Genomic DNA, 144,179 nt, shown 5'->3' with positions numbered 1-144,179 from the left:
CATGCCTGGTGTTGTGTTTTTTCCCTGATTAATGTGTCCACTTTAATGAGCCACATCAGTCACAACTGTTGGTGGGGTTTGGCTTTAGAGTAACACGATCCTGGGTGCAGAAGTGACAAAACAGCAGGGCCAGCTGCGAGAAAATTGTACCTATAAGTATATATTTGTTGTTATGGGCTTTATTCAACAATGGAAAGTATTTTTAAAAGTAGCATTTTAAAACCAGTTTCATATTTAAAGTATTAAAAGCTGTGTTGAGGACCTAACTTCCTACATCCTTTAGAACCATTACAATTAAAATGCCATCGTTTAAAAATTGTTGGGATGTGGGAGATTCATGTACATTACCAGAAGTAACTGATTTCAGATACCAAGACAGACATTTTTATGCATTTCTCAAGCACAATGTTCCTTTAGCTGAATATTACATAATAACACTTATGTGTGAAATGTATGGGTGATATCAAGTATTATCTGGTAATCAGTTCATATCTTTGTATCTTTTTGCATATCTGTGCATCTTTGTAGTTCTGTGAAACCTGGACATGTTCAAAGATAGCTCCCTTTTCCAAGCTAATGATACAAGATGGTGTTTGTCACCAGGTCAGTCCACAAATGAGTGTGAGGAATCTCAGGCCGCGTAATGGGAATCACCAATTATATCTCCAACGTGACTAATGTGGCCATTCTGTTGATTTAGATTTCTCATATGCACTCATGCATCCATGCTGCACGAGTGCACGCAAACACACACACACACACACACACACACACACACACACACACACACACAAACACTTTCAGGTAGTGACGGTGAGAAGAAACACTGTAAAACTCAAACATCATGCCAAGATGCTGGGTGTCTTGGCTGTAGAACCAGGTCCTCCTCCCTAAGAGTCCTTTCTTTCCAGAGTGAAGCCAAGTCCTTTTCCACCTAAAAGAGATTTAAATATTAGTTCGTAATTTGTCTAGTATTCAGTTAAATCTTCAAAGATGAACTCTTACTGCATATCTGCTGGCCTAAAAAAGTGCCTCTAATCATTGCAAAAAAGTGTAATTGCCCCAACACTGCAAGCCGTACTTCCAATGTAGACGTATATAAAAATCTACAGCAATTAAATATAACTTTGGCTGCTTTTAAAGAAGCTGCAGTTCGGACTGAACAGCCCTCTGCTCACATTTCCAGTTTGAAATTGATTTCTTGTCATAGATCAGAGACCTCTTGTCATTCCATTTCCAATCCTCAAATGGTTTCTCTGAGCCTGCTAACAGTCGTCCCTGTGAGTGGGCAAACAGGGGGAACCTCCACGGGTCTTTACCCTGGGCACTCAGAGCAGTCGAGGGGGTAGAGGCAGAAATCAAAGGGACTTGGATCATTCCCCATTGGCAGCCTCCATTGTCTAGCTGATTTGGGATTGGTGGAGAAGGTGAAAACTGCGGGGTAGAGTGTGGGGGTGGATGGAGATCAGGCAAAGCAACCCCCTTTTTTTCTAATCTTTATCCACCATTAACCCCAGTGCCCCAGTGTGTGGCTGAGATCAGGGCCATTGGTCAATCCCCCATTCACCGCCACCCAGAATATTTTAAAGTTAAGCCCCCTCGCTTAACAAAAAAAGTCTTACTCATCAAAGGTTTACTTTCCCTCTCTTCCTTCCTTTTGCTCTCAGTCCCAAGGATCTGCTGCCTCCTCTCTATGGTCCACTGTTTTGTCTTCACACTTAGGCAAGGGGGAGGGAGAGAAGTTGGAAGTTTTTGAAGTTCCTCAAGTTTCCATATTTTGATTTAATGAGGTTTGGTTTGGGGTCTGATAGTGTCGTGCTGTGAGCAAATTGGAGCAAAAATGGATCGACCAGTGACGTCCTGCCCTTTGCTGATCCCTGGGATTAGGTGCTGCCCTGTTTTTAAATAGACTCCGGAATTGTACTCACATTATTTCCACAGAGGAAATATTTTTCACACCTGATAAGTTTGTTCCCAGCTTTTTTCTTTGCTCCTTTTCCTAGTGAGAAGGCCCCATATGAAACCAATCACACGCTGAAAATATAACCATAACAAAGCTGAATTCAGTCCAGATCTCCTCCTCCATATGAACATTTCAGATCCTCTCTCTTTCTCTATACTATATCTATTTCTTGGCAGGTGTCAGGTATTCATCTTTCTGCAGGTCTGATGTGAAAGAGAAATGACTGAGGGACAGAATGGAAACACAAGAGAGGATGTGGAGATGGCAGGGTTAGACGGTGTGGAGTGAAGAAAAGAGATTGCATGGAGTGTTTGTCCAGAGTGCACAGTTGCCATGAGAATGCAGCGAGGAGGTGAGGAGGCTCAGAATGAGTGTTGCCATCATTCCTTGAGAAGATAAAGAGGCTCAATGAGTCTATTGATCCCTGTGGCTGCCTGTGCTTCCCCTCTCTTTCTTTCTCTTTCAACCACTCTTATCTTTTATCCAGTTGTTTTTAAACACTGACAAATATTCATGCTATTTTGCTGAAGAATGTCATTTTGGAAAAAGGGCAAATTCGCCCTCAGCAGATGGGGCCTCAGCATAGTTCTGTATATGTACACCTCATACAAGAGGTGACTGATGCTTTAGAAATGACTGATTGCAAGTACTGCACGCATCACCTTAATTTCTATAAACGAGCGGGGGTCTAGTGTTTCACGTGTTATTCTTTCCCTGCAATTTAATTGGAGAAATCTTGGGTGCGGAAGCTGGACTCGATGGCATCTCTCCAAGAGCCCGAGATTATTGTGAAACCCAACTCCGGGGCAGGCATGACATCAGAGCAGCCTGACATTAGTTTGAACTCCTTATTTCAGGTGGGAAGAATTATGAGTGGCTTCACTCGCAGGTGATCGTGTCCAATGAATCGGTCGCACACAGTCGCGCATTCTTCTCCCAAGGTCTAAATGCTGATTGTCTTGACAGATTGAACTTGTGTGTTATCACCAAACTGTCACGCAGCCTCATTTTTCAGCCTGCACACACAGCCCTCAGTTTATGTTAGCCCTTCACAGTCCAGTGTTTTATAGGGATATTGCCATGATGGCATCAACTAAATCTACACTATTTTAACCTACTGATGATCTCTATTTGTCTCAGGGAGTGCATACTATGTTACATCGTATACTACTATAGTTGCCGACAAATCAAAGCTGAATTATTAGTATTTGAGACATTTCCAAAACGCAAACATTATGTTAAAATGTTCACATACTGTGTGTTATCCACAGAAATTGGTTTCTAGGAAACACATCTCCATTTTTGTACTATATCAACCTCAGAAGAAAGTGTGAGTCCTGTGGTGAAATAAGACTTACATTGTTAATCAGATACAAAGGTTTGTATAAATGTAAATGGGATTATTTGTTCTGTTCCATGTTTTGTATATCATGAGATTCAGTTTCATGCGTATTTAAATGGAATGACAGCGTTCAAGTTATAGTAGTATAGTGTACAGATGGATGCGCAAATTAAAGGAAAAGCCAAACATGAAGTGTCTTTAGTTTGGAGTCAGACCAGCTTCAGTGCTGTTTGCCAAGTCTGTGGAAGTCTTTTAGAGGGATGATCGAACACCATTCCTCCACAAGATATTCGCTCATTTATATATACCATGTTTATTTAATCAGGTAATCTCATTGAGACCTGATTACAGCAGTTAGGAATAAAAACAATTTGATATGTTTCTCCTCTCTTTTATTCAGGTTTCTCCTATAATTTGTCCCCCGTCTGTATTTCTTTGCATATTACGTTTTGATTACATAAGTAACACATGAAGCACTTTTTCATTAAATATTCTTATATATTTTTATTGTCTTAACATTCAAAGATTCCTTCATGAGATAGAGCCCTCCTCCACTGTAGCTCACTCTTTCACCCTCCCTCTTTTTTTCTTTTCTTTTTTTTTTTTAAAGTAAAAGTTTCAAATCAAACCACACAGTCACAGCCACTGAAAAAGCTTTTACTCCAGAGGCAACATGCCAAGTGCTTTGTTCACAATGATCACTTGATCGCGGGTTGAAAATGGATACAGGCGGCAGCGAAACCCCTACAAGAGCTTTGGAATCTGACTTCCTCACCACAAGCCACAAGCCTAGACAGTGCAACCGTTACTACCTGGTTGGAGGCGAAATGTGCAGAAAGCATCCGTGTGTGTGTGTGTGTGTGTGTGTGTGTGTAAAAAAAAAAAAAAAGACACACACACTCGCACAGCATGCTCGATTTGGGTCATAGAGCTGACAGACAGTGGAATGTGAATGTGTGTATGTTGACAAACTCCACTGCACTCTGAATGGGGTTTGTGATTACACCTCATCATGCGCGCTGCATCGGTCCTGTCCCAGGCCCCCCCGATCCTTCTCCCGCTCTCTCTCTCTCTCTCCCTGCCCCCCTCTTCCCTTTCACTCCCTCTCTCTCCCCATTTCTCCCTCTCTCACCACAGTGCCTCTTGGGCAATCATGTGGTCACACTACCTGACTCCTTGCTGCTCAAGAGTGCAGTTGACAAAAACAGCCCGAGGCCCGTCATGTGGAAAAGATTCAGTCGGCACACAGCATACATTCTACCCCCCCACCCTACGACTCCTCACTTTCTCCCACTAAGTAACTGAAGCACCAGGGTGTTTCCTTCTTCTGCTCACCTGTGAAGGGAAATGGCATGGCTCTCTCCTCCTGTCTGGGTGTGTGCGAGATTGGATATTTTTGTGTTTGCGGCTTTGTGTCCACAGTGCATGGATGCAGCTTTAAACAGCCATGTGTGCAGAAGTGCGTAAGGGTGTGTGTGTGTGTGTGTGTGTGTGTGTGTGTGTGCTTTCGCCGACCCCTCTACCTCCCTCCCTGCACTCTGAGAGGTGCAGGCAGTTTCTCTTTGTCAGTTGAGTTGCACTCCTCATGTCATGTAACATAAAGCTGGCGGTCAGTGAGAGCTCTCAGCTGTCAGTCAGCCTGGTGGTCCTGGCCTGTCGAGCTGCTCACCTGTGTTTATTGGACAAGACCTGCTCCACACTACCCAGGGAGAACACCATGTCTCCCTCCCTTTTCTTTTTCTTTCTCCCATGCTTTCTCTTTCACTTTGTTTTAGTCTATTTCTAGGATTCCCTTTGTCTGTCTTTCTCACTCTTTCTCCCTGTCTCTCAGCTCAATATCACTTTTTTACTTAGCTCCTCTCTTTTATTTTTTCAATCCACCACTGCCCTTCCTCCCAGTTCTTCTCCCCGCTGTCCTGTACAGTTTATTTTTTTTTCTGGCTTTCTTCCCTGCTTCTCCTTTTCTGCTATCCTTTTGTTTCCCCTCTCCCTCTTCTCCCGCTGTCCGTTTTTATTTTGTATTATTTTGGGACCTCTTTGTCAGCCCTTTCGCTCTAAAGCCGCGCTGTCTCTTTGGCGGCGGTGTTCATCTCTTCTCTGCACCTGGCTGAGCACAAGCGCGAGCATGCACACACCGCCACAAGACGACTGATCGAAACTTGTGTCTCAAAGTTGCAAATGTTCACTGAAGCATTATATTGTAGATAAAGTAAATAAACTAGGTTACCATGGGAGAAATCTCTGGAATAGACTGCAGTGGTTGGGCAGATGACACACACATAGCCTTGCACAAAAGCTTTCTCTCTCTCACATACACACACATAAACAGACACACATACATAGAGTGAATGGCTGAAAGGTGTCAGTGATGTCGAGGTGTGAGCGGAGCGCACGGTGGGGAGATATTTTCTATGGCTCAGGAATTTCACAAGTTTAATGTTTTTTGAGGAGCTCTCTAGAAAAGTAACGGTTGGATTCAAGGACCTGCAGTCAAGCGGCCGCTTATATGGTCAGTCCATCGTATACAGTCAGTATGTAGTATAACTTTATAATGCAAAGGACATTTATTTTCCCGGAAGCCATACTTAACCAGATAGCTTTCACAGATGTTCAAAAAGCCTTTTAAGAAAAGTTATTACCTTACCCACAGCCGAAGGTAGTCTTGATCATTTCAACTTCTTTTATTCACGCTCTCTTTACTCTGAACTCTGTAATTCTACTTTTTCTTTTCAGAAGTTCTTTCAAACCGTTGTCAGTCAGTCCAATTCAAAAGATTTTTGTTGGAAAGACTTATTAGCTAGGCTAGTTAGCGTATTGGTTAAATGCAAGGGGCTGACTCTTTGTGGCTACAGGGTTTTAAACCAGCGTCTGCTGAATGATCCCTCAGTTTTGAGTGCTAGCGAGGCAGTAAAGCCACACATCGAAAGAACGCAGCATTCATATTTCCACCTTGGTATTATATGAAACTCCCTTGTATTGGCTATGGTTCCATTCTGTGCTGTAAAGTGGTATAGGTGACATGGTAATACATTTGCATTGTGCCCAGTGATAAATACTCTACCAGGTCTTACTCACTCCGCTGCTTCTGAATGTGTCCGGACAGCGCCTGTATTGTCAAAGGCACGGGGGTCATTCAAAACTCAGTCTCCCTCCCTTCTGCCTTTTGTCAAATATTTCTGCGCGGGTGATAGTTTTCTCATTTATTTAGTGAATAGTCTGCGGGTGAAGAAGAAAGAGAGTTTTACATTATGGAAATGATGGAATGGGTTATAATCTCCCACATATTCATCACGGCAGACATTGGACCCTTGTGATACCGTCCTCCATTTGGCTATTGTTCCGGTCCTCTTTTCCGCGCACTGTTCCCCTCAATGGGCGAAGCAGGCTTTAATCCTGTCTCTCTTTGGAATGACAATGTTTACTAGCTATCATTCAACAAGGAGCCAGGAGCGTGACACACATCCCTCTGTCAGTAAATGCTGTGTGAATGTGCTGGGACCAGATACAGAAGAAAGCTATTGTTAGCGCTCTGAGGATAGGATGGAAGGGAGAGGCTAGTTCGTCACAGTGGTTGGACGTTTTTGTGTATGTTTCATAACCCCTGAAACCTTTCAAAACTTCTTCACCTGACTTCCCTGCCTCGCCCATGCTTACTGTATACATTACAGTTGAAGAATAAGCCCTGAACAGGCCTTTGGAGTTTGCCTGCCATAGAACAACACACTGACATGGCAACGTTGGGTAATTATTGCCTGTAAGTAGGGATTAGGGTTGTGGATGTTGACAGTAAATTGGCTCTCGGAGTGTGTGGATCAGACACATTCTTGCAAAGAGTGAAGGTGTCGGTACATAACATCACCTTTGTCATGTGTTTACAGTTCACCAATAAATATGGGCTTATTTTTCTCACTCCCTTATCTCTTAATGGGAAAGGATGCACAAGCGAGCTATTGAGATTTCTAAATAGTGGGGGAAAAAAAGAAATCCTGGAAGCTAAGATGTTTGTCTGGCTTTATTTCCCTCCGTTTTCCTTCACCCCCTCCAAATTGTTTTCCCTTCAAAGTCTTGACAGCATTAGGGATTAGTGCCATAGCTGCTAACAATCATTAGTGTGTTTTCACCATTGTGTCATGCACTGTTTTCCACCACCACCACCACCCCCAGCCGTACCTCCTACGTGTGTCTACTGCTTTTCGTGCCGAACAAGAAATGAAAAACAATCGTTACGACCTCCAGCGACCCCTCCTGACGCACAGTCAGTTAAATGGTTTGTAAGACGTTTAATTACCAAATGGTATAATCGTTATTCATCTCATCATTAGATGTATGATATTAAGTGAATTGCCTCCCCTGGGTCCCTGTGTTTCACAGATCAATAGATTTAGATGGAGCTTGAAGGGGGTGGGGAGGTGGGGGGGGGCAGTTAAAACACTTCTGAGGCCCCTGATAGGAACACATGCATTGTTTGTGTGATGCATAGTGGTGACATTCACTCATTTATTTATGCAATTAGCTTTTATATAGGTTTAATTATGCTAATTTCCAGGTCTGCACCCAGGAAAGGCAGTATGTCACTTTTTTTTAATGGTTTTACGGCTCCTGGGTTTATTTTGATGGTGAAAGGACATGAAACAATGGACAAGGTTATGGCACCACAGACTTCCCATCGGCAGAGTGCTTGCGTTTGCACTTTGGGACACTTTGTTGATATCAAGCATTGTTTGAAGGCATTGTGGAGATTGCTAATGCAGCGTGTACACCTCTGAGGCCCAGTAGCCTGCAGCTTGATATCGCCTGTACTCCCAATGTGAATATGGCTGAGTGGTGATCGGGGACTTGCTGCACCACAAGCTGCTATTCACTGCAGCCGGCACTACTAGCCTGAGTTAATTGTCCATTATCTGCTATTATCTAAGCTCTACCCCTCTGCCTCTCTTTTATTCCCTCTCACTCATGATTCTAGCCGTCACCACCAGTTTCCCTCACTCAGTATGCTGTATCCACTGCTTTTTTTTCTCTACCTACTCCAGCAACCTTATGCCAGTGTTGTAGCCAAGTCCTGGCAACTGAGTTCAAATAGTAATAATGATTCTCTTTGTTCCTGAGGTACCTCAAACAGGATTCTGAACATGAAGTCAGCAAAGCATCATGTTCATTTCTTGTCTTCTCATCTCACTGCTTGAGTGGGAGGTGCTCTTGTGTTTAATATTCCCATCCAGAGTGAAGATTTGATGATTTATTTGTAAAAATATCCAGATGTACATAATACATTTGAATTACACTCTTTAAAAACTATGTTTGATAAGTGTTGGATAACAGCGATGAGGTATCTATTTGACAATTAAAAAAAGCTCTTACTTTGGATAAATAAATACTGTTAGTTGAAGTTTACCAAAGAGGACTCTCTTCTTCTACTGCCTTTATTTTGATGAGGTGATAGATCTGCTGAGGTGTTTGAGGAATCCTCAGAAATTTCACTTGATGGCACTGTTTTCCTTTTTGCTCCAGCTGAAGCAACAGGGCATGTTTTATGTATGCCTGGCACAATTTGAAAAGCCTGGCTGTGCCACAGAAATGTGTGTCTTCCTTTCTCTTCCTGTCCCTGGGCACTGAGAAACCGGCAGGAACACTGACAAACAATAAAATCGTGCACTATACTATTTTTAAAAAATCATTATGTTTCAGATAAAATGGTTGAAAAGCAAGTACACATTGGCACAGTTACTGTACTGTAGTTCATTAATTTTTTGTGTGTTTTGGGATATTTTCATTCTTTTTGCTTGATGCTTCTTTTGCTTTGGAAAAAAAAAAAGTTTGAGGGTTTTATTCTGTATTTTTTAAGTCGTGCCTGCTTGGAAAATGTAATGTATATTTTAATGTAAATTTTAATTTAAAAAAATGTAATTCTGTCACTATTCAGCCGTATAAATTAATTAAATCGCATTCCTCCTGCGCTGCCAGGCATTACTTTAATAATTGCATCAACAAGATGATACATATTATAAGGCCTGGAGTGTTTCTGCAGTTCATTTCAATCTACACTTCCTCTCAACTACCACTTGATACAGTTGGATCTTCACCTGCAATTGGTCTCCAGATAATTGACCCCCCCCCCCCCCCCCCACACACACACACACACACACACACACAGTCATTCATGCATTTTAGTGCAGTGTAACAGTGTTATAGTTTAGAGTTTAGACATAAATAAAAAAGTAGAAAAGTCGGTTGAAAGGGACAAATGATTGCCCTTTGTCCATTACTCTCCCTGCTGTCTAACAGGGATTAAACTGAGTTTAAATAGGGGTTGGATGGATGGATTGGGGGTGTGGGGATCAAGATCATATTAAGTGCTCACAAAGCAAATGGTTCAGCATTAGGAAGTGTTGGTCTGGTGGCCCTGCCTCATGAGCAGCCTGTAAAGACGCAATATATCACAGTGAAAAATGACTCGAGCTTGTATTTCAGCATCGTGCGCATCATAAATAAAGGTGTGCCATGTATAATTGAGGCTCGTGCATGGGGAACCCGGCTGGAGATGAGAAATGGAAATCTGTGTACTGGTAAATAGATAATCACACAAAAGTAATTGAGGTTTTCAAACCCCAATCTAGTCTGCCAGCATGAGCTCGTTTGCATGTTAATCACGTCAGTGATTTCCCTTCATCACAGGGAAGTCCGTGCACACTTCCATAACCAGCTTTTAATTGCATTTAAAATGTCACAGAGGTGGAACACATGTAATTTAGCCAGAACTGTGTCCAAATTAATGGGTACTACTGAGACGCTCCATTGGACAGGGTTGGAAATGAGAGAGGCTGTCCATTGTTTGGGTCTTTATTAGAGATGCCTCAGTCTTCCAGTCTCTCCATGATAACATCTCTACAGCACCTTTTGAAGTCTATATCAAGACTTCAAAATGAAATCTGACAAGCATTTTGTGAACGACTTAACACTACAATAGATGCCAACTTCTTGCAAAATAAGCCAAATGGATGGACATTAAAAAGGTGGAAAAAGAAACATCAAAGCGTGGGACCACAAAGCCAAAGTGTTGGGTTTTAAATGGAGGAAGAAAGGGAGGAATAGTTTATTTTCTTTCATCACCAGGTGTTCTTTGGCGTATAAATTACCAAGATGATGTTTCCATAACACAGCTTAGGGCACTCGAGAGAGGGGAAACCTGCAAAACAGACCTATTTAATTTTTCATAGAGGTGGACCATCAGGAGCAATAAGCCAATATTCCTCTTCCCCTTTTCCAGATGCCTTCTACGCCGCTGTATCTCACCAAAACCCAAGCCCCTCTTACTTTTTTCCTTTTTTCAAAAGAGAAAAAGTTCTGCCGAGACCTACATGAAAGGAAGGAACTGTTGAAATGTTAATTTTACCATCTGCTGTCGAGGCCTGCTACCTTTTTTTGTGTGTGTGCATTTTCTTTTTTTCCCTGCCTTCTTTAATTCCCAGTAGTTCTGTTCTGTTTCGTGAATGTGCTGCTATTTTGGCTGTTTGAAGTCATGGGGTCTCTGTGAGCATGGCTTTGACTGGCTGGAAAATACAATGCCACATGGTAGATGGTGGAGACTGTCCATTAGTTTCCTGTTTAAAGCCCGGTCCCTCCTGGTAACCCTGTTTCTTATACTAGTCCCAAGGCTCCAGTTACGCTCCCATGCCCACCTCCAGTACAGTCTGTCCGTCTCTCTTGCTGACTCGGGCTTGCCCTTGCGCTCTCTGCTTCCTGAGTGTGCACGTCTTTGGGGACCTATTTAGTCTGTTTATCTTAATGCTGAGGATTTTAATCACTCGTTTACAAGACCCCTAGCACCTTTTGTCTAATCAAAGTTTTTTCCCCCCCCTCAGCACACATTATTGCTGGTTTTCCAGTAAGCTCAATAAACCCCTGAAAATCCAAGATAGAAAATGAAATTCGCGACAACTGTTGTTTCTCCATCTTTTTTTTTCGTCTTCTCATCACAAAAGTTGACACTTTTAAAAGCAAAAGTATATTGCCAAGTTTGCTGTGAAGAATTTGCCAAATGGATAGATTCCATTGTGAGATTTGATAGTTGGCAATTAGGGTGAGACATCCTGTGTGCAGAGTTGCTTAGCATTTTCCTTGGCCGAGACCAGATTGTTTAGTCTGCTCTCATTGTGAGCTGTTTCTGAGCTGCAGTTGACGGTTGTTTGCAGAGCGCTGGGGGAAAATGTGAGAGGGGCCAGTGCCTTTCTCTATTTATTTATTTTCCCCGTCCTTGGAGCTGGAATCTGATTTGTGTTCATGTTTCTCTATTCTCTCTGAGCGGTTTTTAAGTGTGGCTGCTGAAATCTAGACTCTGTATGACCTCACTGCGCGGCCTGTGTTTCATTAATGACCAGCCCTGTGGTTTGGGGAGAGGAATATTTTTCATATGACACCGCCTTGCATTAGCGCGGAGCGGCAGCTGCACAACCACAAAACCATCCAATTTTGTGGCTTTGAAAGGTGTGAAAAGTTCAGCTCCCTATAGCAAGCAGTGCATTTATAATTATACTCGGCGTATGCAAGAGTGCGCGTATATGTGTCAAGGAGCGGAACTACTGAAGACTTGTAAAAGAAACATAAAAAAAAAGTCACCTGCCAATGAAACATTTGTCTTTCATTCTCCTTGGCAACTTGTTAAGTAAATAGTGGAGATATGTTTCAGTGAGACATTTACACACTTATACATTTGACATGCTTCGCCTTAGAGAAGCCACCTAAAATAACAAGCAGGAATTCAAAGTGGAGTAGGTAGCATTTTGACAGCTTGATTAATTTGTAATAAATATTTCATTTCAACATGGCTTTTATACTGTTTGGACCCTTAGAGTCCCTAATACAAGCAAGTCTTATTAAGTCTTTTTTTTTTTTTTTTTTTTTTTTCAAGTGCCACATCTGGCATAAGAGCTATTTCTTTGCAGATTGATTGATTTCCCAGGCTTTGTTGGAAGCGACTCACGCGAGCCACACAGCAATTGACTAAGAAGCATGCAACAATTCACAGACACACGTAGCAAGCCACTGCACGCCCCCCCCCCCCCCCCCCCCTAAAAAAAAAAAAGCCCAGACACTAGACTACTGTAACTCTGTTTTGTACCTTGCAGGATATTGAATATCCAAAAGGAAACCTCAGATTTGTCCTGTCCCAAAAACAAAGAGCCCTTGTGCTGCTGCTCTCCTCTTTCTGTCTCACTCAAAAACCACACTGGTACTGTCACCATAACACAACAAACACAACTTCTTTGAGTACATAAGATGGCATGTGTATATTTCCAGATAAATAGCCATTCATCATGGTGCACTCCTATAGTCCTGGCAGCATTAAGTGTTGTGTTGTCAGCTTGAAGGCAAGAGCTGGAACAGGGAGAGATTGAGGTTAGTCACCAAGGCTCAGGGAGAGTGAACAAAGGAGAGGATTACCTAATAGTCCTGCTATGTATTTGAAGTGGAGCCTGCTGTTTGTTTGGGGAGGTTCGGGGCTGGATGTGCAGGGAGATGTCTCGCAGGCAGCTGATGGGTACTTTTAAGCTGTCAGAAACATCCCCTTTGCCATTCGTCTTCCTGAATAGATGGCAACAGGCTTCGACAGGGGCGAAAGGCGACACAGAGAGAAAGTTAATGATGTTTCCCAAGTTCGCAAAGTGTTGAAAATGTTGCCTCGAAGTTTGATTGGGTGCCTTTGTGTAAATTAAAAGTCACCCATGATGATAGCTTGACAAGTGCTGTAAGCCACCGATGCACGCTGCACACACTCTTTCTTCTTGGGGGGCCGAGTGTTATGAGATCTCTAATGAGTCTTCTCTACTTGTGTATGTTTGTAAACAGCAGTCTTGAAGGTTGTCATTGAGAATAAAGTTCTATATTATGCTCACGCCAGAAATGAATTCGTAGTCACAGCGCAAACATCATCAACCTGGAGTAAACCACTTAATTACATGCCAAGACTGCGTGAAACCAGCTGAAACAGGGATGCTTGTGTGCATCTGCGAGTCATTTGTTTAATTTGTTGTATAATTTTCTTAAATCAACCTCCTTAAGAGAGCACATTAAAAACATAGTGTTGGAACGGTGCACAGATTTCGTGATGAAAGGTTGTGATCCATGCAACATGCTTTTTCATCAATTTTGTGAACAATAGACTTTTCTTATTTAAGTTTTTGTCGTTTTTTTATGGACAGTATAACCCAAACCACTCTATCGATAACTTTTAAAAATGGTGCCGCTGAATTTCCTTTTTTTAATTTCATAAATTGCAGTCGTCCTTTCTCTTGTGGCTCTGAACAAACAGTTACAACTCTTGATTCTCTGAAATCCTCCGCCTGCCGTTTCTGTTTTGATAAATGGTACATCTAGTCCTATTTTCAAAGTCATCAGCGATTGCTTTTTTGCCACTCAGAGTACTGAACATGGACAGCTTTTAAAGGTAGTGAGTAGGTATGATAAGTGGCTCAATCCTTGTACTAAAGCATTTTCACTGAAGGTTTAATAGCTACTGTATAATGAATTATAATGTATTCTCTCCAATTGCAAATTTCCTCTAATATAGCTCTTCTGCCACAGCAAAAAAGTCCATCTGAATATTATTGTGACCAGCTTTTTAAGAATACAAATCTATTGCATGATTTTAAGTAGTTAGATTCATACTTTTGTTGTAAATTCCCCCCAATGCCAAATGGAATGGCGCTTGTATAACTGGAATAGCCAACCAATTTCAAGTAGTGACATCATGGTCACTTCCAAGTCAACTGTATGTTTTATTATAAAATACAACTGTTCCTCCGAACATTTCAGCCTAGTTTGAACTCATTGAAAAGCAATAGGCTTATGAATCATCTTGCTGTTCCAATTTAATGGAACATACCTTTCAATGACAGCGTGTGCCGGCATATCATCAAAGTGAAACTTCCAAAGTTCCGCTTAACTTGTTGCTGAAATAGTTTCTCGTTTTCAAGAAAATTGCAGTGCGCCAAGTCTCAAGAAGTGTATCTGGGAATCTTCCCTGAAGGAAAAATTGCCACTTGCATACTTGTCTTTGACCAAAGTGAAGCCCTCACCCACTCCAGGGGAACATGTGCTGTTTAGGAAGATATAAAGGAGTAATTTTATTACTCGGTACATCTCCCCTCAGAAACCATTTCATTTCTCCTTTCAGCCTCCACAGAAGCCTTTATTTGATCTCATATTCCGGAGTATGACTGCCTCAAACCAGCCGGACTCCGTTTATTTTCATTTGGAAAACACATTTAGTGTTGGAGGGGTGGCAGAGGATGGAAGTGGAGAGCAGGGGGTTGTGGTGTGGAAGGGACTGAGGCAAGTTTCTCTATCACATGTTAATGTCCTCCTGCAGGGATTTTTACTGTGCCTGATTGTTGGGAGTCAAACTTTTACATTTCGTTCTCTCTACTTGATCAGCGTGACTTCTTTCAGCGTAATCAAGAAAAATCTTTCAAATATTTCCATGTCTAGTCCTCCCCTCCTCACAAATACTCCCTTGCAAATAACGTTAATGTTAAGTTTGCATCCATACAGTGAAACTGATACAGCTGGATACCCTTTAGTCAGTGCTTTGAAACTGCAGATCATTGGAAAAGTGTGCCATTTATTAGGCAGCCCACTTAGGCAGCCCAGATGTAGCTGGTCACTTGAGCGGGAGACGTCCTCATAAACTCTGAGCCTTTTAGAGCGGGCACAGCACCCGACTGTAGAGTCAAAATTAACCCACACCTTTCTTTAAACTCTTTGGCTATTTACTAAATCCTGAACCAGTGCAGCTGTTCTGGAGGAGCCCGAACTGTGTAAGAAGTCCCACATTTCCTGAAAATCTTTCTCCCACTCTCTCTTATTTATCAGTGTGTCTGTCTTGCTGCAGCACCTATATGATCTCCAGCCTGTGTCTGGTGACAGCACAATGAAAACATTTTTGTGAAAAGTGTCGTTTCGGGGATCTGGAAGTCCCACTCACCTAAATAGTTCCCTCTCTATGTCTTGTCTGTCTCTGTCTTCTTTTTTTTCTTTTTTTGTGTGTATGTGTGTGTGTGTATCAGAGCCTCCACTGGGCTCAGTTCCACACAATGAATTACCTCCAGATGTAATTCCTATCCCCCCGCCCTTCGACCTCAAATTAGTGGCTAGTAAAAATTAGGTTTGAATTAGCCGCGGTGTGGAGAATAGGAGAGTCTGAAATTTCCACATAATGAGTTTATTATTCTTTGCTGGGATTCCGTTTTTCCTGAATTAATTTGATCGGCGGTTTTTAGGTGTTATTGGTGTCTAGTTGAATGGTGTTTTAGTCATGAATGGATAGCCACTGTCAGCAGTAAGTCAGAAGGCCGTGGTAATCGGAGGACTCTGAAGTCCACCTCAGCACAAGAACCAAACGCTCCACGTCTCAGCTGCTTCTGGAGATGTTTTCCAAAACTTTCTACATTATCTAATTCATGGTCATTGTTTAATTTCTCTGTCCTCCTGCATGGAAGTATTTTTCATTGCTACTTGTGACTGCATTGACAGGATTCCTTGGACCTTAGACAGCGGTTGTTGCATAGCATATACAGGTGTTGTGCTCCTTTGACTGTCAGTGGAGCTTGTCTTGCTGCCATTCAACTGTGTAGCCGTGGTTCTGGGAATGATAATCTCTTTGGCAGAGCTGGAGCTGTGGGATCCTCAGACACTAACAGATCACTGTCATAAATGGGTTTCAGATTCATCCCTAACAGGAAGTATCTTACTTCTTTTTTTTTTTTTTGCTGTTTTTTCATCTTGATGACATCTCAGTGGCCAGGAACATTAAAACACAACAACCCAGTAGCAAGTACTTTTCTCTGAAATGGAATCTAATTAAAACTGCTCCTGCTTTTTCTATATGATAATATCTACCACTGTGAAGAAAGGGAAGTTGTCTGCCATGCGCCACGCTTTCATCTAATTCCAATCTGCAGTATAACAGGTAAACTGCTGTGAGCCGCACTTGCTTGTTTAAATTTACCCAGCTCAGCCGAGCCTTTGATTTCAGCAACTCGTTTAATTCAAATACGCTTTTGAAGAAAAGCTTTTTTTTTTTTTTTTTTTAGAAAGGGGGGGTGGGCATTGGAGGCAGCTGTGGTGGTGGGAAAATAAGAGGAGGCACAGGAGGGCCAATTTAACCTGGAGTGTCTGTCGCTAGTCTACCAGCTCCTTCGTTTCAAGAGGCCCGGTCAGCTTGAACTGTCTGACTTCTGTCATTTCGATCTCTTTTTATTTTTCTGCTGTAATGTATACTTTAATTCCCGCCCGCCTGCTGTCTGTGTGCAGCGGCGACGTCGGCAGAAGCAGCTGGAGGGGAGGTGCAGGTATCATTAGGCACAAGCGGAACGCTGCTGAGTGTTATACGTGGCTCCTTGCAGCGTGTGTTGATATTTCTGGGCCTAGTGAATGTACAACCTGGTTTATTTTCAATAGGAACCCAAGGCTTGGCCAGAGAGTCCCCCCACACCCCCCCACACACACACACACGCACACACACACACACACACACACACACACCCCAGGCTGCTTACTCGGGCTGTTGATATTGAGTCAAGCAAACACTCTCTCAGGGATGTCCTGTTGGGCACTCAGCCAAAGTCGCAAATGGAAGTCACATGTGGAGACTCCCAGAGGAAAGCAGTGAGGCCTCAATTCACACTACTTTTTTTTTCCTTGAATAAGTTTTATTAAGAGCAATACTTCTATACATAATAGATATTTTGTAGAGCAAATGACTTACATTTGTCTTTTTCATTGATTAAGAAATTGTATATTTCCTAAAATAACTACAACAGACAAAACAAAATTACCATATTTATTATTGTGGTTAGTAATCAGTCCCCCCTCTACCTCCATTCTCTGCTCTCATTTTTTTTCCCAGTGAAATACATATGCAAATATATTTGGACACTGTCATTATCAGCCACTTAATAGGTATTTCATTAGGGATTTTCTGAATGCACGGTGCGAGGCAAGTTGCCATGGATACCCTGGCGCTTAAGTACAGTATATTAAAATGGTGCTGCCTTCCAACCACTTATATAATCACCGGTCCGTAATGGTCTCTGCTCTCTGGTCATAAGCAACATATCATGTGATCAACATTGCCCAGGACTAAAAAAGAGCCCTACCCCCTCATTATGCCTTATTTGGCTTTTTTTATTTATTTATTTGTAGGCAGGACTAAGTGGCTCATGGATTGTGCTTGTGGAACATTTGTGTGACAACTAATGAATGGCGCTGATGTGTGTGTGCTCTGTTTCATATGTGCGGTGTTTTGCTCTTTGGAAACATTGGTTATCACTGTGTGGGAGTTGTTAGGGTGCAGTTGAGCATATTTTAGCAGACGGTGAAATCACTTCATTTTGTCTGACTGGCTCTTAAATGTAAGAATGGATGAGGGAGGAGGGAAGTCAAATGGATAACCTCCCGATGCAAAGTGAACATTGTTGATGCTCTTGGCACTTGGGTTTCAATAAATACAACACTGGCAGTCAGAGAAAAGCCACAAAGTCTTTTTCTCCCTCCATATTCTCTTTGTCTTTTGTGCTCATTCCACTTTATATTAAAAGGTGATTTTATTTAAACACATCTTTTCTAAATGTCATTAGTTTCTATCATTAGCGTGCACGTTTGCTGGCTAATGGTTGTGAAAGGGTTAATAGAGTGATTCACATGACTGAAGGCTTGGCTGCTACTCACTGACAAACCTTATGTCAGTGCGTACTTTGTGGTGGGCTTGGTAGTGCTGAAGTGACGGTGGCAGAAATGATGAGGGAAACCGCCGTGATGGGCGCTTGACTTTGTCTAATGCCCCAGAGGCAATGCACTTCACGGTGGCTTTAATTGAAAATTAATAGTTAGTGGTGGAGTGTGTGTAAACTGTGAAAATGATAGCAGTGCCGGGAGACGGGAAGCAACATCCGTCGCCACCGTTGTCACGGCGTTGCACTGCATCAGAGATCCACTGCTCCCCCACTGCTGCTGCTGCTCCTGCCAGGGTTGGTAACCAGCTGCTGCCACCATCACCCCTCCCCACTGTACCCACTACACATGTCTATCCCACCCCCCCTTTCTCTTCTCGCTGTTCTGCTGCCACCACACTAAGACGCTAGTGGGCCTGTTTGTCTCCGTTGACCTTGGCAGCAGAAAGCACAGGGAGAAGAGACATAGGGAATAAATACCTGAAGGGAGGAGGCACACAATTGTCACAGATGTGTAGAAATAGGCATAGCATTCCCCCTGGTGAAGTGAATGTTTCTAAGGCCAGGGGCCTCTTGTTTGTCTTTTCCAGTGAGGCACTCTGAGTAGTTTATTAAAGGGGCTGAAGGAGCTTTCTAGCCTGAAGCCCTTAGTGCTGAAAGAGAAATGGGAGAAATTACTGGCATAATGTGGATGCTTAGAGCAATTAACAGCAGTTGTTTAATGTTAGCCCCCTTTGCCTCTCTCTGTCGCTGTCTTTTATTTTCTCTCTTGCTTGCTTTTGCACTCTTGTCACCCCCCTCTCTCCCTTTCTCGCACTCGCTTCAACTCCCACTGTCTCTCTCACTCTGCCATGATTGTTTAGTGTTTACCCTCCCTGCCTCAGAGCTCAGACAGTTGACACTAATGAAAATGCTACATCTTTTGGTCTGTATTGGTCTCTAAATAATGATATCACACGGCTGAAATATGCTCCAGCGGAGCCTGGGAGATAGTGTGCTATTCAGAGCCTGTTAAATCATGCCAGTGCGCCGCTCAGAGCTGCGAGTTCAAGTGGTCTTTACCCCGCGTTAGGGGCTACATCTTTTCCTAAATAAATCTGTCATAGTTGCCCTTGGTGCCTCTCTTTAAAACATAAAAGTTCTTGCCCTCTCTATAACCTCATGCCGTGGCTGCCTGTATGCCTGCACATGTGTGTTTGTTAGTTTACAACTACGAATTTAATTTTAGAGTTGCATCTCTGCCAGATTTAGATGTGTGTTTGTATTTGATTCTGTGTAGATGGCACAAACTATGTAGGCAGATGTAACCAAAAAAAAAAAAGAAATGTCGCCTCTTGTGTTAAATCTCTCAGGCCCATGTGGCAGAGCGAGCTGGTGGCAGATGGACTGGCTTTCTGCATCTGCTGTGTGCAGACTGGGGGCTTTGTACTCCTCTCTCCTGGGGAAGACCGAGCCTTTCTTCTTGCCAGTAGATTCCTGTCTGTTGGAGCGACTAAGAAAAACATCTGTGGCATGCGAGAGAGAGAGAGAGAGAGAGAGAGAGAGACAGACAGACAGAGAGAGAGAGAGAGAGAGAGAGAGAGAGAGAGAGAGAGACAGACAGACAGAGAGAGAGAGAGAGGGAGAGAGAGAGAGAGAGAGAGAGGAGGGAATAAAAAAATTGACAAAAGGATTGGCAAACACCATTAGCCCTAAATGTTCCAGCTCATTGCCTGTTGTGCATTGTTTACAGTAGGGGAAACATGTTGATACATCACATTCAGCACATCTGAGCCCAGCCCGGCTTGTAATTCAGCTTTCGTCTGCTTCTGTAGCAGGCAGTGGGGACCAGTGGTTTTTGTGGTCCCAGTAAGAGATACTGAACCAATTCATTAGGAGAGACTTGTTCAAATATCTGAATCCTCATGTAAGACATCTGTCCAGACACGTTTGCCTTTTATCAAGTGGTAAACCAAGCTTTTAAAAACCGTGGCTGCGGGGGAGAAGCTGTGAAATGTTTGTCAGCTTTTTTTTATTCATTTATTTAATAAGATGTTAAAACCCTTACCATAGACTCTCCACTGTGTTGAGAATGGGTTTTTAGTTTGGCCAGGCTTAAAAAGGTATTTATAGTGTGATATCACATTGGCAAAAGAGTCTTGAAAAGCTTCATGTTAGTATTTTGTGTAAGGAGAAGAAATAAGGGAGCATTCAGTATGTGGAGGTCTCCCCAGTTCTGAACCTTTGTGGTCTCCCTCCCCTCTCAGATTCCTCTACAAAACGCCTCTTCTGAACCCCCCTTATATACACACACACACACATACATACAGTTACCCCCCCCCTCCATTCCTTTGCCAACTCTCGCCACCCTCCGCCCCCTCCTCTCCGCTCCCCACGACCAGCCCCCCTACCCCACCGATCAAGCCACTGGTTTTTGTGTACTATTGGTCCTCAGGCGTCAAAACAATCCAGCGGGGCTGCCTGACTTGTTTTAATTAGGCAGCACTGAAACGGCAACTGTCTCTCAGACGTGACCAGGCAGAGGTGCTCTCCCCTCGCACTACTGTAAATACTTCTCTGGTGATGTCTTTGACAGTAAGCGTCAGCTAGTTTCTCTTTACTTTTTTTTCCCCCCCTTTTTCTTCCACTTTTGGTGCTCTGTTTTCTACCAGCGGCATTTTCCCCCCTCTCTTCATTTTTGATACACGCTAATGCTTCCAAGCTTCTGAGAATTACTTCTTCAAATGCTTCTTACCGGGGAGAGTGGATTTCTCACTCATTGTTTAAAAGGTAGGTCATTTTGTCTGTCACTCTCTAGCTCTCTGTTTTGCCGTCATGGACAATTTATGACCTTGTTTGGATGTGTACTTGTGGTATCGTAGCAGTGCTTTGTGATAGCGTGTTACTTGGTAATGCATGGATGTGATATGGCTAATTGTTTTTAAGAGCCCTATACACTCTCTGCCAGAGCACGGCGTGGAGGCTACCGACTGCCGCTCAGCCCTTCACTAATCCCATTCAGACTCTTTAAATCTACACACACACACGCACACACACACACACACACACACACACACACACAAACACACACACTTTGACACGCACACAATCGGAGCTGAAAAGAAAAGCACTGAACTGCACTAGAATAAAGCCAGACACACATACCTTTGTGGCGAATGCACCTCTCGTAGCGGCGTCCTCCAGCCCTTCTTCTGTCTCCGTTTCCCTCTCGTCTCAGCGAGGATAGGTACATGGAGCAAAGTAGAGAGCCAGTCCGGCAGGTTGTGTGTGAGTGTGTCTGTGTGTGTGTGTGCACTTGCACGAGAGAGAGAGAGAGAGAGAAACAGAGAGTGTTCAGAGAAGCAGATGTGCGATTAGAGCGAGAGCAGCGCGAGCTGCCTGGTAAGCATGCAGCCGAGGTGCAAGGGGGGAGCCGGCGAGCATCCTGCGAGGAGTCACAGCACTCCCCGTGTGAAGACCTCCTCACACACACACACACACACACACACTGTCATTCGCACACAAGGACCCACCCACACACACACACACACAGACTACCTACACACACAGTCGCTCTTACACATTTGCACCCAAATGCACAAAAAAACATAACTTACTTGCAAAAAGTAACTGAAATAAATATAAATGAAATTAAAAGACAGCAAAATAGAGATCTAACTAATAATTGCCATGTCTCTCATTTCCAATAAAATGGGGAATAAAATGATAAGTTTTCCATGTTTTCCAGTAATTGTGATATATTTCGTCAGCGGCAGGCATAAGAAATGATGGTCTAATTATTTCCAGTGTAGAGAGAGAAAGAAGTCACCGTGTCTCTGTCATAAATTCTGCCCCCCTCCCTTCCATTCACACGCACACACACACACACACACTCCCTCTGCTGTCCCCTCTCCCACTCTTTTTCTTCTCTCCCCCAACTCAAGCCTCTCCTATCGGGCCTGCATGTCCGACCCGCACAGGGGCCCCGGTTGGTAATTGCCCCGGTGACAACTGGAAATGATAGAATAATTGTCAGGAGAGGCGTCTGGGCTTTCTTTTTTTTAATGGGCCAAGGGTGATTTAAGTATGCATGAATGGCACGGTGGTGGTGAGGTGGCGAGAAAGGGAGCGTGGGGGGGGGGGGGGGGCTGGGGCGGGGGCTGGGTTGCGGGGGGGGGGGGCGTCTTGTTTATGATGCCATCCCCCATAAACACGGCTGAAGTGATGACACAGATAGTGTTGCCTCTCCACGGGGTGACACCAGTCGACTTGCGGCCGTTGCTGCTAGGCACCCTCGGCGGTGGCAGAGGCAAGCACTCTGTTCTCTGGTCAAGCTCTCTGGCACTCCTCACCTTCAGGTAAAAAAAAAAAAAAAAAAAAAAAGTCAGGCAGACTCTGTCCATCCATCCATCTATCCATCCATCATGTATCCATCCACCCATCAATCCTGTGTCATCCGTAGTCGACTCCAGGCTCTTGGCTGTGTTTAATGATTGTGTTTTATTGCCGGGCTGTGTCTCCTGCCTTCCCCGCTGGTCGTCCCACTGTGTAACCGTGCAGTCTTGGTCTGCGGGCTCTGTTAATCTGCTGCTTAATTAGTGCTGATGAATGGCTCAGTGTGCGTGCCTGTATGTGTGTGTGTGTGCATGCGTACAAGCTGAGTGTGTGCGTGGGTGCACCGACATGGCTTTGTGATTGTGTGTGTGTGTGTGTGTGTGTGTGTGTGTGTGTGTGTGTGTGCATGTGTGACTGTGAACTCACTTACTGTGAAACGCTCTGCTCTCATATTAGTCGGCCAGTGTGTTGTGGTGTTTTTCAGATGTTGCTTCTTGCTTGCTAAGCTAATCATTGATCATTAAAATCAAGAGGACAGGGATTCTCCACTATGGTTAACTAACAGAATAAAAGGGCACAGCCACTGCATAACCTTTCCTAAGCTAATAGCAATCAAATATTTATCAGTTGCAGATATGTGTTTTGAGAGGGCAAAGCTTTTACTTTAAGTTTGACTTATTTGTTTTCCCCCCCATCTCTTGATGAGTTTAAAAAAAGAAATCCCAAACTCTTTGGAGCAGATGTGTAGTTTGAAGAGGAGAGAGGTCACAAGACTGATAATCGGTGAAGCACTAATTATCTTTATCAAAGGCGAGTGGGATCATTTGTTTACTTAAATATTGATGAGGGTGAGCAAGGCATGGTATTGGGCTATTGTGGGCATATTATTAACATTTCATAGGGCTTTGTGCAGGAATGCGAAAGGGACTCCTCTTCATAATTTAATACCCTAATGCATAATGAGCTATGTGATTAGTTCACATGGAGAATTGGCCAAACTCCATTTTGAAGGCAGATAATTTACATTGTTCTCCAGAGTCTGGCATATAATAGGTTCTTTAGCGCAATAAAATTAAATGCTACACATTTTATATTTCAGCTTACAAATCCCCCTGGCAATATTCCGTTTTGAGTCTTCTTTTTCTGTTTTTTTTTTTCTTTCCCCTCTCTTTCCACGTCTGTCTTATTTTGTTAAAAGAAAGCGGGGGAAATGAATTTTAAAATTGTTTAACTAAAACACATGTTTACCCTACATGTTTTATTTAGAATGCACACTGGCCAATTAACACTGTTCATTAGCAGAGCCGTGTTATTTGTTTTGAAAGTTTAACCAATCACTTTGTTATGCTAATTGTGATGTAATTTAATTTGAGTTCCCGTAATGATGATGCCGCTATTATCCACATAAATGATGCAGTTAAGCAGCACGGCCTCATTTGCATGTGCTTGAAGGGAGAGAGGCTGAAAGGAGCCGGCTCCCGTATCACTCTGCTTTAATTTTCCACCTCTGTTCACTCCTGCCCTATGGGTCTTCCCGGCCTGTCGCTGGCTATTGATGATCAGCACTTTTATCTGAAATTTTTTTAATGACAAAGAGGCCTTTTATTTGTCTGCTAACAGATTCCTAGAACTGCAGTGTCGAGAAATTAAATAATGGAAATATGAGACTATTAAAAAATGCAAATGATTATTTCTTAGTCGATCCATCAAACATTAAGCGAACAGTTGATTCGTGTGCCCCCACCACACACACCTACACACAGATGCATGCCCCTTACTTCTCACTTTCATTGGTTCTGTGGCTTCCCGAATTTAATATTTCCATATCAAAGTGGTGCTTAATTTTTAATCTGTTGATTCCATCATCATCTTTGGTTTGGACATTGTACAGATGTGGACTGAATAAGTCGGGTGTGTTTTTAAAAATGGAGAGGTGCAGTCGGGCGGTCCACACTGTCAACCAGTCTCTGTATATTTTTGTAAAATCAATTTCTTAATCCTAAGAGGAGCAGGAGTGATCCTTTCTTCCGAGCAGTTATAAAGTCCCCAACCGGGCATGGAGAAAGTGTGACTAAGCCGATGTTAAAGACTGCCCATTATCTATTTTGTCGTGGGTTAGACTTTGGTAATTTTCCTGTGGAAAGATTATTTTTTCTCCTGACCAGTCCCCCCCTGTTATGCTCCTAATTGGTTACATAAATCTTGTCTGGTATGAATGAGGAATGTTGCGGTGTTGTCAACTGCAATCTTCACCCTTATTTACCAATTCATTAAGATCTATCGATGCAGGACTGCTGAGGGGGAATGACAACATAAATCAGAGCTGGAGACATAATGACCCTAATCAACCAGAAATAACTGGAAACGTCACAATGAGCTATGTCTCTGTAGCTGCGCCGGCCGCGGCTGGCTCCCTGCGCCTGTCCGCTGTATCAGCCGCGCTGTGGAGAGCACCAGAGAGTCAGGCCATCCGACTGTCATTGGCTCCTCTGATTTCTCTCTTCTCCCCTCGACAAGGCACCGGACCAGTGTGAAGAATTTGTCCATTTTCTCCTTTTTGTTTGTTTTCCAGCTCTTGCTCCATGTCAAAGCAACTCAGTCGTGATCGCCTTAGTTCAGGCAGAGAATAAAAGGTCTTTTCTGAGTGGAATACTTCCACGCATGAGGTCTATAAATACAGTTAGGTTGGAAGCACCCTGCGTTCACCAGCACACCTCCTCTACTCTTGGTAAAGATGATTGGGCGAGACAATGAGGCCTCCCCTCTTTATAGGTCAATTAGCCCTGATTAGGTGGGCCGAGTTAATTAATGGAATTGGCAAATATGCAAATGAGATCCGACTGATCAGCTTTCGTCACCGTCTTGCTCACCCACAGCGGCGGGGCTGTCTCCTGCTTCAGCAGAATGAGGTGCCTGATGGGTAACGTGTAAATGATATGGGACAAGCCTAAATGCAGGAGAAAACTAGTTTCTCTCCTCCTCTTTTTCTCTGTCTGTGAGGGGCGTGCTGCGCTACAGTAATATATTTAACAAGTGTGCATTTATTGCTGCAGTTTTTTGTTGAGCACAGGAAATTGGGTAAACTGTAAATTAAATTCAATCTTAGAATATGTTACTCCTTTTTTATGAACGATTCAATGTTAGCATTTTGATGTTGGCCTAGCATTCCCCTTTTTTTATTAGTAATTGGATCGCCCATGTACAATAACTGTTTTGCCATTGTCATATTTCAGTGCTGGTTGTATTCGTATAAAATGAATTTGTATTAACATAGTATCATGCACACTATTCATGAGTGCCTCTTGCATTTGATTCTAAGGAGACATTGTACAGACCGTACAATTGAACATGCACTTTACACCCTTTCCTCTGGTTTTCTTTGTCGCTTTTTTCCCCCTTTCTGTACCCCACAAACACCGACTCTGACTCACACTCCATTCAAGGACACTTACACACTGTGGCAAATAGTCTGTCTTTTATCTTATTCTGTCTCATCTCTTATTGTAAATAGAAGAGAATTAAGTTCTGAACATTCTTGACTGAATGTCTCCTATCACAGAACTACGATTTATTGTCAGCTCAAATGAAGAATTGAAATATGACTGAGGTTTTCTCAATGTAGGGCTCATTGGACAGGAGATAACCACATTTGATTCTGTTGCTTTGAATAATGTTAATCCCGAAAAAAGGCAAAGTCCATTATTCATATTCATCTCTTTTCATTTGGCTCCACTCCTGATTTTGTAAATATGATTTCTTCAGCCCCCTTTTTTTCCAAAGCAATCTTTATTCACCGGTGAGACACTTTTGAAATTCCTCTGTCTGAGAGCAGAAACCATTACCATACACAGGTTTATAAGAAGTAGTCATTAATGCTCTTTTATGGTGCCCCTTTAGTGCCAAAAAGGAAGCTTTTAATTCTAAGGCACGGCAGCCTGGCTTGCCTTACTTAATCCGGGACTGGGCTTTGTCGAATGTAGCTTTCCAAGTGGTCGTTTTTCCATCTCCGACTCCAAACTCACTGCTTGAAGCTGAAAGCTGTAATAAACTGCTCGTGGTGTCCCTGTGCTGCGACATCTCGAAACCAAACAAAAATTACAGTACACACCTGGGTACAAACAAACATATGATCATAATCAATGATTCTTTTGAAGGCATAAAATGTATGGTATGACTGATTAAGTTATTTAAAACTTTTTCCCAGGATTTGGTCTTGGATGAAATTCATCATTTTAAAATGCAGTGGTTTTAAGCACCATCTTTTAGTCAGCACATATGTGGCATTTTGATTTATTAAGCAATCTGAAGTATTGAATATGTGAGCCCTTGCCCAGTTACTTCTTTATTTTGTATGCATAGTAACTTATGGCAATGATGAATTAATTTCACTCAAGCACAGAATCTGTGATTATTTTAAATGGTAACCATATCTCGACTTGATCAGAGGGCTGTGAGGAGTCAGCAGACTGTGAAATGTAATTTCTATTATTATTTTTTTTTATTTTTGATCTCACAAACCAAACGAATTCCAGCCAGCCACCTGAAATGTGAACTGATAATGACGTTTGGGATCACAGATTTACCGGCCACTTTTTTTTTTTTCTTCCCCCTTTCTTTTTCGTCATCCTAATGAAAATATTTTTTGCAACTCATGCATATAAAATGAGGGAATGGATCAGTGTTCTAGATAGAGACACAGTGGAGAACATCCTCACGCTGAAAATGGATAGCCCAGAGACTTTGAACGAAAACCAGTGTCGAGCCTGTTGTGTGTTAACAACATAACGTGTGTGAGTGAGTGTGAGTGTGTGTGTGTGTGTGTGTGTGTGTTAAATTCCCCAGTGTTCCCCAGACAGTGTTGGAGCACAGCAGACAGCTGTGTATTCCCACTAGATGGATGGCCAGTGTCATAGTGTGTGTTTACTGCACATGATAGAGCGGGAGACAGGCCAGGTAATGAGGCTACATTAAGGGCTTTTAGAGCTCGCAAACAAAGATGGAGGACTGCTTCATTCCCCTTTAATGATAGGTGTGTATGTGTGGTGTGTATGTGCAAAAGAGAGAGAGAGAGTGTGTGTGTGTGTGTGTGTGTGTGAGAGTGTGTATGAGGCAATGAAAGGCTCAATTTTCCTTCCACCTTTGTTGTGTCACTACTCGGAAGAAAGAGGAGAAATTCTCCCAATCTCTGGGCCAAATGCGTCGTCAGGACCCTTTTCTCAGATTCCGTACCTGATGGAGGAGACAGATTTGCGTAGTGCGAGATTCGAGGGTAAATATTTGCTGAAGCTGAAGAGGAATAGCAAGCAAGGGTATGGTTGCACAAGGAATGAGACAAAAGCTGGAGTTGGTCTGAAGCTTTGCAAATAAAGCGTCTGTCTGTGTCTATCTTTGCTTCATCAGGAAATGCCTTTCTTTCTATTGAACCTCCACCTTAATAGAAATGTTGGAGCCATCAGCGATCAGTGACGACAGCAAATTTAGAGAGCGCAGAGTTATCTCCGTCTCTCACTATCTTTCCACCACCCCACAACCTAAACACGTAGTATCACTATCATCTTCCTTCCCAAAGCTATACATCTACAGAATTACCAGCGTATTACCAGGGCAATAACAGCCTTCCTCTCTGTTTCCGATCATGATAATAAGTAGTCTAGGTTCTCCCTCATTGGAAGATTATGGCTTGAGGAAATAGCACCAAATACCGGGTGTGTTGAAATGCAGGACACCGGCAATTTATGGGATGTCAAACACACGTGCGGGCAAGCCGGCAGCCCTCACTCATGCGGCATTAAAGCTGCCTGCACTGCTACAGATCTGAGCGAGGCCCCCAGTCGATATTGTAGCTGGGGGGGTGGCGTGGCTCTTTCCGACCCAGTTGGTTTAGGACTAGCTGAGCCAGGGTCAGGGCTGGTACCCCTCAGGGAGAGAGGGTACAGGGCACGGAGGACCTGTGGTAGGCACACACACACAGACATATATGCTGTATATATACACACAAATGTAGATGCACGCAGTGACACCCTCAGGTGCCAAGTATTGTCACTATCTGTCCCTCTTGAGTATTGTGTGTGTGTGTGTGTGTGTGAGTGTGACAGTTCCATCACCCCCACAGTCAGATCCACAGCTCGGTAGCCCGCTCATCATTGCAGCCTGGCTGTGTTTCTAATTGACATTCTAATTGGCAGATTTGAATGCCGCCTTTAGATGGCTAATTAATTTATCTCACCGCTGTCATTAAGGTTAAAGCACCATCTGATCTCTGCGAATATACTTTGCATATATCTGCATTATCATTATGTTGCAGTTAGACATATTGCACAGATTTTATTTTGTAGGAGGGAAGACTATGGCACTGGGATTAAGCAGGGTATTGGGCTTTTATTGTTTGTGTATTAAATTCAAATTATGCTTCCTGACTTTTTTTTTTTTTCTTCTCAAGCTATCATGTCTGATTTTTTTGATTTTATTTTATTTTTGGCAATTTTTCTTATCATGTTAATGTTTTATACATCAGTAATCACATGTAAGCACATTAAAAGCAAATTTCATTCATTTGTTAATATCAAAGTAGCAGTTTGCATTGCATTCAGATGTTATTAAAAATCCTTATTTCCTTGTCTCATATATCTTCAAGTTTTCTGAACATCGCTGGTCCAAGAAAGAAAGCTGGGGAAAAAAAGGGAGATCCAGGCTCCATTAGAATGTTCATAAAATTGTAGTAAAGGCAATCAGACAGTCTTTCTCTGAATATTTTAAACATTGGGCATGTAAAATTTATGCCTAATTTGAATACTTATTAGCCGGCTGATCTCGGCTGCAGCCTTGAGTTTCTTATGCTGAGATTCATCACCGGATTGGATGTCACATTGTGCCAGTCTTCCCCCCCCCCTCCACCACCTTACTCCCTCCCACCCACTCTCCTTTTCTCTCTCTTTCACTCTCATTCTTTTCATCTGTCTCTCTCCGTCACCCCCCACCCTCTCTGCTCTCTCTCTCTCTCTCTCTCTGTCTCTGTCTTTTTTCTGTGTGTCTCTCTCCATCAGTAGTGAGCGGTGCGGTGTTAAACAGGGGCCTGTTTGTTCACAAGCACGCCTTGTCCTGGCCTCTTCCCTATTTACTTGTGTCCCGGGCAGCTGTCGCCCTGCTCTGTGTAACAGCTCAGCCCTGTTTGTTCTCCCTGCCTGGATCCTGTTTATCCTGGCTGTGGACATCCTTTAAGGCCTGTCCTGTATCTGCCCCTCGTCAAACACACACACACACACACACACACACACACAAACACATTGACGGACGTGTACACACTTCTATTAAAACGGTATTTACTGGCCAAAGAATACACACAGTACCCATGTGGGCTGGGCACAAATGCTCATAAAAGCACATGCACACACACAATCACAATCATCATTCGTCCCTCTTCTGTTGCCCGTATGTGGATTATCTGGCATTAGGTTGCTATTGCAGTCTTAAAAAAAAAAAACAAGAATGGAAATAACATCTTTTGAAAGCAAACTTCCTCCATGATATATAGTGATATAGTGATATATATTAATTGTCTTAAATTATATTAAAATCTTTATCATTTTTCTAATAGAGACAGCACAAAATCCATAATTCTGGAATGCATTTTGAGTTGCCGTTTGTTGGGTCTGAGCGTCTTTCATTTATTGTGAGAATGTCGACTGATGTTGGTGGGGCTCCTCTTTGCCCCAGTGAAGGTACAGAGCATTAAATGCGGGGGAAAATGATAAAACATTTATTACTGGAGAGAGAGGAGGTAATATGCATAATTTATGCTGTTTTTAGCACAATCATTAGTGATATTCGTGATAGATTTTTTCCCCTTTTCTTCCCTCCTTTTTTCTGTCTCTTTCACCAGTTTTCCATATCTAATAGATGCCGAGAGAATTAATTCAATATCCTATATTTATTTACTGTCGTTAAATTTCTTGCATTGTAGATCTCCCACCACAAAGTTTGATTGCAGCTCAACATTGTTTTAATTGTGTCCTGTTGAGAGGAGCGATGATTTTTTTATTTTTTTTTTAAATGTCACAAAATAAATGAATATATATGGTTTGATTAAAGAAGAGGGGGGAAGAAAGGAATCAAGCTAAGGACTGACACGTGAGCACCCTGCCTCTATGGAAGCCTGTGAGGGCAGGTTTTATTTAGCCACAGCAAGGATGACAAACCCATTATAGTGTTCATCACCAGCCCTGCACCATGTGATTTGGTGCCTCCTCCTCCTCCTCCCGCCACCAAATTTTAATTTTGCATGATTAGCTTTGCGTCATTAGGCAACTTCATTCAGATGCGACACAGACTAAAAAATCTGACAGCTTCAAGACGGCAAATATTTTAGGAGGAGTGCCCGTGCTTGTGTTTTTCTGTCTGTGCAGCCTGGCTGTCCTAAAGTGTGAGGGAGATATTAAGAATTAAGCATATGCTTATTTGTGAATCACATATTTGTTGAACCATATTTTGGTCTTAATTTCCTACAAATGTATTTTTTATTAAACATAGTACCAAAAATAATACAACTTCTTTCTGAAAGGCAGATGCTTATATTTATGCCCAAATTTTAGTGGATAAAAACATTTGCCACATTTAGTCACCCCTCCCATTTTAAATAGCACCAGGACGTGCATCTCTTTGTATTGCTTCATTTACACAATGAATGCATAATTGCTCCTCCTGCATCCCCCCCTTCCCCCTTCTCCTTTCCCCCCTCCCTCTTCTTTAAATGCTTTAATTTGCAGAGGGGGACTGAGGGCTTGATAATGGAAGCGTAAAAAAAAAAAAAAAAAAAAAAAAAATAGGAGGGAAAAAGGGGGGAATTGTAACAAGAAGAGCCCTAACCGGTGCCTCTTAATCACTTCTAGGTTTTAAATCATGATGATGCAGGAGTCGGCCACAGAGACAATAAGCAACAGTTCAATGAGTCAAAATGGAATGAGCACCCTAAGCAGCAGCCAATTAGAGGCTGGCAGTAGAGATGGGAGATCAAGCGCTGGTGACACGAGCAGCGAAGTAAGCACAGTCGAGCTGCTGCATCTGCAACAACAGCAGGTAAGTTGTGTTTCTCCCCCGTCTCGTCTCTCTGCCGCTCTCTCTCTCTCTCTCACTCTGTTTTCCCCTCGCTCTCCCACTCTGCTCTGCTCTGCTCTCTTCTCAGGCAGCGCTGGGGTTTTCTGCATAGGCAGGAGGCACAATGAAATATTATGCTGTGTATACATATATATTTTTTTGTTTGTGTTTTTTAGTACATGGGGAAAAAAACGTTGTTTATATAATCGGCTGTTTGTGTTGCTGGTAAATTTTCTGGGTAGTTTGTTGTGCTGTCGGCATGTTTTGCCTGGAGCTTTTTGCCTGCAGAGTGATGAAAATGTTTTGCAGTGACTGTTTTAGTCGGTTTTAGATTTTGTTGTGTTTTTTTACTTTGGCATTTCAATTTGTATTTATAGAGAGTTTGTTGCAGCCATGTGAGGCCATGCAAGTGTGCGTGAACGTGCATGTAAGATACACACTCTTACAGTGTGTGTGAGTGTGCGCTAGAAAGAAAGAGAGACAGACAGAGAAAGGGAAAGAATGTGTGTGTTGGAGCATCGTACGGACCAGTTTGGATAGTGTGTGTGTATGTGTGTGTGTGTGTGTGTGTGTCATGGCAGCGCTGTATCCACCAGAGGGCCTCCTAACTCGGCACGAGTTGGAGGCTCACACACAGACACAGACACTCTAACCACAACCAGCGGCAGAGAAATCTTTGACCGGGACACTTTTAAAAGACTTATTTGCATTTAGTCTCTCGGTCCCACTTTCCCTCAACTAGGAAGTAATTAGTAGAGTATTTTAAGCCACACATTTTCTCTCTGATTGACTTGATGAGATTGTTCCTTCTGTTGCTTATTTATTGTATTGATTCTTTCGGTTGGAGGCGCCCCTAACTAGTCCCAAATATGTGATGCTCCATTTTCATTCTCTCTTCATATCCATGTTTCATTGTACCGGCTCTATTCTTCTCAGTTGGATCGAGTTGAGGGTGAATGAACTGCAGGGGGGTGAGGGAGGTGGTGGTTGGGGGGCAGGAGTTGTGAAAGTCAGTCGCCAGCGGAGTAAAGGAGTCAAGTGTCTCTCGTGTCTTTTCACGGTGAATGATGGCTTTGACAGTTTGCCAAAAGAGCAGTGGGAGACGAGGTCAGAGGGCCATGCTTTGGGGTGGATGGGGGACAACGCCGCGGGTTTGTAATGATGCGTGCTGTCCCTTTCGTTTGATGGGAATTTTCATGCAAGCGTGTATTTGTGTGTGTGTGTGTGTGTGCTTTTGGAGGCAGCTGAATGCCTGTGGTCAGTTTGGTGAGGGCAACACAATAGATGACGATGTGTTTCTGTGGGTGTGCATCTGTATTTGTGCAGAGGGGTAAGGGTGGGGGGGGGTTATGTGGTGTAGCAAAAGGAAGCATGTCCTGCAGGCTCCCCCCGATGCCGCCTCTTCCATCCCCCATACCCCCATCCCATCTCAACACCCATCCTCCATCCACAGCGCAACCCCAGTGGTCCTGCTGGTGGCTGCAGCGGCATCGTAGCACTATAGCTTTACCCCCCCCCATTTATCACCGCTCTACCACTCTTCGTTTACACACACACACACCTGATTGGGGTCAATTCTCTCCCACTCTCAGTCATCACTCTTTTACATTTGAAGGTGTTGGGTAGTGGACTTCTTTCTATCTGTGTTGATACTCTCTGCAGATAGAGGGTAACTCAGAAAGAGACAGAGAGCAGGTACTGTTGTACCATAGGACCCCACTTTAATGCATTACGTTGCACTAGAAAGCAGAATAAAATCGTACTATAAAAGTCTTTTTTCAGCATTTTTATTTTAGGTTTTATTTTAGTAAAATAAAAATAAAATAATAAATGTGTAACTAGGGACTGTTTGTAAATGATCTGAGACATATTTTGTGACTTTTATTTTATTGAAATTTAACATTTAACTCAAATAAATATATAGAGATCTAATGTGAGACAACATTACAAAGATTAGTGTAATTGACATAAGCAGAGAAGTGTATGTAAACTCAGTAAGTCATCTAAAAACAAAGAAGCTGTGCCGGTTTTAAAAAATGTCCACAGCACTGAGAGAGAACAGCGACGTAAGCATAAAGTGTCTAGTTAAGTCTCTGAGATGGACGTACGGCTAAGAGCTTGTGGTGGTGGGTGGTTGGGTGGGTGGGGGGTGTATGACAGTGTGTGCCTTGTAAAGAGGCCAGCCCAAGCCTTCTCCCTACCCAGAGACAGACACATTGAAATGAGCAGTCCAGCTAACAGGTCTCTGGAGGCTTTTTAAAACAGGGGCCCTGTGCTGTTAACTTCACACACACTTCCTGTGGCGCGCTCACACTACATCTCTTCGCAGAGAGAGCGCAGTCCAAGGAAGACAGATTTTTTTTTAAATGCATTTGTTAGCACAGAGCTGTGTTATTTTGCAGTTGTTAGTGTGCTCATCTGAAGAAGGTGTTGTTGTGATGTTGGCAGGTGTGTATAAGTGAATGACTGATGATTTGTGTGGTCATATATTCATGCGTCTGTCCATGCTTTGGTCCAAGTATGCACTTTTCTTTTTCTTTTCTTTTTTTTTTTACACCTGTATGCAGCTAAAAAATTCCAGTCCATGTCTGCTCTGAGTCCATTTTGAAGGAAGGCTGTTGGGTGTAATTTTCTACCCATATTTGGAATGACATTGAGTGGTCCAGTGGGTATAGAAGCTCCAGTCTCTCATCACGCTGCTGGGGGGATGATTAATAATAAGCACTGATGAATTCTCCACTGTCCCTGTGGGTTCTGCCATTACCTAGCAGCTCCAAAATACCACCTGCAGCTATAATTAGAAAAGCAGCATCTTAAGGTCTCGTCGCCTTAGATTCGGCCAAAGGCTTATAGGACACAGATCAAGAAGAAGTTACACAGGAGCAATTCTTCCTTATTCAAATATTGATAGTTGCGTTTCTTTTTCCTCAAAGCAAATAATGCGCTTGTTTATATTGGATTTTAAATCCTGTATGTACAATCTGTTTATACGGGTCAGTGTGTTTAATGTGAAAGCCACACACTCCGTTATCCATGTATCTGAATAATAACCATCGTGTCACAATTGAATTTCCAGCCCCTAATTTCTGTCAGGGTTTCATCACCCCATTCCCAAGGTTGTCTAAATAGACCTAATTTGATTTGAGATCACAGATTAGATACCCACTGTATCTGATTGCAATTTGCCAGCTGCAGATATGTATCAGAGCAAATGATGAATGTTGCACAGCCCTAATTGCTATGCTAAAATGATCACTATAAAAGCTCCCTTGTTTAAAAAAAAAAAAAGAACAGCAAAATTGTGCTGAGCTCATATTACCAATCAATTTATCGCCGGGCCGTAGTCAGTCTTATGTTTTAATATTAGAAGCTGCTATGTATGTACATGGGAGCTATGCATTGATCTTGGATCTATACCATAATGTCCCATAATGAGGCTGTTAGTTGATTACAGTGGTCTGTAGACTTAATCCTGCCAGGGTTATCAGTGGGATTGATGACCCGATGCTCGGGACTACTGCCCCTCTAAATGAGCTCACTACTGTACAGAGTGTATTGATATTCAGAGCAAGAAGGAGACCCTGGTTTATCTGTTGTGGCCAGGTCAGTCGTTTTAACCAAAGACCTCTGGATTGCTGTGGGGACAACCTTCTGTCACTACAGCCTACTACTCATCCCGATCACTGACTCATCAACCTCAAACGTAATGGGAAAATGGTGGCTTTAAAGATTAAAATGGTTTTTGTCCTAAATCATACATTTAATTTTCTTTGCTGTTGGTTGTTATTTATTCGTTATGTGAAATGTGTATTCTTCTTGTTTGCAAGGACAATTTATTTACTTCTGCACAAAAAATGCAGTTCACAAGAGACTGTTGTAGAGGTCTACATGTTGGTAAACTGGTTAGGTATGCATTTCAGTGTTTTCCTAAGGCACATGATGCAGCAAAATGCAAACTATCCAACCCCATTTAAATGACTGCAGCATTTTGACATAAATTACAATAAGTGCGCCATGGTGCCATCTTACTTCTAGGCTACCCCTGTCGCTACACGAGAGTTAGGCAGTGGTCCAACTTGAGAGTGACAGCAATTAACCTGCCTTCCTAGGTGTTTAGCTGGAGGAAATGGAAGGGATGAGAAATCTGACAGCAAGTGATGGGTAATATTTAGGGTTTAGGGGCAAATGAAATTCCCCCCAAAATGAAAGTCATTAGGGAGAAAGTTACCCCACAGACAAAGGACAAAATGACAGTGTGTGTGTTTGTGTGTGTGTGTGTTTATGCTCATTTGACAGACGTGAGCTCACCTCCCTCTTATAACTCAGGTTTGTTGTTTAGTGCAGGTAAATACTTAAAATACTGACACACAATGTTCACCTACCGTCGCCTCTCACAAGCAAGCCTCAAGCATCTTTCTCTCTCTGCCCTTCACCTGCCTCTCTATCTTTCTCTCAGTATCGCATTTGAGGAGACACACACACACACACACACACCTAAGATGCAAATCTGGGCTTTGCCCTTGAGCATAATTTAAAGGCCTAATCACCCAGACTGTCCCTTTGGATGGAAAAGGGAAGGAGGGAGGGAGGATGGTGTCTCTCATTTGCACCCTTACACAAAGAAGCTCATTAGGTTTATCTTTCAGGCCTGAGATTGCCCCACTCAACTGTGTAAATAAGACACTGGTCCTGGCCTGATGCATCAATCACCTCTCAGGACAGGAGACAGACCTCCACTGAAATATGAACGATTTCATAAAGGAGCCTTTTGTTAACCATCATCAGCTGTGTGAAGATAAGGTTTCTCTGTAAAGGCTGGAGAAGCATTAGGGAAGCGGCGTGTACTGTATGTCTTTGTAAAATTATTTCCCCTTTCAGTGAAAAGACAGCTCTTCCTTGGCAATCCTTGTGTCTGACTTATTTACAATGAAAGCCATCCTTCTTTTTATTTCAAGCCTGGCTATCGGCAGACAGTCCCTACAGAATAGTACATACAGGCCTGTGACATATAGGCCTGTAGTTTCCCCCTTTGCGATGACACTAAAGATATAGGGTGTGAATGACAGCATAGCTACTGTTTGCTCACCCTTCCCCAGACAAAACACAGTATTATTCTATTATCTATCCAGACGCCACCTCTTCCTCTCCTCTCCCTCTGTCTCCCTTTTTTCCCCTCCGTCTCATTCTTCAGCTCCTCGAAACCTGGGCTGTCCATCCATGTTTAAGACACATTACATGTGGCCTCCTGGAATTTACAGTGGCGCTCTCCCAGTAACTCCATTTCGCACAGGAGTCCCCTGAGAGCATGGCGAAATGTCAAGCTGCAAGGCTTGAAAGAGAGACGAGGAGAAAGGGACAGAGGGAGCGAGCGATGCAGGAATTGAGAAGGAGAGGATGAGAGAGATAGACAGGGTGAAATCTGCTGGAAATAAACACTTATGGGTATTTTATGCTCGAGCAGTTGGGAACTGTGGAGTAGGCAGTGTGGTCTACAGGTCGAGGGGCAGCGCAGGTAGAAAGAAACAGATTATACTGTGTGTGTGTGTGTGTGTGTGTGTGTGTGTGTGTGTGTGTGTGTGCAGGATATCAGATCAATGCCTCAGAGGTCTCTTGCTCTGACAAGCTTTCTTTGCTCATAAGAAATGAAATGTAAAGTAAAACAGAAACAACATGTACATTAACATTTCCATACATTTTAATGGCAGTGGTAAATGCATTAAATAGAAGCCAATTGGCATCATTCAATTTAGATCAGACCTTTTGTTTGACCTGACACTTTTTTTTTTCTTTTCCTTTTTTTCCTGTGTAACGCATTAGGCCAGTGATAAATGAACTTGGCCAGGGTTAACCACCTCAGTGTAAATAAGAGGCGGGCATTCAGCAGCACATACTGTGGCCAATAGTCCTGCAGTCTCTAGCCAACCTCATGCAGGCCGGGATCAATGGCCACTTCACAACTCATTTCCTTTTACGCCTCCCTAACTGCCCTGCTCCAGCTCTGGGAAATAAATGGCATTGGATCTATAAGTCCACTCACACGAGCACAAACACATATACAGGCAGGCATACACACACATACAAACACACACTCCGATTGGACTGAGCGATTGCTTCAGCTCAATACCCTCCACAATAATTTATTTGCAAACTGCCTTGGTGGTGAATGGTGCATCATCTTTCGCAGCCTCACAATCGAAAACAGGCATTCTGTCATTGTTTGTTGCCACTCCCCTGTCGTTGGCTTAAACAGAGTGCCAGTCGTTAATATGGCGGGGTGGAGTGTTACTGTCATCCTCAGCCTGAAAACATACATGTAAATGGCTGTTTTCCGATGCATTAAGGTAACGCGTTGCTGTCTGCTTTTTCTGTAAATGGTTCCCTTCCCCCCCAAAAAATGGCAAGTGGCTTATAGTCATTTGATAGGCCACGACACCGCTATCCATTTAACAGAGCTTAAAAATCCTACATATGCATATGCCGGGGTGTCTTAAGCTGACAACCAAAAGACAGGATTTGCTAGAAGGCAGCTTTGGAGTGTTGTGAATTTAACAAGCATGTCTAGTATTACAGTTCCTCTCCGCTTTAGCCATGAATAGTAACAAATCAGACTCTGAAACGCATGCCCGATGGTTTGTTGTGTGTACCCCCCTCCCCTTCTCTAACTAATATTAAAATGACTTCAAATCTGGTTAAGAAGATGACTAGCAAAAAGTAGCAGCATCTTTAATGTCACTGGTGCTCTCTGTCTCTAATTCGCCCAGAATCTCGGCTAACAGATTCCAGGTATCATCAGTGTTTTTTTTTTTCTTTCTTGTTGCACTTGTTAACACTCTCTGCTGCTCCGATTACCTTCATCCCTGACCCATTTTTGAATATATAAATGGCTCTATCCTTCTCCCAAGTTGTTTGTAGTTGTAACGCTAGCAGGCTGCAAGGGGAGATGCTCTTTACGCATTGCCTCCAAACACTGTATACATATGTAAGAGAGCCAGCCGGGCTCTCAGTCCTCTCCCCTTCACAGCTTTTCATACAAATGCAGTAAATAAGCTCAGGCCGTGGGGAATTGAAGGCTCCAAACAGACGAACTGACTGACATGTCACTTAGCGCTGGCTTTGGCTCTCTTCACTGCAGGCTTTAGAGCTGAAGCTGCTGGGTTTTATAGTGCATCAGCCAAGGTTAGGTCCTCACTTTGCTGTCAAGGTGGACCGACATCTGTATTTACAACTTTAGGATAATGTCAGAAATATTATTTGCTATATTTTGTGTGTGGCAAATAGAGCAAACCGTTATATTACCATATATTAAACCATATATTAAGTCTGGAGAGGTAATTTATGAAAAAAATCCATGTACAATCAAGTCCTTTGGGAGGGTAAACTGAACATTTGTCTTGGGCAGATACAGAGAATAAGATGTACTCTAGCCCGAGGTTAATGATGTAAGTCACACAAGGAATCCATTGCAGCAGAGATAGACAGGCCTGCCTCTCCCCCAGCCTATGTTCCCGCTCAAACAGCCTGCCATTCCTCATCAAGACCTAACCACTGCTTATTTACCCACACTGGGGGGACTTAACTCGCACGAATTGATCAGTGATAGCACTGGAAAGCTGCTTGTTCCACCCTGATAAAAGTGACGCCCACGAGCATATGCAGAACATGCTTTGTGGGCTAGGCACAGCACTTCAAGCTTGACTAGACACTAAGCTGATATTGGTTTCACGCTTGAGTCCATGGTGCAAAATCTTCCAATTGAAACCTGGAGATTTGATTGTTTCTGCATATGCATTTATCAGAAGTTTACATGATAAATATACATTAGCCTGGTGGCTTGGCCATGCGTGGTATTGTTTCAGTGATACTATTCTTCATGCATTCCTTTTTCACCTGTTTGGACTTCATCATCCAATTCAGTGTGCACCTGATAATCATAATTTGCACAAAACTTCAAATGGATTTGTAGGAGTTTTGTGCATCGTTAGTCTTTCCCAGATTTTTTTTTTTGCCACATAGAGGAAATACTTCTTTGTTGGCAGAAGTTTTAAATGTGTGAGGAGAGAATCCCTCTCAAAATCACCGAAAACTGTTTTTCTTTTCACTCTTTCCATATTCTTTGTGTTAGTAGTGCGCCAACCGGCTTGTGTCTGTACCATGACATAATTCTCCGACTTAGAAGTTGAGAAAAAAACGAATAAAAAACGACCCCCATCCTCCTCTTGGCTTAGTCCTGACTTAATTTTGTAATGCCTTCACAGTCCTAAATGATATGTCATTTATCTTTCATACAAATTTCCAACCAGAGGTTTTATTTTTTTAATAACCACTATAATTGTTCTGTCCTTGTATGGAGTGCTATGAAGGGAGTGATCATGCTTTTGGCACATTTATCAAAGCCCAAGAAAAAGAAAATGCAGAAAGGAGGCCCCTTTTCTCCCATAGCCGGACTAAGTGTGCGACAGAGTGATAAATTTTCTTGTTAGGAGAAATTACATCCACTAACTTGAGCTACTTTAGCATGAAATTGAAAAAGAAGCATTTCTTGTGAATTTCCATTCTTGATTCAATGAAAGATGTAGATTAGGCCTTTGGAAAAGGGCGGGGAACAAGAATGAAACTAAAGAAGTATGACTCTGCTCACGCTTGCTTGTTCTTGGAAGCGTGATATAGGATGCTGTTGGAAAAAGGCTTTGTTTATGGAAGTAAGGCTCAGTCAGGATTAAATGAAAAAAATGTTTAACATCTCTCTCCCTCCTCTCTCTCTTTCTCTCTCTGTGTGGGTGTGTGTGTTTGTGTGTGTATGTGGGATACATTTATGTATTCACACACAAACTTTATGCGTTTTTACATTTTTATCACTGGGACTCTCCAAGCCTCTTTGCCCACCTTACCCTCAGTCACAGTCTGTGCTTGTGATAGCTCCCTCTCTCCATCTCGTTCTCACTTTTCACACACACACACATGCAAACACATTTCACTAGACCTAGCCCAGTCTAGCAGCCTGTTCTGGTGACGGTGGTGGTGGAGGTGGGGGGTGGAACACTGATTGATAGACGCTGGGTGTCAGAGTGGAAGGCAGATAACTATATCTTCTACAAGACACTTAAAGGTCAAACACACATCCCTGTAATTGGAATATTCACACGACAACTACCAAGGTACAATGCAGGGTGGAGGGAAGAAAGAGAGAAGGAGGAGCACAGGAACAGATAGGTGTTACATAAGTAACGAGACTGAGAGGAGAGGGGGGAGAGAATGTGATCCATTTCCCTTCCACAGGCAGATGTAGTGGCTATTTATTGAGTTGATCTTTGGGGAAGTGTGGCATTCATTGAAAGATACATCACCCTCAATGGAGAGCAATCCTCACTGAGGTGAGTGGGGTCTAATGGCAAGACAAAGTAGTCACATAAACTTGTATGTAATGGCTATTCAAAAAAAAAAATCAAACACAGTGGAGAATTTGCTGTTTACAATGTGTACTAATATGTTTTCCTAAGTGTATGTCACTTGAGCTGCAGGCCAAAGTCAGGGTTAGCCATGCAGCAGGTGAGGTGATGTCATCTACAGCTAAGGTCAGGGTGCTCTCTCATCGACCCCAGAACAGGATAACACTTAGACACAGCACTTAACCTGAGCTCTGCAGGACGAGACAGACAGACACTCATACTATTGACCTGCAGCAGCAGAGCCCCCAAGACAGGATCTGATGTACACACACGCACTCGCATACAGATACACGTGCACTAAGCAGGCATACAGGCTGTCTTTGCTTGTGTCAGTGCACATGCACACGCAAACAGTGTGGCTTTTAAATGGCATTTGGTTGGCATAAAGATGGATGACAGTGACGCTCAGTAGCTTTCCTGTTTTTCCTAATCATTGTTTTGTGTTCCTGTGTAGGCTTTGTTGTATATGTGCTGTGTACATGCCGTGTGTGTCTTTATCAGCAGTTTAATGGATGGTAAACGCACTTAAATGCAGTTTACCTCCCCAGGATGCTGCAACCTTTTATTTACTGCCATAGTCCCGGTCTTAATGTTTGCACACATGTCTCTTATGTGCAGTGCACATATGCACACATTTGTGTCGGCACATTCATCCTTTCAACAGCATCTATTGGTATTGGCACTCTGCACAAAACCAGCTCTTCCGCGGCAGCTTGTTCTCTGGTGCCACAGTCAGATTGCTAGTCGCCTCTGGCCATGTTTTTGGAGTGGGAGCCTCTTAATAAGGCCTTGTCAACAAAGACAGACACAAGCTCCATGAAAAACAACTTCATTCTGTGTCTGATCCTCTGACAAGAATGATGAGAAAACCCTAATTTGTGCTGAAATGCAGCTGTATATAGCAACAGTAGGCATATAGTTGACAGTATGTTATGATATCAAGTTTACTCAATTGTGTTCAGATCATCAGTGTACTATTTATAAGCAACTCAGTCTAAGCGATTGAGCTGTCCCCGTCCCACAATTCCAGTTTTTTTTCCACTGGGTTCAGCCCCTTTTCCAAATGAACTATGGCTGGCCTGAATGCAACATTTCATATCAGGTATTCATCCAGCTGTGTGACCTCCACTCGCCTGGAACTGTGAAAAGGAGAGGGATCATAATCACCTGAAGAGGAAATCAAGCGCTTCAGGAGAGAGAAAGAGTGTGTAATAGAGAGTGAATGTGTGTATTTGTGTTTTTTTGTCTGGCTGCAGGTTGGGGGGCTGCACAGTTGAACACTCATACCTCATGCTAGCTTTGCTTTTGCAAAGAGAACACTTGACCTCTCACACACACACACACACACACACACACACACACACACACACACACACACAAACACTGTCCACCTCAAACAAACACACACACACACACACACACACACACACACACTCTCCTCTCCACCCACACAAATACCTTCCCCGGTCTCTTCTCTCTCTGTCTCTTTGTGATAGTATATTGTGGTAGCTCTCAGTTGTCGGGCTCTAAAGGACTTCCCTAAGAGCAGCAGTAGATAAAGAGCACTGCTGAATGGGCCTGCTGTCATCTTATCTAAACGTAGCGATACAGCACAGGTCAGAGTAAAGGCTTTGCTAAAGCCACCAGCAGAGACAGAGGGCGACGGGAAATGGGGAAGTTAAATTGAGTTTCACAAGTGATGCAGCATGGAAGAGATGCACTGAGACAATGGGCAGAAGAATGGCAGAAGAAATATTTGTTATATAAAGTCAAAGCACATCTAAGATTATTTTGGAATAATTATGGTGACTTTTATGGTCCAACTTTCAAACCTGATAAAAGATTTTAAAAAAAGCATTTGTTTTTATTATGACAAGGTCTATTTGTCAGTTTGTGGGCTCTGTGTTAAAGTTCAGCTTGAAGGTAGCTGAAAACAATTATTCTGCCATGCTAGAACAGATATATCACTGTATTTGCACAGAATATCCATGGTGATAACGGCAGGTGGTGGGATGTTAGTGAATGTTAGCGGCTGCAGTGAACGACAGCGGGCTGTGCTCTTTGTTATTGCTGGCACGGCCTCCCGGAGTCTCAGCATACATATCGGTGCATATGCACTCTTCAACTCCCTCTCACAGACATAAACACACACTCTTTATCTATGATGGGCAAAACAGACCCATGTTTTGTCTTCATTGGTGGAAAAATAAGTGCAAGGTTACACAATGGAGCTAGACATCCCCCCCCCCCCCCCGAGCCCCTCCTACCACCACTTTTTCTCTCCTATACGAGCTTTCTTCCTGGGGTAGGAGCGAGCAAATTCATCTCGTCAATCCTCCCGGGAGGGTGTAGCTATGCAGCTCTGTTTACTGTGGCAGAAAGTTAATATAAATTTTCATCAGTAGGGGAAGTTTACACATATGATTCTATTTGTCCTTCATTATTAGCACCTGAGTCTGGGGCTGGGTAGGCATAATTGTCTACAGACACAGGCCAAATAGATGCAAGGGAAAGGCAAATAAGCACACCCCAAAATAATTTGATGCTTGTGTGTTACAATCCTCCAGCCTAGGAATTCTTAATCTAGAGAATCAATAAACAAGGGGTGAGAGACGTGGGAGAGAGGGGCAAGGAAGACAGAAAGATGAGAGGAGGAAATGAATAATGTGCCATGAGTGATGAGTGAGGGAGGGGAGAGAGGAAGAAGTTGAGTGGGATTCAGAGTGCAGTGGAGAGGTGGAAAGGAGTTGGAGAGGGTATGGAAGGTTTTCTTCCCAAACACCTATTATCCACTTTAGAAAAAAAGAGACCACAACAACAAATGAGCACAAGACAGATTTTCATTTTGGCATGAAGCACTTTTATATGTAGAGACAGAGGCGGCTGAAGTAGCTGAAAATACTGAGATAGAGATAGCAGAATAGGACACAGACGCCCATTGTTCTCCTGGATAGCTTTACCTCCATCCTGAGGCCCGAGCAGATTCTCCATGGACCTCTCCCTCCCTTTCTCCTCCTCCCTCCCTTGCTCACTGCAGACTGTTGATTTATTGAGTCATACATTAAAATGCTCATTACTCCTACATACTTTCCAAATTTTCTTTTTCTCCTTTCTCCCTCTGTAGTTTCTTTGCTCCTTTCTAGTTTCTCCTGAAAGCACCATTTGAGAAATCACCCATACGTTTCTGTTGGGAATTTGGAACACAGCATTTTGGTGGCCCGCTTGCCACCATCTGAGCAGTTATTGGAGCCAGATGATCCAAATTTTAGCAGTAGGGAGGGGGCCTGGGTGGAGCTGAGGAGTGAAGAGGAAGTGGCAACAGCCATGGCTGATTTTGATTTGTTTATACACTTGTCAGTCAAGCAAATATGCTCTGTAGTGTACCCTTTTATAGATAGTTTTTGGTAGTGCACCTTAAGACGCTTTCACATTAGCTTCATCTTTCAGCAGTTCCATTTGCATTTCACGTTTTAAAGAAGAACGTAGTCACATCACGTTGCAACAACCTTTTTGACAACATTTGCATGTGTTTATTCGCGATCCTGCCTCTATCTGTGTCTGCAACTGCAGTCAAAAGAAGTCATTATTTTTTATTTCCTTTCCAAGTACTCAACCAAGCAGAGGTGAGTGAATCCAGGTGAGCATTGTGCTCTGTGTGGGCTTTGTGGAGGCGATAAGGGAACTGAATCTGGAGCCATTGTTGAGGCACTGGTGGATCATCGCCAGTTCTGACCTTTTAGAAAAGTCGTTCTACTCCTGTGGCTGAGTTACTTAAGGTGAATGAGATCAATGGCAACCACAGAAGCCCACACACATCAAGCATTGACCCGATTTACAAAAAAGTGTGGTAACTGCTTTCATTTAGCTGTGCGTGCTCAAAAGATCATATTTAAGGAATCACCGTTGCCCTTCATTTGCTCCACCAGATGCAGTGTTTACAAAACAAGCAAAGATGTGGAGCAGCATCAATCTCAGGTTTTAGCTCAAATAGACACAATGTGTTGTGCGATTTGAACTTCAGTTTCAGGACGGTCTCTGTAATGTCTCCTATTCTTGCCTGAAGACCGTTTAGGGCCTCTGCTGTTCCGACAATGTTCCCCGGTCACACTTTACTTGTTTTCATAAACTCAGGCCTCACTTTTGTATTCAGACATTGTATGGGACATCTTATCCTTCTCCCCGTCTCTTCTCATTTGTCTATCCTCTGCAGCCAGCCCCTCCAAATCTGTATCCATCCACCCATCTGCCCTGAATCCACTTATATAAGAAGATAGGGTGTAAATATTTTGGTGTGGAGTGTCAGCGCATATCTCCCCCGCCAGCGGGCCGACAGCCTCAGTCCAATCAGCCATGTTTGTTTGTTCAGCTTAAACTGTTTGTGCCTTGTTTTCCGTGGCATGCGACTCTCTCCAGCTTGATAAAGTGTCACACTTTTTCTTTTTTCCTCCCCCCTCCTTCTGTGTCTGTGTTTCCTGGAAGCGAAGATAGATAAGCCTGGTGTTGCGGGGCTGTATATGTGTGTGTGTGTGTGTGTGTGTGTGCTTTTGCACGCACCGAGAATCTGTGTGTGTGTGTGTGGGAGTTGTCAGAGCTGTCAGCATGACTGGAGTTGTTCTGGCCGACAGCCTAGTGTTGAACAACAGCCCTTTTACTCCCTACAACAAACACACACATGCATACACACAGAACATCTGCTCTGCACACCACAGTGAGACTGTGTTATCATGATGCAACCTGTTTCTTATTAATCAACAATTGATACGCCGTGTTTACAGCTACTTTCTGGAACGTGGAAACATCATGTAAAGGCCACAGCGCTGTGAAGACATACCTGCTGAGGGCGGCCTATTTCATACCTGTGTCATCATTGCAATATGTCCCCTAATAACAACAACTCCCAACGTGGCCTAAGCCAGGAAGTGATCTGCACTGTCCAAACACGATGTCACAGCCCCTCAGATATATCCAATTCCAATGTCATGGCTGCATATCGTGCAGTCTCCAGGTGGATATGAAAGAGTGACATTCTTAGTGGATGGCTTATTTCTTGCTCGTAGCACCCCCCCTCCACCACACACAATAAGCAATCTGGAGATTTGTAATGGTTTGGCCCAGTATTGGAGGGCCTGCTAATGTATTTCATGCTTGTTTAAGATCTTTGCGTGCTCCTTACAAAGGTGCATTGTGATAGGTGTTCCTTATTACCCTGTTCTGTATAGAGTCTAAACACTGGGGCTGTGAGAGTGGGGGGATAGTGGGAGGAAGGGATGAATGGATGGCTGATGTTTTTTTCCCCCTCAGTTCCCTCTCTCTTCCCCTCTCTGTCAGTCTCTTCTCACTCTCTCCTTCTCTGCCTCTCCAGTGATCTCTGCATGCCTATTAATGTAGCGGAGGAATGCCTGTGTAAACATTCTTGTTTCTCAGTCCGTTTCGCATAATAGTTGCCTGTATCGCCTTTCTCCTGACCTCACTATCTGAAACCAATTACACCAGATCCATTTGGGCTGAATCTTATTTTCATAAGGATCCCCATGTCGCGGTCTTGGTCGCTCTGTGTGTTATTTTCCCTCCTCTTATTTTTTTTTCTTCTTTTCCAACCTCAGTGATGGATATCAACATCAAATATGCCTCTGAGTGCCTTGTTATTTATATAGCAGGGCCTGGCTCTTATTCTCTCTCTCCCTCTCTCTCTCTGCCTCTCTCTCTCTCTGTCTCTCTCGCTCTCTCTCTCTCTCTCTCTCTGTCTGGCTCGCTCTCTCATTCTGAAGAATGTGTCACATTGTGCTGTTTATACAATGTGTGCATTAATAGACTGGGGATGTCATTTTTTCTTGCATAGCAACCCAGGTTAAATAGACGGTGCGCCTGCACTCGTCTGTGTTTTTGTCCGCTCCAGCAGCTCTTCAGCAAACTTTTGATGACTTTCCTTGGCTTTTTGTGCTTTGAGATGAGCTTCAGCTTGCCATCTCTGTGGAGTGGGAAGTGGGTGGCACAAATTGGTGCTTTTTACTGTAATGGCTATATACTCAGAGCCAGTGAAAGTGAGGGGACAGGGCTTTCTTTTTTTTTTTTTTTCTCCCTTACCTTCCACACCGTCACAGACTCGCCGAAAAAATGGCTAACCCCACTTCCACGGAAGAGGTGACAGACAGTTTCAGGCATGACAAACCACTCTGGAAAAGTTTGGCCGGTGTTGATAAGGTCTGTGTTATGTTTGGAGAAGTACTCTTTATGCAGTCTGAGCAGACTTCTTTTCTAATAAGCCTCGTGTAGTTGATCTCTCTGCTTCACCCCTGTGCGTCACCTCTCATACCTGCACCTCCCTCGATATTTACCTGGCACGGATATTGGAAGTGCAGTTAAAAACATCTCTTTCTTTGTACTCTTGACCGTGTGTAATATATCGAGTGGCTCTCTTGACTTTGGATATAACACAGTGAGTCATTATTGATTCACACATGGATAAACATTTCCTCCTGACAGCTACCTTGGTTGCACTCATCAAGCAGCCTTCCCTCTAACCACTGTGTGCAGGACTCAATAAGCCTTATAATTACTTTGATTCGCCAATCATGGTGAGATTAATTAGGCCCTGTGCTATAATTAGCAAAGTGATTGGCTGCATTCAAGGAATTTGTTTTGTCTTTTGCCTTCAGTGAAAGGAAGTCAAGCAATGTTTGATTTCCCGTCCATTTTGAAAAAGTCCACAAGAAACGAAGCTTCACGTGCCTGTGTGTACTGCAGGTGTTGATGTGTACTTTAGTGTGTGCCGCAAGCAACTTTTTGATTGTGCGCGTGTGTGTTCTGAAAAAAGGCCATGGCTCTGCTGACACACACACACACTCACACACACAGAAACCGGTGGCGACTTGGCTCCTCTTACCAAGGAGACAGATCAATGCAGTTAGGACCCAGTGCCAGTGTAATGTGTTTGTTTACTTTAGTTCAGAAAGCCTGGCTCCTCCTGAGCACCCAGACAGACAGAACCCCCCCCCCACCACCTTTTCAAGCAACCCCCTACCCTCCCAGCTCTGTCTTTTCATAATTGATCAGGGGGTGGCTGCGTTCCCTGAGGATTAAGACATGGCAACTTTTTTTCCCCTCCCTCTGATTTTTTTTTACTGCCTCTCTCTCCCTCTCTCTCCCGTCTTGTTTGCTCAGGATCTCAATGTACTAGTTCAAACATTGTTCCCACCAGCTGGCAGAGCTGCGCCATATGCACGCCCTGTCAAGGCAGCTGTTGTCATGGATACTGGCAAGCGCCAGAAAATAAAATGAGCACCCCTGATTCCTGAGGAAGTGTCACTCTCCATCTGAGTTTTTTTTCTTTTTATTTCTTGCTTCTCCTCCTACTCGTCCTCTTCTTTTTTCATCAAAAAAAGAAACACCTGTGAAGTTGTTGTGTTGTGTTGTGTGCATACGTGTTTTTTTTTTTTTTCCTTCCTCCTCTCCCACTTGATGCTCGTGGGCCTGAAGAATACAAGGTATACGGCTGCGTGGAGCAGCAGCAGCAGTAGTAGCAGCTGTGCACAATGTTCTTTTCTGCCAGACTCTTTCATCCATCTGCTCTTGAAGAATTGGAGTGAAGCTGCTAGCCCAGCTGCCACCGTACCTGTGAAGCTCGCTCGTCACACACATTCAGTGCACACAGCCGGGCGGGAGGGGATCTGTAATCCCATCAAACCCTAGAGAAATGAATTACGCCACATCCCAGCCTCTCTGAATCGTATCATCTCCGTGTCTAGCAAACACATCAAAAGGTGTTGATGGCAAATTTTACAAATTACAAGTATGATTTTTCAAAAAAATTTCATGCCATGTGTAAACAGCTGTAAACTAATTTCATCAGGCTCTATCTGTCTGTCCATCACCCATCCTCACAAGCACCCGTATTGCATAGTGTAAAACCTAGGCTGCTAGTTAATTCACTCTAAATGTAATCTGATGTTGATTTTGTCAACTTTAATTACAGCTCCCAGGGACACTTCACATGGTGCTGCCTCTACTTCAAATTGATATTATGAATATGCAAATGTGGCGGTAATTTGCCGAGAGAAGTGGGTATTTCAGTTGAGCACACACTAGACAGGTCAATTCTACTGACGCTCTGCCTCTTTTTTTTGTCCCACCACCCCACCCCCTCCCTCTTCTTCGAGGGTGCTCTAGACAAACTGTATTTATCCTTGATCACAGCTCTGTGAATTGTTACTAAAACGTATCTCCAACGTAGTGTTAACCACGTCAGAATGTGTTGCGGAAAATACCAGGTGATATTTGACAGGGTTTTCATTTTGTCCCTGAAAATTTGAATTATATCTGCTGTCAGCTTCAGGTAATCGAATAGTTTATTTTCACTCTCGCTTTTCCTCCCTCTTCCCCATCTTTCTTTTGCTCCCTTTTCACTCTTGTCTTTTGTCTTGTGCTCCTTTCTTCCCAGGCCCTACAAGCAGCGAGGCAATTACTCTTGCAGCAGCCAGGCAGTGGCCTGAAATCTCCAAAGAGCCAGGACAAGCAGCGTCCACTGCAGGTAAAGCAGCTCCCCGTCTAATCTCTTAAGTCCATCCATAATACATGCTCCTCCGAAAAGAAGATTTCCTCTGTTCCACAAGTGTGTTTGATTTTCCAACGCAATCCATGGACCTGCCGTTGGAATCCTAAAGCCGGACAAGCCAGGCCTCCAGGGGGCTAAGCGTCACATAGACACAACGTGTCTTACAACAGAGGCAGATGTCAGAGAGCAAAGTTTCATCCATAGGCCATCTAACAAATAAAATGTATACTTGAAAAGAGACAGGGAGGCTTTTAAAACCATTTGGTGCATATTTTCCAATAATTCATACAAGGATACCCAACTGTCGTATGATAGGATAACAAAGTCTTAGATCTGTATGCTTTTCCACACCAGATCCATGGTGTTGTTGAAGTGGGAAGATCCAGAGGTGTACTTATTATTTGAAAGACATGTCAGCCTAACTAGTGGGTTACTACACAGACAGCTAATTTAAACAGCCTGTCATTTCCACCCTTCAACGCTAATTTGCCTTATTGATTCATAGAGCTGTCTATTTCTGTGGTCAGTGATTTGGAAAAGGTCACACTTGTACACATATGCACACACACACGAATAGTTGCACACTGACACCAAACTCACACACATATGTACACATTAACACATTGCCTGCAATCCTGTGTCTTCCTGGTGTTAAGATTTTTCTCACACTCGCGAGTCTTTTCATTTTGCTCGTTTAAGTCAACAAGACAGTAAGTTGGTTTTCCTGCCTCAAATTAAGTAAGGCCCCTTGACATCTGCTCCGTGTTTTTATTATTAGTATTTTTTTTTTATTTAATTTATTTTTAGCTGTTTGAAATTGAAGTGTGGGAGTTTGTGCCCTCCACTCGGCTAATAAGTACTATCAAGGAGCAATGGTTTACCTCATTAGGGGCTCTGTGCATTTCATTAATGTCAGGGAAATTGGCGTTAACCTCACCCGTTGATATTTTCACAGAGTCTAACAATGGCGACACCTTCAATTGGAGTCACACCCCTGTGTACCTAATTACGTACTGGCGAAGAGATAAGGTTGGCAAAGACTCAGTCGTGCTTTTGCATTTAAATAATTCAACTCAACCTCATCAAGAGCGTCAATATTATCAGTATATTCACACACAATGGTGTCAGAATTATAAACATACTGTATTTTAAAAGGGTGTTTTATTTATTTGTGTGTATATTTTTTACCTGTTTAGCTGTGGGGGAGAAAACAAGGAATTGTTCATTAAACAAAAGCTCTCTGTAGCTTCTTCTGTTTGAGAGTGTGTATGTATGCTGAAGTGAATAGATTCAAACAAATGGGATCCTGATCTACAAATGCCTGCATAGTCACCAAGTACAATACATACATGGCAGGAAGAACAATATTGGATGAGAGCAGTGTGGGTGCATGATAACCGTCAGCCCAAGTCCAAGCCCCTGCCTCTAATAACACCAGCAGATGGTAAATATTGAATATTTACATTTGCTTACTCCATCCTTGCCTCACGTTGGCGATATGAATCAATATGAATCGGTGGGGCCTGCCGATCAGCCCGTCCTCGGCTCCCAACTAACCCATCTGTTGATCCTGCCTTTATTAACATCCTCACCTCTTTGTTCCCCCCCCCCCAAAAAAAAGTCTCCATGCAGATCGTCATGGGAGAGGCACCTCCAACTCTCCCAGTGCTACACACTAGCACAAACAGAGCTCAGTGCATCCTGGTTCAAGATCATTTTTACAGTGGGGATATGCAGCTGTGTGCCCTTGAATCCACTCATTTCAAATGACATTTTAGCTGTAATGCTCCAGTGTGCAAATATCAGTATAAAGCAGTAGAAACTCTTACTTGATTAAAAAGCCTTGTTTTGCTATTCTTATTGTCCTCCCTCTTGTCAGCACCAGATTTTCTTTTAATTCTTGTCTTGAGGGATGTTACCCAATAAAGCCGCATTATTTACCTGGATTATGAGGCCACAGTGGGTGCTATAGTGCAATATTTTATGAGCTTCACGGCTTGATAAGAGTCAATGGCAATCAGGCTGCATGTTTTCCACCGGAGGAATCACACGGATTGATCCCCTTGTATGATTAGCGCAGTAGAAAGTGGGGAAAGGATTAATATTACCATGACATCCTGCTTATGGTAGAGATACTGATAAATCCTCTGCCAGTCTTTTTTTCCTCTTGTTCTCCCATCTTTGGTATTTAAGAGCGGGAAATGATCCATAGATCATGGCATGTAAATTATTTAGTACACAAGCATCTAAGTGCCTCAGCTTGCAGTTTTAATTACGCGTATTAGCGGCTAAAGGCTCTCGCCTGACTAATTCTATCCGCTCGCTCATCACTTCTTCTCAGGAGTTGATGATGCGGAGGCAGGCGGCTCTTGCAGTCACATGCACGCACACACACATATGTAAAAAAAAAAAAACAGTCCCACAAACACACATACAAACACACACACAAGCTGCTTCTCCACATTTGCGTAATGTGACAGGTCTATTATTACACAGTAAGCCCACGGGAGCACTCAATAAACACCTATTTCTCCCTGTAAATCCCCCTGCCTCCGCCATGCTGCTTACACGGCTCTCCCAAGGCACACAACACCCTCTCGTCTCTGCTCCATTCTCCTCTGCTCCTCTCTCCTCTTCTCTGTGGCAATATCCCCCCTCTGAAAGGCATTTATACACTGACATTTGGAATACAAATAAAGAAACGCGGACAAGGAGAGGCGGAGAGGATTACAGTGGCCTACGAATCTGACAGTTGTTTCGCTCGCGCACACACGTACATAATGCATCTACACACAGCCTGCACTCATACACAAACACAAGCACAGTGACAGTCGCTCAAAGTTTTTACATTGCCAGAAGTGACTTTGTGCAAGTCTTGTTTGTTAGTGGCTCTATTGATTATTGATAAGGAACAGGGCAGAGCCAGACTTGAAGCAGCGAACACCTGGTGGGTGAGCAGGTTTTGTGCTCCATGTTTGGAGGCTCAAGATTTACTTTATTTTATTTACAAAATAAACTGTAGGTAGGCGATCAAAACACACCCGACTCTCTTACTTACCACATCTCCTCCTAACCTGTCACCCCAAGGCTCCCATTGTGACACGACCACCACCTCTATATGTCAAGGGGCACATATAAAACAGCCAGAATGACCCCCTAACTCTGCCTCGTGACTGTGTCAGATGGCTTGGCAGTGAGAAGGCACCCCCTGACCCCTCCTCCCAGTAGTTAACATCCAATTCTTAACCATGCCAAAACCTGAGAGCTTACCCCCGAGCAAGTGTTGCAACTGCTGCTCTGCCCCTTTCACACTATCAAGCTGTGAATGCCTTTTTTTACAAGACTAATAACCTCGGTCCCATCTGCGCAAGTATGAATGAAAATATTTAATGTTTTATGGTTGGTTTATGGATCGGGAGACATGTTGGTTTAGCCCTGTTTTTCTGTAGATTCTACAGCTTCCTGCCCAGGGCAGTCATATTGGTTGTGGGCACTGGGCCATCCAAGGAAGAGTCACACTTTTAAAGGTCAGCTCCACGCGTTTTCACCACTGAGCCAATATCATCCCGATAGCAGCACTCATCTGCTTATTGGCTTTCATCCGGAACACACAGACAGATGCAGGGAAAAGGGCTGCGACGCTAGGCTCGAGTATAGGTTAGCTGACTCCGGCGTGCGTGGCTAAAGGATGGTAGTTCACATTTACATTTATGAATATATCTTTCCACTGCATCCCCTCTGGTTGGATCTGAAAATAGAGAGAAATTATCACTGTGAAGGGAAAAAAGAGAGGGGGAAAATATTATGTTATTCATGAGGAAAACTTCTGTTGACTCTGAGAGAGAAAGAGAGAAAAAAAAAACGTCAGCACATTTTAAGTCAAACACCCTTGGTTACTGCTTTTGTAACCAGAAAACAAGATTTTTTTCCCCACTCCCCTCCTCTCTTTTTTTTTTCGTGCATTTACAACACCTACAGGACAAGATTGCTAAATTGCGAGGACAGAGCAGGTTCATCATTGTGATGCAAAAGAAGTTGAAATGCAACCCCAAGGCGAGGTAGCTGAGTTTGGGGGATCAAGAGAAAGTGAGAGGGAGGGAAGGATATATATATATATATATATATATATATATATATATATATATAAAAAAAAGTAGCTCAGACCTTTGATGTAGCAGCAACAAATTTACCTTGTGACAGAAGATACATGGGTGCAATAAACGAGTTATACCAGCCCTTACACATGCAATCAGATGATTCTGGCCAGGGTGTTAATTGGATCCTAACCGGCAGATCTGATACGCCTGGGCCCCGGTGGTGAGGGGGAAAGCCTTTCCAAGTGATGAACTATAATTCACTGAGCTGCTTGAAGCACTTGTAATTTACTGTGTGTCACTGATGAAGAGGCTGATCCAGTGGAGGCCATATTACCTGCAACATCAGAGGGAAGTGTCCCCCCCCCCCCCCCCCCACCCTCCCCTCCTCTCGCTCTCACTTGTGCCCTCTCTCACTTTCTTTCTATTTCAGCACTCTCCTCTCTCTGCACTTTCTTTTTTAATTCTCTCCCTCTCCCCCTCTATCTGTCACTCCCACTTACTCTTGAAATATGTACACCTGCAGGGAGGCATCAGTCGGGAGTGAATTGTGCCAGTTTAATGATAAAGGTGTGACAATTTGTGCTGATAATGACACAAACAACGTGCACCAGCAATGTGGCGCAGCTGCAGCAGTGTACACTACATTCGAGAGGCTTAATCAATGACTATCTGCATGTCGAGATAAATCAATATGGAAATTGTGCTAAGCCCGTCCCAATCTCCTCAGGCTTTTTATTAGAGGCTTTTACATGATGGGTCTTTATGTTATGATAAATTGCACTTCCCATGCACTGCTGCCAAACTGCTATGGAAATTGATTTAGGAAAACATTCAGTAATCCACTTAGCTTCACTCCTGACAATCTAGAGTATTGATCTCCCTAAGCTGAAAATAACGACATGCGTTTGAGCGAGTGTGGCTCCCATGCATGCATGCATGTGTGTGATCTTTACATAGTAAAAACACATGTACTTCTTGCAGGCCACACTCACCGGGCCAGCTGCCCCGTATAGCCTTGGTGGTCCTCGAGTGGAGAGTCCCAGCTATCAATAATCGTGTGGGCCATATTTGGCTGTAATTGGCTAGTAAATGAGCAGTGTCAGCTGAAAGGGAGTTGAGAGGTCAGAAGTCCACAAGCAATGAGGGGGGTCTGACTTTGGGCCCTATGCCCCCTGGGATGCTCAGGAGATTGAGATGAAATAGGGGACGGGGGGGGGGGGGGGGGGGGGTGGCGGTGGATGGGGTTTCTCCCTTTTTTTTCTCGATTTCTTTCTCTCTCTCTCTGTGCGTAAAACGAAGCTAGTGGCTTAATTAGCAGTGACTCTCCCTGCCAAGGATCCACAGTAATTACCGACCAGGACCCTTCCATTTCTCATTGCATTTATCTTAGCAGTGTGTGTAGCGCAGCTCAGTCCCTTGTCCAGTGCTACAGGAACAACCTCTGTCGTTGATAACCGCCCCATGTTCGTTGCCCCCACTATGTTTATGGCCGACATCTAATCACCAGTTTCCCCCCTCCTTATTACTGCTAAGCGAATTGTATGGAAGGAAATCCAATAAAAGGGATTCCTCTCTGCTGGACTTTAATTGTTTAAGTTTGAACTCTGATACACCACTTATCTCCTGCTTTAGGTAATTTGGGTTCACTCGTAAAAACTCATTTCTGTAAAGATAAAGCGCCACACAGCGGAGTGGGTGTAATTGCTGGAAGTGCATTTGTCCATTGGTCCAGATACTTAGAGGCAGCTGTGTTAGCCAGCCAGTGAGCAGCATGCAGCGGGGATGTGGTGTTTTGCATTTAATGCCAGAATGCCCAGTTAAATCAAACATAACAAGAGACTTGGGTGCCAGCTTTGCCTGGAAGAGATACCTGAGCTCTCTGTGGAACAGCTTGACCTTTTGCGAAGGCATTGGAGAGGCTGGTTACAGGCTGCGGGTGTGACAAGAGTGGTGTAATGATCTGCTTGTTCTGGTGAGGGCCCCACCAGTGTTTTCACATCAGGAGCCAATTTAAAGGTCCTTTGTTTTGCTCTCCAACTTTGAGGGCTAACCACATGGCTTCAGAGTTCATGTCAATGCAGCTCATCGCTCTCTTTAAGACAAGGGACATAAACAAATAGGGGTTCAAATGGTGAACACAGTAAAAATCAGGCATGTTTCTTATTCACAAATGTCTGCAAAGCAGGCGCTACATTCAAATGACAATGGCTCAGTCAATTGCAAACTGCTCTTCTCCATCTAAATTTGCACTATTACAAACAGGAAAGCACCTTTTCTGTTATTAAGGTCCCCAGTGGCCACATCAGCTGCAGCTAAGTTCAAATGATTTCATAAATCTCATTAATATTTTTTTGTGTACCAGTGTTGGAAATATATCCTTTTACAGATTACAGAGAAACAGAGGCGCAGCCCAATTGGATATCATGGCTCCTCTTCTATGAAAGAGCGTATTCACGGTGTGTGGATGTTTACGCCACTGCCAGTGTCTCGTAAATGCTCATTAATTTTATCCCTTCGTGGCAAAATCATTTCTAGGAGAGGCAATTCACCCTCCTGTTCCTTTCAATTCACCGCTCACGTCAATCAAGCCCTCGTGCAGTATCCTGCAAAATGGAGGTGTTATATTCCTGCAATTATCATGTCATATACTCGAAAATGTAAATGAACGTGTGTGTAAAATTAAATTTATGGGTTGTCAGTGAAGAATAAGAACCAGGAGAGCAATTACTTATCTGCTTTCATCTTGGAGCCTCTGATACGTCAAGCAGAAAAGCATGCCGTTAAATGCTGGAATTAGCATTGTGCTGCACTTCACAATGGACGTGGGCCAGTGCCTTTTCTCCCCTCTCTTTCTTCCTCCTGCCTTTTCTCCCTTTTTCTTCCCCTCTTTTTGTTTGGAGCAGTCGTGAAATGAAGATGATTGTCAACCATTACGCCTCTAAAAAGCTAATGAAAGTGTGAAAGGAACTTCCCAATTCAATAACCTGGTTGTTTGCTGTTTTGATTTTTTTTTTCTGCTGTTATTGTTGCTGAAATCTTGCATTATTCATTTAAAGGTATCTGGCTATGAAAGCTTATATTTCACCACTTACACAATGAGGAAACAGTTCAAAGTACAATGTAGAATTCATATACAATTCCACTTTATATATGCATGCGCATACATTTGTGTTAAATCCTACATTTCTAAGCCTGCATCCCTTTTGTGAACCAAAACATCTTTGAGCCAGCATCCAATTAATAGTCTTAATGAGTGCATCACTCATGTTGTTTCTCAGCTGCACTCGTCCCATTGTCATGGCATCCAACACAAAACCAGGAGTGACTGCGGGGGTAATTACTTACCTACCAAATGTACCTTTAAGGGTTAATAACATTGAAGGTGTAAGCAGAGCATTTGCATAATTACACACGGACTGTTTAATTTGCAACTTTTGACGGCTTTTGTTCAGCACCTCGCTTATTGTGAATGCATTTTCTTTTTGCACTCTTGCATAGAGGAGTCCAGAAAAGAAGAGATGTACCACAACATCATCCTCCTCCTCCTCCTCCTCCTCCTCCTCCACCACCACCACCACCTCTTCCACCTTAGATGGAGTCCCTTCTCTCTAAGACCCTAATGAACAATGGAGGCAGGATTTGTTTGAATATGAATATGAATGTGCAGCGGGGCCGGCTGGAAGTTGACCTTCAGCTGTGATTTTCAGTTCATCAGGATTAGTCAAGGCGGGCGATCAGGAGCCACTAATGCATAATGACTTCTAAAATGAAAAATGTGTAGTGACCATGCAAATGTCTCGGCTAATCAAAGAGGGGGGAAAACCTGGGGTGGGGGTGGGCGTTGAGGAGAGGAGAGCTAAACAAGGACGTGTCAAGGCCTGACAGAGAGGGAGAGAGAGAGAGAGAGGGAGGGAGGGAGGAAGGAGAGACATGCATGGAAAGTAATCAAGGCAGCTTGATTAGCTGGCGATGAGGACAGGGATGTCTTCTTGGCCCCTTGACACACCATATAGGCTGGCTACTGTCATGGCAGCTCTATGCCAAACACTGTCGCAATTAGCATCCGTGAAAGCGTTGCTACATATTGATATTTTAATCGTGTTCTAGTCGCATAAAGTGTGTTCGTCAAGAATCTTTGTTGACAAGATGCAGCATCCAGCCCTAAAAAATGTTACATTAGTACATTGTTGTGCTCAAAACATCAAACTATTATGTGTCTAAGCTGATTACATTACACTTTAAAGGTCATAGGGATGGAAGAGGTGATTTGAGTCACTTCAATCAGTCTTATTCAGTCAAGGAGAGTCAACTGAACCATTGTGTTGTTGCAGCATGTTGGATACTAAATCATTCCCTCATGTTGATTTTGCTTTCCATAACGCTGCTGAAAAGTAAACAAAATGTAACACAGTATTGTCTCTTCTCTACAAAAGTTGTTCCATTTTTAAGCAGCCACGAGGAGCTGAAACTCCATGATACGACTGTTAGCCCACATTCCCGTTAGAATGTGTGCACGCAATCAAAGACGGAAGAGAAACATATCTCTCCTCCATTGATGTGCTGCCTCAGAAGTCGCTTGCGCTGCCATCTTAGAAGAATTTGGCGGAATACAGGATATGTATCTTTTGTTTTGTTTTGGTGAAGTTCTTCTGCTGCAGTTTGACAGCTCGTTTTTTAATGATTATCACCTAAAAATGACATCAATTTTTCAAAATGGCACATCTGCAGAGAGCAAGAAACAATTGCTTTTGTGAGAATGTACAACTTTAAAAACTTCACTGCAGAAGGCATCTAGTAAGAACTCCTCATACAACAGAAGCCTTAATTTTCCTTTTTTCCTTCCTTATTTCCCTCCCTTCCAACATAGAAATTACTTTGGGTGAACCCCCAACCTCCCAGCCACGACCCACCACATCACGCTGATGTGACCACTTCATCAGTGTAGTTTTAATCAACTTTAGAGCTGTGCATTTTCACGCTGTTTCACAATAGCAGCACTGATAGGCATGCTGAAGTGGGGGAGTTCAAGGGTCCTGCTAATTAAGGTCTACGTCTATTTAAATCTCTTACTTTTCCCAGCGGGGGTGGAGCCAGAGCAAAATAAGATGAGCAACACAAAGGCACAGCACCCATCTGTCCTTCAGCATCTCCTCTAGGCTGCCAAGCGTCACGGCCATGGGAGGCCTGCTCTCCCTACCTCTCAGTCACCAATTACCACACTCCCAGTAGATCCATGCCAGTAGGCCTGACGCACGTCTCTAATGATCTATTTTTCCCACTTTCTCCTTTTTTACTCCCTCCATCCATTTCACTCCTATGCTTTCATTGTTTACCCTTCTCTCCTCTCCTTTCTCACTTTCCTTTTACCTTTTACATCTTATACCTCTCCTTTGCCCCCAAACCTGTTCACACCCCCCCCCCCCCTTTTTCTGCCTGTTTCTTACTCTGTCTCCTCATTCCACCCCTTCCACTCTCATCTCATCCCTGTCCAGGTTCCAGTGTCAGTGGCCATGATGAGTCCCCAGGTGATCACGCCGCAACAGATGCAGCAGATCCTCCAGCAGCAGGTTCTTTCCCCCCAGCAGCTCCAGGCCCTGCTCCAGCAGCAGCAGGCAGTAATGCTGCAGCAGGTACACGCGCTCACACTTGCATGCATGCACCCTTAGACAAACGTTTCGGCACAAACACTGGCGCATGCAGACACACGCACACCTAGATGCAAGCCGTGCCCCATCAGCAGTAGGCTGGGGTGTTTGTTTTGCTTTTGCTTTACTGTCTGGTGTGTGTGCAAACATACACAAAAACACACACATAGCCCCACAAACAACCCTGAGTCACTCCTGTGCTCCAGTGTGTCGCAGCCACCAGTCGCTCATGCCAACTCACCACGGCCCTGTGTCCTTGACACGCTTACCAAGAGGAATCTGAAAATTAACGTGCTTGTTCATGTCACCTCTAATTAACCATCTCTAGTGTGTTGCTGGTTCAATTCCCTGACAAGCATCCATCAGGGACTGCGAGAGTAGGGCACATTTGGGCTGAACACCAGAAGCTGAATGATAGGTGATGGATGATGTAATATTTGGATATCAGCTGGAGAAAGCACACACTTGGCACGGTCTAGTGTCAGAGTTGAAATGCATTTCTCATTCATGGATTTGATTAAAGGGAAGAGAATTGTTTAATTAAGAATGTCAGTCATTCTGATTATTCCTCTTCATTAACGGCTCTCAGACAAGATTTGGTTTCAGTTCAATGGGGAGCCTTTGCACTGCCTTTTCACAGCAACTAAAGGCACTTTAATTTTGCACTTAGCATTTTGAGTTTACATATTTTGTATACAGGACTATGGATTACATGGTCAGTCTTAACATAGTCAGTCTTGAATGAATCTGTCATAAAACATTAAGCGTCCATAAATGAACAGGAATCACAGGGTTAAAACCTGCCCTCAGTCAGCATAGAGTGAAGATCTGTTGTTGAGTTATGTTGATTAAGTGACTACAGCCAGAGTTACAAAACATGTTGCAATTGCTCCAAGGGCTCCCATTCATTTTAAGTATTAGTGTCTGTGAAACGGTGTGGATATTTTCTATGGCAGTTAGCAGAGAACTGGACCATGCATTCCACTGGCGTGCTTCACGGACTTCTCTTCCAGGCCCCAAAAGCCATCTGAAGATTACATGAAATAAAACTAAAATCATCATCTAAATAGCTGTCAGAGCGTGTGTGTTAAAGGAATCAGTTCGATGTAGCGAACCTGTTCCTGAGAAGGTTTATTCTGTTTATTTCAGCCACTCCAAAGGAAGCCAGTGCACTCTGGCTGCCAAATGTGTAGTTAATATGATGAATCGTTGCCCCCTACAGAACTGCGGGACTATTAAAAGTCCATATGGAGAGGACTGTGAAAGACAGCTAGGATACGAATGCCAAAAGCAGTAGAAACTTTATATTTATAATGTGCAACAGTTTCTGCATAACCAACATGTGAAGTACAGCTGGAGCTGAAAAAGTGCGGGCAAGATTAAGAGAACATTTCTAGTTCATTGTAGTTCATTGATTTACTTTGAGGGGTTTTACAAGTAAATCAATTAGAATTAGTTGTACATCCCCAAAATGGCATATACACAGTTCTATAGATCTTTGAGTAACCCTGCTTCATAGACTGAGTACTATAGCCCTATAGCCCTAGACTTTAGACTTATATGAGACAATGTAGAGGTGTGTATGTGACTACTTGTATTTACTCACTCTTATCCTCTGCCTGTGTGTACAGCAACACCTGCAGGAGTTTTATAAGAAACAACAGGAGCAGCTTCATCTGCAGCTTCTCCAGCAGCAACACCCTGGCAAGCAGGTTAAAGAGGTAGGTGCACCACTTGCACACATGCGCACACTCACACTTATTGACACCTGTGGTTATTCTACACCATCGATTATTAAAAAGACTCAAAGGAGACCAAAAGTCTTAGATAAGCTGAAACATCTGACTTTTAAATACACGTTCAAAGTGAAGTGTGTGAATCCAATCCTCATTTTCTCACTTCAGTTGACAGATTTCCTGTTTTGTAATTGAACAAAATCAACTGGTTTGTTTGTTATTGGTGATTAGACGAAGCACCAAACACACACACACACACACCAGCTCCAACTTTGCGACTGTTCCTGCTACCTTCCCGCGGTACGGAGAGACACTGACTCCATTAATATACTGTTTCAAGTGACGCGCACACACACTATGCACACACACGTACTCGCACACACACTCCCTGATTTATAGAAAGGAGACCAGAGACAAAAGGTCCTGGGTCCAACTCGTTAATGAACTGTTTCTGTGGGCGTACAAACACACGCAAACACACGCACCGCCGCTAAAGGTACAGTGTACGACGCTCATAAATCACAGTGACAGGCAGCCGGTCGACAGACATGGCTCTGTCTCGTTCTCTTTGGCTATCAGAGAAGGAGGAGATGAGCGTGACAGCCATAGCCACATTTGCATAGCCGTGTTGGAGGAGTGTCACTCGGCGCTGAACCCTGAAAGGCAGTCCAGAGCCACAAACAGGCAATACTGTACGTGTGGAAGCAGTTAAATTGATCAGAAAAAAAAGGTATCACATAAACACACACACACACACACACTCGTCTTTCTCTCTCTCTCTCTCTCTCTGTGTTGCACCTCTCAGTGTCTCCTCAAGCAGCCCATTATGCTGCCCCTACAGGAAGCCGCAACTGACCTCCCGGCGGCTTTGTTTCTGTTTGGATTTGTGAATAGAGTTTTTCAGGGGCCCCGCCATCAAATATGGAATAGAAATTGCTCCCTTATTTCTCTTGAGGCAGCGTGGGGGGGCAAACTGCCTCCCTCCTCTCCATCACTCCATTATGCAGCCTGTTTTCCAGTGAGCGCATCACAAGTTTTACACCCCCCTCCACTTCCATGCTTCTCCAGGTCCACCATGATACAAACATACAGATACACATGGGCATGACATTATATGAACACACACACACATATGGAGAGGAGGGAAAACTGAAAATCACAGTTAAAACATCACCTGTATGCTTCCCCTCTTTTAACTTTACAGACTAGAAAGACTGAATGTAACAGTGTGCACTTCTAGCCAATTAACACCTGAGTTTCTGTGTGTGTGTTTCATAATTTAATATAGGCATTCATGATCTTCCAGTGTTTCGCAGCACAGATTCAAAGCTTTTGTCTCTCCATAATATTCACTCCCTCTCAGACTTGTTTTTGCTGCGGTGACTTAGTTTGATGTTTTTCATTTTGTTGTTGTTTTTGTTGTTGTTTTGCACAGGGCTTATGCAATCGCCTGTCTGGCCCAGCGATAAACAACTCTGTGAGGCAGCCAGGGGGTGGAAGGGGGGGTGGTGGTGCTTTGCACGTGTGCGCATATGTGTGTGCGTTTGCACTTGTGTCTATGCATTCACATGCACGTGACGCTGTAAATCTCTCATTCTGCCCGCTCCCTCTGGCCACATAAGCAGTCAGTAACAGACCATCAGTGAAGGCGAGACAATTAACTATCAGGGGTGGTGGAGGGGGTTGTGGGATGGGGGATTATACCCGAGGCTTAGTATCATACACAATCACAAGCCACATACACTGACAGGCTCGAGAGCTGGTATATCAGCACAGCTTTGTGTCTGTTTGTGTGTGTGTGTGCTCACAGACATGAACACACACAAAGAGAGGAGAAGGAAACAGCACTGTGGTACAGCCCAAAAAACAGGAGGGAAGACTAAGTGAGCACAGAGAGAGGGAGAGCGTGCAGAGAGACAGAAGAAGAGGCAGAGAGGTATAGCTAAGGTCACGGCAGAGGCGAGTGAGTGCAGACTCTCCACACACACAGCACAAACACAGCTCTGTCTTCTCTCGCCTCTCTCTCACTTGTTAATTCGTCTGTAATTTTCCCTCCCTCCTCTCCTCTCCTCTCCTCTCTTGCTCCTCTCCTCCTCCTCCTCCTTCTCCTCCTCCTCCTCCTCTCTATAGCAACAGCAGCAGCAGCAGCAGCAGCAGCTGGCCGCCCAGCAGCTCGTCTTCCAGCAGCAACTCCTGCAGATGCAGCAGCTCCAGCAGCAGCAGCACCTGCTCAACATGCAGCGGCAGGGCCTGCTCTCGCTGCCCGGGCCCGCTCCCGGCCAAGCCGCCCTGCCCGGACAAACCCTGTCCCAGCCAGGTAAGAGGAGGAGGAGGAGGAGGAGGAGGAGGAGGAGAACCGGTGGAGGGGAGGAGAGGAGAGGCAGTGGGAGGAAGAGAGAGAAGGGGATGTAGGCATCTTGAGCACGTGACTTGCACCAGTAGTGGTCACATGCTTCCTGTGTTTTGTCTGCAGGTGTTAAGTGTCGGCTTTTGTCACTGTCATTGTCCCTTCCTGCTGTCAGATTTCCATCTTACATCTTCAAGCCTGTCTGTCTCACTCCTCTTCTCTCTTTCCATCCTGCCTGTCTTTTGTTTTACTCATTGGTATGCACCTGTGTCCCCCCTGCATTATCTCTAAGCATGTCTTTCTGTCTGCCTTCCTCATTGGTATGCTCTTCTGCCATCCACTTTGTCCCTAACTCTCCACATGATCATTTTGTTTAGTTTTCCATTCTTTCTGTTTTCTCTCTCTTCTTGTCTGATTGTGGCTTTCTTTGTCTACCTCTGTTTCTCTCACAGCTCTGCTTTGCCTATGTTTGTGTTTGTTGTTTTTCCATCTCTGTTTCTATTCCCCCGCTCCCCAACCTCCCCTCCTTCCTTCCCCGGTTGTTGTTGTTGTTGTTTACTGCCTTCACTGAGAGCCAGGGAGAGGAGAAAGAGGAAAATAAAAGGACAGAGAGAGAGAGAGAGAGAGAGAGAGAGAGGAGAGCAGGCTCCATTTTCTTCTCCTGAGCCAAGTAAACACCTATGTTTGTTGTTTACCACCAAAATGGCGGAGACAGAAAACAACAGGCAGGGAGATGTTAGAAGGAAATCAAAGAAGTGAATACTGCCTAATTAGTTGCCAAGCTGAAAACAAGCAGTGGACAAAAGCTTGTTTATCTCATGGAACATGCACACATTCACTGTAATCAATGTTTTATAGTTCCTTCTCATTGAAAGCACACACATATGTGAGACTAAGGACCACTATCTGTAGGATCTGACGCCTTCTACTATCTGTTAACAGGTTAAAATCAGTATCTAACTGGGCAGAGAAGAAGAAGAACACACTTGGGTTTTATTGATCAGTACAGTATGAGTTCAAACTCAGGTCTGCAGTGAAGCAGCAGAGGATGGTAGTCGCTCACTGACGGCAAGGCCTTGAGTCATGCTGCTTTATGTAACTTGTCTGGCTGTTGAACAAAGTTTGCAGAGTTTAGGCTTCAGCTTTTGTCTCACGCTGGATACTAGGGTTTGCATTTAGTTAAGCAAACATATTGATATAATATGCTGTTAAGTTTAATTGTCCCTTCTTCCTTCTCTCCTTTCCCTGCCTTTGCTCTTTTTCCTCTCCCTCTGGATTTCTCTAGCTGGCCTGAGCCCTGCAGAGCTCCAGCAGTTGTGGAAGGATGTGACCGGAGGCGGCGGTCACAGCATGGAGGACAACGGCATCAAACACAACAGCAGTGGCACTGGCAACGGCGGGGGTGGCGGCGGTTTAGACCTCTCCACCAACAACTCTTCTTCAACTACCTCCTCCTCCAATCCCGCCAAAGCATCGCCGCCCATCTCTCACCATTCCATCGCCAACGGACAGTCCCCCGTCCTGAACCACAGAAGAGAGAGAGAGAGGGAAAGGGAACGGGAAAGGGAGCGAGAGAGGTAAAATAATTGAAATGTCATCGCCCCAGCTTTTTGATGCAGCACCGCAGAAAAAGGCAGAGAAGATGAAAAGTTTACAGCGCCGTGTTTGCTACCCGTCACACAAGCTTGTTGTTTTTATGATTCAACGTAGGAACACATCAGAACTCAGCTCTCCCATCCAGAGTATTTGTCCTCGTTTAAAATAACAGCATTGTTACAACAGGGAAACATGATGTTTTGTTTATTTGTTCAATAGTTTATTAGTGTCTGGGTAATATTCAAAAAATAAGAGCCTTGTTCTCCCAGGGGACCACGTGTGCCATTGAACGCACTTAGCTTGCACACAGATATCAAAAGCAGGGAGAGGAAGCCACGCAGGCAGGCACACTTACAACAAGCCTCTCTGGCAGGCAAGACAAGGTAACCTCCTTGTACATTAAGTATTTAGTGCTTTCTCTCTTTTTTTTTCTCTTTTGAAAATTACCTTCCTTGCTTGCTTGTCATGTAAACAGAATACGTGATGCCTTGAGTGGCGTTTCCAGGATGTTTATCCTTGTGATGGCGTCTTTTATAAATGCACCCAGCACCAAAACACTGACTGTTCACATATCTGCCTATCTGGCCCATGCATTATTCAAAGGCTTTTCTTGGGCGATATTATAATAAGGACTTAGGGTAGCTGTGTGTGTATGTCTGTGTGGATGCTTGGTAGAGACTCACACTGGAGGTGGAAGTGCTGTGTAATTGGTTTAAAGTAGATGCTATCTCTCCAGTACCACTAAAAGGAGGCTTGAAAAAGATACCTTTAGAAGACAGGCTGAGAGAAGGAGAGAGGTAGGGAGGGAATGAGAAGAGAAGGAAGAAAGGGGGGAAAAAAGACTTTTTATCTGCCAGTGTCCCGAGGGGGGTGTGGTGTCTCATAATGATCGAACAAGGAGTATTGTCAGGAGCACTGCTTACTAACATGCCACGGATCGATGTGGGGAAAGCCCCTCTGTAAAACACAGTGTGAGCTCTGCCAGCACTAACACACACACACACACACACATATTCATGGGCCACACACACACACACACACAGGCTATGCATGCACATAGTCATCGACCACACACATAAATGCACAGGCAGACAAACACACATGTACGCAACACACTCTCATTCACATTTCCACCAACAGACAGACGCACACGCCAGTGCCAAGCCTAAAGGTTAAACTGTCATCTTTAATAGGATGTGCTGTCTAGGCAGGGTCGTAACTTATTTGGGTGCCATTTGAAAAACGCTAGAGCACCCCTGCTCCCCTTGTCCTCAAAGAACATAAGTTACACAGAGTATTAATCTCCTGATGAAAATTATGTGGCTGTCTGGATTTTTAATGTTTACTTGAAAGCGTCCACCCCTCCTCCCCATAATAGCTTTACAAGATGGGATGGTGGCTCTGTGGTGGAGACAAAGCTACAGCTCACTCTAGATTTCCATTGGGGGATGTTGGCTGAACTCACCCATTAGTCTACACTGTATCTAAGTTAATGGAGTTGCATGTTGTGATTATTTAGATTGATTGGAGATGAATAGTTAGATTTTCTCTGTTTTCTTCTTCAGTTCCATACATGAAGAAAGTGGAGGGACCCACCCCCTGTACGGTCATGGTGTGTGTAAGTGGCCCGGCTGCGAGAACATCTGCGAGGACTTTGGACAGTTTTTGAAGTAAGAACCTGCTCTATGACATAGATGTTAAGCCGGAGATGATGTCTGTTAACCCCATGTGGGATTCTGTATGTCCGTATAAGAAGCTTATATCTATTTTATTGTGAAATACACAAAAGTTATCCTGTACACCACAGCACCTCCTTTCTGTGGGTGCAGAGGAGCCTAACAAAGAAAACATCACTGCCTTTCAAAGAGCACATGTTGACCTTCCAGACAGCCAGTTGACAGGGTTCAGCTTTAGCGGCGCAGGATTCAAACCAACTCCGATCCATAACAAATCTCCTTCCTGGCGTGGAAGGGCCTGATAGGTTTGTGAAAAAGCGTCAAAAGCTAATGGCAAATCGCACGGCCGCACTCTTACCTCCACAACAAAGGCCCCCATTCACTGTTGTCATGGTGCAGGCGCCAGAGCGAATGAACTCTTCATGCTCCATCAACAATTTAGTTAATTAGCTCATTTGTAATTGGCCGGCTTTGTTGCCAGGATGTTAGTGGGGGGACATCAAAGGAAGAAGGTGTTTGCAGCACTGCCGATTACAGGTTATCACATTGCCACTCACTGAGAGTCTCCCTCTCTCTCTCTCACTATCACTCTTTCCCTGGCTCCCTGCTCTCACACAGAGAAGAAAAGAAAGGGAAAGCTTTAATTTGAATATTCTAATTAGATTTGTAATTAACTGTGAAATAACGATCTGGCGAGTGTTTTTCACGGGCTGTAAATGTCCATGTGAATTCGCATAAACTCTTGAAATCAGGACATTGTTCCAGCGTATTTCCCAAATTATGCATTTCTCTACAGTAGTGACTGTAATAAGTTGCAGAAAGCTCAGAAATGTACTGACATAAGAAACTAGTCCACCCATGGGGAGCTGCTGTAGGATTTAGGTCAGGCTTTTGCTAATTCTACAGCAGCTTGTGAATTAAAGCTAAAAGGTGTATCTGTGAAAGGAAATGACTCAAATAAACACAGTGTTTACCAGTCTTTGAAAGACACAGCCAGACATGACATTAAGCTGGATTTTCACACTCCATCAACGCACACAATACACTCAAAGGAATCATAATTGACAGCAATGGATTTAAATGAATCAGAGGTGAATATATATTACAAGTATAGTCTGACAAGTGTGTTTGCTTATCCCCTGTGGAAAATGTGCCACATACATGTCAATGTCAACATCAGCTTTCTGCAGCATACGCAGCACATCCATCGGCATCATTGTAGTGTAATTTTAGAAGCCATGCTTATGAAAAGCCAGTTTGCTGTGTGCAATGCATTGTCCAACCTGGACTACAAACTCCTCTACCAGGTAGAAGAGTTTGCCTTGCGGCTTGGGCCCAAATGTGTGTGTGAGAAGGCATGCCTGTTTCGGATTAGCAGGTTTCCTGATATCTTGTCCTATCACCTCGGTGCACTTACTTAAAGAAGACATCACTCTGTCCCTCTGCACTGTATGCTCTGCTCACACGCAAACAAAAACCTAAGTCTGTGTGCTCTGAGGATACTGTGTCTAGGTAGCTTAGCTGGTTATTTAGGTGAGGGGCCGAGATACACTGTATAAAGCGATGTGCCTGCGAATCCGGTAAGCTGGTAAGCTGATGCAAAAGGATGCATGGTTGTAAAGACAAACTGAGACAGCGTGGAAGACGTGCGGAGAGAAAACAGGTAGATTTCAAACTTGAAAGCGAGAACACAGGTTGGCAGACGGTTTTGTAAGAACACTTGCCAGAACATTGGTTGCTACAAAACAGAACAGTGTCTTGGTTCAGCCCCCCCTTGCGCGCGCACACGCACGCACGCACGCACACACACAGACGCACACACTCACACCCCTGCAAGTCAGAGGCTGGCTCTATACTGTAACCCAGCCAGCACATGAAAACAGGCACCAACAAAGAAGGCAGACTCGTCATCAGAACAAAGATGGCTGCTCGGTGGCGTGCCTTGGAGCAGTGATTGTTGGTGTCAGAGGGAGTCCTTTTATGTTTCCGGAGATGCCAGTCGGCTGCACACACACACACGATGCGCGCACGCACACACACACACACACACACACACACACACACACACACACACACACACACACACAGGTACGGTTTAAACGGGGTTACATAAAGCGGGTGTCAGATTTAGATGACAGTTTAGATTGTGGTAGTTGGGTGTGGGTTACGTGTGCGGGGAGACAGAGAAAAGAAGAGGGGGGGGGGCGAGTCAAGCTGGCGTCTCCTAGCTCGCTGCAGGAGCTCAGCTCAGCGGCGGTGACACGTTTAGTCATCTCTTGTTTTGTTGCATGAAGAAACTTGTCAAGATCAGCATTTAATAGCTCTTCAGTGTGCTTTTAAGTGTTATCACCTGGAAAAGGTAGCCGCGAGGTGGCTGGCACCCTGAATTAGCTCTCTGAAGTTCAAAATGAAATAATATTGCAGGGGATGTTTCTTGAGTGGTGGGCTTTGTGTGTGTATATTTGTGTTAGTTACGTGAGAAAGAAAAAGGGAGTGCTGGAGCTATTTTTGTGATAAAAAATAGAAAAAAGACAATTAATGCTTTAACATTTGGCCTCTTCATATATATCATTTGCATAGTTGTATGAAGCCATATCTGTCTGTACAAAACCTCCTTTTAACATACTGCAGTTTTTGTGTAGACCACTACACTTAATGATTTAAATCACTCCTGATTTCAACTTGTCCCCCCTACTTTGGCCTTTCACCTCGTATATCAATGTCTTCCCACCTCAGTAAGGTACAGTCTATCTACACATAAACAGATACTTGCTCCCACGCACACACGCTTAACTCTTCCACTCTCTGTCACCACTCTGCTCTCCTTATTACTGGCAGGAAGGCAGGCTCCATGTTAAAATGGCAAGCCCAGCCGCTAACCTGAACGTCGGTGTCTGTAACCCACTGCTAATTAAACCCACAAGGCAGCAGCCAAGTGTCTTCGTCTCTATATAATGTACACACACACACATATACACACACTGTGGAGGCAGGCAGGCAGGCCCATGGCCCCTGGATAGCTGAGCTCCCCTCTACCCCTCCACATGTCTGCTGCACTGTGACAAGACCTTTAAAACGGAGGGCATTACTTATGCACCATCACCATTGGGAGAGTGTCTGTGTGTGTGTCTGTATATGTGCTTGTTTATGCATGTTAGGAGGTGTACAGTATGTGTGTTAAATATGGCTGTGTGTATACATCTTCTCTTTGTGTGTGTGTGTGTGTGTGTACATTAGTTTGGCTGAATTGGTGTGTGTTTGTGTGTCACATGTAGACAGTTTGGGGTGCTCAACTTGCTGTTCTCTGCTGGGCCTTTGCAGCCCCTGATAATACACACAGACAATTAGCACGAGTGCATCATCCATATATGCTGGCTTGAGTAGATTTATTATTAGGCCCTTAGTGGACGTTGATGGCCTATACATATTCATATACACAGCTGTGGGGAGAAACCTTTGAGATGTTTTGTTCCCTTCTCGATAAGAGAAGAGAGAAACTGCAGCATCCAATAAAAAAAATGACTGTCTCACCTCTCCCTCTCCCTCCCCCTCTATTTATCAGTCTCTTTGTCTCTTTATTTGCTCTGATTTCTCTACCTTTGCTACATCTCTCACTCTCCTTCTCCACCCTTTCCTCCCTGTTCTCACAAGGCCTTCATCACATGAGTAATTCCCGCTTCAAGGCAGAAATCAATGTTCCTCTAAAATGAGGCATGAACAGTAAACACAAACAGCCAGGCCTGACAGTGAGACATGTATGCTCCACCTCTACAGTAGGTTTAAAAGATTACACCTGGAGTCACTCTTCCTCTTTCCTCATATTCATTTTGTTCTTACATTTTCATTTACAAATTTGTTTATAATTAGAGGCAACCAAGAGATGGCAAAGATTAGAGCCACAGTGTAATGACAATTTTCTTATGAGTGTAGAAAAATCATACAAGAGAGAAGAAGGGCTTGATGAAATAAGAGATAAGAGTAAATGGATTTTTATGTAATTAGAGAAGACAGTTTATAGCTCAGAGAGGAGAGAAACACAAAGTACTTTTTTGTCCACATGTCAGTAAATAAGGTGTTCTTTCATTATTGTTTTCTGTCCGCCCGTCTGAGCCCCCCCCCCTCCTTTTTTTGTCTTTGTGTGGCATTATTAATGCACAGTAGGACATGCTGCCATTTGAATATTTCATAAATGCATGTAGTAATCTGCCTGTAATCGTCTTGCTAACTGGCCAGCAGTGGAAGGTGTGTGTGTGTGTGTGTGTGTGTGTGTGTGTGTGTGTGTGTGTGTGTGTGTGTGTGTGTGTGTGTGTGTGTGTGTGTGCAGGAAAATAACTGGCTGCAGGGCTGTCGAGAGGCCTCAGCACCATCACACGCAAACACACACACAGAATAAAAGAAAAACATTCTGCTTGTCGATGAGACGTAAACTTAATAAAGATTTTTCCCCCTCTCTTTTTTTTGTAATGAGGTATCTTCAGGGACAGCGAGCAGGCCGCTCTGTGCTTTTGAAGCAGCTGTAATTCATGACACACGCCATACATCAAGTGCATAAGATAGCATTATGGGCAGTGAAATGAAAAGGGTATTTGCAACATTAGTTCCCTCATCCTGCGAGGGACGTGATTAAATGATTAATGTAATGCCCCCTTTTTGCATGCGCATTCTGAAACAGCAATTAGGCACAGGGCTGGAGAAATCCACCAGTTCGTCCCTCCCCTCTCCGCCGCTATCCCTCATCCATCCCACTCCCCCACCCCTCCCTTCTTTAATGCTACCTCATTCTCCATATAATGAAACATTTCTGAGCATTAGGCCTGAAATGGTTACAAAAGTATAAGCAGGGATGAGATGGAATGGTTTTTAAGTGTGTGCAGCGTAATTGAAAGGTACAGAGCTATTGTGATGACAAATGTTCTATTCAGCTTTTGATTGGCAGGCCAGGAGAAGCTGGCTCAATGAGTTCTTGTTTTGCACATTGCAGATAAACAACAAGTTAGGGGTTTGGAAGAGAATACAGGAATATGCGGTGGGAGTGTGTATTTTTGTATGTTTATGTATCTGTGTGTGTGTGTGTGTGTGCGCCAATCAGTGTTTGTGCAAGTTGATGATAATGTAAGCGAGTGTGTGTGTGTGTTCTTAGATAAAGTGAAAGCTAGAGAGAGAGAGAGATTTTGTACTCCCTCTAATGCACTGGAGGCAGCGCTGTAAATGATCATTGAAGGGTCTGCAAGCTAACCTATAATTACTGGAGATAAAGTGGCAGCTCTGGCATTTCATAAGCATGCCTCCTCAAAGCTTGCTTTGTGAGTTTGTCACCAATGATCATTTAGATAGAGGCTCATTACCCAGCATCACAACACTTTAGAAACCCCTTTTTGCCCCCATATTTGTGTGTGTGTGTGTGTGTGTGTGTGTGTGTCTGCATATGTGTGCTTTACCAGGAATAAAGGTCTATCTTAATGGTGAGGCTCTTTTGTGTCCTACAGACGAAATCCAATCAAGACAAAAACCCTCATTGACTGTTATGGCTGTCTGGCTGCCTTTTTCTTCTAATGAGGCGAACACACCAGATACATTTAATATGTCTGCCGCTGGATAATGCACCTTCAGTTGAAGAGCTGCTTTTGTGTGTCAAATGTTGCTGGTGTTAAATTGTGTGTATTGTTTTCGGTAAACGAAGGAGACAAAGCCGTTCTGCTGGGCTAGCATCTTTTATTCTCTGTAGAAAGCAGCGCTCAGGGTGGCACTGAAGTTAGCCATCTAAACTGACGCGGGCCTATTGTCATGTTAAACATGGCACCACACACCGTCATGTTACTTCTAATTACCTCATTTCAGAGCGGAACAATGCTTCCTAACAGGATCCTATAGATAATTGTCCCAGTATAGAAATATTATCATTAAAACAAAACAGTGGTGAAGTTGATACTGTAATTATCATTCTCCACAATTTTGATCACGGTGAAAATGAATAGAATTTGTTGTCTTCTGCTAGCTTTGGCATATGTGATAGATTTTAAAGTTGGTGTGTAACATCTCTCTCTGTGTCTGTCCGTCCCTCCCTCCACCTCCAGGCACCTAAACAGTGAACATGCCCTGGATGATCGGAGCACGGCTCAGTGTCGAGTCCAAATGCAAGTCGTACAGCAGCTGGAAATACAAGTAAGTTTTCTTTCAGCTAATAAAGAGCAAAAACACACCTTGGTGGCGAGTTGGAACAAAGCTATATGTATTGTAAAATTTTTTCATTGTCACATTTTACTATTGTGAACTCATTTCTCATTGAAGTCACTAATCATCCAGTCAAAACTTTATTTTTTGAAAGTTGTGTGAGCGAGAGAAAGGCCATACTGTGGTCTTCTTAATACTTCCAGACAAGCAGGACCTAGTGAATTCAACAAAGCCACTAAACAAAGGAATCCTCAGGCCTTACAACGAAAGCCATTATGGCTGTTTTAATTGAATTAAGCGTGTGCTTTATTTTCTCTGCTTTCTTTTTTTTTCCTCCTCTTTTTCTTTCCAATTAATAGCGAGCGCATCTCTCCCGGTCTGCTGTGTTAATTAACTGCACTTTGCACCTGAAGAAAGCTCAAAAGGAGGGAACTATTTTCAGTAGGTGGAGCGTGACCTTATTAAGAAGTCATGCTGGCTAGATAATGAGAGCGCTGATTGAGCAACATTATTACTCAGCACTGCAGACAAGCGCTCCTCTTTCTTTAGAAACAAATAGATATGTATGTTTTAAACTAGGCTCAAACAAAGTGCCAGCTGGAAACATTCCGTCTGCCAGTTGAAACCAGGCCATCAGAAAGTTATTTTATATTAAAATGTGATCAATACTGCAAAATTGTAGAGTGTGCATTATAAAGAGATAACTTGTCTTGCTTGCCCTCTACCAGAGTCCTTAGGCCTGCTTGAAGCCAAGCATTTCCCTTTTCTGGTCCGATAAACAGTTGTATTTAATTGTTAGGCATCTGGGGGGGGTCTTAAAAGTAAATACATTCTGTTGGCATAAAAAAAGAATAAAATAGAAGACAGGATTTATGTTGTTCATTTAATTTTATTTCATTTTCTGTGTTTTGTTTTTCACTGAAACACAAAGCTATTGAAGCTTGCACTTTTACAGTGTGACCAATTACAGTGGTGCACTTGTGTTGTCTGTCCTGTTTCTTCTATTCTCTCCCTTTTTCTTTCGTTCTATACTCTCACCATCCCTCGCTTCCTCTTTTTTTTCCACGAGAGCCGTCACTAGTAATGAGGCCCAGCTCTGTGTATGTGTGCACCTCTGTGTGTGTGTGTGTGTGTGTGAACGCCTACTTGCTTGTCTGTTTCTCTGTGTGTTTGGACCTTGTGTGTGTATATTAAGGGTGTGAGGGGGGGTTGAGCCTTTCACATGGTCTAGTCCCTGTCACTCCCTGTGAATTAGATTGATGATAGGCGATGGCTGGGGCCACTAACTGGACCGGGGAGGCGGGGCCACCTGGCACCCTGTTTGTAAGACCCCTTCACCTCTCAGCAGCTGCTGGCTGCGCTCCATCCCCCTAACAGTGTCCACAGGACTTTGAGCAGACACTCAGGACCACCTAATTTATGGCCCAACTAGCTTGTTACTGTCAGATCCTCACTGACCTAAATTTTGCTATTGACAAAAAGATGAAATGCTATTTGTTTTGCCTGACCTCTCTGCACCCTCTCCCCTCTCCTTCCCCCAGCCTCTCACACTCTCCTTACATCACCAGCAGAACTGTTTGGTTTATATCAAACCTTTTCTTTCTTTCTTCTCACTCTGCCACCCCAGTCTTTTGTCTTTTGTCTCGTGTTCTTTACTCTCACCTTTTTTGTCTATTCCTCTCCTCTCCTCCGCTCTAATCTACTCTAATGTACTCTCTTCTTCTTCTTCTTCTCTTAACAGCTTTCTAAAGAACGTGAGCGTCTTCAGGCGATGATGGCCCACTTGCACATGCGGCCCTCGGAACCCAAGTCATCTCCCAAACCAGTGAGTGCATATTGCTCTGGCTACCGTAAACAAGCTTGGCTATGAATGAGGCCCCACACACAGAAAATGAACAGTTTAACCACCTGGCAGTTGTGAGAGTGAGTGACAGAATATGAAAGGGGGAATGAGATTTGTAATACAGAGTTACATCTGCGTCTTATCGGGTATTGTGCGCCGTGAGAGGACAATAGAGTTTGGAAGTGTATTAGATGGCAGAGCGGTGGAGTCCTTGGCTAAAACGCAGGGTCATTTCTTTGTGATAGATATAATAGCCAAAACAACCTGTTGGCTACTGATGACTGTTTGGCTCGGTGGCCGCAGTGGCACTCAAAAGTGGAATGAGAGAGGAGAAGACGTGTCATTTTAACAACAAACACCTGAAAATTACAGCTGAGTGGTGAAGATGGTGTGATGTTGACATAAATACCCACAGCGCTGCTGAAATTGGTTACAGAATCCAGAAATTGTGAAAGGGGTCATTGAAGAAGGAAAATGATGTCATTCTACATTTTCTTTCTCTTGCCTTTTTACTTTTAGATTGAATGATTATAAATGCTTTTCTCCCAACCAGGGTTTGAATTTAACATTAAGACGATACATTTCTGCAAACATCATTTCCATCCAGTTATAGACGTTTTGAAATATTTGAGAGCAAAACATTGTTAGCGTGTTTCTGCTGCTTAGTAAGTGCCTACTTTCAATAGAATAATTTTCCTCATCACCTCTCATCATAGAATGTAGATAATCACAAGATAGCATAATTATCCCATAATTCCATCAGGAATCAAACTCCCTTTTTATTATTCAATCTCTCTCTCTCTCTCTCTCTCTCTCTCTCTCTCTCTCTCTGTAGCTTTTTTTTTAATCTTCAAAACTCCAGCAGCTTGGTTCCATCTCGTCCAATAAAGAATTTGCAGCCTATAATCCATGCCTGAATATGAATGAATGATGCTAATGAAGTATTGCATTACATAAAGCACACATGAAAGAGCAGCTAATTGCATTTGATGGTGGGGGCAATTCAGACAGAATTCTTAAACGAACAGTTAAGTCCTCAGTTTTAAGGCTCCCCCATTTTTTTTTTTTTAAGGGGAGGTAAGATGAAGATTGGGTGCGTGGAATAACATGCATGTGTGTGGATCCTCAATGGACACAACAAAAGAGAGCGAGATGGTTGGTGGATTTCAAATGACCAGCAGAATCACAGGTGCAGGACAGAAACAGAGACATTTGATGAATATGAATTGTCTGTGTTAGCCTATCAGGGCTGGAAATAAGTCCTATTCTTTCATTAGTGAAGCCCACGAACAACCAAAGCCAGATGAATACAAGACACCGGTGCACTGTCTCCAATATGACCCCATTTATTCCCTGAATCACACTTCATTAAATGCTACCTTTTGGCCATGCCATGGATGGATGAGAATCAAAGTAAGCAAGGCTGCAAGTTCTGAATAATAAGATCTCTCTCTCTCTCTCTCTCTCTCTCTCCCCCCCAACCTTGAGTGTGTATTCAGATGAGCGAGAGGTGACAAAGTGCTCACTCCTGCATCCGTTTGACTGTAATCAATTCTATTTTGGAAAAAAAAATGGGATTGCATGCCAGCAAACATGTCACGCTTGTTGCTGTGTGTCTCGTAGGTGAAGAGGCTTGAAAAAGGACAGGAAATTATGTTTTAACATTATAAATATACATGCCCATACGCACACATGAAGGCATTCATTTTGAATTTAGTTTGCATATTTTGAGGTGTTTTCTGCCGTACAGTATGTGAGTGTTTATCGAATTGCCTTTTGAGGAAAACGCAGTTAGTATTTCACAGTTCGGTGTCTGGGTTTGTATAGTAGCAGGATACAGGGAACAATCATATTAAATACTTCACACATCACACACTGTCATGACCTCAACCACTATGAATTAAATGTCGATTTGCACATCACATACTTCTATGACTCAACTACTGGAAGAGAAATGGATTAATATTTGGATTTTAGTGGTCAAAAACGGTAGTTAACAGAAAGGACTACACAAAATTTTAGGAAGATATTTCTGAGAATTAGCTGTATATAATCAATCAGACCTATTGATACAGATGTTGTATGTATGTAGATATATACACTTTCTATAACCCTCCCACTCTCATCCTCATTTTCTTTACTCAGCCTGTATATGCAACCAGCCCTTGTCCCAGCCCATCACTGCAGCAGCTCATTACAGCTAAGTGGGCACATAATTATCGTCAGAAACCCCCCTACATCCACCGGAGTCTCTCAAACTTGACATTTTATCGTATTTATCAACACATGCCACAAATGACCGCTGATACCTTCTCCTCAGCCTCGCTCCTCCATCTCTCAGCGCCTTCGGCCCCCCATTCCCTTCCATCTTTCAAGTCGGTTTTAATTCAAACCCTCGCAACGGATGCATTCCACTTGTAGACTCACAATTAAGGCAATTTGGTTTGAATATGTAACGATGTCATTACCATTCCAACTAAATTAGCGCAGAGACTAAAAGGTCAGTTAGGAATTTTCCAGTCGGTTAGAGCCTCTCACATGAGATTTGGGAAGCAAACGCAAAAGTGGTGGAAAAGCCGGACGATTAGCGAGCACAGTTGGCATTCATGCCAGAGGTGACTAACACTCTCTGGTCCCTAATGTTGAAGGAGTGGAGGAGAGTGAGGAGTGAATGTGAGTGTGTCTGGAGTCACGATAACTGTCCAGGGTTTTTTTCAAGTGTCTTTTCACCTTAATCTGAGAAAGAACATGAACTTCTACTCTTTATATATAAATCTGATTGGATTAGAGGCGATAGATCAACTATAACTGCAATCACTCATCGAGTAATAATGACTTCCAGTTGTGTTGTTGATGATATTTTACGTTCTGTGGTCTCCTAGACTACTCACACTGAAGTAGTGACCCAGGACTTTTGCTGTTGGTGTGAACGAGTCCACATAAATCGTCCAATCCGAGTTTGTAAAGCCTCCTCACGACAAAGGCTTCATATGGGTCGACAACTTCTGGGCTTTGGTATAAAATGGTGGCCACAGGTTTCTAGGGTAACTAAAGGGTTATTTTAGATATAGTTATCTGAACCAATACACTATATATTTGTAGGGACCTCTAGCCCTCTCAGCCATAAGTTCATCTACTAGGGTTATTACACTCTCACTGCACAATCCACTCACTGGCTCAACTTAATATAATGTGATAGCGGCATTTTTGGCTGCCGATATCTATCACAACAGGGTCACAGTAGTAACGCTGCAGTCACGAACTTCATACCGAAGTGGAACATAATGTCGGGAGCAGGGTCGTGGTCCTGGACCTGGGGCGCATAACTCGTGTCGACCAGTTCACACCAACAGCAAACAAGGTTTTACCAGCTCATTGCCTCAGTGTGTAAGGATTATGGGTGGTTGTAGAGTGGGAGATAGAGAAGGAGGGAGGGAGGGAGGGAGCGATAAATAGAGAGATAAAGAGAGATGGGCCGGGATAACACGGAGGCTGATCGTTGGATAATCTTGAACAGCGTGCTCTAATTAGAATTCTTATGATACAATTTGGTGGTTGTAATTAGTGGAGATGGGCTGGCTCCTTTCCACGAGCCTTGTTAGTGGAAACACAGCTGTGTTAGAGAGGAGGAGAGCAGACACTCTGCTCTGTCAGAGGAACCACAAAATAATGCCTTCCTCTCTCTCTCCCTCCCTCTCTCCCTTTCTCTGCTACTTATATCTGTCTCTCCACCCGCGCTCTATATCCCTCCACCTCAGCTCAACTTGGTGTCCAGCGTCACCATGTCCAAGAACTTGCCCTCAGCATCGCCCCCCAACTTACCTCAGACACCCACCACGCCCACAGCACCGATCACACCCATGGCCGCCATGCCCCAGGTGCCATCAGTACTGGGAGGAGCAAACGTCCCCAGTATGGGAGCCATGCGCAGACGCCACTCGGACAAATACTCCATGCCTCTGTCGTCAGGTAGGACCAACTACTCAGCACTGCACGAGACACAAATATGTTCAGACATTTCACTTTGAAGCAATGTGAATCCTAGAAAAAGCAACATAAAGGTGAATTGAGCCTTGACCCTGACACACACATACACACAAACACTGATACATTAAGACATTGGGGTATTAAATGTTAATTTAGTTCTTGGATTCAAATTAAACTCAGAATTTGTTGACTTGAACACATATTTTCCTTTTAAACTGAATTTCTATTCAGATTTAATGACATTATAATGTTAAAATTGCAATTTACATTTGATACCTCAACCCTGAGCACTGCACTATTAATAGTACTCAACCCATAATGGTGTTCCACTACTTTTTTAAAATACACAGACATGCATGTGCACACACACAGTTCATACACTGACATAAACACACACACACACACACACACACACACACACACAACCACAGAGGCTTGTTGGTCTTACCAATGTGTGATGTCTGCTCGGTTTACAAAAGCAAGCCTGTGTTTAATCACTCTATATGTAAATAGACAAGAACTTCCTCTGTGCATAAATATTACATGAATGTTAATTAAGTTCAAATAATGGTGAAAAAATACAATATTTATTACATTAAGACATTCCATGTATTAAGCTTTGCATTTTAAACGGTCTGTCTTTGATGTTTATATTTACTCTCTCTGTGTTTAGTGTGAAGACACATAAATTATTCAACTTCACCCTAACTAACTACACGGATCTCATTTTATGGGATGTATTAGTGTTTAAGATCTCTCGCGAGAGAGATTAATTAAAAATGCATTTTGTTAGACATGGAAAATGCTGATTTGATGTGCCCCTTCTAACCCCCCACCACACCCCACCCTCTCTTTCTCCCCCTCTCCCCTTTCTCTCTCCCCCCTTTTAATTTGATGAAACCTTGAGTAAATTCAATACCTAAAGGAATAAAATTTACCAATTATTTCAGGTGGTGACACAGTATTTATTTTTCCAGAGATCGCCCCAAACTACGAGTTTTATAAGAACGCAGATGTCAGACCGCCATTTACTTATGCAACCCTCATAAGACAGGTGAGTGGGAAATAAATTAACTTTGCCTGATTAGATTAAAATTAATTGCTGCATGAATCATGGCAGCTCTCTCAATCCGTTGGTGTGTGTGTGTGTGTCAGTTACGTGGTCTCGTTAGTAAACCATTATTTGATGTCATCTCATTTCAGGCTATCATGGACTCTGCCGACATGCAGTTAACGCTTAATGAAATCTACAGCTGGTTCACACGCACGTTCGCCTACTTCAGACGCAATGCTGCAACTTGGAAGGTAACCTTGATGAACCCTCACCCCCCACGCAATCCTGCACCTCCACCCCGCTGTGCCCTTTCACTCCTCTTACAGTAAAGACCACTCCTTCCTCTCACTGAAGTCAAAAACAAAACCTCAAGAAAGCTCATATTTACTCAGCCCTGAGCGATTTGTACTCCTCTCCCCTTTCTCTTGAATAGAGCCCATTCTCTCTCTTATTTATTTTTTCCGCCATTCTGCCTTTTCTGTTTGGAAATGACAACCGAAAGAATTATTCTGCCCCAGATATCGTTTTCTAATTTGGTGCAATTAATAGCGGAGGCTTGGCGTGGAGAGGAGAGGGCTCTGACGCACTAATTATACAGCAGCCACTCCATCATCAGCACCTTTTGTTAAGAGAGACACCCCACCTCCTACTCCTGCAACCACCTTCTCTCGCATATCATTGGTTAATTAGGAAGAAAGATGGCTGTTTGCCTGTTAACCAGCTCTCAGCCGTGTGAAGGGGGTAGGCCAGAGATGCATGCACGCAGGAGCTCGCATGTACACACACACAAACACGTAAACTGTGTGTAAGAGAGGGGTTAAGGGTGTGTTCATGTGGAACTAAAGCAGGCAGGAAAGTGAGAATTGGCTTGTCATGGAGGGAGCACTCTTTATTTACCCACACAAAAGGGCCCATTTGTATATCTGTCCCGACAACTTTATTGTCCTGTCTCCTTCCACAAAGATGGTAAAAAATGTCTTTCTGCAGCACATGTTTTAACCAGAAGTGTGTCTGCCTGCTGATAAAGAAAGCCTCGCAGAGCGTCGGTGTCGTCAGTGTTTTTATCCCGTGGCCCCTGCGCGTCATTCGTTAGCCGCCTTTAGCCTTTGTGGCTGCACGGAGGACTGGAGGGAAAACTCAACCAGCCGCTCATCAGCATGCAAGGCATGGCGCAGCACTAGATTTAGCAAAGTGAATTAATTTGGATTTGGGATGCAAATGAGCACATGGGCGTGTGATCACCAATTCAGGAGGGCATGCAAAAAAGATCGGTGCCCTTTTCCAGTTTGTTAGGTACAGTACGAGCGACGTTTTGCTGTGTAATAATGTTATGACAACATCTGTTCTCAGACATTTTCTGGCATTCTCAGCACAAGACAACAACGTGCATATGTACCTTTTTTTTTATTTCTTACTTGGCTTCATGAAAAAAGTTCCTTTGTTCCTGTGGTACAATGGCAACTATATCACAATGACATAAGAAATATCTCGTCTCCCACCCCGCACAATAACCAAGGTGATCTATTTACATCTACAGCTCCACAATTCCCTTTGTACGTATTAGTGGGATGATCAGCGATGGGCTTGTCATTTGATTAACGAGAGAATTTGTTTTTAAAAAAAAAAAAGAAGAAAAGAAAGAAATGAAAGGTAGTTTAATATCTCAGCTCGGTCTCATCAGCTCAAAAGAGGGATCTAAGCCCCCCCCCCCCCCCCACCCCCCACCCCAGCCCACTTTCTTCTCTCTCTCTTTTTCACTCACCCAGAAGCTTATTAGTTCTAACTATATAGCATGCATAATAAAACTGCTCATTTGCTCATTAATATTAAAATTATCATATTCAGAGCCATGGGCATTAAGATCAATCAAATCCTGGGATTTTCAGGTCAGATGCGAGATCTGCTTATGAGTTTTTTTTTTCTTCTTTTTTTTCTGAATCCCTTTTTCTTGGAGAAAGAGCGGTACACACCAAGCTGAAGGAGATGATAAATATGAGAGGCAGGGATATTAAAGCCAAGGTTATTATTTGTAGAGTCTGATGCATGTTTTAATTATGGTCCTATGGTCATCTTAATATAAGAGAGCTTTTTTTTCTATAGGTTTTCCTTATTTTGTAATTAATGAAAACGCCTCACTGGTTTACTGACAGATATATCCTGTTTTAATTTAAATTGCTTTGATAATACATGTGAGTGTGAGAGATAATTGTGTCATGTAAGCATGTATTCAACGCCAGATGTGACACCACATGGAGAATATTTGGACATATAGATGTCAGATACAGTTCACCTTAATCCTCCTTGTTCATGCCTGCACACACACTCTCTCAAACACACACACACACACTGACACAAGGGCCTCCTGATGACTGTCTTTTTTCTTGCAATACTGTCATCTTTAAAGCGATGTGTCCATTAAGAGAAATGCTTTTCTGGAGCAGAAAGGGTTACTGACATCACCATTATCAAGGCCGGCATTACCACTTCTGTCACCACCATAAGCCATTCGCTATGCTGATTACCTCCTTTTAGCCTACTTACTCTGATTGATATGTACTGTGTGCAGGACTTGTAAGAGCATTCGCTCTCACTCAATTTTTACTAATTAAATCAATGGTGCGTGAATGTTAAGAATTTCTTCAAAATGCAAGAAAAATCAATTTCCGAGCCTTCGTCTTTTTTTTTTTCTTAATGGTTAATGAATGAATATGATTCGCTTTTACCTCATCCCTCTCTGACCTGTGTGTCATGTCTCTGCAGAACGCCGTTCGCCACAACCTCAGTCTGCACAAGTGCTTTGTGCGCGTGGAGAACGTGAAGGGGGCGGTGTGGACGGTAGATGAGATGGAGTACCAGAAACGCAGGTCACAGAAGATCACAGGGTACGAATTCTGTCACCTCTCCTTAGATCTAGATCTGAAGGTCAATGACATCTAGAGGATCATAGAAAACCAAATTCTGCACTCCTTTGAAACACACCTCTGCCTGTCTATCTCTTTCTGTCCATTTCTTTCTCTTTGTTTATATATACTGCATAGTCTCCCTGCTATGCAATTAGTTCCTTAGATTTGATATATTTTCTATTTAAATAGATACTATTATTACATCCACAGCAAGTTACAGTGTGAACTAATTAATTTTTTGTTTGTTTGTTTCCTTACAATGTATCCAGAAGCCCATCACTTGTCAAGAACCTGCCCTCCAGTCTTGGCTATGGAACTGCACTAAACGCCAGCTTACAGGTACGGACCAAAAGCCTCCAAGAACCTCTGACTCACCGGCTGCCTGTGTATTTGACTGACAGGCAGGGCTATTGCCTGACTGATTGACCAATTGAGTGACTGAATGAGTGTGCTTGCTGTGAACAATAGGGCTCCACATTAGTACTCACACTCATAAGAGCAAGTCTTTTTTCTCTAACTCGAGTTTCTTTCTATGCTTGTGTGTTTCTGTATCTCTTCTCTCACACCCTCCTCTCTCTCCTTCCCTCTCCTTCTTCCAACCCTTTCCCATACGCCGTCAGACTCAGAAGGCCACCCTGTGGTCGAATCAGGAAGCAACTCTCCCTCCTTCTTTCCCTTCTTTTTCCCCTTCTTTCAGCGGTGGCAGCCACCCTAGATTGATAGCGGCATGTGCAAATGCAAGGGCATGTGCATTAATATTTATCTAAGCTGTCATAAATGATTTGGCTTCATAGTGTACGCCGGCGAGGTGCTCATGGCAAAAACTTTAAAAATTTAATCACTGTATATAACTTTAATGCGCAGCAGGCGAAAGTGTCAGGAGTTTTTTATTATTTTGAGGTGAAGTTTTTGGGGGACTATTTTAATAGCCACACCACACAAGGGTATGTGAATGGCAGCTGGGGGGGAGGTAGTTGTCAGCAAGGTGTCACAGGGGGAAAAATAGCCTGCAACAGAATAAAAAACTTAACTGTGTTTTAATAATTACTATGTTAAATCTTATCATTCTCTCACCTGCCACTTTTTCCTCTCATATCACTCTTTATGCTTCCCCTCCCTTCCTCCATACACCTTACCTGCCTCCCCTCCCTCCCTTCCTCCATACACCTTACCTGCCTCCCCTCCCTCCCTCCCTCTGTACACCTTACCTGCCTCCCATCCCTCCCTCCCTCTGATCACCTTACCTGCCTCCCGTCCCTCCCTCCCTCTGTACACCTTACCTGCCTCCCGTCCCTCCCTCCCTCTGTACACCTTACCTGCCTCCCCTCCCTCCCTCCCTCTGTACACCTGCATCTTCCTTCATGTCTTATGTAATGCTCACCACTCCCTACCTGCCTCTCACCGACCACCTTCCTTCAAACTCTAATCCTAAATATTCCTTCTCCTTTCCCCTCCCTCCTGCAGGCTGCCTTGGCAGAGACCTCCCTGCCTTTGCTGGGGACCCCCGGCCTCTTGACCAGCGGCTCCACGGTTTCGATGGGAGGCAGCTGCCACGGCCTCCTGGGCGGAGACCCGTCCGGCCTGATGGGCGGAAGCCCACCTGGACTTTTGGGCGGGAGTCCGCCGGGACTGCTGGGCGGCAGCCCCCCAGGTACGCTGAGCGGCAGCCCCCCCATCCTGATGCAGTCCGCCCATGAGCTCAACGAGCTCAATGGCTCATTCGACCACCTGGACACCAACGGACACAGCAGCCCTGGATACTCCCCACCAGTACACATGTGAGTTCCCTCAGATGGAGGAATTAGTCCTGTAACTGATACTGCATCCATGTGTGTACAACAAGTAGGGCTTATTATTCACAAAAAAAAGAATCCATTGGTGTTCATTTTAATTATTTAAAAAAATCAGTAATATAGAGAGTCAGTTGATAATAGAAATGTAAAAATACCATTTGCAGCTGCATTATTATTATTATTATTAGTAGTAGTAGTAGTAGTAGAAGTAGTAGTATGCATTATTATAAAGGGGGTCTAAATTTTTCTCTTTACTTTGTATTACCAGTATCATTGTCTGAGTTGTCCTCATTTAAGTGTAGTAAACAGTGTGTTCTTTCTGCAAGAAACACAATTTTCAGACACATGGGCACATGAAATGTGGTTGCTTTTCTTTAAAACCGATCCACTTCTTGAGCATTTGATTATTTGTGAATATTATTAAAAATCTAAAATCTGCCTTGCTTATACACCTGAATGTTATTAAAACTGGCCAGTGGTTAGAAAAGCTACCTTTAACACAAACTTCACAGACTCTAAACCCAAAACAGCCATCAAACAGTCCACTGACACCGAACAAAGTGAACTCATTATCCTTTAACCCAGAATCCCTTCCCGCTCACTCACCGCAGTATTTGAGAGATAATTGTGTCACACGCAGACTCACACACCTCACATTTTTATGAGTACATATCTGAGAATGCAAGCACATGTTACCCCCCCCCCCCCCCACTCCTACACTGAAGTCCCTCGCTGTCCTTTTGCCCTTTGTTAGTTTAATTGCCTGATATTTAACCCACAGTACCGGTATGTTCTTCAGTTTGCCATGACCCGAGGGCAAGGTTCAATTTCCAGCATGTATATGTATCATAAGCAGACTTCTTCTTCCTGTCTGCTGTGCTAATTTCAATGGCAGTGTGCTTCTACCTGAGGTGAGCCTGACGATTTTGGATAACAGTTAGTTTAAAGTCTATAAATAGGCTCTATTACACATTCCTCTTTAATTACACCACTGTCTGCATTATAGGGGTTTAGCCGCTATATTTTATGCAAGGCTGTTCCTATTAATATTGAGCAAGTGTAGCATTAATTACTTTAAAAAAAAAAAATCTCTCACCCTCTCCCATCTCTGTCTTTAATGGAGCTGAGAGAGAAAGAAAGTGTTTTTAAAAAATTGATGTGCGAGTTTCAGGAATGTCTGAAACAACCTGAACCAGTGACGTCACACAGGTTTGCGTGAGCCCTCGCTGTGGTGAGGGTAGCATGCAGGGAAACACACACACACACACACACACACACACACACACACACACAGAAACTGCACATCAATGATTCTCATCCACTGTCCATCAAAGCTCATGTTGCAAAGTCAGCCGACATAAGCTTCCCACTTCTGTAATGGATAAAGGATGCACTCAGGCTGCATGCCTCTCTCCGAGTGTGAGAACAGAAGAGAGTTTGGTTAGCCCTACCAGACGTCTATACATTAATCTATTTGGACGTGTTTACCTCTCTCTGAAATGGGGTGTTAAGTGGAGCAAATCTGCCCAGCTCTAGACAGAATCCCAGTGTTACCACTCCCCCAGCTCATTTAACTTTTAGTAACTGGACAGCATTGACTTTCTCTTTTCCTGCTTGCTTTCTCTTCTCTCTGGCTGCGCCGCCTTGACACCGACATGAGTGGCTATGGAGGATGAGATGCATTCATCCATCCCTCTCCTCCCTCCCTCCATCCCCGTCTGCCTTTTACACAGCCACGACAACCTCAAAATGGAAGAAATGTGTTTTTCATGACTGGCTTTTCCAGGATGTTGTTTAAATAATGGAGTGGCGTGTAGCACTAAACTAAATAGTACATCACCTTGAAGGCCTTTCTCAGGAGAGGACTCCTCAGCACGGCCCAGTCAATCCAACAATTAGACAAACCTCTCCTTCCCCTCAAAGTCTAAAGGTTAATGCTATCTGCTTAACCACAAACCAGATCGCCCCAGGCCATGCTGGTGTGTGTGTGTGTGTGTGTGTGTGCGTGCATGTGTGTGTGCATGTGCAATACGTTCATGTACACCCTAAGGGGTATTCTTAAAAGAAGTAGTACTTTATACCAGGAAAGACTAAAGCGCTACAACGTGAGCAAATCAGCAACTACACACAAAATGAGAATGAGTGGAAAAAGCATGTAATCATGTACTCGAGTAAAAGCAAATAAAACCTGTTTAATATCTCTTTATTTTATCTTGTGCTGTCACCTCTAATTGTTTGGTGACCACCCCTCTTTGGTGTTAGTTAATGAATCATAGTGAGATGTTATGAATGTCTTTGATTGCCCCCCCAAGTCCTCACCCCTGCCTTCGCCTCCATTCTCCTGCCCCCACCGCTCTCGTCCTCCCCCCTCCTCACCACACCACCTCTCCCGTCCCCCAACCTGCCATTAGGCCCGTGGACTAATGACCTTATTTGCATCCCTGACATACCTCTGCATGATTGCTGGCGCTAATCTCCGATTGATGTGAGAGCAGGCATCTCGAGAGCACGCACACATACGCGCAGAGCGCCACGTATTTATTACACCGCAAAGTCCAGCGTTTACTCCTGAGTGACTCAATAATGGCAGCTAGCCATTAAGTGCTAAATGGTTCATCCACATTTTAATAAAGTGTCAGGAAGCTCAGGCCTGTGAATATGGCCCTGCATATTTTTCTGCAAAGCCACACAAACACCTAACATCACGCATTCAGCCGTATCAGTTGATCACTGTGATGCATTCAAGTACAGGCCAATTATGATTTTTAAGTAACGGTGATTTAAAGATGATCAGGAAGTTTTGCGCTTCACAAAATGAGGCATGCAGTCTTGTTTTATTAACGTATTTGTCAACAACTCCTTCTGTGGGCTCCCGTAAGTGGAAGCTGGTGTATAAACAGATAATAAGGTGTAATGATATAAAATATGTCTTCATAGGAGAAGTATATACAAATACTGTACATTAATGAACACGAAAACATGTCCTTTTAGTTGGTACAGCTACATTATAGTGTGTTTGTATGCTGCTCATAAATGCTAAATAGAGGAACTTAAAGTGTTAGCTGGTACCTTTTATCCTCAATCATTTTAGGCATAAGAAAGTAGCAAAGATATCAATACACAAATGTTAACAATTATTTTCATTATGGATTCATTTGTCGGGGTTTTTTTCTGTCAAATGTTTTAACATTTAGTCTGTAAAATGTCAAAAAATAGGGAAACATATCTCTGTGAGCCCAAATTGAGGTCTTAAAGTTGTCCAAAGCGCAAATATTTTCAATTTGCAATCATAAAATGTAGCTAATCCCCACATTTTAAAAGCTGCAGACAGAGTATGTCTGATATTTTTGCTTCATCAATGATTAACTATCAAAGCTGTTAATTTTCTGTTAATCAGCGAGCTTATTTAACAACCAGTCATTTCATAACTAGTTAGATTCTCTAAACAAATCTCAGACCTCTTAGCACCTACAAAGATTTCATGAACAATATGGAATATGTTTTTCTGTTTCTGTAACCTCTGGCCGAGGTGTTTGTCTTCTGCCACTCGCTGCCTGAAACCGAACTATTCATCGCTCCGCTCGCATTCTGCTAAGATCAGCCTCCTCTCTTCATCCCACCACATCAGAATATCAATTTACAGTATTTGGCTCTGAATATTAAAGTCATCTGTACCTTTTCAAATTCAAACCCCCCCCCCCCCCCCCCACCCTTCCACTGATGAAGGCAGCCCAGGAGAGGGAGGCTATGAGATGAGTCCTAACGTACTACCACTTGATAAGTCTCCCTCTCTCTCCCCACTCTCAAAGTCTAGGGGGATTTTCTGATGCATCTGATGTGTCAGAAATAATTAGGTTTTGTCAGATTTATCATCGTGGCACAAACCCCTCTCCCCGACTAGGGCCCCGGATCATGTTATGCCTTGTTTGTGTGTGACAGCATTATTATTCTTGTTAGTCGCCCAACACTTTTTTTCTTTCCGCCCACTCCTCTGTTGTTCTGAAGGGAGAGGCGTCCTGCTCACAGCGCCGCTGCTGCTTCCTGCCTGCCGCTTATTGACAGTGGCTAAAGATATTCATCCATTTAGAGTTAAAAACATGTATCATGGTGTCCGAGCGAACTGCCGGGGCTGAAGTTGATTAATGGCAGAACCTAGCTGCCGGTTTTTCCTCTTGAGGAGCGACATGCACAGCCCCTGCATATTAACGAGTGGCTGCGCTTTCTATTAACTAGATAAAAAAGCCTCTCCTCTGCCTTTGCTCCAGGGGGCTCAGGGATGAGAAATTCTCCATTATTTATCATGTGGCCTGTTTTTTTCCCCTTTTTCCTTTTTCATGTATTTCAACCTGGTGTCATCAGTAAACTTTTAAATGCCAAACATGTCTGGAACATCACAGCTTATCGGCCTTACAGGGGCCATGTTTTTCATGCAATTTTCATGCGCTTACTTACAGTAGACGTGAGGCATCATGTCGAATTAGCGTCTCGCAAACAACATGGTTGTTACTTTCACTAGATAATGCATGTAATGGCTGTTATGTGCCTGTTTTTTTGATGCAACAAAATATTTATCTGTTAGCTGAATACCACATTGTGCAGTAAAGGGAACTAACTTTTTCTTTCTTTTACATATTAATCTATAGTAGTAATTAGCATTGCTTTATTTTCTTACCGTCGTTCCATTCTCAGGTATTTTCCGTTGACACTGAAATGTAAAATTGCGGGAGTTCTTGGTCAAACAAGTGCTATCGGCTGCAGGACTTTGTCATAAAACCCATAAAAATCTAACATTTATCGCCAATGTGATTGTGTCACAGGCCACCCGTTCACGTGAAGGAGGAGCCACTTAACATGGATGACGACGACTGTCCGATGTCACTGGTGACGACAGCCAATCACAGTCCAGAGCTGGACGATGACCGGGAGCTGGAGGAAGGGAACTTATCAGAAGACCTGGAGTGACAAGGATACAGTTTTTGGTCGACGTATCACTTCACTCAGCTGCACTGTTTCTCTCACACAGACCTCCTGCAAGACTAGAAACCACTCCACAGTCCAAGCAACCACAGCTGACTCTCTCTTTGTCTCTCTCACCACTGGGACTATTTATTGAGCATGCATCCGGATGGAGACCAGTCCAAAGGAACTCTTTGTTGCAGCCCTTTGGGATCCCCTAACATGACAGGCATGAGATGTCTGATTTAAAAAAAAAAAAAAAAAAAAAACTCTTTGAGACCTATTTCATTAGAGATGGCGTGGCCACATACAGTACAAGGATGATGGACTCATGGATGGGGGAAAAAACATGAAACAAATGAGCAAATCATGTTCCGTTGAAAGCTAGCGGCCTCATATACTGCCAAAAAGGAAGACGTTTTATGTTTGTGAATAATCCAACCCCCAGTAGTTGTTAATGTCTAGAGACAATTGCTGGTTCAATTCAAGTTGTTGCTCTGTTATCATTTGCACAGGAGTAGTCTCAGAAATTTGTGTCACTGCCTGTATGTTGCTACTATTATGAAAACCAGTATATTATTTTTAGCTCTTTTTTTTTTTCTTTACCATCGTTAATTTCCAAATATGATTTTTAGACACCACCAACTGTAAATGCCATTCCCTGAATCACACCAGTAACGGAACCGCGGTACCAAAACTGTTGTTGCAGCTGTCCAGAAAAAAAAAGAGAAAAAAAAAAGAAAAAAAAGTTGGCTTCCAGTCTATTATCTGTTTGTGATTAAAAGTAAAAAAAAAAAACTGGAAATTCAGATGGGGAAAAATAATAGTTTGTGTAAAGCACCATTTACAAAACAAATGCATTTCTGCATAATTTTCTTCATGCTGTTCTCCTTACCTCCTCGTTCTAAAGCTTTGTCTACCTGCAAACAGTCACAGGCAACAGCTAGAAACCAAAGCCAACACTAGCAATGGCCAATAGCTTATAGACAGAAGCCGCCAAACTCCTCTTGGTCCGTCTTCTGTGACTTTAAACTAGTACAAAGAGAAGCTTTTGTTCCGCAAACTACCTTCGAATAACCTCTGGGATTGTTTCATTTAGCCCTATACAAAGATGATCACGAGTAAGAAGAGAGGGGAAATAATGCTGATTTTGATGTGTAATTTGATAACTCATAGAGCGTCCACTTAGGAGATTTCCTGCCAGACGTACTGTAGGTAAAAGGTGATGTGATATTTGAACTGCAGGCATTTTTTTTGTGCTGGTGATTTGACTGGTAGAGAGCAGCTAACTGTAAAAGTGGATTATGACCAAAACAAAAACATTTGTGTATTCAATGGAAGTGCAGAAACATTGTGTTGTTGTGACGTTTCTTTAATTTAGTTTTTTTACTCTCTGTTATGCATTACACATCAGAAGTCATTGTTTTCTTTTATTTTTCATTGTTTCTAACCTGGTGAATATGTAATGTTCTAAGTGGGACTGTCAAAATAATGTCACGTCTTATTTCCATGGCGGTTTTGTTCCGAGCCGCGTCGAAACCGAAACTGAAAACATCGCTAACCAAACATGAAAAATATCTAGTGAAGCCAAATAAGTCATAATTTCAAGTTGATATGAAATGATGTGGCTTGGTTACCATGTAAAAGCAAATAATAATAGCCATTGCAGAAGAGGATATCTAAGGTGAAAGTTAACCTTTTCTAGGTGATATTTGCTTTAACTTGACATCAAATACTCGTTGTGTGGTTCATAGCTTCTAAACTATATGGATACACCTGGTGTTCGCACTGATGTACTCTGTGTAGGTAGCCAGCTTTTTATAACACACTTGGTATTTATAGAGACTAAAGAGAAGTAGTTATCGTGGAGACTTCGTCCCATCATTTCCCTCGCAGCTAATGTCATCTAGAAAAGTGTTGTTGCTTTAATGGTCATTTCTGTTTTCAGTAAACCAAAGTTACACAAAATTCTGCCTCCTCTTGTATGGGATAAAGAAATGCTAAAATAACCACACACACCCTATCAGAGACTAGCATACGAACACACACACACACACACACAGACCCCCGTGCTTTTGGTCTGCCAACTTTCTTGTTTCGGTTAACTCTCCAGCTGCAGAGAATGCACGCTGTCAAAGAACCGACGAGTGGCTTCGTATTGTGCTGTAACGAGCAACGTGTCTGCCTGCTTTGACCAAAAGAGTGGAAACACTGCGCATATGTTGTTTTCAAGCGTTGTGCCAAGCCGAGGAATTGGCTGTAAGAGCTTAACACGCAGACACGTGCAGTGCTATACAAACACACACACATACACACACACAGGCGCCAGTTCCACGTCAAGAGGGTACTGGGCCCAGGAACAAAGCTTATCCCTTCAATACTTAGCTGGAGTCAGCAAAACGACTTGAAGACGACGTTCTTAATAATCTTATCACACCAAATAAAAAGGACGCTGCGTCTTTCAAAAGAAAGAAAAAAAAAAAGGGTTCTCCCACTTACCCAAAAAGGCTTTCTAAAAGCTTCTACCTCTGCACAACAAATTCAGAACAATTATGACAGATTGCACGAGTTATTAGAATGCCACAAGAGCTGTTACACTTTACTACGCTTGTCTCATAGGACGTGGCTCAAACCAACGTTTACATTCCCTGCGTCAAGATATGGAAGATTTGCATTGTAATAGGTTGTCCTCAAACATTTGTAGAATGATAATGTATAGATTACCTGTAAGGGAATATTGTGTTTTAAAAATGCATGTCTAAAAATCATTTGGTGGACTGGAAACAAGAACCAATAAAAAGAATATAATAAAAATCCTCGGGACGATGGCCTAAATGTACGTACAATGCATAGGAGTGCATTACCTCAGATATACTGTTTTGGGAGGGATAAAACCTGTCAGCCACAGAATGCATATTACCTGTAGATTTGCATGGGTTTTGTATAAATTAAGTAAAAAAATGTCTAAAATAGTTGCTTGCACATAATACCAGAAAGACCTCCAGAACTGCGATCTGCTCCTCCACTAGATTTTAGGATTGTCTGGATTTTCTGGGTTGATTTTGTCTGTATTTTGATAACTGTGCATACTTATGTAAAAAAATGTTGGTGGACCCATAAATTTACCAGACTTTTTTCTAAGAGGAAAAAAAAATCTCAGTGTTTCTTTTCTGACTTACCTGAATTTTTACTGTTTCTCTCTCATTGCTCGCTAAGAATAGCAAACCTGCTTTTTCTGCATCTGCTTTGCGTAGCTGTAAGGCTTAACCTAATGTGTGTATTTATTGCTTGTACCTCTGTGCATACTTTATGAAGCATTATGTCTGGCAGTTGAGTCATGTATCCTTTCTACTGCTATCCTTCTCTAATAATTGGGAATATGATCCCCCTATGTATACAGTAAATTGGGACTGTAGCAAACATATGTTTATGTAATTGGTGAAAACTTTTTTTTGTTTCATTTCCTTTTGATCGAGATTCAACTACTTTTTTTGATACTTTTCATTACTGTGTACTGTGTCCATACGTTAAAGGTTCTCTGACATTAGAAGGTCATGGTTGAGAATTGTAACAGACGTTATTATTTTCTGTATTCATGGCATTTCACTGCTGAATAAAATAAAGGACCAAAACTTGGAATTTGAAAAGCAACTGTCTACCTCCAGCGTCAGAGTTTTTTTCCCCCCTCCACGGTTACACATATATCTTTTATTCTACAAAGGCACAGCCATGAAAATCTAGCTGGCATTACACTTTTAACGTTTCAGGAGCTGCTACTTCAGAGATATGAAGGAAGGGGTTGGAAAAAAACAATTAAAGTTTAATGTATGTGTTACAAGGCTTTGTTCCAGCTTGCAGCACCTAGAGTCTTGTTTAGAAGAGCGGGACAAGGCACTGTATTGCCCACCCCTCTGGAACTGTAATGGGTTTAGCCTTTGTATGATTCAAGCCCACTGCTTTCATGTACCACAAGCATGTCCCAGTATACACGGAAGTACTGCTGTGTTTGAAAGGCTTTTGTAAGAAGTGACTTACCCAGCTAGGATTCATTTCTGGGCTACATACTGCAAAAGTGGTTTTGGCACAAACCACATTATTAAGTCTGTTGTCATGCCCATGTAAAAAAAATATATATATCTGCCTTATTACCATCAAGGTTCTGCATCATAGAGAGAAAACAAAGATGTGAAATTTCATCATTTTCCATCCATCTTCAAGACGGCAGTTTCCTCTTGACACTTCAAAAGGAAACAAAAAAACACGCCTTTTAGCCTTTCGACTGATGGATGTTGACTGGTAAAACGCTATGACAGGCCATGTGGCTAAATCAACTCCAGCAGGCCTACCACACCTTGTCGGTCATGGAGCAGCCCCACACTGACACCCTCATTGAGATTCAAACTGAATCTACCATGACCAATAGGTTGCCCATTAGCTCGTCTGTATGCCGAGAGCCTTCTACACGTTCCAAAGGGTGCTCAGGGACATCGTGGGACTCTTTGAATCATGTCCGCTGGTCATTTAATCGTAACACTGATGCATGTTCTTTTTCCTTACCATATGATGTCCCATGAGAGGTCAGAAAACAACAGCATTTTTCATAAAGGCACGCAGACAAGCTTCTCTTCCACCCCCCCCAATGACAGTCCCAGGCATCAGCCATGGCAGGCTCCTGTTATCTCCTCAGCAATGGCGTTCCAGAGCATTAGCTAGCTCGCAAGGCGCTCGTCTTCTGTGCTATTTATGCACTTGGAAGTGTTTGTGAATTCAAGTGAGGGATCGCATACGGAGTGCAACAAGGGCCGCTGTGTACTACACAACATCAGAGGGAGCTCCGACATTAAAGTGTGAGAGCGCCTGCTATAGACCCTTCTTTCAAAGGCCATGAAATAATAATGGGTTGTGGTTAGAGAGGTATCCGTGAGTCACACTGGCTGCTTTTCATAAAGTGGAGTTATTTACAGTACGATGAATAAAAGAAAGGGTAGCTGGTGGTGCAAGCCTTTTCCACATGAGCGATGGGGGGAAAAAGAAGTCCCTCTAATATACAGTGCAATGCAGTACACTACATGACAGGCTGGGAAACAGAGGATGCACTGGAATTGGAGTTAATTTGTGAAAAAGTGAGCGTTCCGAAAGCTTTAAAGCAATAGTTCAACATTTTGGGAAATGTGCTTATTTACTTTCTTGTTGAGAGTCAGATGAGAAGATTGATAAGGAGACTTAAGCTTAGCTTAGCATAAAGACTGGATACAGGGGGAAACAGCTAGCCTGACTCTGTCCGAAGGTAACAAAATCCATCCACCAGCACCACAAAAGGTCAGTAATTAACACATTACATCTTTTTTGTTAAACCTGTATAAAAACAGAAGAGTTAAGAGGGTTTGGGAGGGGGGGGGTTAAGTGCTGTGTTGTGCGCTTTGATGTCCTTTTTACGCAGTTTTTTACACGGAGCAGACAACTTTGATATAACCTGTTAATTTGTTAGAATTAGAGCTGCTGGTAGGCACATTGTTATCTTTGGACGGACCGTGGCTCGCTGTTTCCCACTGTTTCAAGTCTTTATGCTAAGTTATGCTACCTGGCTGCTGGTTTTAGCTTCATATTTACCTTACAGACACAAGAGTGGAGAGTGGTATCAATCTTCTCGTCTAACTCTCAGGATAAAGCGCAAATAAGCAGAGCAAACTATTCCTTGAAGTTCTTTGACATAGAATAGATTTCAGTGGGAAGCAGTAAGAAGCCACATGGCTTACATTCTGCCCTCCTGAATTAGACAGTGCATCTTTGCATCATTCATTTCATCTCCAACACTGACCAATTAGGTCAATTTATGAACCGTCCCCTTGCGGGATTGGGTGGTAAATATCTCACAGTCCCACAGTTTATTGATTAAGAGTGTCGACTCTCTCTCTCCCTCTCTGTCTCTTTCTTTCTCTCTCCACCCCTTCTGACCTGACGATGCGTGTCGGCTCCCTAGAAGACCCTCGCCCTCGGGCTGCAAAATTGCCTGCTAAATAGTCCGAGGCAATGGCAACGCTAATTGAGATCATCATTATTATAATTGCGAGCCCTGAAAAGCACGTCTTAAATAATTTGCATTGCTCTCAAGTTGATATTGGACGCAGTGCAAAAATAATTGCATAGCTCGGAGGCATGATGCTCGGTTCGGTGGTGGGCGAGGGGACTCTTGAGCCTGTTCCCCCACCCCACCTAGCTCCCAGTAACCGTCCAGCCGGTGCAGAGTTGGGTGTCACAAGGCGTTGTGCTCCATGTCAGATGCCATCAGAGCAGTCACGTGTTTGTCTCACCAGCAGCGGTGGAGTTTTTAGTACATTTTTTTGATTTAGGTAAGTCATGCTTTGGCCCACTTATGTAAAAACAACCCTTGTTGAGTCCTCGCAGTCAGCACATTTTCACTCAAATCAGAAGACACTACTTTCAAACTAAAATTCCAGGGGGATCAGACTTCTTTAATGCTTGCTCCAGTGTTGTGTTTTCCACTGGTCGCTGGGTTTTAATGTAAAACAGAGTCCAAACTCACCTGCCCCATCGCCACACGTCTGATTTTTCCACTCTGTTGAAGGAGCTGCTGAGATAGACAAAAAACAAAACTGTGTGACCTCGATACATAAAACTTCACTCATCATTACATCAGAGGGACCTGACATAGAGGTACTTTTCACTTTGTGTGGATGTGATGTGCAAGGCCCCGGTGTAATGTATGCAAGAGAAATGCCTATTTCTCCAACTGAAACAAGGGATTAACCCAACAAAATGGTGAGAAACTGCTGATATTCATGAATTCTTGCCTGTGGCATTATCTACCACATACACACACATCCTACCAGGTTCTCTCCCCCCCGTCTCACACACACACACAAGCACAGAGAGACTTGACAATAGCCCTAATGAATATGATATGATAACATGATACAGCTCATTATTTGTTTTCTTTATGCTTTGACAACAACAACAACGCTCCCAGGCTGCTTTTGCCTGTGAAAATGAGCCCATCAAACAAGAATGAAGTGCTAGAATCAGATTAACTAAATCCTCTTAGACACAACACTCCCCTCAAACACTCCCTTTGACTTTATCACCCATGTTTCCCCTCTTTTTCCACACATTGTATCTCTCTCTCGTATTACTTTCTTCCCTTGCATGTTAGTTGTGATAAATCAAGCTGTTTGAGGTGGTTAGTGTGCAGGTGGCTGGAGAGGTTATGCCGGAAAAAAAAAAAATCCCAACTATCATCTTTAATCCATGGTAATCACCTCTGGCCTTAATCACCAATTCATAATGGAATTTATAATGGAATGATTTCAATTACCTACCACCACCGGCACCACCGAGTCCTGCAATTAAATTAGGACAATGCAATTGTATGTCTTTGTCTCAAATCTCAATATGTTTGTGCTTAAGGAGTCTGGTGCCCTTTTTTTTGTTTATGGAACTTCTGAAGGAGAAGTTTGGTCTTGGCCTTGTGGAAAAGAAATACTTTTTTTAAAGAAAAGGAAAACCTTGGGAGTTGATCATGTGGGGGGTTGGGAGGTGGTAAAGAAAAAAAAGAAATATCTAGCATTAGTGAGGAATGGTGGGTTAAATCACTTACTGAAGATTTTTAATGACATTTCAGTGTTCCTCGTATAATTACTCTTCATCCGAGATGGGCCGTAATGCTGTTGGACAGTCGCGGTTCAGGCTCGCTAGCTCGCTTCATTAGCGTGTCATTCCTATTTCACATCAGAGGCTTTAATTGTAATGCTGAATATGCACAGCTCTCCACAGAAGCCTAATCAAAGTGGATCCACTTGTATTATTAATATCAAAAATCAGCCCGCTTGCTATTTTTTTATAAATAAAAGAATACAGACGCATAAATCAGCTGTCATTTATTAGCATGGCCCTGGCATATCCGCCAGACATGCAAGAAGAGCAACCCCACCCCATCTCCGTTCCTCCCTGCATCACTCATCAAGATTTAAAAAGAAGAAAAGACAGAGAGAAGAAAGGAGGGGGGGCTGCATTAAATATACATACTAATTCCACCATGAAGTAATCAGATTACAAAGCAGGTGACACAACGGGCGCAAAAAAAATTTGGACGGCTGGCAATAACGAGGGGATGGAGGGGTTCACAGGGAGAGAAGGACAAATACAAAGAAGAGAGGGAAAAGGTGGAGAGAGAAAGGAGAAGATGGGAGGATTAAGGATTTACATTCAAAAGCAAATACCACGAGAGAAAGAGACGACAGTGCAGAAGAAACAGTGTCTTTGAGGAGGGCTGAGTGTGGCCCCACACAGGTTGTGCTGACCAACTATAAAAACCAGCTGTGTTTTTGAATGCTGTGGCAGCGAGAGTCAAAGTGCTGCGAACCGCTAATCCACATCAGTGGAGGGCTTTGGTGCTGATGCAGATGGCACACGGAGAGAGTGCAACTAAATACCTTCTCTGTCTCTGGAAAGAGATACTGAAGCTTTGGAAAATTAACCTTCACTTTGTGGAGGAAAAAAAGGGGATTTCTTTTGATGTGTATGAAGTTTTTAAATTGCATTTCGAAATGGCAGAATGCGGTGTTGTGCAATGTGTTGGTAGCTTAGTTTTTGGCATAAATGATTCAAATGGTGTTAATATAATGACCATAGATTATCTGGGCAAAGAAGAGACTTTGTTATCTTTTTTTATTCTCTTTGGAGGGGAGAGGAAAATAGGTTCTTACCAGCTCCAGTACAATAGTGTGAAGAAATCAGTTGTGGAAGAAGTATTCAGATCCTTTACTTAAGTAAAGGTACCAGTAAAACAATGTACAACAACTCTAATTTAGCCTACTCCATCATAAGTGAAGGTCCTGCATTTAAAACTTTAAATAGAAGTACAGAAGTCTTATCAGCAAAATATACATAATGAATAAAAAGTACTCATCTAACATAAATATGGCATCTGTATCTTTGACTGATATATGATTTGATACATACTGATAGATTCTTAATACTATGCATCAACAAATAAACTCTATTCAGTAGGTAGTTTAGTCCAGTGGTTCCCAACCCAGGGGTCAGGCCCCCTTCAGAGGGTCACAAGATAAATCTGAGGAGTCTTAATGGGCTAGGAAAGAAGAACAAAAGTTCTGCTGCACAAATGTTATTATTCAGACTTGCATCTAATCTTTGCTTTTTTGTGAAATATAAGATAATTACACCTATTCGAGCCTCAAATAGCTATTGAAATGAAACCATCAGAGAAGTTTAGAGGGGAAATCTGTCTTCAGTGGAACTGCCAACAACTCATCTGACAAATGAAATGTGACAAGGCGCCCCGAGGAAACGCAAGCCAAAAAAGATTGGAAGCCACTGGTTTAACGTACAATAACTTTACCATATGTTTATTTATGTAAAATCTTAAACTGTAACTGCTAACTGCATCTGTCACAAACATGTTGTGGAGTAAAAAGTACAATATTTCCCTCTGAAATGTAGCATAGTGAAAGTACTGGAATGTACTTATGTCATATTGTTGTGTTGTCTTGTACAGCTAGAAGAGGTCACTTCATATAAGCTTAATACATGTTGACAGGCCGGGAAATATGTCACAGAATGTAGTTGTAACACGTCCAAATGTGTTGTGGTTCACGTTATAATAAAAAAAAAAAAAGCTATCTTTTGCCAGTTTAAGTCAGAAGCAAAAGTATGTGCCGTAAGACAACATGGTCACATTTAATGTCTGAACACAAGAAAGGTTATGACGGCTTCAGGTGGATGAGACAGACATTAATAATTAATTAGGCATTAATGTGGAGAGTCTTTGTACAGAGTCTACCCTCACCTTCTCCCAATCATATCCTTCCACTACATATATGTAGTTCTCTCAGTGCCCTCAGCCCTCCACCCACTGCATGCTCTCTCTCCTCTTGTGTATATAGAGGCAGATGTGAACTACACTGCTATGAAGACTGGTTGAGATTTTAACATTTTTAATTTTGTTCGAGCAAGGTGCATTTTGGGATGATTCCATTTGCTTCCCGCGTCTTGTAAAATCAAACACCACCCGAATATTTCAGACACTTCTTCAGAAAGTTCTTCATGCACTAGATACACATTCCAGCGCTGGCTGTTGTTCTGTTCTGCGACTGCTTGACTTTCCTTCCTGACATTAATCTGTTTTCTAGAGTTCGTTGTGTGCCGAGGCAAGCGGGGAGGGAGGGGGATAAAGTGTCTTGCTGTAGAGGGCGACATGCAAACAGGCCGCTGTAGTTGCCAAACATCAACTCAGTGTCAACATGTAAGAGGGGAATTCGCCACTGCTTTGAGAGGAGGTTTGTGTCTGTGTAAACTGCACATTCACTGGCTGATAAAAAAAAGAAGCTTTCCAAACAGAGGTTGAGAGAAACAGAATGGGAAGAAAGGTACTGTCAGGAGAAACTAAATTACTTTCCGGTGTACTGTACATGCTATAATTCTGGGAGAAGGCAGGCGGGGAAATGATAGAGGCAGTGGGGTGCAGTGTTCAAGTACAGGTCAGCTCCATTACCTGGGTCCAGCATGTCTCTCTCACATCCTGAACATACATATATAACCCCAGCTTGATGATATTCTCTCCCAATCTCACTAGTTTCCTTTCCAAACCTCTTTGATCTGTGATTTGCATTTTAGCGCCCACGGGGTGAAAATTATTTGGATGAGATTTTTTTTTTCCCCTCTCCCTCACTGCCTTCTTTTCCGCATCTTCTCACTCACCCATTCACCGTACCTGGGGCTTGTAAACTCATCCCTCCCTCCCCTCCCCTCCCCTCCCTGGCTCCCTCTTTCCCCAGCTCCCTCCATCCCTCTTTCCCCCCGCTGCCGCGCTGCCCAGGATCTCCTTTTAATATCAGCTATGCCCCCAAAAGAAACAAACAAATTAGCTGACAGGAGGAGCGAGCTTCAATCTTGGCTCCTCACCTGTATGTGATCCTTGGGGTGAGAAGCTGGCCCCCGAACAAGCCTCCCAAACAGTAAGAGCATGGCTAGAGACAAATGGGATGAGGTAGACCTTGGCAAAGGAGCTAAGAACATTTACAGCTATGTACTTTAAAGGTAATTTAAATGTTCTTTAACATGCTACTTTATAATTTTACTATACTATATTTCAGAGGAAAATATTTAGCTTTTAACTCCACTGTATGTATTTGTATTTTGTTACTGTTGGACAGAGCCAGGCTAGCTAAGCTAAGCTAAGCGGCAGCTAGCTGTAGCCTATATTTAGCGTACAAACATGAGTGTGGTATCAATCTTCTCATCTAATTCTTGGAAAGAAAGCAAATATGTAAGTCACACATTCACACCTCGAAGCGGTCTAGGACCACCACAGTCTGATCTGCTGGCCACTGAACAGCTCCACTGGAGCAGTCGGGGTTAAAGCCTTGCTCAAAGGCCTCAGCAGTGGTAATGAGGGAGGGGCAAGTGCTGCAAGTGCTTTAAAGATTACAGGGTAATGTTAGTTTGTGACCCCTTACAAAAAGGCAGTGTCTATTTAGGGCCCCTTGTCAAGTTCCACTAAAACTGGTTTAAGATTTTAGAAAATCCAAAAAATAAATGCAAATTTGTGTAGAAGAACCTATAAAAATATATTATTCTTTCCTGTCTCATCAGTTACATCACAACCCATCAGATTTATCAGTGGACACCACAGCGACAAAAAACAGACTGTAGACATGCAGAAAGCTGTAGAGCTGTTTTGTTTCTGCCAAATATTGACCATCATCATCCCACTAAAACATCCTGTGGCTCAAATAAAAAGGCTGCGGCAGGATCGTCCCGTGTCCGCGGACGAGCATCGCTTCATCGCCCCCTAGACCAGACAACCGTCAAAGCAAGTCTGCTCCGAGCTCGCTGCCCATTTGATGTTTTTAAACAATTTATATTTGTTATCATATCAAAGAGGAGGCGTGTGGCTATCAAACGCGCGAGGTGCACACTCTCAGCCGAGGGGCCCTCTCAGCCAGCCACGCTGCATTCCTTATTCTATTTTATCTCTCTTGGTTTTTGACTAATGTCAGTAACAGCTACCGGTAATAAAATGCTTGTTAGAGTTTGTGCCGTTGCCTCGGAGCATCGGCTTTGATACATTGTCAGGCCATTTGCCAGTGTTTCCTGATTACCTTGCCAGCGACTGCATGTTTATTGATTGGGAGTTAATAAAGCCGCCACTTATTTCGCTCTCGCTTCCTTTTGCAGAAGGTGAGACTTCCTTTGATGTGGAAGCGATACATTGTCAGGCAACATAAACGCATTTGTTGTAATGTCAGCTTCGCTCCTAGCCCCCTTTTTTTTTGCATTGTGTGTGCAGTACAGTGCGGAGGCGCGTTGTGGTTTTCACTTTGACTCTTATTGTCATTATTGGAACATAAATTCAAGGTGTAAGAAAAAACAAATGGTGCCAATTGCTTCTATTACCTGCAGGCAGTCTGGGTGACTTTATTTTGCTGTCTCTAATGCTGACATCTGACTCTACAATATATCTTTGCATCTGTCTTTATGCGTTAGTGCTTTCATGTCTATGTGCAGGATTGTCACTGTGAGCCTGTCATCTCTGGACCTGTTTATCTGCTGGCTTCTGTATCTTTGTCCCCCCCCTCCCTCCCTCTTTCTATACTGTCTGTCCCCATGACAGTCGATATGGTGATTCCATCCCGTACCAGCTGATTGTCTTTTGCCTTTGTCTCTCTCCAGCTTCTTCCACTGCTGTTTACCCTGCCCCTTCCCCAGACACAGGCCGCCCTTGTACGATTTTCCGTCTCGTCCTCTGGCTGTCTTGTATCCCCCCACCCCCTCCGAACTCCACTGAGCCTGCAGTCGTGTCAAATCAAAATAACATCTTTAAAAATTCAGTCAACATTACAACTACAAACAGCGAGGGCCTCCTTGTTGGCTATTCATGTATTCAGGTGTACATTGTATCATGGTGGAGATGCATTCGGAGGAGCCCAACATGGCAATTCCATCAAAATTTGATGTATTCATTCATAGTCACTAGTAAACTCTGTTTGTTTGCAGATATCTGGGATGTTTACCAGGGACAGGGAAGCAGACAGGCACATGCAGATCGGTTTCTTATCGGACAAGTGGCGGCCCTGCACCTGCCAGCCATGTAACCCCTGCTAGGTCCCCAGTGGAACATGAGCCTGTGGAATACGACAAGGTTTCCGTCATCTTCCTGATTCTTTCCTACCACCCCCTCTCTATTTCTGTCTACCTTCATGTATGCCTGTATTTTTGTGTGCAGCGCGACGACAAACACCATATGTGCTCGGCCTAAGAATTCCCCACCCCCCTTCCTCCCCCTCCCCCTTCCCTCTATCTCTTCCTCTCTCAGTTCTCACAGTATTTACATCCTTGTTTAGTGTCACATTCTTGGGGTCAAACCAAAGTGCTGTAGCCTCGGGCTGGCTCCCAGGCTTGTGTATCATTGTGTTTGCTGATCACTTTCACCGCCTATCATAGCCCAGCACTCTCCCTGCCTTATTCATTTTTTTTACTCGTTATGATAAAATACCCAGTAGCGCTTGTAGAGGCAGCTTGATCTGGAATAACATGTAAATAGGGAGTACTAAAGAAACCCTTTCTCTGCCTCCTCTTCCTCCTCTACCTCACTTCCTGGAGTTTCTCCCCCCCATGAAATTCCCCCACTCTCTTCCTTGGATCCGTCCCAAAATCTCATCGTGTCAGACTGTATTACGAACATCAAAACATTTCTGTTTACAACATCGCAGTCGTGTCAATTAAATCTAATAAATTATTCAAACATTTATCTTCCCCCCACCCTGCCTGGGGAATTTTTAATCAAGCTTCCTATTTGCTTTAAATTAGCACTGTCAAGTGTGCATTTGTGTAAAATCCCTGGTATCATTAAAGATTTATCAATTGAAAATCTGTTTGGGTTGATTTTACTGTTAATTGGCTAGGAGGTGTGCCGTGGCTTTACACTCGACTGCAACAAGTGCCTCTGAGTTGGGTTAGAGCTCCAGAGGACAAAGATCAGCACCCCCGGATAGAGTTGCATTAGCTAGATCTACAATCCAAGCTACAGCTGTTGAAAAGCTTTTATGTATATGTATACAGAGCTCGACAAACTGGATCCCTTATTCCAGCTGCATAGTCATCAAGACTGATGTTTTTAAAATATCTTCATGTCTTTGACTGTATATCCCATGGACATTAAAATAATTAGCCATTACCTAAACCAGCCAGTCACAGTGCATATATACTACCAAGCCAGAATTCACTCCATTGCCAGGTAGTCTATGTTAGGGCTACCTCTCAAAGTAGCCTTAGCGTCTGCCTCCCTTTGTTGCATGTCTGGCTTGTAAAAGTACACTTTGACAGCAGGTTATGAAACCTGCTATCTATCTCTGTATTTCTATGTTGCTTGATAACATTTCCACAACCTAAATGGAAGTCTGGAGGTAATCGTGCAGCAGCAGACTCCCATTCATTGCCTTGTTCACTGCCAGCCAAGAATCCAAGAAAAGAAAAGGCTGTACATTATTGTACTCTACAACACAAGCATCCTATAGCCAAGTGTTTTAAATGTTTGCCTGAATGTATAAACTGCCATTTTAATTTGTGCTGTTGTCTACTTTGGGCCTGTACAAGCTTCCAACTCAGCTAAGTGCCACTTAAACCTGCTCTGTATTGTTATGCTTCATGTCCAGTGTTGACCTCTGAAATGTGGTACCAGCCCCTCTTGATTATACTGAAAGTGTTGAATAACTGAAGTAAGCAAATGTACTTATTGTCTAATGCAGAAACATACTGTATATCAATACACTGACTTCAGCATATTAGTTTATAATTAGATCAAATCAAACAGATGCTTTACACTAATGTTGTCATTATATACAGTACCTGGGAAATGCAAAAACAATTTTTGTATTACACTTTAAGCAAAACTTAAACCAACTTGAGCCATGAACAAAACAAAAGCTAAATCAGCCATAGCAGCATAATCCAAGTAACATTTAAGAATAAATCAGCTGGTATAATAGCATGGTAAGTCAGGCCAGATGGCAACCACATGTCTGTCTATGGCCTCTTGGAGGTTAGACTGAGGTCAAAGAGCAGATCTGTGATCCTCACGCAACCCCGCTCCCTCACTCTCTCCCTCCCTCTGCTGCTCAGTTTCTTTCCTCCTCTTCTTTGTTTCATGTCATTCTTTCTCTCCGTCTCCCCTCTTCACATTAAAGTTAAATATCCCTCAGCAACAGATTAAAGGAAAATGGCAGCACGGCAAGTGTTTTACATTCTATTGTCCTCTTTACATTTGAGTTTTAGGCGCAGTTTTCCCGGTGTTTTTGGGCATGTTTGAAGCATTTTTGAAGCCATATCAGAGATGACATGTTTTGTGCATATTTTCAAACAGTTTCCTTTTGTAATGCAAATGGATGTGACTCTGTCAATAAGTAGAAAGGCAGACGCATGCTGAATGGATCGCCTGAAACTTTGGTGGTGCAGAGTTTTGACTGCTGTGAAGGATTGTAATGTTAACTGCTTTTGATGGGGGGGTTGTTTTAAGGCTTCACTGACTCGACTCAACCACACTCACACATGATTTTCAAATAGGCACACACACACACATCTTATTGGTTCTCACGTTTGTGCTCCAGTGCTCTCCATCAGAACTCAACCCTCAACACACACTGTGCTTCCAGGCCTCCCCACAGCCCAAAGAACCTGCAGCACATCTGTCTCCACTGCATCAACTCCTCCTCCTCCTCCTCCTGCCTCCTCCTCCTCCTGCTCTGCTCCTCTAACCGTGGCCAGGTGTTTGCCCACAGCCACACAGCTCTTCATCTCCAGGCCGCCAGACCGACGCTGATGTAATTGCTCTCTCCGCTGATCCATGAAAACAGAGAGAAAGGCGAGGGAGAAAAGGGGGAAAAGTAGCAAAAGACAGAGAGAGAGAGAGACAGTCTGTGTTGTAAAGTCAGAACGAGGGCTGCGATTATGTGACAGGGAGGTGTGGGTGGTGAGGAAGGATGTGTGTGTGACTATTTTATAGAGGGTGGAGTGTGAGACACTCTGTGCGTTTATGAGAAGGTCAGGGATAAGTTGGGTGAAATACGAGGCAAAGTTGTAATGATTTTGTTTGCGTGTGTCATGTGTGTGCATGTTTCCAGGTGTGTATGGAGCTGTCTGCACGCATGACCTCTCCCAAGAGAGACAAAGCAGCTCCACAGTGGGACTGTGGCGTGCTTTTAGTGGTTGTGTTGTGAGGGCAATTTCAATTAATGTATTCATGATATTTATATATTTAAATATATTTATAAGGGGTTAAACCCACAGGGGGAGGTGGCTTTCCATTTTCCTAATGACATGCAAATGGGGTGTAATGTTTTGTTCTGTCTCAAGCCCATTCCAGAGAGTTCTGTGGTGTTATGGGAATCACACCACAGTGTATATGTGTCCTACAGAATAGTTGACACGTCACTGACTGCTTGGGATCACAAATAAGTTTAAGTTTGACCATTTGCAATGAAAAAGTTTGCATTTCTCATTAATATTTTATAAATTACATCTAACACTCTCATCCAGTTACATTTAAAATGCATGTCACAAGAGCTTTAATCACGGCATTACATGCAGTCGGTAATCAAGGATTATAAAAGAGCCCAGGCAACAGATCTTACAAATTATTAATGATCATATATCACAGAAAAGCTCAATATGAGATGCAATATGATTTACTTCATCACATTTATATAAATACTAATATTAAGTGATAACACTATATTTAAATTCCGTTCTGTTAGTTATCCAATATTGCCCACAGGTATGTTAATAATGCTGCAGCGCATCATTTAAATTGTCCAATTTTCTGCTCTGCAAAGGAACTAATTAATCAAGTATATTCTATGTGTTCCATCATGAAACAAACAACAACATTAATTTAATAGTCAGAGATTGCAACACTTAGCAGAGATCCCCTGGAGTTTTGAATGAAGTGTTAGATTAAATTAATGTTTCCTCCCTATGTGGCTAACCTGCGGCATGGTGATGAGACGATACTGTATCAAATTAGAGAATCAGAGGGAAAAAGCCTCCTGCTGTTAAAGATCTAATTATTGCAAACACAATAAACAGCTTGATTGTTTTTAATATCTGCTACTGTACCCTTTCTCCCACACAGCCCTGCTGCTTTACTGAGGTCTGAAAGCACGTTTCACTGTGCTAATATTGATATTGTATTTTGCTTTAGAATAAATGATATGTTATATTTTTTTAAATTTGAGAACCTTGATGACTTAGTTATCTTTCTTAATCTGACATTTTCGCGTGTATTAACTATAGGTCAAATAGCAATTGTTTTCAGAACACAATACTAGCTTAGCTGCTGAAGACATAGTTTGACATTTTGGAAAATATGCTTATTTGCTTTCTTGCCGAGAGTTAAATGAAAAGATTGATACCAGTCTCATGTCTGTGCACTTAATAGGAAGGCACAACCAGCAGCTAAGCTAAGATGCTGAGAGTTAGATGAAAAAATGGATTTCATGACAGTGTTATCAATTTTTTGTGTCTTTATGATAAACATAAAGCTACAGTCGGGAGACAGTTAGCTTAGCAGCTTAGTATAAAGACTGGCAGCAAGGGGAAACGCTAGCCTAGCTCTGTTTAAAGATAAGAAAAGCACCTGCTATTTAACATATATGTAAGTGAGTAGTATCAATCTCCTCATCGAACTATGGGCTAGAAAGCGAATAAGCGTATTTCCCAATATGTCATTCTCTTCCTTTCATGTTGACACATTAAAGCTCAAAACTTCTTTTTGTTGAGGTCTGATTGGTCTCAGAATGAGCTTATCTGGCAATTCTGTTCAACACCCCTTATTTTAAATGCATGCTCAGATGTAATATTTGAAGAGTTTGGTTCAATTTTATTATTTAATAGGTGGGAAAAAATGTTTCACACACATGCTTCTATTAATTTAGTTCTATCAGCGAGTTCTAGTGGATGTCACTCTCTACAGATGGCAGATTTCTCATCCGGGAGCAAAACTCTTCATTTCCATAAATGCTGAGCGGAATCTATGCTGATTCAGCGTAAGAAAACATTTATCTTGCAACAAATTGATTCTTGATATTAATTCATGTGTTCACTCTCTTGAAGTGTACCCATGATTTAAGCCTGCCTCTTTTGTATGTCCAACTTTAATTAATTAATGTCATTACTATCATTGTGGTCCAGCTGATTGGTTGGTTCACCATTTACAGTACTCTCTCTCCAAATCTCATCCTCTCCAGCAACGCTGACATTTGGAGAATTCTTGATTAACATAATTAGACAACTTTGATGGGAGATTTACAAAATCCCCCTTTTCTCCCGTCCTGACTTGTTTCCATGCACGTCTCGCAATCTTCACGTTAATGCTGTGTGAGTCCACGGATTAGATGTGACATTTATAAGGGCATATTTAACTGAAAGATGTATAGAAAATATCCTCACCGCATAGAGATTAAATGCAAACAAGTTAGTGTTTACTGTATGTAGCACAGATTCACTGTCACACACTTTGTTTGACCTCACGTCACTTTATGTGTCTGATTTTTTTATGTGAGCGGTATATGGAAACAAAAGCTGAGGAGAAAGAGGGTGGAAAAAGAGATAGAAGGAAAAAGAAAGAGACACAGATAGACTCTGGCATGCTGTTACTTCTCTATGAAGGAGACCACTGAGAGCTCCAGCAGTTTATTGATTTTCAGAACTGCTCTGCTCTCATTGTTATCCCAGGGTGCTGAGCACTGTTCATTGGACACACACAGCACCTCAGGCTGTGATCCCTGTCTGAGAAACCCCAGCTCTCACAACAGGCCCTTCCCACAGCACACAACCCAGCGCCCCATTCATATCCATTCATGCCTACGTCTCAATAGCTTCCGCTGAGGAGGTAGCAGGCAACCATGAGGGAATAAGGGCATCGAGGCTCGTCCTCACATCTTTGAAGTCTATTGCGTGTGCAGTTGAATGTGGGGAATATAGTCTTTTTTTCCAGATGAGAGAATTAGACTGGTATTCCACTGCGTCATGTTGAGCGAAAGGGTTGTTGTGCTTTGGTGGAGGTGAAAGGTTCAGATCAACAAGGCAAACTCATTTATTTCAGCTTTCCAGACTGACTGTGCCTATTCTCGCCACAGCTGTTGAGGAGGTTAAGTTAGTTTGGATAAGCAGTCACTGTGACATTTAGGATGTTTACCCAGCATGCATCAGCACATGCTAACAGGAAAAAACAACCAAAGCTGCCATCCAGCCCCCCTTTTACTCATCATGCATGACTCAAGGGAGGAAAAATAACAAATCAAAGCACTTTGGTATTGTCCACTGCCTATTCAAACTCGGCCATCTGAGCGCGGTTGTGAAGTGATGTCATGGCTGCTGCTCAACCTTTAGCTCGGGTTTGTCTTTAATTATTGTCAGGGAGGAACACACAGCCCAGCTCATCAACTGGATAAATATTTGACCGCTGTTCCATAAATTGGCATTGGGGGTTTATTTTAACGACGCATTCTGTCCAAGCCAGACATCATGCGCCGAGCGATGCACAGTGAATTGGCTCTCTGCAGGTGACCACAGCTCGTCTCGGCATGAGGTAAATTAAAACTCACATTTCTGTTCAGGAAATGAGAGATTTCATACACTTCCTGAATTTGTCTTATTTAATTATAACCTATGTCAAAGCCTAATCTAGGAAGCTTAGGCAGGGCCATCCAATTAATCAAGAAATAGGTGTGTTTGTGGACTGTGGAGGAGCGTGCAGGGAAGTGTGTCCGTGCGTGTGTGTGTATGTGTGTGACAGAGAGAGAGTTATTACATGAATATGAGAGCATATTTGTGCTTTGTTTGTGTGTCAATTGTGTGTTTGGGTTCATGTGCATGCGGGAGGCTGTGAGTGTCTGGTCTGCGGGTAAAATTTGATCTGCCTCAACCCGGGGGTTTCGCTAACAGGACTCAGGGGTACGTGCTGGCACAACGTGAGCAAGCTCAAAGCAGGACACACAGGCTATGAGGCGTCACGCCTTAACAAATAAGGATCCCACTGTGATTTTAGCCAGTGTTGCTTCAGCTTGGATTATGGTTTATGCAAATCGCAAATCGGCGAAGGATCATAGAAATCCAAACAGTCTGACATTTTTGATTATCATTCCACGTTAGACAACAAAGGCAGCAAAAGGACGAAGGAGACACAAAACTTTCAGGAGTCAAAAGGTAACATTTGCAGATATTAAATTCATTCAGTTAGCAGGATTTGGGGTGGAAATGCATAAAATAACATCTGAAAAACAAGAATAATGACAGTTTCATTCAAGCATAAAGCTGCTACTCCTAATTCACAGCTGCCGTGATCATGAGCGTTTCTCACTAAGTGTGTGCCTGAAGGTTCGGATCACGTAAGCAGCTCCAAGTCTTCTCTGTCACGAACGTGTAACATTGCACCAATTGTCATAATATAGTCTGATAAGTCAATGCCTCTGTAAGCTTGAGTGGCATGTATGCAATGTTAAGTAGCATGTCATAACCCCCTCCCATAGTGTAAAATGTCATCACGTAAGATGTGTTTGTTCCATGTGTTATGATGCTGGAGAAATGAAGAGTTGGCTAATAAGAGTCGTACATCTGTGCTGGCATGCATGTGTGTATTAGAGTGTGAGTATTTATGTTTCTCATATCTAGCGTTTGCATTTAGACTGAAGTTTTAAAGCAGATTCCACCTTTCTCTTGTTTCCACCTTTCATCGAATTAGCATATGGCAGAGCAATGAGCGTGGATGACGGCTCGATGGCTTTGGATGATTGTCAATAAAGTTGAATTAATCACAGATGGGTGTCAACTTTGATGGCATATTATTCCAGGAGCCAGCGGAAGCCATTTTGAATCCTTCCTGTCTTCTTCACACGTGGATATCGCATTGCCTGGCCCAAGCTATTGTGATAACCCGCAGAGAGGGCTCTTTTTGTTTTTAATGTCCATATTAATCGTCAATCACCTGCTATTCTCTTTCTTTAACCGACGAATACATATTTATGAAGTCTGGTGCTTTTGTGTGAACATTTGCAAATGATTATGTGCGCTCTTCTCACTCCAAACTTGGAGTCCAGATGTGCAGCTATATAAGCAGAAAGTCAGTCATTATTCAACACCCAGAGCTCTCATTCCTAAAGGAATAGGGTGTTTGTTTGCATTGAAACGCCAACCAATTGCAGTAATATGCTTCACTCTGATCATAGAGAGATTTTTCTTTAGTGAGTCCATCAAATCATGCCCTATTCATGTCCATTCCCTCTCCAGACAGAACGATTCAAACTGCCAAACACAAAGTCTGCCTCCTTTGACAGTTGGACCAATGAAAGGTTGAATGTTTTGATCAGACAGCCTCAAACAATCCTTTACTTGGAAAAAAACGGGGAAAAAAAGGACTTACCATAATGCTATTAATCATGTGAGGGCGTCAGGGTTCAGCTGGTGTCATGGTCAGCTTCAAAAAGCCTTACTTATTAAGTTCTACTCATTCTGTGCAGACTTGTGTGTAAAATCTTTGAAGACTTGATCAGGTACAGGTGCTGGTTCTTGCTGTTCAAAGCCACACATCAACTCTTTTGCCTGGCCATTAAAGTCGATACGAAGGCCAACGAGGGGGCCAACTTTTGCATTTCTATTAGAATCGCAGCCTGCTGAGGAATAAGCTCATTAGGGATAATTACAGACGTTCTGTCCTACAGCCATTTCTCCTTTTCAGCTCAGTTTCTGCAAAAGTTTTACCCTGTAACAAAAAAACAAAGGTGGTTTGCAACAAGCTTGTGATAAGAGGGGATCCTCACAGTTAATGATAAAGGTGTATCAGCACACTAAACACTTGGACTGCTCAGACTCTTACTCATGCCGTTATCAGTGTGTTGAAGGAATAGTTAGACAAGTGTTAGATGAGATGATTGATTCCACTCCTGTGTCTGTACGGTAAATACAGCATGTAGCCACATGTACATGAGAGGGTTAGCTTAGCATTAAGACTGGAGGCAGGCAAGGCAAGGTTAACAAAACCCATCTACCAACACCTCTAAAGCTCGTGAATAAACATGTTATATCTCACTTGTTTAATCCGAACCAATGACAATTTGGACCAGTTAACTTCTTGGAGTCTCTGCTGGTTGTCGGGAAACTGCTCCCAGCCAAAAAATAGTCTGGCATATAACCCCCATGTAAAACCAAAAATTACTGTTCACACTTCAGATTTTAATATTAAATAGTTTAATTAGCTAGCTTCCCAGTCAGTTTGTTTGGAGCCAGGCTGATTTTGTTACCTTTGGACAGAGCCAGGTTAGCTGTTTCTTCCTGTTTCCAGTCTTTATGCTAAACTAAGTAAGCCAGCTCCAGCCACATACAGTATCTGTACCCCAGAATTTCATGTGTTATTCTGTTCATAAAATGTATTCAAGACAAGCAGCAAAGACTTACGATGCTTGGATTACTGCATTGTGGGAGCTTGCAGCGGGAGTGTTTTTGGGATGTGTTTGTGTGTGTGCCACAGAAAGCCACAAACAGAGATGGGAGTTTGTTTGGGGCCCGATTTCTCTCCTTTTTTCCCGACGAAAGGAGGATTAGGCCTGCCGGCAGCGCGTGCACCGACTGAGCCGGTGCTCGTCTTCGCAGTGCACACTCCAGCAATCAGGCGGACTGCCAAACAAACAGATGAAGTCAACAGAGAGATGTTTCCTTGTGTCTTCTGAGATGTGACTGCAACAGATGCAACACTGACACTGACGCTTGACACAGTGTGACAGCCTACTGTGTCTACACAGCCGGCTCCACTTTGACTTATTTTGAGGGAGGGGGTGGGGGGAGTGGGGGATGACACTGTGCACATGATCACACACAAGATAATGTTTGTCAGCAGCAACAGCGATGTCACCATGTAAGAGAGACAAAGACAGACGACGGGGGTTGATTTCACGGTGCAGTCATGTTACATGTACAGTCCTCAGAAGATTTCCGTGTATGGGGAGGGGGGGGTTTGCAAGTCAGTTTTTCGAAGTGCAGGCTTTGACTTGCTCTGTTCATGATTCAATATCTGAGGTGAACTACGGCCATTACACACTGCAAGGTCAAAATCCCATTACTTAAATGCAATTTTATCCGTGATTTTTTCTTACAGGCCCCCATCTCTCAAATATATCTCCACATTGCCACCCAGATAGGCAGGCTGAAAGCACTGCATGCTGGTTAACAGAGTTCTTGGCTTTGAGCAGCTCTAGGGGATGGAGAGAGGGAGTAGCTGGATCCAGGTAATTACAGTCTGAGGGGGCACAGAGGTCCTCTGTGATTACACATCAGCCCTGTAATGGATTCAACACTTATAGGCGGAGAGAGAGAGAGAGAGAGCCGCATTCCTTACCTTCCCGTTGCAAAGGCAGGGGACAGGCGGGTGAGACCAGGCAAGGTGGGGCGGGGTAGGTAGGTATATCTGCAAGATGGATTACGTGGGGTTTGCCGAGTTCAACATTGACACAGATTCATCGTAAATCATTATGCTGGGGACCCGGAGTGATTTCTGCATTAGGAGCAGAAAATGGAGTTCAGCCAGTCAATGAGGGAGGGCATATTTCACATCAATCACCTCCACACTCTCATGTTACCAAGGCTTAAATCTCACTTATAGTGTTACCAATAGGGTTCAATGGCTATGATGGCAATCAGCAAGACACTGCACGAACAATACCCTACCCCACAGAGGACACAACATGGGGCTCCGGTGCGATTTCTGAATTATATAGGAATTGAAATGGAGAAAAGTAAAAGATGATGTTGGCACTAAAGAGGTTGTTTAGATTATAATTCTGCCATATATCTATAGTTGTTCAAACTTTTAACTAACGTGGCTAACTTTCATCCTGCAGCCGTTTTGTTCATATTCTTCATAGAGGTAAGGTTGGCCAGAGGCTGAGTAACTGAAGATGACAAGGATCCAGCCAACCACACTTCAGGTAATGGAGGCTTCAATGAAGCACAGTTCTATGGGGAGTAACATTTGAGTTTAACCCCTGGGTTTTGTTGGAATTGGTTTTACCTCCTAGTTGTTTGGGGTCCCACAGTACATGTTTTATATATTTAACAGCCAAAAATATTGGTGTTACGCTTGATCCTACCCTTTCTTTTGATCAGCACATTAAAGAAATCACCAAGATCGCCCTTTTCCACTTACGCAACATACCTAAAATTAGGTCTTTCCAGTCCTTGGCTGATGCAGAGATCCTAATTCATGCCTTTGGATGACTGTTAGGTTTTGTTGTCTGGCCTATCGCGCACTACTACTAAAAGTCTTCAAATAATTCAGACTGCTGCAGCTAGGATCTTAACTAAAACCAGAAAATTTGACCATATTTTAGCTCCTCTTCATTGGCCTTATCGGACTTTAAGGTGCTTCTGATGACCTATAAAATCGTAAATGGGCTCACCCCTTCTTATCTCTCTGATCTCATTAAACCTTTTGTCCCATCTCGTGCTCGCCATTCTCCGAATACTGGGCGCCTATGTGTCCCAAGAGTTAAAAAGAAGTCAGCTGGCTGCAGGACCTTTTCTTATCATGCCCCTTTTCTCTGGAATAATCTTCCTGCTGACATCAGGCAGTCTGACTCTGTTGAGGCCTTTAAATCAAATCTGAAAACTCATCGTTTTGCTTTAACTTTCAATTAGTACTTATCCTTCCTTACTTGAGGCCTGGCACCTGCTACCACTTTACTTCCGGCAGGTCGGTCTCAGTTTCTAGTTTGCATGTTATCACAGCTCTCTCTCCCTCTGTGTGTGTGTGTGTGTGTGTGTGTTTGTTTCTCCTCTCTAAAGCCCATACAAACGTGTAGTTTCACTGAATTACATTTTGAATGATCACTACTGATGGCTTTATTTGATGTTACTTTGTGTATCAGTTCTCAAAAGCATTTTATGCTACTGAATAAAAAAACTCCAGTAATACTTTTAAATGTTCATTATGTCACAACAGGCAAGACTCAGCACACTTCAAAATAAAAGCAAAAAAAAGAGGCAAAGGTCCTACAACCTACAACTTTTTATTATGTGTATCCTGATTTATTCTTGACCTCAGAACAGTTTGACGATAAATAATTAAATAACTACTTATTACTTCAAGGCTGTCAACCACAACCAGATCTCGTGGCCTCCCTCCCACATGACCGAAATGTCATACTTAGGTCATGTGATAACAATTAAACCATCTCCATGACAACTGAGCAGTTACATGCCGAAGAAGGATGTTGTTGAAAACTTTGGAAACGAGCTAGTTTGAGAGTTTTGAGAGTTCTTCATTTTTTTTGTTATACCTACACCTGTATTGAATGTTTTAGTCCCAAAGTAGGCTCCACTGAATATGATATTTTGACAGATATTCCAGCCAGTATACTTTCAGCAATTCCTTCTTTTGTTCGGATACATTTCCCACACATTTTAATGCAGAATATACAATGAAAAGGGCTCGAATATATTTTCTTTCTTTTTTTTTTTTTTCATGTTTTATTTTATTCTTCAGTTTTTCCTAACTTTATTTTTGGGGACACATGTTCAGGGAGGGCTCTGTTCACCTCTCTGCCGCCAAGGGAAGCAAAGGGAGAGACGAGTGTCTTCACTGGCTGTAGTTACTGCAGGAATCCGGATATGATGAAAATGTTTGAGACGCAACAATCCTCAGAAAACTGCCGCCACTGAACGTCGGAGGCGTCGCGAGGACTATTATTGATACCCTTTTTTATACATCAACAACGTCTAGACCAAGCGGGACAGGGACAACTAAAGTTACCGGAAAAGTTTTGGGACGCTAACTTACTCTTTCACCCGGTTTCTTCCCGACGTCTTGGGGAAAGAGTCGGAGGAAGGAAGGATGGGAATAAGTCAGATTTGAAGCGAAGGAGTTGTCATGTTTGAAAGGTAAGTTATGCCTTATAAACAACATGTCCGCTTTAGCTATAAACAGCACTTAGCAAGCGTCCGTCGCTTTTTGATAAAGAAGAGGGGAGTGTGTGAACAAATGGGCTGCATATGGAGTTTTTCAGCAAGTTTATGTAAAAAGCGAGTGAAGGGAAATTTCCACTAAGTTTTCACTGCAGCCCGACGTCACTTTTCTCGGTGTGTGAATAAGCAGACGACTTTCTCAAGTTGAGTAATGACCTACACGGTGTGGTTTTGTGCCTTCAAGCCTGTGCTGATGATGAGACGTTGGTTTTCACAGCGCTGAGGGCTGAGGAAAGGGAGGAACTTCTTCTTCTGCCGTGTGTGTCCCAAAAAGACGACTGTCTCATGTCCAAGGAGACCCTCTTTCCTCCGGATGGGCCGGCAGGGCCAGGGAATGGCCCTCAGCGAGAGACAAGTCCCCTGTTGTCCGCCTCACAAGGTAAGGGCACACAGGAGAGGCCACACATCAATAGCATGCGAAATAAAAGTTGAATTTAGGTGACCCAAGTGGGATCTGGGGCCATGAGAGGGTCCCAGAGCTCCTTCAGCAGATGTCATTCTACTAATATTTCATGTGGTAGATAGTGAGAAAGGTGTAAGTATGTCTGGCTCTGCACTGGTTCACACCTAACAACATAATTCTGCTCTAGTTGGGTCTGTCATTCAGATTCTTGTGGTCCACAAGCCAAATATCTGTTTGTATGAGCGCTATGTGACTTGCAAACATGTCTGCTATATAATGCTCCGCTCGTGTGTACATGAAGTTCTCTCTTGTGAATGTTTATGAAGAGTTTTTTCCCCCTCCACACTGCCAGTGCACCAGCAATGAAACAGAGCTATAGATATTAGGGACATATTCTGTCAAGAACTCATGTTGCTTGCACTGTCAAACATGGGGGGGAAAACAAGGGACAAACCACATATAGAAAATTAGTCGCTGAATGTATTAACAGATTACTGGTGCATATCAGCATTTATCAGTGTGCTTGGGACAATATCAGACTTGTCTTCTCAAATTATATTCATGTGACTTTTAGTATACATCAGTATCTGTGCTCCAGTGTTAAGCCTTGATAATGTTTTTTTTTTTCTTTTTTCCTCAATAAAGTCTGAAGAAACGCCCTGGTGACTATTAACAGCAACCACAGCCAATTATAGTTTTTAATTAACTTTCTAGTTGCCCCTAAGATTATCACATGTAAAATAAGCTTACCCCCACACCCCCTTTTCATTTTTCTTCAAACAAGCAATGAACCGTTAACCATCCTATTTATACCAAGCATCATTATGGCACTGTCAAAAAATAGCAAAGTAGGACAAAGTAAGCAATCACTGGGGCTGCTGGATTGCGAATGGATTTTCGCTGGACCTTCAAAGGCGCTTGCAGTTAAGACTGGATTTCCCCTCTCAGGGGACTGTGGATGTACTGAGAATAGACCAATTTATTTCTAACTGTGATCACTAAATACTGCGATGCATCACACAGTACTGCTGCTAACGCAACTGCCACTACCATACATCAGCTCCAAGCTGTGATATGTGCCATATCTATCCAGGGCTGCTGGCCTGCGCCCATCCGTTCCACTGCCCCATCCATCACTGCTTACAAACAGAGAGTGTTGTAGCATTGGGAAAAAAAATGCATCAAGCTTTGCTAAACGTGATTGCTAGGTTTTGCTGAATCATTCTTTAGAACCCCAGCAAAAGTGGCTCAAGATACAGTATGTTACTGAAAAACTTGCAGGCTATGAGAAAAACTGTGGGCTATGAGCAGGCATCTGGCACCAAACCAGTGAATAAAGTCATTGTGGAAGGGCTATTTACTGAACAAAGCAGCAGTGTGCAATGAGCAAAGCGTCAGTGAGTCTTGAAGTCAAGAAGCCAGAAGACACAGCTTAGAGAGATGAGTGGAACTGTCTCTCGTGCTTTTGCACAGCTATCAGGACTTTTTGCCTACATACTTTTTCCAATTTAGATGAATGCAGCCTTTATGGCAGTAAAAAGCAGCTTGGCAGGTAGAGCACACCCGGGAACAGAAGGAGAGAAAATGAGATCCAGAGCTCTGGCAAGGCCTTTACCTGAACCGCCCACCATGTTGTGCAACCATTTGCCAGCGGCCTGTGCTTTTTCTGGCAAAAATAGGCAGAGCGGACTCTGCACCTCTGGCTCGTCCAGCTGTCCCTGATATTTAGTCCACTGTGGCTGACCCTGCAGTAAAAGTTTACATCTGTTTTTGGAGGAATGGCTGTAATACACGTTAATTTAGAACAGTTGAGCTCGTAATAGGATAACATTAAATTAAACAACCTCTCTGTTCGTCACTACGCAGCACAATATTTTGCTGCTAAACTTGGTGTGCAACAGGTTTTCCTTCTTCAACCATGTTTTAACAGTAAATGCTTGTGACCCTAGATGCTTGTGACAGTGAATCATCAGGAAGAACACCGTCTCCCAGGAAACCAGCCATTGAAGGACAAAGTCACGTGACCAAGGAGAAGCCTAATTATTGCGAGCCTGTAAGAAGTAAGTTTTAACGACCTGGGAAAGCTGTGGGTGGACAGCAGGATGTCTTGGTGTTATTTTTTTAATGATAAACAACAATGAGCCGTTTAATTGGAGAGAGTCATACTGTTTAACATATTTTGCTTGCTTGGTCAGATGGTTGAGCTTAACTGCAGTTGGTGTTTACAGGATTGGGGCGATATGATGGTATATACCGTGCGACGGTAGAAATGTGTCCACCGGTAGAGATTTGGCAATACTGTTTCCACTGTGGGAGCTATCCCTTAGTGTCTCTGCTAGCTATTTGGGACAGGCTATGCAGATGTTGACCGTATCGCCAACCCCTAGGTGTCCAGCAATGTTTTATTTAACATTTAAATGGTTATAATTTAATCCTTTTTTATGAGCACGCTCCAACTGTAAAGAATAGGTGTTGTTATGACAGTTGCAGAGTGCATGTGCACGAGGCAAGGTCAGCTGTCCAACTAAAATATTAGCTTCAGTGTTTCCAATTAAAATATCAAGATATCAAGTGTGTGGTAACATGCGCACTCTCTCATTCTGCCATAATGACCAAGACTTGGCTCGTGTCTCCACTTCTGCTTCTCCTTCCAGCCCTCAGCCGTGTGTTTTGGAAGTGGGGAAATCCTGTTTGTGGTTCTGGCACTGACTATTTTAACGCACTGATTGCATCTTAGCCACAATGTTTTTACCCCGTACCAAACATTTACCTATTGGAGGAGAATTGTTCCAGCTGCCAGAGGCATTTTTCTGTTGGACAGTGTCTTCCGTGTCATCCAGTTTTCAGGCTAAGACAACATTGCAGAGGTATATTGTTCCTACCAATAATCCACCATACCAATAATACGTGTTAGATTTTAAAAGGATTGTTGGCTTTTTTATGCATCTTATAATCAGATTTCATAACTTGAGGAACTTTGTAACTCTGAAATGTCACATTGTTTTATGCAAATGTCCTGACACAGGAGGTTTTACTAAACAATTATTTGGCATTGAACTGCTTGAGTTATTAGCAGGTCTAATTAAGTCTAGATGCACTCAATAAAACGACTTGATACTGAGCTAGGGATTGCAAGTCACAAAAGGAAAGCGACTAAAAGCTTCAGAGTGAGAAGAGTGAGATGTGTCAGCAAAGGCTAATAGCAGCTGATTGCTTCCATCCATGTAAGTGCCTAGCTATAATAAGGATTGTGTTTGCATTTGACACAACAGTTCTTTTGTTTCTAGGTTGTTAACTTTTCCAGGGCGCCTTTTCCTGCCTTTTTGTTTTGGTATTACGCTTAATGACTTGCCAGTGGCTTGTTTACTGAATCAGTGAGGAAAAAGAGATTCAGTTGCAAAAAAAAAAAAAAAAAAGATTTTCTGTCAAGAGGTCTTTCTAGCTTGGCAGGTGTGTGGAGTATTGCACTTCTAGAGGGAGGCATGCTTTTCTTTCATCTCAGCAGATAAGCCCCTGTGACAACAGTTTTGCCTTGTAATTGATGTCACCCCCCAACATCCACACATACACTCTGTCTCTCCTGCTCTCTCTCTCTCACACACACACACACACACACACACACACACACACAGACTGTCTGGTGAGGGAATGTTAGAGGGAGGGAGATATGCTTCTTCTTTTTTGAGAGAGTTACGAGCAACATAAAATCGTCATTTCAAATAAAGGCAAAAGCCCCAAATTTGTGCTATGATAATCTTTGAGTTTTATGTGCCCACGTCTGTTTGTGGTTTAATCAAAGTTGGAAATTTATTTAGAGGAGCTCAAGTTAACCTATTTGTGTCATAGTCTCACTGTGTTTTTTTTTGTTGAGGTGACCAATGAGATTGCTCGCTGCCACGGGTAATTGAGAGCCCTCTTCACTGCAGAAACAGGAAATCAATAAGAAATCATCTGCCTGCCTACATCCTGTCCCTTGTTGTTTTTTCCCCTCTGATGTCCCACTTAAAGCTTGTGGACGGTGACTTTTCACAACAAGAGGAAGCCTATTGTAATGTTGTAATAACAGCACAGATCCTATTTCAGCTATGATAACATTGTTTTGACATGATGTCTTTTTTACCAGTCGCTCCCCTTAAAGCAGGAAAGTAAACATGGCAGCGTTTCTGAATTAATTTAAAACTGTTGAGGCAGAGTAGGAGAGTACATTAAATTACATTGAATTAAACACTGTTCAAGAGTAACTGAACCTTGCCACACAATTAATCATCAAGTGTGACCTAAAAAGCTGAAATTATCATTATGGACTAAAGTTTCATAAATTCACTTGGTTAAAAGAAAAGTTGAAGTACGGTGGTTTCCCAGGATTGCCAACCGCTGCGGCTTGTTAGACAAAAATTCTGCTCTTCCTGTAAGGCCGTTGTCAGTGAACGGTTCCTCTGTGGCTCCAACCATCCTGGGGGAGGAGGGAGAATCTTGTGGGGGAGACAGATATTCCTCAGGAGACCGTTCTGGGTTTTCAAGCTGCTGATATCTCCTGCAAACAGGGCCTCGGCTCTCCAGCCCCTGCCTCGGAATAAATTGCTACCACCCAGCACCAGTTTTAGGAGTTTAATCGTCACATTATTCACCGGATTGTCAAATACTTTTTTTTTTTTTTTAAATGCTTCTGTGGTTGATAAAGATGACCTTACTAGCTTCCGAAGAACAGGTCTGTTTTTTTTATCTCAGTGAAATTCTGTCGTGAGAAAGGAAGGTCAAATAACATGACTCCTTTTTTTTAAAGAAAGACATTAGTCTGGCTTTTGTGTGAATCCCTGATTGGACTCTTTAGTGGCACACCTTCAAGGTTATTACCTGTGCGCAGAATTGACCTTTTGGAAGTGAATTTGTGACCCCCAATAAATGCAGTAAAAGGCATTGTTTAAAGGGAGAGTGCCTCATACTTGCACCTCTCTTGCAAGGAAAGATTCCTTGACAGTGCAACAATTAAGATTAATATACAAAACTATAAAGTGTTATGATACTAGACAGTTGCCGGAGTTGAGGAGACTAAGATAAAACAAAGGGCAAGTACCTCCTCCTCATCATTTCCGTCATCAGTGCTGAACTATTTGTGCTGCCCAAGTGTTGAATCAACATTCTCAGACTGTCGCACTTTGCCTCATGTATATTCCAAAGTTACTTAAGTACTTAAATACTTTTTAACCTCCTGGCAGTTTTCTTTTCCCAGAATGTTTTTTTTCAGCTATAGGGAGTGCATGGTGATAGTTGTTATGCAAGATTCATATCTTTATTGTAATCCTCAGAGCCCTGTCTCTGCAGAAATAATGTGTCTAAAGCATAGGCCTATTATAAACTGAACCGTAATTTTCAAGTGATTACTTACCAGTGGGTCATGGAATCAAAAACTGTATAAATAGGGTGAAATGCTAGTGTAGGGGTTGATTAAAATGGCCATTGTAATTCTACCTCTGTTGTAATTATTTTCTCATTGTCTTGGTGCAGATAGATTTCATATGGGAAATTTCAAGTGTGTTAATTAGCATATTTTACCCGAAGTGCCCGAGCCTATTCACTGTTAATTTTTTTAAAAAAGATATTCAAAATACTTGAGCCAAATGATTAGATATGCATACCTCAATTCATGGACTGCAGTCTTTTAAGTGCTTATGTTGGATACAAGGCAACATATATGGGTTTTGATTGTGGAGGAAGAGTGTATTTTCTTTCTTTATTGCAGAGAATATGATATTAAGGGTAATCTCTCCAAGTTGTTTTAACACCAACTGACCTTCGTGTCTACATGGTTCTTGTGCAGCACATATCTGCGGGGGTGCTAGAAATATTCAGATCTTTTACTTGAAAGAAAGTAGTAATACTGCAGTATACAACTACTCAAGAAAAGTCCCTAAAAGAAACGTCTTGCATCCAAATTTTAGCTATGTAAAAATATAGACGTATATATTTACATGGATGCAGCAATTTATTATATTGTAGTTAGTGGAGGTGGTGCAACTTTTAACCACTTTCTTTATTGTTGGTTAGTTGAATCTATAGCAGTGCATCATATGCTTTAATTGTCAAATACAAAACAGATGAAATAAACCTAGCCTCCTTTATGCTTTATACCTTACTTTGCCTGTCTGTTTGGAACAGGTAAGGTAGGGGGCTGCTCGGCTCGTGTTTACCGCCTCCCTAACCAATGCCACACATGACAGTGTCAGTGCCTTTCACAAGCCACTCACAGAGAAAAAAATATCAGCCAGTTCAAATGAGAGCAGCGCAGGGGGGATTACTTGGCCTCTAACAGGGTTTTGGCTCCAACATTAAGGTTAAAACCCTTTTCTATTACTGAGATCTCTGCTGATGTTGCTCCCACCAGCCCCGACCCCCTCGAGCTTCCAGCTCCTTGCCCCCTTCGTGTTTGCAGGTTCAGTGGCTCTCTGCTAGGTCATTCTGTCAGGCCCCCTGATCAGTGAAGGGTGACCGGGGACCAGGGGATGGCTCCCGTCCAGACACGCAGACAGCCACAGCCCACACAGGCCCCGGCTAGTGCAGCACACCCCCCTCCCCTCCCTCCTCTCTTTCAGGCTAGAGCTAAAATCGATGCGGGCGTCTCCGTGTTTTAAAAGCCACTCAGAGGCAGACGAGCACCTCTGTCCCAAAGGCTGATCTCTCAGCTTAAGGCCTTGATTGGCATCCCGAAGATGCGAGGCGCTGACCCACAGCTGTCCCATTAGCAGAGGGTTAATGCTGAGATTGATACTGAGCAAATAAAGGAACTAGGTGTGAGGGTATTTTGATAGACTGCCTATCCCCTCTCTGACCCAGAGACAGACCTCAGCTGTATTTTGGCTTTTAAGGGAGTGGCTGCGCTACTGCCAGATCCTCATCTCGGACTCCAATAGTGGATCTGCCGCAGATGCACACTGTATTTATTTGGTGTGTGTGCTTGACTCTGTCTGCCGTTTTGCATGTGTGTGCCTTTGTGGATATGTGTACGACTGTGTGCGCATGTGCATGTCTGCGCGCCTGACGTTGAATTTCAAACAAGTGAGTTTCCTGTGGAACTTCTACTTCAGCGAGGAGATTTTGAAGCTGGTGGAATATTTGAGTCATCGATGTAACTGAAACTGAAAATACCCCCATTCCCCTCCTTCCCTCCCCCTGCTTCCCCTCCCGCTCACTCCGGCTCTGTTGCTCCGTTTTTTGTTTTGAGTCGTCAGCGAGGAGAGGGTGGAGCACGTTTTTGGAGTATGGAGCCTGGCAGCTCCCTCAGGCCTGCTCTGAGTCACGTCATAATTGATCTTTCTAGAAATTGTGGTAGCTAGCCGTGTAAAGCCTAAATCCGTGCAAGATGTGCAGCTTTTTAAAGATACTGCACTCGCGCATTCATCTGTCTTTATACTCCACTCTTTCTCCCCTCTCGAATGGTAAGAAACAGATGAGCGAGAATAAAAGGCGTTTGACAAAGCTTAATGCAGAAACAGGCTCGTACAAATTCATCTCAGAAATGAGGAGAGGAAGAGAATAAGGCACCATTTAGTGTCTCTCACAGCAGCCAGGTTGTAAGGCTTTGAACGCTCCTTGATGTCTTGCGTTCTGCTACATTAGTAGCACTCAAATTAGCACCATGCCAAATTCCACACAACAGTGGAGAGACTAGAGACTTTTGTGGTCGGAGCTGGGGGGGTAGGGGGGTGGGCTGAGTGTGAATGACTTGCCCTCAACATGATTCATGTAAGAGAAAATGGCATCTCATTGGGAGTTTCAATGATTTAGATAGCAGTCAGACATATTAATCTGGGAAAATGTTCCGTTTTGAAATCAAAGGATAATTGATGACCCCCTTCTCCCCCACCACCAACTCTCCTTCCCAGCACACACACATACACACACCTAGACCAGCCTCATGCACCGAGTACGCTGAGAGGTTCATGTAGTCAAATCAAGCCCTTGTCTTTCAAGTTGCCTTTGCTACTGTAAAATGTAATTAAGCAGAACAAGGTCCGAGGGGGTTATTTTTTCCACTCAATCAGCAGCAAAATTTCAAATTAGTAAATCCTTGACGCCCTGCTTCTCCCTTTGTTGGGTGGAGGCGGTGGTGGTGGTTCTGAGGGGGGGGGGGTTGGAAATAATATTAAGCTCTGTCTTCACATGTCACTTCCCCTTCAGCAGGTTGGAGGAGCCAAATTTGAATGACTGTCACAGAGAATTAAAACAGGGTGGAAAATAAGTGTGTCACTACTGAAAACGAGCTCAGCACAATATAGACCGACTGTCCTGGAATGGGATAGAAAAACACGAAAATGTGATGTTTCCTGCTTAAATGAGAAGCTACACAATATGATCAGCCTTGACAGGTGAAGACAGCTAATAGAGTTCTGTTGCAGGTTACCATAACACACCCACACACACATACAGAGCTTGTCACTTATGCTGATGAGGATCCAGTATCAGAGCAGGTAATTTAGCTATCCTCAGCGGTCATCACCATCCGTGCCGCCGCCATCATCATCATTTTATCTTGGATAAATACAAAACATTGCATGCGCGTGTATGAACTGACAGGGCCAGGATTGCCGTGTGATGTCCACAGTCAAATTTTTTTCATATCTGTTGGAACAAGTGACATTTCTGTTAGCCTTTGTCAGGTCGCCATCCACTCTGTGTAAACGCTCAAGACAAGACCGCAGAGTTTGCATGGCACCCACATCTTTACGCTACAGGAGTCTAATTTTCTAATCAGATGCCAGTTCTTGGTTGCCAGTTGACATCACCAATTTGCTCTCGTTTCACACGGCTGATATCTGCATTATATTGATGCTAATCACACTTAGTGGGTTTTGTTGTGTTGGGACACTTGAATGATGATCCTCGAGTCGCTTGTCTGTTCCTTCCAATGCGTCCTTCCAGACAATAAAGAAAGTCCTTGTCCCGGAGTTTGGAAGGTCAAACGGTAAACGAGGCTTTGATACGCCCAAGGAAAATTTCAATCAGAGCCCTTTGTAATAACATTCATTGTACTATTTTCCTCTCTCTCTCTCTCTGTCCCTCTCACTCTCTCTGCAGTATAATTCCCCTGGTTTTGCGTCTATAAATATGGACAGGGAAGATGTATAATTTCTAATGAGAAAATATATCCCTTTGGATTGAAAGGCAGGGGCTGTTCCACACACTGCTGTTTGTTAGGAGGAGAGATGATACCTCAGGCTGTTTTGGCAGAGAGAGGAGGGGGTGGTGGTGGTGGTGGTGGTAAAAGGAGTCTGGCTAGGTCATTGCACATTTACAAATTAGCATTTCAATCATGCAGGTACATGGCCAGCCGAGCAGAAAATATACATGTTTTTCTAATACAAGGCACGGAAAGATAAACAAAACACTGGCCGTGTTAGCAGAATTAGCATTTCAGAGCTAACTGTCACTGTGTATTCTGCCCGTCGCTGTTTGGGACTCATAACTAAAAATATAGGTGCCTCCTCCTCTGTATTCCATTCAGTGTTAACTCACAAACTCGTAACGTTGTGTAATAACGGCTATTAGGAGATAAGTACAAGATTTGGATTGTGGTGTTTATTTGGCTGACATGATGTGACATTTGAATAACTGTATGCTCTCTATGATGGGCATTCTAATAAGCCTAGGCAAACACCTTTCGTCTCTCTTCTCCCTCTTTCTCTCTGTCTCAGGGGCATTAATATTAAAAAGGACTGAGCTTTAGAAACATAGAGCTTGGGTGGTTGTTCAATCCGTTCCCTGCCTTACCTGCGACTCGCAGCATAGCAGTGTGCAAATGAGAATCTCCATACTGCCCTGTTTGACCTCTGTGTTATATTTTCATGTTCCTGACTATTTTAGAATTCTTGTTTATACAGCTCTGTTTCAGTTGACATGCATGCATGCATATTTCTGCCTGGTAGGTCTGCCTCTGCCTGTGTGTGTGTGTGTGTGTGTGTGTGTGTTTGTGTGTGTGTTTGAGATTCAGTAGGCTAGTGACATATACTGTATGCATATATATATATATATATATATATATATATATATATATATATATATATATATATATATATATTCTTCTTTCTTCTGTCTTTTGGGTGCAATTTCCAGCTCCCTCCTGTAGGACCTATTTTCTGTGACAAAAACGGAGGTGTTTATATACTCAGTTTTACATACAGAGCGATCCCCCGCACAGCTCTGGTGCAGCTCCAGCGCTCTCCAGGCACTCTGGTGCTCGGTCCCTGTGTGGCGCAGCCACTGAAGACTCAGTGACAAATGGCAATTATATTTGTGTGTTCTTCATGAATCCATCAAACACTGGCCTTTTAAAAATGCTCCCCAGATATTTGAGGCTGTCAGCTACTAGTAGCTGGGACCAAATTGGGATGCTGCTTAGACAGTCAAGAACCACTCACCCCCTAGTTTCCCCTGTGATGTGTGTGACAGCGTGTGTAGGGGAATACCATGTTTTATTCAACTACAAATGTACACTCTCAACAGTTGTTGATGTGCTAGAAATAGGGAGGTTACAAGTCCAATTTGAAGTGAGTGTGTGTGTGCGCTTGTGTGTGTCCAGTTCTTCCTCCAAAACATGTTGTTTTAATGCATCCTGTCAGGTTGTGTGCATCCGGTTATCTCAGGACACCTAACCTTATGATTTTTAATAAAAACTTGTTCATATCAAATTTTGATGCAGTTGGTGTATCCTGCTGTGCTATAGGAACAGTGCAGTAGCAGTGCGTCTGTGTTGCTCCATCAGGATTTATTAGCAGGCCCAGCTCATATTTGCGTTTATCAGTTGAATCCTCAGATGCGGAATTAAACTTTATGTTCAAGGTTTTCATTACCGCATTATATTATAAGTCCAATCTTGTGTAAACCCATTGTAAAACCTCATAGAAGTTGTTTACACGCTTCTAAAATGTCTATGATATAGTAAAGTTCACAGTCTGATTTAATTTAGATTGACTAATACAATGCAAGCATTCGTAGCACAATTCCAGCAGGCCGTACGGTATTTCTGCTTTCTCTCATTATGTCTTCATTTGTCTCGTGGCAACTGTACAAGTCTGTCATTGCCATCTCTGACAGTATCATCATTATCATGATCAATGATTATGAATATTACTCCATTGTGTCCATTCGTCTTAGTCACCCTGTTCATCAGGATAAAAATAAAGACAGCGGTCCAGGAACCTGCCACTGAAGCACACTTCTCTGCAGACTTGAACCACTCTTTGGGGCTTTGCAGTGTTAGAAATCTGAGTCGCCGCTTGTGTACTCTGGGTTTTACGTGGTGGTTTCTTAATAACTATTTATACTTTGCTAAATTGAAAGCTTGACTTCCTCAAAAGGAAAGGTAATTATGCCTCCCAGTCTACTTTGGCCTTTTTGTCCATGAACGTGTGTTTATGTGCGTGTGGGCTCGTGTGGCTAGTTTGTTCAACCTAAATGGGAAAAATTACTGTGTTATTATGCAAGATACTATTGGTGATTAATTTGTTAAGGAACTGTCATCCTCTAAACAGGAGTCTGCTGTATTGTATTGACTTGACAATACTCAAGACTGCTCAGTGTGTGTGTATGGGGTCTTTGCAAATGAGATTGGACAAGTTAATCACAAGCTATAGAGAGGGATTTCCCCCGTCAGCCCTGTTAATGTCAGCCACTGCTTTTTGTGTTTACATATCAAAATACGTAGCTACATATGAGGAATCAAATGATGTGAGAAAACACCAACAGTGTGATTATTTTCATTTTGGGATTCTGTTAAATTTTGGTTTGTGATTCCTGTTTGTTATAACAGTGAGCGATCTGACTCAACTCGACTGACTCAGGAAAAAAAAGGTGTACCTGGCCACCCGAGTAAGGCCCACTGTGTTTATATGTAGAAAACCTACTATGGTGTGTGTGTGTGTTTCCTAGCTTTCTTAATGATAATGGTTTTCTAAGCATGAAAGAAAAAGGCTGGTGAAAAAAGTGCATATATTAAAAAGGAGTAAAAAAAACATAGCAAGTTGCAGCTGTCAGGGGTAAAACTGAAGAACAGCAGCAGATGTAGCCTCCTTGTCTCCTTATTAGCAAGCTTTAGTCTCCCCCACATTGTCATGGGCAGGCTGCAAGGCTTTTGTCTTTTGGAGAAGAAAATCCATCAACCTGGTCTTAAATCACTGCGTAATGAATTCTATCGTGTGCTACCCAGTTGTCTAATTCAAATTGCATGGAATCCTGATCCCTAAAGTCTATATTTGTTTATCGAAGCAGCATGCAGAAGCCTGAATGAGGAGAAGGCAAAACCCAGTGTGTGTATTTAATTGCTTTGTTTTACATCCACATTCACGTCCGGCCTCTCCCAGGGTGATGTGTTGTTAAAAAGTGCGAGGCCCGATTCCCACACTCTCTCCCTCTCTTGTTAACTGTAATTGCACTTGTTGGTGAGCTGACAGAAAGAAAATACAGATGGAAATAGATGACCACATTCTATATTAAGTGTGCATCCACTTTGGAAAATTTGTTGATTTTTTTCTTTTTTGGACAGCTGCAAAACACTTACAGAGCTGCTGAGGTTTTATTCAGCTTGTGCGACACAGCTGTTAAATAAGGCGGCATTTGGTGGTGAAGATGCCGATTCAATGTATATACAGAAAGTATAGAATGGGGGAAAAAAAGAGTAAGTATGGTTCACACAGACATACTTAAAAAGAGATGAATAATTCACAAACTCTCAAGTTAACCATGCACTGGCAGTGCGTGCACATGCACAGTGGCTCTGATGTGGAGGGAAGGTAATGTAGGAGTAAGTCCCAGTAGAGCTGAATGTGCAGGTGTTCCTCTCAGTAAAATGCCACCTCCTTTGCTCACTCACATCCTTCGCCTTCTTTCTTATCAGACAGGTCGCTGTCTCCTGACTTTCTGTGGCTGTCACACATACACTTAGAAAGACTGGTTGAGGCCATCTCTGAGCTTTCAGAGGAAAGGAGATCATTACTGTTGCAGACAGCAGCTATTTTGTATATGCACAGTATCACAGACTCTCTTTCTCTTTTTACTGCATTAATCTCTCTTTCTCGCACGCTGTCTTTAACTCACCTGGGTACTGCTCCCGCAAATGTCTGTCTGCCTACAGCAGTGGCTTTTGTGAACCTGTCACATATGAGGCTCCTATATCTCTCTGCTTCTTTCCTGTCATTCCGGGTTGAAATGTTTGCCATATGATCGATATTATCATGTTAGGAAATGGTGGCAAGATTTGCTGAGAATTATTTAGCTGAGAGTGGCGCGTCTCCATTAGTGTTCGGTTTGTAAGAACTGAACATCACAAGCTACAGTGAGTAAAAGGTATCAAGTGCAAAGTGCAGAGAGTGCAGACAAAGTTCTCTTCAGTTAAAATAAAGTTACAGGGTTATCAAGCATTTACCCCCATAAGGGTAAAAGGAATCCACAACTCTTTGTCTTCCATAAAGATAGACACTATAATACTAAGTGAGTTATTAGAATAAACCACTAGTTATTTTCGATGCTCTTGTATTTTAGTGTTTGGTAGTGTTTTGTCCTCTACATTCACATCAAACGTGTGTGTTTTAATAAACAAACAGCTGTTTTGTTTCATTATTCAGTTATATTTGATTGTCTTGTATTAAGACCTTTAGCTTGCAGCTCTTTCAGCTGAATAAATGCAAGAAAGCTGAAATACTCCAGGGAAACTGTCCTCAAACACGAATTTAAGTAATTGTGCTGCATCTACACACCCAGCTCTTTACTAAACATGAGTGAAAATGAAATCCTTTTTTCTTCATGTCTCCTTCCAGCTCAACCTCAGCCTGAGTCTCAGCCAGTGCCCTCGGAGTCTGCCGACCAAAATGGCTTTCGCCACAACAGCACTGGCACGCCCACGCTGAGTAATGGCAACGGAATCCACCCTGGCATCGGAGGGGCTGGGGCCACGCGCATATGCTCCTGTGGTGCCAACATCAGCATGGGTGCTGTGGGTGGGTCATCAGGCCCAGGCGCAAGAGCAGAGTCGACCGCGACGATGACAGAGCAGCCCAGGAAGCAGCTGTCCACGCCTGTGTCAGAGAGGATGCAGAGGAAACTGAGGTCCAGCTTGTCAGTCAACAGTGACAGCAGCCGACGCAGCAAAGGCAGTTCCACGGGGTCACAGAAACCTCCTTTACCAGAGGGTGAGTATCCACACACAAGGTAGTGATGGCACAGAGTAAAAGAGAGCACACACTTTGATACTCATACTCACATTTCTAACACTTGTTTGCTTGCATGCTTCTCTTTCTGCATCAGCGTTCAAAAACACCTCATTGCAAAACACTTGAAACTATTGTTGATTTATCATATCAACAATGGTAATAATATCATCAATAGTATTATGTTTTTGTTACATACCTATTTTTCTCATATAAAAAGAACACACCAGTCATTATACCATGTCATAAAAAACATAAATTGGTAGGTGGTTGAGTAAGCAGTTCTTGGTCTTATAAAGTGAAAGTCTGAACTGTGCGGCTTATTTAGGAAAATATAATGTCTGACCTGATCAGGATAAGAGACAAAAACACCTGATCAAGTCATCCCTAATCTGTTGTCGCACGGTGAAATAATCCGCCATCAAACCTTCACCATCAAAGCGATTCCTCTGTTGAAGGGCCTATTCTCGGGACGCACTCCTGAAATAATACCACATAAGATATTGATAATAAATTCTTACCTTCTCTCACATTTTAATGATGGAAGTGCATGACCTCCCATATTTATCTCTCCCATCAAGCAAATGACATCTTATCCCGCTCCTATGGCTTTTATTTTCTTTAACAACAAGCCAGAGAGTCTGCTTGCCATGCAGGGAAGCCGTCACTTTGTCAGGTGCAAGGCCGAGGTGAGTCCAGTAATGAAGGCGGTCGGCTGGTCCTTTTCCATTGGGGAGATAGGTGTGACCCTCTAACGAGGCCTGAGAGCATGGGGTGCCTATTAAAAGTCGTGACCAGCCTTCTTCGGGCCCCTCACGGCCCCTCACACCTCTCTGGGCCCTTTCTTGCTCTCCCTACGTCCCGTCAGCACCACCCTGGCCCTCATTAACAGGGCTCTGTCGCATCCCTCCTCCAACTATTGCACTCTGTGGCTGTGTGTGTGTGTGTGTTTGTGGACATGCATGTGTTCTGTGTCGTGGACAATATGAGGGTTTAGGCATGTTTCTTTAAAATAGAGGGGTAATTCCTACCTATTCATCCAACTCAAAATTTTGTCTTTTTATGCAGGCTTTTACTCCAAGGTGAAGATGGAAAATAAGATGTGCTGCTATGTGTTATTAAAAAGATTCACAATGGTCAGGTTGAGATATAAGTTTAAATGAAGGAGAAAAGTGGGCAGTCAGATGTTTATTTAATGATGATTTCCTTGAAATATGCATCACATCGAGTTGCAGGTGAACAAAACAAGAAAGCACACACACACATCCACAACACCCCGTGAGTAAAGGTGGGATGCATCCACCAGAGATATTCCAGACACGTCAGGTTTTCAACATCTTAATTGGTAAAGAACAAAAAGAGAGGGTGCAAAAAAAACAAACAACAGCAGCTCAACAAGTCTGTCTCATTATGGCTTTTGTGTTGCTTATTTGCAGGCGCGAGAGCTCTCAAAATCAATATGTTCGCTCTCAACTATTTATTTCCCCCCGGAAAACAGCCAAGCTGTGGTGTTTGAATGTTTACACGGATTAACATAATCTGTTTGCCTGTGAAATTAGCCTCCTAAACAGCCCCCTGAACACAGGAAATAAAAGGCGTAAGCTAGCAGAAGCTAGCTCTGGGGATTCTCCTGCTGCCTGTGTTTCTTGGCACATGCCGTTGGCACCGTAGCCAATCTGTGATAACACCGCAGCTTCTGAGGAGTCATTTACCACGTTGCTTTTGTTCAGCAGGGTGGGTTGTCTCAACTCTTGTCACCCAGTTTGTGTTTTTGTTAATTGTGTGTAATCAGTTAAGGTTTTCAAGCTGCTTTAGCCTCATTTAGAGATTTAGGGCCAAGGCCGCGAGCACAGTCTTTGCCTAAGCCATAAACCTCCATGTGTTTGTGTGTGCATGTGTGTGTTGTGTAAGCTCTAGTCCTCCAGCTTTGACTTTTCCCTCAGTCATGCATTATGAACACACCTGCTTTACAGTGCATGTGGCGGACCTCCACTATCCAGTCCACATCCTCTGGCCTCTTTACCCATGTGTGCCTTCTGTGCATTCACATGGCCACCAAAGCTTTTTCTCATCAATCTCTCTCTCTTTATCTTTGTCCATCTAGCCATCTTGCCCTCTCTCTCTCCCTCTTTGTGAGTTTGAATGTTTTGCACAGCTTGCCGCTCTGAGGCCCATCCAGCTTGTTTTGTGTCATGCCGCTCCCTTTTTTTTGATGTTAGCTTTCCAGATGTCTCAGACTATTTCCTCAGAGGCGCCGGACGCTGCTTTTTGGCCCTGCAAACTCTGGGCTTCATCGCCGCTCACTGACATTAAACAGGAGCAGTGTCAGTGTGTGCTGTTCTGTCTGTCTGTTGGTTGGTTTCACTCTGTGTCTCTGTCTGCCTTTCTGTCTGTCTCTCTCTGTTTTCATGGAGATGTGCTTTGCGTCCAGCTCTCTTGTGTACAGTATACGACCCCCCCCTCGTTCCCCTCCTCCTTACTGGCTTCTCTAAGATCCAGACTAATCGCTGGTGTTGAATTATACATCCAAGTGAATAGCTGAGATGGCTGGCCGCTGCTTAATGCCTATGTACTGTGTTTATATCGTATTCACATTCTGAACGCTGGCATGGCTATACCCTCTGGGTCCTTCAAAGTTTATTAGGATGAACTTTGAGGTTTTTTGTGCATGGAGCTGTGGCCAGGCAGCGTTTATTGTTCTCATTGGCATTTTGTAGCACTCAGATGGCAGCACACTACAGTGGATGCCAGTATAGAGTGTGGTATATAGGAGTTTTGTTATGCCAGCATGAAACAAATCCACAATCTGCCCAAGAGCCGTTTACGGCATGTCCACATCAGATGTTCAGTAGTGAAGGATTTATTCTCATGCATCTTCCATCACTGCCAGTGTTATGGCCTCAGATAAGGATAATAAGATGCATTCAAACTTCAGGCACCCTTGCAGACACACACACACACACACACACGTGTGCACACACTTGCTCGTTTCATGTTTCCTTCTCTATCTTGTTTGTATCACAGTCAGCTAGTGCTTCTGGTCAGCTCAGCAGCCCTGAGCACCGCAAAAATAGGAAAAAAAAAATCCCCTCTACTTTGATTAATCAAACATGAGCATCCAGCGGTCCACAGCTTGCCTTCCCATGCCGTCCTCCACACTCTGCTCCTTTCGCTTTCCCTCTAACCCAATCAGTAACAGCCCCTTCTGACAGCTCAAGATGGGCTGATGAAAGTTATGCAAATGTGCCCTGTTTGTAATGCTCTTTTTCTGCATACATCCACATCATGTCTTTTTAACACTCCAAAGCAGTGGCGCTGCGCTGGCCTTGGTTCAAAAAGGAGACAGCTGCAAGGAGTGTATGCCAGGCGCACTTACCGAATGATATTTAGTATGATTTAGTGTCTTGGATGCAACTACAGAAGTTCTGGTGTGGAGCAGCTTGATTGATGACATCATAAATTGTGTACATGTATCTCTTATTTGTGCAGCGCTGTAGCTGTAGGTCTATGCATAAACATTCTCCGTTCTGTATTTGATCTCACCTTTTGTATTAACCTGTTTTTTTCTCTTCGCTTTATTGTATCCAATAGTGCACTGGTAGTTTTATTCCAAATAGTAATAATAGAAAAAGTAACTTCAGCTTTTATACAGTGACTGATAACTTTAAATCAAATTAAGTTTTTCTTTAAAGGACTTTTAAAGGAACATTTAAGACATTTCCTGGCTGAAATCAAAGAATTTGCAAAACTCTTGTACTCTGCATCCTGCAGTGGAAGTTTCTAAGTACAAATTGTATTTGTTCTTTTTCATTACCTGTTAAACACAGAAGCATTTTAATGCACCTAATTCAGACATTCAGAAGCAGATTTGTGACGGGTAATGGGCATATTGGTAATTTAAAGGGGAACTCTGTATTGCTGTGGAACAACAAGCTGACACATTCCACCAGCTATTTAAAGAGGGTCTGTGAGGAGGTTAAATGTTAATCAGAGGTGTGAGCATTGCCAGCATTAATCCGCCTATTTACCGGGAGAGACTCTTGGACTTTGCTAATCATCTTTGTGTGATCAACCTAGCAGTTTGCATGATAATGCCACAATTATTTAACAGTCCGTTAATCAAAACAGCAGGAGAGGAATTCATTTCTTTGAATTTCTCTTATTTCCTTCAGCCCTCCTGCCTATTTAGCCCTCACCCTGTTACCACATACCTACTCTGGTCCACCTGTCAGCCTGCCGAGCATGCAAGCCCTCACTCACTTGCTCTACTCTGCACTGTGTTCATTAATAGGCACTATTTTAGTTAATTTGAGTATTTCCACATTAATTTGTTACAGGTGCATCTTTTTATTTTGAATATTTGTGTGTTTTTGTTCTTTTTGATTGTTGATTTCGCTTATTCTTATATTTATTTTACTTTACACCTCATCACCATGGCTGGTTTGACGTTGACCCAGACTGCTGCGTTCACTGCATCTTGGCCTGCTTGTTCTGTGAGTTCCTGACACTTTGCAACATGGTGGTGGCGCAAGCCTCGTGCGGCGCATGCACTTCAGAGGCTTGCTGCTGCTGCTGCTGCAGCGACGACCTGGGCGATGACTGCAACTGCCCCTGTGACATGGACTGTGGCATCATGGATGCCTGCTGCGAGTCCTCAGATTGCCTGGAAATCTGTATGGAGTGCTGCGGCATCTGCTTCCCAACATAGGGAGGCCTGTGCTGGTGTAGACCAGGGTGTCTCTGCGGGGGATAACTGGACCCTGAATGGAAGAATGGAAGGAGAACTGCTGCTGCTGTCACTTTGAATTCAGCAACAGACAGAGAACGTGTGTGTGTGTGTGTGTGTGTGTGTGTGTGTGTGATGGCTGACATATGTGTTTGTGGATTGGGATATGACTGTTGAGTGTGTGTGCAGTAGTGTGTTGTGGTTGAGTAAAGCATGCTTTGAAAGATGTATTTTGACACTGGGCTTCTTCATCAAAACCAGCTCAACAGGGGCTAGAAGTAACTCCAGATATATGAACATGTCAGTTAAAACTGCAGTGTATAGTAAGTTGTTTCTGTTAAGTATTCTATCCTTTGCGTTAAGAAGTATTATCACAGACTTCCTTAAAGATTTTATTGTCAGGAATGCTGTCTAATTGTATCCTATCTTGCCTCTTTTGAGTCATTTTGATGATCGTCGTGTTGCGTACACTAAACAAAATGATAACATTTACTCTGTTTTTACTTTTAAATACATGTTTTTTTAATGCTGAAAAACTGAGGTTGCAGTCATAGTACTGTACAACACTGTAAAAGGTTTATGTGACACTTCATACATATATACATCTTAGTTGCATACTGTAGTTTTGCAACACAGACTTTCATTTACACATCTACTGTAGAACAGTTGAAACTGTTGAAATATCAAAGGTGAATCAGGACATCACATCATCTGCTTCTTTCTAAAACATAAAGGTAAAGAATGTGCCTGTTTTAGGGATGTTTTTACTTTTCTATTTCAAGCATTTAAAAAAAATGTGGCCTATTATTACAGAAAAACTGCACAAAATTGCTGATAAGCTCATAATTGTTTGCTAAATCTTACAAAGTGCTGGAAGGTGTTTGAAAACATGTCGTACCAAAGAATCTCATCTCTCTCCTGATTTGGAAGTATTTGAAGCCTCAGGTTTACTGGAAATACAGTGCAGATACTCACATTTTTTAATACAAAAAAAAGGTTCGGATCAGCTCACTGTACAGTTTTCTGCAACGTTAAGATAAACAATGTGTACAGCTTATGTCTTTATTTCTATGAGAGTCCTCCTCTAATGTTATCCATCGACGATTAGGCTTTGTCAGCTGCATATGGTACAAGTCTTCTCTGTGATGCTATGTTACATACATGCTGTGTAAGTATGACTTGTTGAACTGCACTCTGTTCATGAGGAGTGTGATAAGGAATTAAAAAATGGTGACCCTGGTTGCCATATAAGCGGCTTTCGGGTATCAAGCCCAGTGACTCACAATACAAAAAAGGAATCACGAACTGTCATGTTGAAATGGTAAACTAATGCAGGGTAAAGGCAGTTTTCTTCTCCTTTTTTTTTCTCTGTTCCTTAATTCTGTGTATCTCGAGATGAGTTTGTGGTGAATCACCAGTGGAGTCATTTTCTTGTCTCGGAGATGCGCTTTGATGTTGTTTAAGTGATGATACTTAATGCTGGCCCTCATTAGCACTGCTTGCTAAATGGTAACAAAAAGTGTCCCTTCCTAACGCCAACAAAGATAACATGCTGTCATGTGCAGCCCGTCTTAATGGCGCACTGTTATTGTGTGTAAGAAGGTTGGAGAGGCACCTCTGCAGCAGATAATGTGCAGAAAGTAAACCTCATTTTCATGTTTTTGATTAACTCATGCCACAAGTTTGTTACGGGCTAAAGAGTGTCAAGAAAACACTATATAGATAATGTGAAGAATTAATCTAAAAAGAAAAAGTGTATTCATGTAGCTTCAGTAGCTGTCCTCTTATACTATACTGTTTTAGTTTTTATTCTGTGCCTTACACTTGATCCTTCTCATTTTCATCTCGATGCATCATTTCTCAACTTGGAGTTCGCGGCTCATTTTATTACTTTTGTGCATTATCTTCAATCTGAGAGAGAACAGTTTTTAAAAAATAAAACATTACCAAAAATGTACGATTATGGTTTTGCGCAAATTTTTTTAAACAGTACATTTTGTGTCCCTCATTTCTTCATCATGTTCGAGTTGTTAGACGAGAAAACTCTTTCCAGTCCACTCGGGTAATGCCCAGCCTCTCTTCTCTTTCAATATGGAGTCTTGTGTTTCTTGCATCTTGACATACACGTTATAATTAGTGATAAAACCTGCATGTAACACACTGTTGTCATATGAGAATGTATTTTTTTCACTTATAACACGCCCGGTGCTCTGACTGACTAAACAGTGATTTACAGCTGTCGTGTGCTTTTCATTTCTAAGGTAACAACTTCTAACAGTTTTGTCACACATGCAGTTGACAGCAGGGAGTTAACAGTAACATCCAGAAATGTTTTATTAATTTCTATCAAATAGAGCTCCTGCAATTAAAAGATTGACAGAAAATTCATCTACTATTTGGATAATTAAAGAATCATTTCAGTCATTTGTTAAGCAAAAAATTTATTTGCTTGTTCCAGCTTTTCACATTTGAGGATATCCTGCTTTTCTTTGTTATATATGATAGTAAACTGAATATCTTTGGGTTTTTGATGGTCCGATACAACAAGACATTTGAAAACATCTCCTTGAGCTGTTGGAAATTATAATGGGAATTTTTCACAATTTTCAGATGGTTTATAGACCAAATGGTTCAATTAATCAAGAAAAATCTTCAGCGCTGGGTGGTATTTTCTTGTCTTACCTCTTGTGGATGGGGCAGCTGTGCAGCCGAAAGTGTGAGTTTCATGATGGCCACATCTGTAACCTCTCCCCTCTGGCCCTTCACAGTCGTCCTCCTCTGGTCCTTTCTCTATTAGAGAGGGTGCTCACCTGGCAGCAGCGTTAGCACTAACATGGAAACATGGCCAACAACACTCAATGAGGTCATCAGGGAGCAGGGACCTCCTGCTGGCTGGAACAGCAGTCTGACCTTCAGCCGACACCACCCCCTGTTAACCCCTCAATTAACCTCCACGTCAGCCCCCCTGCTGGAAGAGCAGAGAGGAAGAACACCCCCCCCCCCCCCACCCCTCCTTCCATCCTATCTTTATTTCCTTTTATCATTTTCTGCCTGGATACACCCTGGCCCCAGGAAATTACCATCTTATTTCACTAATGCGTTGGGGAAAATATCACTGTCCAGAAAGTCTGTAATCACACAGTTGTACTTTTTCGTTCTTTCTTTCACTTCATTCCACGTTCACAGAGGAGGCGGAGGGCTGAAAATATTAAAAACTCCAGGTAGAGTGTGCAATGACCTTTTCACAAAGTCGTCCACCTTTCCACTCCTCTAATCAATCCCCCTCTGATCGCTCACTGTGTGCTGGATTGTAATGTCACAATTAGGACGGCTCCATTGTTTCTGTTTGCCGTCTGGGGAGAAATTTAGCACTTCTCTGATCTCAAGGTCATTTCTCTTACAATATTAAATAAATTAGAGTGTGGCGGCGGCCACCTCCTCTGACTAGCCATGTATTCATTCATCCATCCATCCATCCATCTATCTCTCTATTCCTTTTTCCTGCTCAATTGGGTGGGATACAACTCTTTCACTCAGGAAATGAATGTCTACTGCTCTCGGACACAAGAACAAATTACTGCCCTTGCTGTTGCTTTATATGAGGAAAAAAGCAGATGGGTACGTTAATGGTGTTTTGTTTCATTCATTTTCATGTTGGAGGTAGACCTGAGAGTTGTATACTGATAAGATTATAACTCTACTATAATTACATATAATATGACTTATTAGACAGGACAAGAGGGGGTGGCAGTAATGAGTGATACTTCTCTTTATTCACCATCTGTTTTTTTCCAGATGGAACATAAATGCCTCCCCCCACAGTCCTCTGTCAATCCATAGGATCCATAATAGCCGTCATTACCTGGCTGATAGCATTGAGGTGATTCATTTTAATATGTTTATGATATGGTGTTGTGAGTTATTAAAGATAATCAAACTGATACAACTGTCAGCATCTGTGTGCAATGTTTGAATCCTGATCACATCAGAAAATGACATGCATTGTTGCATCATGGCATGTAAACATAATACTGTTTGGGATTGTCACGTAAAAATGGAGCTAATCCAGACATTTGTTGCTAAATTGTTAAATACCGAAGTACATAAAAGGCATATCGGCTTAAATCTTTATTATTTGTATATTAAAAATCATTCAGTATCATTTTTTCCTCTCAAGGATAAGGCAGCACTCTCAACATGGACATGTGTACCTACTTTAATGCGCCACAGTGTCCATCTTCTCCCTCCCCCCTCACTTGTGTCAAAGTTTGAAAAGACTTGGCCTCGCTGTTTAGACTTGTGGCATGACATTAAAATAAGATGAGACGATCTTTTAGAAGGACGTGCAAGAATAAAAAACAGAGGAGAGTTCAAGTAATGTCACTTTCAATTAATCTCCTCAGGTAGTGGCCCCATTAGCCCTCTCACACAAGGGCCTGGTTTACAATGCAAATAGGGTCATTACCTGAAGACTCTAATTGACTTTGACAAGAGGCCGAAGAAGGCTTCCTTCCTACACCACGTGTTATTTGTTTGCTTATTTCTCCCGCACAAATTATTGATGTGCTTGCCGACATGAAAAGTGCATGACACTTGCATTTGCAGTGGCAGAATGCTGATAAGAAATATATTTTTTGTTTATTTTTAGCAGGCAGGAAGTGCTGCATGTTAGATTTTATATACTTTTTATTCAAAAAAAAACTCAAATTCAACACTCAGAAATTGCATCAGTCTCAGAATAGAGTCTCAGCAATGAAATGTAAATGATTTACAAGTGAAAGATTTGTATTCTTTGTTCCCCTCTCTTCTTAGAGTAACAATGTGTGATCGTACTCACACCTTAAATATTTAAAGACCCCCTTTTGCTAAAGCTTTGCTGTGGTACATGGGCCTCTGACTGCCTCTAATCTCCTTGTTACCTGGAGGCGTCGCCACGGAGATGCAAAGACAACGTGGCAGTTAGCGAGATCACGAGACTGGAGCTTGGAAACCCCTGGATGGGGCACGGTGAGGTTCAAAGTTTCTGCCATGCTTAGTGCCCCGTGAAGTCGGCACCGACAACATCTGCCTGAGAGAACGCGAGAATCAGACAGGAATGAAAAAGGAGAGAAGAGACGCTGAGATGTTTTCAAATCGTTTCCTTTCTTCCTCGACAGTGCTGAAAACACTCCCTCCCTCCTCACATCCCCCCAGTTCAGATGTTGTGGCATCTCAAACTGCATGTGGAATATTTTTGTTTGTGTGCTTGTGTTCAGGGAGGTTTGGGGTTTTTCCGGATGCCTGCACAGGTTTTCAGAGAGAGCAACAGAAGCAGGGGTCTTGGACCTGTAAATAAGATGTCAGCTTAAAGTTGCGCACTTTCAACTTCTCCATTTTCCTTCCGCCCCGCCGTCTGAAAGGCAGTGGACCGTGGGAGAAGCAAATTGAGAGGGACGTGCGGACCAGGGATGCCTGTTTATTTGCTTGTACACGCTCCTTGAGCTATAAATTAGATGTCACCATTGTTACATGTCATTTGCTGATGTGGACGTGTTGCGGTCTCCCGAGCAGCACTTTTGATTGTTTGTTCTTAACATCACTTAAATGAATGCGGCCTCCACTGGCCTCCAGTCATCTGCATGTTGTGGGTAATTGGCAGGTTGTTTGGCATGCATGCTTGCTCTGTTATCGTTTATCTGAACACTTACAACCACATACAGTGCAGACCAAGGCATGTTTATGATCAAATCAGCTGTCGGATTTGTCTTTTTGCAGATTCACACAAATGTGTTATTTAGAAACGCACCAAAATATTTGCTTTTGAATTTGTCTTTTGCAATTTGGGTTTCAATCAGTTTTCTTTTGCAATTTTCTTGGATTTTCTCGCACTGCCGAGCGAAACAGTTCATGATACAAACTCAGCGGCAGAGAAGGTCGTTTGGTCTGTCGCATAATACTCTCCTTTTCATACATTTGGCTGTTTATGTTCTTTTGAGATCAACAACCTTTTTATACATCAAACCACATTATTTTTCTTTCACAGCTTCCACCAAAAATGCTTTAAATTGAGCACAAACGGAAATCTTCCCTCACGGTGGTTTGAAAAGGGGATGTTTACAGAGCCGAGATGTGTGTTTGTGTGTTTGTGTGTTTGTGTGTGTGTGTGTGTGTGTGCGTGTGCGTGTGTGTGTGTGTGTGTGTGTGTATATCTCCTCTTAACCCGACTCAACCAAGCCACCCCGCCCAGACACACACAGGAGAGAGAGAGAGAGAGAGCATCTAGTAGCTTGCCTCCCTCCATGCAGAAAGAAAACATGGATCAAGGTCTTAATAACACCAGCCATTGTGGCAAATATATAGGACTCAACTTTCCGCTTGGAGCAGCCTCTTCACATTGAGTTAACATGAGTGACAGGCAAAGCCTCTCTCACACACGCACATACACACATAAATAAGCTGGCTCAAACATGCTTTGTAACAACAGGCAAAAACACAAGATCAAGCAAACATGTACACGTTGGTGTTTTTTTCATATTCTACTCAGGAAACTCAAAGCTGTTGTTTCTCCTTATTATTTCACAAATAAACAAACAGAATTAATTGTTTGTCAGATCTGTTAAATTGTTTTCCTGCCACATCATACGTCGCCTCTAAACAGTGACTCGGGTGTTAGGCTCGTCTCTACAAGCGCCACCACAAATAACAACAATACGGCAGTGATAACCCCCCACCCCCCACCCCCCCACCCCTCATACTACCAGATGCTTTGCCTTAATGTGTTTCTTTGCCTGTCAGGCGTCCTTAATTGTTTCATCCTCTACAAATAAACACATCTCCTGTTGCATCTTTGTTTACACGCCGTTCAGCAACAAACTGCCGTGGTGACAGTTTGTTTGCGATGATGTGCAGTGTACAGCGCAGATTAAAGGAAAGGTAGCTAGGCATCGCAGGATGTTTTGTACACACGCCACAGGGAATTTGATATGTGCGGAAAGTTTACAGGTGTGTATCGGCAACACCTGCTCGCATCCTCTTACGGAAGAGAACTTCATAAAGTGTAAATTAACAGGTGTGTGATACCAGGGTTCATTGTCAGGGCAGATGCAGCACTGTTTCATGCATGCAATTACCACATAGAAGCAATGTTAAAGGTTTGTGCCTTTTGACTGAGCTTTAAAGGGTTGGCACATCCAAATGACAAAAAATAAATAAATAAAACATAATTTGTCACGTACCTCGAGTGCTTTCTCACCATGCGTATAGATTTGGTTTTATTTGCCCAGGTTTGAGATATCTGTCTATTTGTCTAATCTCTGCATCCACCCCAAAACAGTGAAGGTGACTGGGATTTTGTTTTCTGTGCTCACACGACTGAAAACTTACGTTTAAATAAATCAGCAAGAACATCACTTTCCAGAAACAGTGTCCTCATTTCTTAGTTAAAACTGTTTTCACAGGGACTGTTCCTTTGGTAGAAAATAGTTCTGGTTATAACAGTTCACAGCGAGGTCTGTGGTTTATCTTTCGCTGGTACATTGATTATGGAAAGACGAGTTGCTGAGTTTTCAAAGTTAAGAGAACCACCATCAAAATCCCATTCAACGCCAATTGTTTGAGTGACCTAACTCTTTAAGTTTTTTTTTTTGGATTACATAACAAATAAACTGAAATACAGATGAAAAAATGCCGCTTTGGCACAGATATAAACATGAACAGAAATGATGATGAGTATAATATACATTACTCTTTTCAGAATTATATAATTATATACTTTAAGACACAGGCTGTTGTGTGAGTGAATATCTAATCTGTCTTACTCTGGGAGTCCTTTGTATCATGTACATAATATAGTTTTAAAACATTTTGAACTAGCATTGGTTTACAGATAAGTGTGTTTATAAGACATATCTGGGAGTATTCAGTTACATATTCCATCTAGTGCACTGATTATTCATATTGTCAAATATGAATAGTTCATTGGCACTTATTAATACTGTATGTTTGCTCGTCTTTAACAGAAAAGTCCTGGGGAGCCATCTAAACAAGCCTGCTCGCAGTATTTGAAGCCATCTGAAAGCAGTCATAGGTGCCTCTTTGAGCTAGAGAGAGAGAGCCAGCAAGGCACAGAACAAGTGAGGAGGAGGAGGCTTCAGATCGGAGATGCCACATCTCATATGTTGCAAGGTGATGAAGTGCAGATATCTGCCCTTAAAGAATATGTGCCCTGCGGACATGTGTGAGATTTATGTGTCTTTCTTCCTTTTTTTTTTTTCTCCCACCCCAGTCTTCAAAATTCAAAGGTGGTGCAACAAAAGGCAGTTTGAAATATTCTCAGCCCCCGAAAGAATATTCAAGACGATTGAGCTTGCAGGTTAAAAATGTATATGCAAATGCAGGCTACATTAGAGCATGCACAGGTTGTTAATAAATTAACATGTGGCAGAAATAATTCAGTTTAGCGTGATAATTCTTGGGTGCGAGATGTCAGCTGTCGCATTGTTCGGGATAGAAAGTGACGCTGAGATGGCAACACGAGCAGTGAACTGTGATGTTTTAGTGTACCTTGCTCTTCACTCTCAGCACTCTGACACAATAACTGCCTTTTGCTCGCCTCCCTCTGCTTTTTTTTTGTCATTTTGAAAGAACAAAAGGTTTAATTAAGGATGCCTTTCAAAGAGAGGTTGACACTAAGCATGCACACACACACATATTATCTCAGGAGGGGTTTGTGTTCGTGAGAATACATTTACTTTGCAGCCAAACCTACTAACACACTTTCCGTGTTAAAGCACAAGATGCATCTTAACCCTGACTTAAATGTCTTTTTTTGGCAAGTTTTTTTATTTCCCTCTCACCCTCATATACATTGATTATCACTATTCAGAAGCTGTGTAGTTGGGCAGAAAAGTGTGAGATAGTAAACGTTATGTTTCTGCTCTGGTTGCTGTGGTTGCTAAGCCGCTGATTGTGGGAGGGCATCTTGACGTTCCAGGCGGGGATGCTGTATGACGAGTGCACTTCCTCTCTTTGCCTCATCCCTGAGATTTGCATAGCAGGAACCCAGGGAGCTGACACTCTGTTTATGTAGCTCAAGGTACAGGGGATATGTGAGGTGTCAAGTGACTCACAGTCAAGTTTTTAATAAGTGCCATTTGTTCAATCTGCTGTTTAAACACTCCCGTCGCCTCTCAATATCCTTAAAGACTGTATGCACCGCTATCTTTTAATTAAGTCTCGGGCTAATGTGCCACTTAATTGACTAATCTGAGAGATTTTGTTTTCTCTAATTTACTTGAAAAACCATCGTCGGCTAAGCTTTTTAATATTGGCGTGATGAGGGTGGATACTTAGTGGATGCCTCAGAAGTGAGTGCAGGGGTAGAGGGAGTACTTGAAGGGGAGAGAAACAAAGTCGCGTTAACTCCTTCTAATTCCTATTAGGTTTGACAGCAGGCTGATAGCTAACTAGGCCATCATGTCATTCTTGTTTGCGTTTGTGTTTTTTTTTACAGGTATGCTTGCAGATCTCCTTAGGAAAACCTGAATTTGCATATAGTTTCTGATTGCACAAAGTTGTATGAAGTCCTCTGGTTGA

The 144,179-nt window shown here is 42.9% G+C and overlaps 2 protein-coding genes across 2 annotated transcripts; both read left to right on the top strand.

Moving 5' to 3' along the window:
• The first annotated feature begins 31,243 nt into the window (after positions 1-31,243).
• Positions 31,244-89,242, top strand: foxp2 (forkhead box P2). The gene is made up of 17 exons (XM_070928620.1): positions 31,244-31,417; positions 49,319-49,408; positions 59,022-59,159; positions 60,806-60,895; positions 63,047-63,227; positions 64,543-64,834; positions 66,419-66,523; positions 72,604-72,691; positions 74,442-74,525; positions 78,302-78,512; positions 79,508-79,584; positions 79,734-79,835; positions 82,345-82,466; positions 82,757-82,826; positions 83,952-84,006; positions 84,058-84,265; positions 89,098-89,242. Exons 1-17 carry the CDS (start codon positions 31,244-31,246, stop codon positions 89,240-89,242), a joined length of 2,232 nt encoding a protein of 743 aa, XP_070784721.1.
• Positions 89,243-115,086: 25,844 nt separating this feature from the next.
• On the top strand, positions 115,087-134,735 carry mdfic (MyoD family inhibitor domain containing). Its single transcript, XM_070929112.1, has 5 exons — positions 115,087-115,198; positions 115,500-115,661; positions 117,635-117,745; positions 129,491-129,862; positions 134,338-134,735. The coding sequence occupies exons 2-5, from the start codon at positions 115,568-115,570 to the stop codon at positions 134,586-134,588; spliced, it is 828 nt and encodes a 275-aa protein (XP_070785213.1). The 5' UTR covers positions 115,087-115,198; positions 115,500-115,567; the 3' UTR covers positions 134,589-134,735.
• Positions 134,736-144,179: the final 9,444 nt, after the last annotated feature.

The sequence above is a fragment of the Enoplosus armatus genome, chromosome 22 (genome assembly GCF_043641665.1).
Source record: "Enoplosus armatus isolate fEnoArm2 chromosome 22, fEnoArm2.hap1, whole genome shotgun sequence".
Taxonomy (NCBI): Eukaryota; Metazoa; Chordata; class Actinopteri; order Centrarchiformes; family Enoplosidae; genus Enoplosus; species Enoplosus armatus.
This window is presented reverse-complemented; position numbering and strand designations above follow the sequence as displayed.

What these genes read in the sequence shown, in the direction of transcription:
- foxp2 (XM_070928620.1), top strand. Translation starts at nt 31,244, where the DNA reads ATGATGCAGGAGTCGGCCACAGAGACAATAAGCAACAGTTCAATGAGT. An exon ending in AGGCAGTAATGCTGCAGCAG is followed by an intron (nt 59,160 to 60,805) that starts GTACACGCGCTC and finishes CTGTGTGTACAG; the next exon opens with CAACACCTGCAGGAGTTTTA. An exon ending in AGGTCACAGAAGATCACAGG is followed by an intron (nt 82,467 to 82,756) that starts GTACGAATTCTG and finishes CAATGTATCCAG; the next exon opens with AAGCCCATCACTTGTCAAGA.
- mdfic (XM_070929112.1), top strand. Translation starts at nt 115,568, where the DNA reads ATGTCCAAGGAGACCCTCTTTCCTCCGGATGGGCCGGCAGGGCCAGGG. An exon ending in CCTGTTGTCCGCCTCACAAG is followed by an intron (nt 115,662 to 117,634) that starts GTAAGGGCACAC and finishes TTGTGACCCTAG; the next exon opens with ATGCTTGTGACAGTGAATCA. An exon ending in GAAACCTCCTTTACCAGAGG is followed by an intron (nt 129,863 to 134,337) that starts GTGAGTATCCAC and finishes ACGTTGACCCAG; the next exon opens with ACTGCTGCGTTCACTGCATC.